We start from the raw sequence: 144,179 nt of genomic DNA on the forward strand, positions 1-144,179 counted from the left end.
GTCTCGCCTAGGCGAGATCAACAGAGGCTCGCCCAAGATGTTTCACACGGGCGGTCGCTCAGGCGACTCACGTTGCTCCTGAGCGAGCAAGCATCGCGCCCAAGCGAGAGGGGTCTCGCCTAAGCGAGATCTTGCGTGAGGCTACTGTTCCCCTTTTCGAGCCCTCGCCTAGGCGAAGGGGCTCGCCTGAGTGAGAGCTTCTCGCCTAAGCGAGACCCTTCAGCTTAAGCGAGGGGCTGGGCGAGACAGTGCACTGTTTAGCTGTTTTATTGCTCTTGGATGATTGATATTTGTTTGGGTATGATTGTTATGATGAGAAATATATATAGTGGATTGATATGTATGCGTGATATGATTCATGAATGGTGAATGATGGGTATTGTGGGAACTTGGCATCTGAACTAAATGGGATGGTGTATGAGTCGTGATTTGTGAGTTGTAACATGATGTGAGTATGATAATTGTATGAGAAGAATCATGGCATTGAAATGATGAGTTTAGTATGAGTTCGACATGAGATATGAAAGAGTTGGTACCAATGTGGCATGATAATAATATGAGTTGGAGTTCCATATCCAAGGTTCGAGAATAATGAGTTGGTATGGTTTGGCTGGGAATACGAAATAGATGAATTATGAGGAACTGTATGTGATGTATAAGTATCTATCTGTGGGTGTGCATGCTGAATCCGTTTGACTGATTAAGAATGTTTGGTCCGTGTCAGTGCGTAATTCCTTGGGAATCTCTAGGTGAGATTCTCAAGGTCGTGCTTCAGTGGTCGGGACGTAATCCCATGGCCCTTGTTAGTGTAACATCCCTAGGGAATATTACTTAAAAATAAATATTAAAAATAAATAATTGCATTAATAGCCATCTCGATAAAAATCCCAACGCGGGAAAATTTTTAATTTAACAAGATAGCGCACCAAAATTTATAACTGAATTCATAACTGATTACAAGTTACCAAAAATTGTATTTAAAACATAAATTACAATTTATCATAAACCTTAGCACTACTCCCATGCTAGCCCTCACTCCGCCATCTGAGCATCCTCAGCACCACCTGTATCAACATCTGCTCCCGTGTAACGAGTTACACAATCATCGCCACACACAAACAGAAAGGGTGAGCTGAGAAAATAAAATAACAAGCATGTAAACACAAGATAGTTCATTCACCCATCTTAATCATTATCTATGAATCTTGGCCAAGACCCTAACCCCAAGACTTAACAGTCTTCAAGCCATACAATTGGTTAGCCTTGGACTCGGGAATCTGATGCTCACACGAACCTGCCCGCTCGTGGTCCTGCTTCTACGAACCTCCCCGCTCGTAGTCCTGCTCTACGGACCTACCCGCCCGTAGTCCAACACATGTGATCCACCAGTATGAATGTATTCAATTAGTTCAATTATTTTTTAATCGACTGATTTCACTTAAGTCAAATGAAATCAACAAATTGTACGAACAAATTAACCTGTTGAGTTCACTTAAGACCAAACTATATAAGTTGTTTTTTAGATGAGGCAAGATTTTGAGTTTTTGAGTGCGAAAAACAATCATTCATCTCTAGAAACATCTCTCTCTGAATCACATAGTTGCAAGTGGTTATTTGAATATCTTTGTTGATCTTAGAGGCATTTTGGCTTGATTGGAGCTTCAAGAAATCGAGTATGGTTGGCTAGGGAGAGCCACCACCAAATTTTGTAGTTCTTGTGCCTCTTGTTGTGTTCCTGGTGTGATTCTAGGATTGTAAGTGTGTTTCTTACAATAGTGTGGTTGAGATTTTTGTGAGTCAAAAATCTTGGTGTTTCTATTGTTCAAAAGTATAATCTTGGTTTGAGTTTTGTAAAACTATTTAGTGGAAACCAGACTTTGGTTGTCTAGGTAAACTGGATGTAGCTTTGTGATTAAGTGAACCAGTATAAAAATAATTGTCCAATTCTTTTTCCCTCGTCTTGCTCACTTCAAAATCTCAAGAAATCAAGCAAATCAATCTTTGTTGTGTTTGCATGTGTTTTTGTGTTATCTGGTAGTGTAATCTTCTTGAAAATACTGTTTGGAACGAATCTTGTGTGAGGTAGCATGTAGTTTGAGTGCGATTTGAAAATTTTGTGTTTTGCATAATTTCCTAGTATTTTAGTCGATTGTTTTGAAATTTTAATATGTTGATTCATAATGTATGAACATATCAACATGTTGTTTTTATTTTTTATCGGTTGAAAGTGTATTGTACTATAGCTTTTGCATTTGAATTTTGTGGTCCAATTAATTCAAAGAAAATGTGTTTTAAGCTTTATATATATAATTCAACCCCCACCCCCCCCCCCCTTCTTGGTTTAAACTACGATTTCATTACTAACAATAACCACTATAAGGATAAATGACTTATGATTATTTTAAAGATATTTGAGAGATTTCAACAATAGAAAGTCAAATCCAAGCCCAATCTAGTCTTATATAAAGAGACCAAGGGGAACCAAAAAGGCAAGTTCAGAACATTAAAGTTTAGGAACCCTTTAGGGAGAGCCTAATTTCGTCCTCTCTCTCTACCTTCCTTTTATTTTGATGTTATTTCTACATTTCATGGAGTGTTAAACCTCTAGGGTTGGTTCCACTGTAATTTCTTAACTGGATTCTAATGTTATAGTAAATAAATTTGTTTGTTCTTTTGATTCCTATTTTGATTTATTTTTATCTATATCTTTTGTTCCTTAATCAAGTAAATGTAATGATTTTTACATCGTAACAAGTTAGCTCGGGATTAAATCTACCTAACAATCATATGAGTGCAAAGGTTTTTAAATTTAGAAACTTTCATATGATTGAATGAGTTTTTGCTAATAATTGAAAAGTTACTTTGATTAAAGATGAAAACTTTGATTAAAATTAATCAAGAAGTTACTTTGGTTGATTAGATTTTTACTATATATAAGAGGTAAAAGAATAGACATGATTAGGCATAATAATATTTAATTATGAAGTTACTTTGATTAAATTTACTATAATTAATCTATAGAGTTTTTGCTTTTGATTGAGAAATTACTTTGGTTAAAAGTGAGGACACCAACAAATTAATTGATAAATTACATTGATTAATTTGAAATCTTAGAAAAGAAATCAATAACAATAATCTTTAGGAAACCAATGATGAGTCCTATTTTGAAAAAAATAGTGGAATCAATCTATTTCTTTATCATTGTTTTAATATCTTTTTATCTTTTTATCTTTTTCCAATTTTATTTCTTTATTTATTTTATTATCTTCTTTATTACTTTTATTTTATTTGACTAACCCCTTTTGTATAGTTTTCATAAGAACTAATTTGTTAGAAATCAAACCCGTGTTTGTTGGGAGACGACTTAGGGTTGACTTTACCCATCTGTTTTGTTAACTACTATCTTAGGAATACTGAATTTGTTATGGTTTAGTAGTATTAATTTGATCGTGTCAACAACAACATTATCATAGGACAAGTCTAAACCACGAAAATGTGGGAACTTGGCACATATAGACAAGAAATCAGTTGAGACACATTTTATACGAGAAGTACAGAATGGGGCCCATGGCAACAGAAATACCCCACACAACACACTATCGAACTTGGAATAATATGGGATAAGGCTCATGACATCATAAATACCTCAACCATTTAGCTATTACTTTATTATTTTGTAACACATTAATGCAAATAAGTGTGTACTCATTTTCCTTCACTCGTGTTTTTCCTAAAATAAGTTTTGTTGGGCAAGGTTTTAACAAGGCACCACATACACTTTATGTTTCATAAGTACATGAACAGTTTCTGAATAAGCTACTACTAGGTAAATTTTGAGCCTTTTGTTTGAATATGCGAGCCCAACGTCCAAACTTGCTTGATAAATTCGACCCCAATGTCCAAGCTTATGACTACTCAATAAATTTGAGCCAAGTATTCAAATATGTGAATACCCAGTAAAACTGAGTATAAGCGTTTGAATATGTGACTACTCAATAAATCTAAGCATGAGCACCAAAATATGATGACTTGGCAAATCTAAGTATGAGTGTCCAACCATGGACCTACTTGGAAAATACTCCAAGTATTTTATGAGTGTTCGACTGTAAATCCACTTGGAAAATACTCCTAGTACCTTACGAGTGTTTGACCATGAACTTACAATTGTCCAGTTACTGGCTTACTTTGAAAACACTCCAAGTACCTTACAAGTGTCCAATTATGGACTTATTCAGAAAAATTTGAGTATAAATTCAGTGTCCAAAAGCATGACGATACAAGTGTTTGAGTACAACTTGAGTATGAGCTAAAAGCAACATAGAACTCATTCAAGAGATAAAAGTGGCATGTAAAACCTAGTACAAAGAGATGAAAACAACATATAAACTAGTTCATGTAATAACTTGGTCCACCTACAAAAGTTATTAACTTTCGAGCTAAGGGGCTTATGTATCTACCCGACCCAAAATATATTATTATTATTTGGCTCAAAATGGCCCACTAAGCATAAGATCCAAGTCTAGATCTGTACGAAATATTAACACCCCTAAAACCAGGAAAAGGTGATATTTATGATAATATAAACAAAATTTAGTTATTATATTTGTTAATCTGTTGTTATATCTTGAGCTTATCTTATTTGTTGTTATATTAATAAGTCTATACAAGCCTATAAATACATGATAACATAGAGAGTACACTAATATATTACTCATTATATATTCAAATGCTAAAAAATATATCTTATTAACTTGAGATCGGAGTCCTTGTAGATGGACTTTCCGTTAGACGACTCAAAGCTCACACAATTTTTTATCTAAATATTTTATAACTTTGCTATTATGATTATTAAATTATTTTTCAATTACTTTTTGTTTGTATATATATCTTTGTGAGTGCCTGTGTTTTTTTGTCTTCTAAAATGATGGGAGAGTTAAAACTTTTCATTTTAATTAAGAATAATAAGGTAATGAGTTTTGTCAAGTAAGATGAAATAATATTAAACTTTTTTATTTTAAATAACCTCAAGTCTAATATTCAAATATATTCAGCGTCTTATATTTATTATTTTTTTGGATTAAAAACTGAATTGAAAAAGAAAGAAATGGAAGAAAAATCGTGGTTCTTTAGATTACGTGAAAGAATGTGAAAATAAACGATTGTAGAGGATTTGATTGATGTAGTATAATAAGTTATTTTTATATATATATATTAATATCTTTTAAAATATTGTAAAATAATTTTTTAAAAATAATTTAAGTTATAGTTAATTTTTAAAAACATAAAAATAAAAAATAGTATTTTATTTAAATTTACTTATCTTATTATAAAAACCATAAATATAAAAATAATAGTCGGTTATATAAAATATGGGATCGATTATCTTTTGAAATGCACGACAAATCTTCGCATTCTTTTTGAGAAATGTTTAACTCATCAAATTTTACTCAGTTTACATAAACTTTCACTTTTTCAATAGTCATTTTTTATACTTTCATTACTTTACTTTACTTTTTATACATATAAAAGGAATAAAATTAGTCGTCAGAGGGCACGGTGTCGTGCTATAGTTACTAGTAGAAAAATAAAAAAATATAAGTAATTTATAAATTCAGCCAACTCTGACCAGTTCAGTGTAAACACCAAACCCCAAAATCAAAAGCAACAGGAGTTGAAGTCAAAAGACCGAGTGAACTAACGGGTCCTAACTCTTACTCGGCAACCAATTTGAGAACGTGGTACACATGAGGTACACTGTTACGAGAGCCTGATTCTTGACCAAGACCAGGAACTGTACGTGTTTTTTCAACTACAACAATCTAAACACTACACGACAAAAAAAATAAAAATAAAAGCTAAATGAGTAAATATTGTGAACAATTTAGTAATTGAAATCACAAAAATTATCATCTCATCCTTAATTATGAAAACGAGTGAGTATCGTAGCAAAAAAGTCGGAGATAAAAAAAATTATACTTCTTTATTCTTTCTATATTTATTTCAACAACTCCAAAAATCTTTAAAAAAAAATTTTACCTTATGTCTTCTACTCATTATATCATGTGAAAAAGTTTTATGATTTTTGATTTCATGTTTTCTAAAAACATGTGAATATCAAAGTCTCGTGTTTTCTTATATAATTATTTTGAATGAAAATATAAACCAAAACACTTAAATGAATTTTGACGAAAAAAATATACATTTTAATTTTAGTGATTTCTTTTAGACTTGATATTCTTGTAAATTCAAAAGATTAACTCATGTGTGAAAAACAAATTCCATTTATATATAATGGTAAATTGATTTATAAAGGATTGATTTGGTTCTAGTGATGTTCGTTCCTTTGATCTAGTGTAGATATGGGAAAAAAACATAATCCAGAACAAAGTTTTGAAATTACTAAATATTGCTCAGGAGTACAAAATGGTAAGTGTGTGGTTCTGATGAGTGCATATTTATATCATCATTTAATGTTTAATTTTGGATTCTAATTAACTTTTTTGCTTAAAAGACTGATATTATTATGGTTTCTCATAACTAGACTTCTTGAGCTTGTGAAATAAATGTGTATTAAAAATTACTTTTTAGTTGCATAAAATATTGTTGCATATTTTAATTTGTATTGATTCAACTAAAGTTAAATGTTGATTCGTTCAAGATGTGAAATTAAATTTTTCCAAGTTACAAAATAAGGTCAAAATTAGTGAATTTTGGAAAGAAATATTCAAGGACCTAAATGCACCACTAGTTTTTACTTCTACACTCTCCTTTTTCAAACAATCCAAACAAAACCTATCTGCAACCCCTTGTTTGTCTATTTTTAACCTATACCACTCACAAAATCAACCTCATTCATATGCTGCCATGTGGCATCTATCGACCACTTTCAAATTTGTCCGGCCAGAACTTGACGAATGGCATGATCCTTGTGGCGACTTATGAACCCTTCTTTTTATTATTATTATTATATGATTTACTTATAGAATTTTAATATCAAATCTTACAATAATATCTAACAAACTTAAAATATTCACATATATGCTTATATATTTTACAGTACGATATACATCCTATATTTACATCATTTAGCACACATAATATTTTCTACACTAGAAGAAGAATGAGTGTTATTTATTTACAGTCCCCCCCTCATATACTGGTCTTCAAACATGGAGAGGAAAAAGGTTATGGATAGGGTTCACTTGAACTATTGAGGGTAGGCAAAAGGTAACTCCAATTTGTCCTTCAATGATAATAGGTGCATTTAGAGTCGAAAGGAAAGTGATAGTAGAGTTTTCGTTCCCCTGAAATGTCATATAATTATTTACTATATTTGTTTGCCATGCATTTCCCGGGGAGACAGCCACGATGTCAACAAAAAAGGGATCAGGCATGTTGGGAGCAGCCATCTATGATGAGCTTATAAAATTTTGTTTTTCATACACAATCATCAAATAGGGAAGTGAGACAAATATCACATAAAAACATACAAGATATCATAATAAGATAAAATAGGATGGAAACTCTTCCAAATCCAAAAAAATTGAATTTCATCATACTTTATAAAGATATTCATTAATTTTGTAGCGACTAGTCAGGATAAATGAACTTATGACAGACAACGTAACTCAAGAACATTTCATCTTGAGTAATACTAACTCATTTAAATCCCCAAGGTCATACCTCCAACTACAATAATCAAATCTTTATTTATCATAAATTTTATTTCAATATTAAACCATATAATTATATAAATAAATAAATAGGGTCAAATGCATAATTAAAATAAATATAAATAAATAAAAGGACATGTACGTGATTGGCGATAAATATAAATAAGTAAGTGAGAGTAAATATAAATTGAATAAAATAGGACCAATGCTCAATTGCAAATGAATATAAATAAATAAATAGGAACAGGAACTAAATATAAATTAGAATGAGGTTAAGGACACCTCACTTAAAGTAAATATACAAATAAAAATAATTATGAAGAGATAAAAAGATAAAAGAGATAAAATAATACATATCTTCTCCCCTTACCTTAGTTATTATAGAAAACACAACAAGGTTGTATCGAGACTTTGGTGATAAAAATTTTTTTCTTCGTAGCTGTAATTTCTCTCTCTTTCAGTGGATCCACACAAAAGCTTCTCTTTGTTTTTTTTTTTCAGCTTATCTCTTTCGCTCTTTATTTCTCTTACCCCACCCCTATTTATACTATATTAGGTAATCATTACTTCTAGTTTGATTCTTAATTAACTTAGTTCCTATACTATTATGATTTCATTAGTTCTCAACATCCAATACTAGATTTGTTTTTCACAATGAAAGGATAAAAGATAGAAACGGATTTGCTAACATTAAATGCTTCTAATCTCTTCAATATATATATATATATATATATATTATATCTTCTTTTAATTTTTATTAGATACGATAATAACTTTCTCATTCACTTGTTATTCAATCCATTGTCACTTTGTTTTAGAAGATTCCGCATTTGATTGTTACTTGTTTCCCATTTATTCATTTTACATTTATGCAAACTTTTGTATATAAATTCATATATCGATTATTATTAAATGTATATTCATAATTTATGGTATTATTAGTTTCAATATTATATATATATATATATATATATTATAGTATATTCAACCATCATATAATTTGTTAGTAAAGAATTATTGTCTATATGAATTAACTCATTATATCAATACAATTTATTTTGTAAATTTACACCTAACAGATATTGTAAGTACTATCAACATTTTTTTTATGCATAAAATGTTTTCTCAATGAAGATCTTAAATATGGTTTCTTTAAAATATTATTGACTTGATCACAAAAAAAAAAAAATTGGTTAATAGTGTTATAATATGATTATTGGGATTTTATTTTGTAATGTTAGAAATAATGAAGATAAATAGTATAACTCCAATACACTATATATGAAAAGTAATCTAACATTAACTTTTAGGTGTTAACATACTAAAAATATTATGGTATAAATTTTTGGGATGTTACATTTTGTCCCCCAGATACAGAAATTTCTCCCTCAATTTTTATTTATTTACTAAAATAATTGAGGGTAAATATCTTTTATTTTTTCTTCTAACTCCCATTTAATATCCCTATTAGCTTGATTCCATATGACCTTTATGAGAGGGATTTGTCTGCCTCTCAGTTCCTTGACCTTCTTGTCCATAATTTGTACAGGCATTGCGTCAAATGTAAGGTTATTATTTAATTGTACTTTATGAGGTCTTATTACATGTGATGGATCAGAAATATATTTTCTTAATTGAGACACATGAAACACATTATGAAGGCTGAAAAGAAAAGGGGGTAAACAAATTTGATAAGCAACAAGACCTATTTTTCTAAAAATTTGGTAAGGACCAATGAACCGGGGAGTGAGTTTCTTCGATTTCATCACCCTACCAATTCCAGTTGTTGGTGTAACTTTCAAGAATACATGATCCCCTTCTTGAAATTCAAGAGGTCGTCTTTTCTTGTTATCATAACTTTTTTGTCTACTCTGAGTTGTTCTCAAATTTTCCCTAATCATTTTGATTTTCTTGGTTGTATATTGAATCATGTCAAGACCTAATACTGAATTCTCACTAGTCTCAAACCAACACAAAGGTGTTCTACATTTCCTCCCATATAATGCCTCATAGGGTGTCAAACCTATGCTGGAATGGAAACTATTGTTATAGGTGAACTCAATCAAAGGTAGGCATCGGTCCTAACTATCAGAATTTTCTAACACACAAGTTCTCAGCAAATCTTTCAAAGATTGAATGGTTCTTTCAGATTGTCCATCAGTTTGGGGATGATAAGTTGAGCTAAGGTGAAGCTTGGTACCTCAGGCTTGATGTAAACTTCCCCAAAATTTTGAAGTAAATCTAGGGTCCCTATCAAATATAATACTTATAAGACCTCTATGTAACCTGACAATTTCTCTTATGTACAATTTAATCAATTTTTCCAATGAATACCTAATGTTAATGGGTAGGAAATGACCAAACTTTGTTAACCTATCCACGATAACCCATATGGAATCAAATTTTTGAATGGTTCGTGGGAGGCCAACTACAAAATTCATTACTATACTATCCCATTTCCATTCAGGTATATCTAAGGATTGTAACATTCTTGCTGGTTTTGGTGTTCTATTTTAGCTTTTTGACAAACTAGACATTTTGCTACATATTATGCCACTTCCTTTTTCATTTTGGGCCACCAAAACATTTTCTTAAGATCTTGATACATTTTCGTTGTGCTCGGATGTATGCTTAATTTGCTTTTATGTGCTTCTTCTAGAATCATTTCCTTAATTTCCTCATTATTGGGTACACGCATCCTATCCTTAAATCTTAAAGTTCTGGTTTTATCTATGCCAAAATTCTCCCCACCCCTTTGACCTATCAATTTCTTTTTCTTATTAATGAACTCATCACTTTCTTGTGCCTCATGGATTTGCTTTTATAAATTGTTAGTGATCTGAATAGAGTTTAATTGCATTTTATCATGGCTTAGGGTGACCGACAAATCCATGTCTCTAAATTTTTCTAAAAAATTCATTTCATGAATCATTAGTGAAGAGACATGTAAAGATTTTTTTTGCTTAAAGCATTTGCCACTACATTTGCCTTTCCTGGATGGTAATGTAATTCAAAATCATAGTCTTTCAGAAATTTCATCCATCTCCTTTGTCTCATATTTAATTCCTTTTGGTCGAACAAGTATTTGAGACTCTTATGATCACTAAAAACTTCAAACTTACCACAATACACATAATGTCTCCATATCTTAAGTGCAAAAACAATGGCAGCTAGTTCTAGATCATGGGTTAGGTAATTTTTGTCATGTTTTCTTAGTTGCCTAGAACTATATGCGACTACTTTTCTATCTTGCATAAGAACACATCCTAATCCCATTTTGGAAGCATCACAAAATATAACAAAGTGACCGGTAGGATCAGGTAATGCTAAAACAGGAGAAATGGTTAATCTTTTCTTGAGTTCTTGGAAACTATTCTCACATTTTTCTGTCCACATAAAAGCTTGGCCCTTTTTAGTGAGTTGGGTTAACGGCATAGCTATTTTGGAAAATCCCTCAATGAATCTTCTATAATAGCCTGCCAAACCAAGAAAACTACGAATCTCAGTCATTATTTTTTGTGGTTCCCATTGTAAAAATGCTTTTACTTTGATTAGGTCCACTAATACTCCTTCTTTGGAAATCACATGTCCTAAGAACCTCACTTCCTCTAATCATAATTCACACTTAGTTAATTTGGCATACAATTGTTTGTCTTTCAAAATCTGTAAAACAGTCTGAAGATGTTCCTCATGTTTTTCAAGAGTTTTAGAATAAATAAGAATATCATTTATAAAGACAACTACAAAACGATCTAAAAAGGGACGAAAAATTCTATTCATATAATCCATAAATATTGTAGGAGCATTGGTTACACCAAAAGGCATCACTTGATATTCATAATGACAATATCTAGTTCTAAAAGCAGTTTTTTGTATGTCTTCTATTTTACTCTAATCTGATGATATCCAGACCTCAAATCTACTTTAGGAAATACAAAGGCTCCTCTCAATTGGTCCATCAAGTAATCTATTCTAGGAAGATGGTATTTATTCTTTATGGTGAATTTATTTAATTACGATAATCTACGCACAACCTAAAACTTCCATCTTTCTTTTTAACTAACAAAACGAGGCTCCTCAAGGTGACACACTAGGACGAATGAACTATTTTTCAACCAACTCTTTTAATTTTTTTCTTCAGATCTACTAATTCAAAGGGTGACATCCTTTATGGTGCCATAGAGATTGGTCTAACTCCAAGCATCAGATCTATGGAAAATTCAATTTCTTTGTTGGGTGGTAAACTAGGAAATTCATTGGGAAAAACTTCAGGAAAATTTTGAACAACTGCAATATTTTTCAAATCAACTTCCTCTTTTATTTTCATAGAGGATAATAAAAAGTACCCTTGAACTTTATTCTTTAAAGGCTCACTTTTTAAGTTGGTAGGTGATTTCAAAAGATTCTAAGAGTTTAGAAACATTACTGATTTCTCAGCACAATTCAAAAGGACTTGATTGGAAGATAACCAATCCATATCTAAGATTACATCTAATTGAGACAAAGGTAGACATACTAAATTTACAAGGAATTTTCTATTCTCATGAACAATTTAAACAAACTCTATTGGTAATTTATGTGTCATTTGTGGGAGTTGAAACAACCAAACTAGTTTTCAGAAAAGAGATCGACAAATTAAGGTGTTGAACACAATAATTGGAAATGAATGAATGAGTTGCACTTGAGTCGTACAGTACATTTAAAGTTTTGCCTTCAATAAAACACATACCTTGAATCATATCATGGTTTTCAGCGGTGTCAACTCCAGTCATGGTGTAGACTCTTCCTGTTGTAGTAGGTCTTGTCTTAGTTGCAGCTGGATTGAAATGTGTCTTTTGTTGTCCACATTCATAGAATAGGTGGCCAAGTTTCCCACACTTGAAACAGACTGGTCCTTTAAGATGAAAATCTTTAGCATGATAACTTTGTCCGCATTTAAAGCATATGATATGATTATAGGCAAGTCTACTAGAATTTCCTGATGAGGATTGGTTGGATTGGGACCTCCATTGTGGGCGATTGTAAGGTTTTCCCTCATTGCGTCTATTTTTATTTGTCTAGGGTCCAAAATATTTTGGTTTGTTGTTTTGATTGTTCTCAAAGTCTTCCAAAAATCTACACTTGTGGATAAGCGTAGGAAAATTAGCAATTTTTAGTATTCCTACTGCTTTTATCAATTCATCCCTAAGTCCATTTTCAAATTTTATACACTTCATCCTTTCCTTTGGGTGATAAAAGAAAGTAGAGTATTTTCCTAATTCGTCAAACTTGGAAGCATATTCACCTATTATCATACTTCTTTGTTTCACCTACATGAACTCTATTTCTTTTCCTCTCCTCACATCATTTGAGAAATATGTTTCTAAAAACCTTGTTCTAAATACTTCCTAGGTAATAATTATTCTCCCTCCTTCAAGTAATCTCCTAGTACCATCCCACCAATATCTAGCTCTCCTATCAACATAAATACATCATAACTCACCTTTTGGTTGTCAGCACAGTTCATAACTCAAAATATTTTCTCCATTTCCTTAATCCATAATTTAGTTTTTTTCTGGATCATATCCTCCAGAAAATTGTGGAGGTTTGTTTCTCCTAAATTCAGCTAAACCTTGTGATTCAGGGGTTCATTCATGTCTTTGATTCCTTACTAGAGCAGCAGTCATGTCTCGGATAGCTTGCATTGCTTCAGTTAATTCATTGTTCCTCATATTGTTTGCCATATGGAATTGTATTAGTTAGTAAAAAAAATGTGATGAGTACATTTCATAGATCTCACATTAAACGTTGATTTGATACCATCTAATGTGGCGACTTACGAACCCTTTTTTTTTTATTATTATTATATGATTTACTTATAGAATTTTAATATCAAATTTTACAATAATATCTAACAAACTTAAAATATTCACATATATGCTTATATCTTTTACAGTACGATATGCATCCTATATTTACATCATTTAGCACACATAATATTTTCTACACTAGAAGAGGAAGGAGTGTTATTTATTTACAGTCCCCGCCCCCTCCCCTCACATACTGGTCTTCAAACATGGGGAGGAAAAAGGTTATAAATAGGGTTCACTTGGACTATTGGGGGTAAGAAAAAGGTAACTCCAATTTGTCCTTCAATTATAATAGGTGCATTTGAAGTTAAAAGGAAAGGGATAGTAGAGTTTTTGTTCCCCTGAAATGTCACAGAATTATTTACTGCATTTGTTTGCCATGCATTTTGTCGGGAAGACAGCCACAATGTCAACGAAGAAGGGATCAGGCATGTTAGGAGCAGCCATCTATGATGAGGTTATAAAATTTTGTTTTTCATACACAATCATAAAACAGGAAAGTGAGACAAATATCACATAAAAATATACAGGATATCATAATAATATAAAATAATATGGAAACTCTTCAAAATCCATAAAATTGAATTTCATCATACCTTATAAAGATATTGATTAATTTTGTAGCGACTAGTCAAGACAAATGAGCTCATGGCCAACAAAGTAACTCAAGAAAATTTCATCTTGAGAATATTAACTCGTTTAAATCCCCAAGGTCATACCTCCAACTACAACAACTACAATAATCAAATCTTTATTTATCATAAATTTTATTTCAATATTAAACCATATAATTATATAAATAAATAGGGTCAAATGCATAATTAAAATAAATAAATATAAATAAATAAATGGACCAGTATGTGACTGGCGATAAATATAAATAAGTAAGTGAGAGTAAATATAAATTGAATAAATAGGACCAGTATACAACTGGAGATGAATATAAATAAATAAATAGGAACAGGAACTAAATATAAATTAGAATGAGGTTAGGGACATCTCACTTAAAGTAAATATAGAAATAAAAATAATTATGAAGAGACAAAAAGATAAAAGTAAAAGAGATAAAATAATACATGTCTCCTCCCCTTACCTTAGTTATTATGGAAAACACACCAATATATATATATATTCTTCTCTTTTAATTTTTATTAGATACGAATAATAACTTTCTCATTCACTTGTTATTCAATCCACTGTCACTTTGTTTTCAAAGATTTTGCATTTGATTGTTACCTCTTTTCCATTTATTCATTTTGCATTTATTCAAACTTTTGTATATAAATTCATATATCGATTATTATTAAACGTATATTCATAATTTATTGTATTATTAGTTTCCTTAATATATATATATATATATATAGATATATTTATAGAATATTCAACCATCATATAATTTGTTGGTAAAGAATTATTGCCTATATGAATTAACTAATTATATCAGTACAATTTATTTTGTAAATTTACAGCTAGCAGATACTATAAGTACTCTCAACATTTTTTTTATGCATAAAATGTTTTCTTAATGAAGATCTTAAATATGGTTTCTTTAAAATATATTGACCTGATAAAAAAAATTGTTAATAGTGTATATAATATAATTATTGGGATTTTATTTTGTAATGTTAGAAAAAATAAAGATAAATAGTATAACTCCAATACATTGTATATAAAAAGTAATATATCATTAACTTTATTTTTGGGATGTTACAATCCTCCATAAATAACATTTGATCAATGCTAGGATGCCACATGCCCATCATCTTCTTCCCTTTTCACAATCCAAAACAATTTTTCTCTAACATAACCAGAACCCTTATTGTTCACTTCCACACCATCGTTAACCTCGCCATCAGCCAGCACCACACCAGAACAACATTGGTGATGCACCATATTGGAGAAACAACGACGTTCTTCCACCTATATCGCACTAGACACGCTGAACCCTCCACCAACCAGTACAAATCAATCATTGGAAAACGTGAAACTTCACACCACTATCATGTTGTGAGCCATGCTAAAATATTGCAAATTTACTAAAATAATTAATTTAATTATATCAGAAGTTATCAATAAAGGATATTTGTCAAATATTTTTTAAAATCATCAATATTGTTAATTAGTTAGAAGATGTTACATCAACAAATAAAATATTTCAGCAAGAGAAGAGTTAGAATCCAAGCTCAATCAAGTCCTATATAAAGAGACCTAGGGGAAGCAAAAGAGGAAGCATTAGCAACTCTGGTTTTGTGGAGCTATCGTCATATCTGTCACCTTTTTCCACCCCTTTTTTACCCTTTCTTTCATTCATTATGTTTTCCACCCCATCATGGAGAGTTAAGCTTCTAGAGTTGATTCCCTTATAATTTCATTATGGATTTTGAGGTTAGATTAAAATAATTTATTTGTTCCTTTTAGTTATTGTAGTGGTTTATTCTTCTTCTTTGTCTTCTATCTCTACATTAAGTAAAATTAATGATGATATTAAATCTATATGCAAAACAATCATATGAGACCAAAGGTTTTTAATTTTAATTAAGAAGTTACTTTGATTTAAGTTAGAAATTTTTCTATGATTGAATGAGTTTTTTGCCAATAATTGAGAAGTTGCTTTGATTTTTTTGGAAAATTTTTAACTACAATTAATCTAGAAGTTACTTTAATTGATTAGCTTTTACTTGATAATAGAGGGAAAAGAATAGATATGATTAGGCATAGTAACATTTAATTGAGAAGTTACTTTGGTTAAATTTATTATGGATAATCTAAAAGGTTCTCGCTTTTAGTTGAGGAGTACTTTGGTTAAAATTAAGAACGCAACAAATTAATTGAGAAGTTACATTGAGTGACTTAAAAATTTACAACAATAATCAATTGAACAAAATATTTTGATAACCAATGATGAATCTATTTTGAAAAAGTATTGGAAATTGACTTGTTTTACTATCATTGTTTTTACAATCTTTTATTTAGCTTGCATAGACAAGAAGCACCCCTCTATATTCTAGTTATTTTTGGTTTTGTTAATCTATTCTAGTGTCTTTCTTTAGGTGTTTCTATTTTGAGTGCTAACATTTGTTCTTAGCTTTTATTTTCTTATTTGTCATTCCTTGTTCTTTCAATTTTGTCAAGTTAAATTCCTTTTGTGTATCCTTGCTCCATTTTAGACCTTTCTTGCTTTTCTCCTTAGATTCTCTTCTCGATTTTTTGTGTTATTAGGTGTAGGTTTTCTCTTTTGAGGTCAACCTGTAAGTAAATTAAGGTGTTTCTAGGCCAAGAAGGGGGAGAGGGAGACTGAATTGGCTTTTTCTAAAAATTGTATTATTTTTGAAGTTTAATAAAACCTTGAGGAAAAATTCAACTAACCATAGAATCTAAGAATGCATCAGTTATGGAACATGCATTTTAACTGGTTGAAATACCAAAATAACATATTAAAATCTCGATAGAGAATTTTACAGTAAATGCACCAAAACACTCAAATTACAAAGATTACATATTTGATTAATATGCTTATCAAGACAAGTTAAATTAATTCCAAATGCACAAAGTTATCAACTTGATATGTAATTACACAATGATTTATATTAATGATAAAATAATTGTGAATTCTTGATACATACAACAAATTGAAAAATATGATCAATTGATTAAAATACTAACAATGAGTGTACATAAAATTCACTTAACACAATTTATCAACCAAGATCAATAACAATTGATAGAAGATGCAACATTATACTAATTGCTTATGCAAATATGTAAGGATTTCAATAAAAGATTACCCAAATTCATTTTCATAATGAAATTAAACTAAGAACAATACAATGCAGAAAGTGTAAACCAATTCACATAGAATTTTTATATTGGTTCACTCCACTTGAGCTACATCCAGTTAGTCAAGGCAACCTTAGCCTGAATTTTCACTATTTCAAAAGATTTACACAACCCTTACAAGATTCAACTTTTGAAATACAAGATTCAATACATTAAGGCTCTTGAATCACACAAGAAACCCACATAGCACAACAAGAAACTTTCTTCAAAATCTGGAATCACGCTAGACATACCACAAATTCACAAGAAGAATTAAACCTCAATGGTGGCTCTCCCTAGCTAACCAAGAACCTTTTTCAATGCACACACTATGAGCAAACACAACTCCAAAAACTCTAAGGATGATCACCAACAACACCAACTCTAGTTCTTTAGAGAGAAAGAGAGTTTTTTATTTTCTAATTGATTTCGTGCTAAAAAATGAATCACTCTCTTTTGCATAGAAAAAGACAAGCTTTGTAGCTTGTCAACTAACATATTGCAAAGGTTGAAATTTCTGCTTAATCGGTTGAGTTCACTTACTTTAAGTGAAACCAACTGATTCATTAATATTCTTGTCGATCAAGTATGTTACTAGCAGAACTATAATTCCCAAATTGTTTAACTTGTTCAAAATTATTTTAACAAATTGAAAAGTTACAAATAGACACAAGACTTTTATCTGAAGTCAAATAGTCTTGAAGTTTAAACCACAACATCAACTTTCAAGTTCTTCCATCCTAACCAGTTCAAATTTCACTTCAAGCTTGAAAGATCTTCAATTCTTCATCAAATCTACATGCATTAAATTCATTTGTGCTAACAGAACCAACCCTTAAGGTAACATCTTAGGGGGTGGAAAACTTAAGTGGACTCAAAGCCTTGGTTAAGGAGCAAAGAAGGAGAGAAATAGTTGGAGAGGACTTGCTAGACATTTTGGTTGGATTCACATCTTGATTTCTCTATCTTGTAAATTTGACTTACTTTGGTGTTCAATCTCATCTCCTAATTAAAACCTTGTTTCTTTAGTGAATCATTTTTTGTTGTTAAGTTCTTTGAAGGTTCTAAATGCTTTCAAGTTCTTCCATCGCAACCAGTTCAAACTTCACTTCAAGCTTGAAAAGATCTTCAATTCTTCATCAAATCTACATGCATCAAATTCATTTATGCTAATAGAACCAACCGTAGGTTCAATCTTAGAGGGTGGAAACCTTAAGTGGACTTGAAGCCCTGGTTAAAGAGCAAAGGAAGACAAAACATTTAGACAAGAGTAGCTAGCCATTTTGATTGTATTTGCATCTTGCTTTCTTTAACTTGAAATTTTGCTTACTTTGGTGTTCAATCCCATCTCCTAATAAGAACCTTGTTTCTTTAGGGAATCATTTTTTGCTGGTAAGTTCTTTGAAGGTTCTAAGTACCTGTCTACTTGTATATTAAACTTACCTTTAGGCTGCATAGTTTAGATTTAATTTTTTTTCCTTAATTGCTTTTATTTGCTTATAGTTTAGTGGTGTCTACTTGTATATCAAACTTAATTCAAGGATAGGGCAATCAATTAACTAGTTATGGTGTGTGTGTGTGTGTGATTTAAGTGGGTAAACAACTACTTATTGTAATTGATTTAAACTATTTACTATTTATATTTATACTAAATGATATGTTCAAACTAATAAAACAAAATGCCACCTAAATATGAACTCAACTAGAGCTAAAATGCAATATGAACTATACTCCCTTATTTTCAACTACTAAATGCAATCCAAATGTATAAGATGATGGTATGGGTGTATGAAATGATTTTAGTAACTAATCCTAAGCTAATCTAATATCTAACAGTACCTAAAATGAGAGGGAAAAGATTATAAACAAACTATTTGATCAAAATTGTAAGACAAAACCTAAATGTAGCCTAAGTTTCTGATGAAATTCTTATGTCATGGAAAGTGGATTTATGTAGTAGTGAGCTACAAAACTATTTACAATCCTAAATGCCACTAAAATCTAATCAAATCCTATATATGCCTAGTGACTATGAAGTCAATGTTGCTTTTAATGTATTTTACTTGCATATGATGAGGCAGACCCTCCATATTTAAGGTCAAATCCTTTTAAGGAGAGAGAAGATAATGACAAACCCTTAGCAAAGGGAGCAACCATAAGAGCCATGGTTGAAGGATTCAAGAAGACTGGGCTTTATCGAGCAAAGTAGGCCCAAGTTGATGTTCATCTAGGCTAAGAAAGATGTGAAAACCTAGTCTAAGATTCTTTTGTAAATAATATTTTGGGCTTTGTATTATGAGTCTAGTAGTGTAGAATTTTATTTAGGCCATGTTTTGGGCTTGAGCCTAGTAGACTAGTTTGGGTCTAAAAAGAGATGGGCTTGATTTTGGGCCAATATTTTGGAGCACATGGATTAGGGTTTCCAAAACCCTAATTTTGAGACAAATTTGGAGAGCAAGGCTCTCTCCTTATACGCACAAGAGCATGAATATATGTTTTCTTAGGTGGTAAGTCACACTTTGTGCATGTTCTCTTTTGGCTCCAAAATTCAAGTTTCTAAATCATTTTCCCCCCTCATTTTTTGAGACACCTAGCTCTCCTTTTGTTCTATAAATAAAAAGGCTTACCTCATGTAATCTTAGCTTGAATTTGAGTAAAGAATTGATGCCAAAATGTGTTCATATTCCTCGTGTTTGAGCTCTTCCTAGACTTGTCCTCTCTTCCAGACTACCACTAACACAAAGAAGACTTTTAATGTTTGTCATTTTTGGTTTTTTATGTCTGTCCAAACCCCGATGTCGTATCGGGTGACGTTAAAATTGATATCGAAATTAAAACCTGATGTCCCTTAACATTAGTTTGTAAGGAACCCCAACATCCCTTAACGTCAGTTCTGGAAAAATCCAAACGTCCAATTGGCACGATTTAAAGGTAAAAACAACAACTTTTAACGTCTATCATGGTAACGATAGATGTCAAAAACTATTTTTTTTTATTTTTGTTGTATTTACAATTTTCCCACACCTGAAAAGCCGAAAAATTCCACAACAGATCACAAATATTCCAACAAAATTTTGGATTTACAATTTTAACTCATATATAAGATACGACATTGGTATTGCATTACAAAAACATTATAAAAAAATAGCATTTTGGGGTTTGTGAAGAGGAACCTCATGTCCAGCACCTCTTACAGTTTGTTAATGGCAGAAGTTGCACCAACGTTGCCATTGTCATACCATGTGTACCAATTGGCGATGATAGATAGTTTCAAGACATCAATTGAATATCGAGTAGCTATCATTGGAACCACAACATCAGTGTCTTCACTACAGCCAAATATCAAAGATAAAGAGTTTTAATTACAAAACAATTAAACAAAATACTAAGCATTGAACCTCAAAAGGTAAAAACATTTTCACTTTTTATTGGACAGTGATTAAAATAAAGATGTGTCGTGTGAATAGCTACTGGAAATTAAGAAACTAATAAGATAAAGTTTTTAGTCCAAGTTTTTTTTTATTTTGGTTTAAGTTCTTTATGTTTTATCTCTATAAAATCCAAAATGAATGTTTTTATTTCTTATAAAATATATAAATTTTAGTTTTAGTTTTGTGAAACATCTCTTTTTTTCAATTTTCATCCCTTCAAAGTTTGAAATTATTATTTTCAATCCTTAATATTCACTTCAAGATAAATAAGTAATATTAATGATATAGTCCAAAGAATTTTGAGATACTTGTTAGAATTTTTGAAGTATCAATGTTTTGTTTAACACGTAAGATGCATATATTCATTGTAAGTGGTAAAAATAGTTTCAAACAGTATTGAAACTCATGTTAGGTAACATTGGAGAGTTTTTCATCTTGGATTTGGCTATTCTTCAATGGTGTGCCATTGAAGAAATACATGGCAAATTTTTGTAGTATAGTGCACCTATACTATCTCTTTGTAAGTATATTCTTCTCTATAAATTGCGCATAAATGATGAATACCTGCATGCCTTCCAAATTTACTCCCATTAAAGTTCATCTCCTAGTCAACCCCATCAAAACCCTACATGATTTACACACAAATATATTAGTGAAGCAGCATAAACATTAATACAAAAAATAACACCGCAGTCCCACTAATGCAGACATAGTAGAATTAGGATAATGTGACCATAAGTTCAACCATTTGACTATCGAAAGAGTTAACAATATTTGAAAAAAAACAAAAAAAAACGATAAGTCTAGAAAAATGATGAGTTATCAAACAAAATAAGACCAACCAAAATGGTGGCATATAAAGATCCATCGCAGAAATTTCAAATATGTTAATTGCTTTCGCCGAAGATCCATCGATAGGTTATGAAGGTCTATAGCAAGAGAATGCTGCCAAAAGTAGATATAAAAAAGCTAGTCATATGGGGACGAAAACAAAACATATTTGGTTCAAAATGCCTAAATCAATAAGCAAATGAAAACCCAACAAGTTCAGTGGTGGAAAACGAAGCCAAACTCACGTACAGAGGTCGTTGTTGCCGGTAGCGAGGAAAACTTTAACTCGCGTGAAAGAACAATGTAGCGTTTTTGTTTTTGCACTGGTTTAAAAACCTTTTTGATGTTGGGGGAGTGGGCGTCGACGTTAAATGGTGTCAGGGTGTTGGGGGTCGACATCCTTTTCTGAATGACATTGATGTTTTACAGAGTCGACACTAAGTAACGTCTTGGATATAGCTAGTCGATGTCAAATTTGACCTTTTATTTACAAAAATGTCACCGGTCATTTTTTACGTTGGGCTTCTCGTGGGCAGACGTTAAATGGGTGACGTTATACACCTTTTTTGTAGTGTACTTTAGGTTTCCTTCCTTAGGAAATGGTCTCACCTCTCCCTAGGAAACTCTTCCAAACCGAACAAAACATCATCAACACCGAACCTTCTCACCTTCATATCTCCTTACTTTTGCATGTATCAACCTTCCATGAAGTCCTTTATCACTTGCTCATGGATTCCAAGCTTGAAGATGGACTCATTACCACTCATCCATAAGAGTTGGCCTAACCTCTCTTGAGATCACCCAAACATCATCATCTCATCACCATTAAGTCATCAAAAACCTAGTCGTACACCTTATTTCCCATAGCTTATGTACATCATCGTCACCATTGGAGTCTCCAACTTAGCTTGTGTCATATAGCTTGGAAGGAGAACTTCCATCACATCCAATCAAACCTTACACATCTCACCTAAAACCTCTTCATCGCTATGCTCCTCGAAGTTGGGAGGTTAACATATAATAGGATAAGACCAAAGAAATATAATTTTTCTTTACACATAAAGGCATTGATACTAGTATAATTGTGGAAGCTTGAAGACTTAAAAATATATCATATTGAGCCTAGTGGGGTAATTTACTACATATGTCCGAGTACATCTAGGACATCTCGAACACCCAAGCCTAGATGTACTAGACCTATATGTTGTAAAGAAACATAATATGCCTTTGAGACTATAGTTAAAGAATGATCGGTAAAATAATGACCGAAAGATAAATAAAAGTAATTAGCTATGTGAATTATGCCCATACATATATAAACCCATAAATATGATATAAATAGCACAACACTCACGGTAAATTAATTATGTTTATTGTTCTTGCATTTACTATCGTATGACACAAACACCTTTTTTCGGTCCAAGAGAAGAGTAACTTAGGATACCCTGACCCGAAAGTGGAAAGGTGGAGCTAGGAGTGTGCATTTAAAGTGTTTGCAAGATATATTCATTATAACAACAATAACCAAGCACCTATTTTCAATTGGGTCCTTCGAGATTTTTGCAGTTTTGTCCTATTTTCCTTTTCTTACATCAGCCTTTTAAATAAAAAAGTAGGAATTAAGAAATAATAAATTTAAAACTAATGTAAAAAAAACAGACAACGATAAACGGATAATTCTTTTAATGAAAATAATTTTATTATTTGTATATTATTACAAATGATTTAATAAAATAAATTAACCAGCATTAATAAATTAATATTATATTTTTATTTTTTACATAAAGTTTTTGTCAATAATTTAAAACATACTATAAAGTAATTATTTATTATTATTATTGAACTATATTTAAACTATTGATTTACTATGTCAAAATTATTGCTTTCATTGATCTATATAACCGAAACAAATATTTGTATTTTAGACAATTGCAAAATCGTGTGCATATAAATTCAAAGAGTAAAATATTAATTTTAAAAGAAAAATTAATAATTATACATGAAAATTTTTTAAATGTATATTTAAGTTAAATTAGTAATTTTATTGTTATTAATATTTAAAGCAATCTGATACTAAATTGTATAGAGATTCTGAATCAAATATTTAATTATTTATTTTCAAAAACTTGATTGTGACCATCTTACCCCTGCATATTTGTCCCCAAATTAGTCGCACAAAAAATGACCGTTTCTGGTGACCAACATGCCTATTGAGACCAAGCATTCTCCCTCGTACACGTCCTTTCCAGGATGTTGCGTCTATAAATTGGAAACCTTTGCAACCACGACTTCTCGACAACCCAATTATCCTTTGTTTTGTGCTTGCCGTGAAATAACATAACACACGTGGGTTTCGTTCTCTGATGCAAAAGTTAATCACTTGAGAGAGAGGTTTGTTTCCTCGATCAGTTTTCTCTTTTGTTTTAAAGATGGAAGGGTTTGAAGAAGGGTTTGTTGTGAAAGGAGGCATAAAATTGCCAATTGGGTTCAGATTTTGTCCCACAGATCAGGAGCTTCTCCTTCACTACCTCAAGAACAAGGCCTTTGCTCAACAATTACCTGCTTCAGTCATTCCAGAAACTGATATTTTTCAGACTCACCCATGCCTGCTTCCAGGTTCCTTCCACTCTTTTTTTCATTCTTTTTTGTTACTTTTTTTCATAAAAATCAAAATCCCTTCAATTTGTATCTACCTTTATTTCAATTTTTTTAGAAAATAATGCTAATTTAGTACATGTGAATAGAAAGAATTGTAATGAATAGAATTTGAAAGAGCGAATAATTAAAAAGATTTAGAGTCGCTGTATTTATACATGAATTTTTTTAAAGGATTAACTATGTTTTTTTTTAATTTACGGTAAAAATTAGAATTGGTTTTTTTTTTTATTTTGAATTAATTTATTCTTTTAAACTATTTTTTTTAGTTTATTTGAACACGTTTCATTACCATTACAGTTTTAGACTCGTTATAACGTTTGACAATTTTTTTTTTCAAATTGTTTTCGTTTAGAGGATTAAATTAATTTTTAAAATAAATTAATTTCAACTTTTATTAAAAATTAAAAAATTAAAAATATATTTCACTCTATCATGGATTAACAATAGTAAAATAAAACGAAATATACATCTTCTTTTAACAATGAGCCACCGTATCAGAAACATTCTTTTCACTCGAATCACTCGTCATTATACTTTGACAAAAGGGCCTTTCACTCAATTTTAATAGCTAGCACAAAAGATAGTTCATAGATGACAATTGTTCTCATGTCATTGAAAAAATTGCAAGATGGAATAGTATTTCTCTGAAGTGATTGAAATGGAAAATATTAGTAGTTTCTCTTTTGTTGAAGCATGATATGAAACTATTTTTGGTGAATCGTACTTGTAGGTGATTTGAGGGAAAAAAGGTACTTTTTTAGCAATTGTGGAAAAGTGAACAAGAGAAGTGCCGGTTCCGGTTGTTGGAAATATGTTGGAAAAGAAAAAGAAATAAGGGTTTGTGAAAGCAATGAAGTAATTGGGATGAAGAAAACACTGATTTTCTGCAAAGGTTCCCATGAAACAAGAACTCGCTGGGTCATGCACGAATTGCGTCTTGTAACTTCGTACGCATATCAGGTAAACTATCATAAATTTCAAACAACGTAAAAATAAACTGAATTCATACAAATCCAAATACTGTTACAAAAGTTAATATTAAATCACATTCTTGTGTGGTTGGATCAATAAACCCACTTTGTCCAATTCATTCTTAAACATAAACAAATCATGAGAATTGATATTGTTATTTATTTTTTGAATGACATTAAAAAAATTACTAACTTCATTATTTTCAGCATCTTACAATATCATATAAAATTTCATATTGTCATTTTCTAATCTTGAAGAACCTTAAAAATATAAGATGAACATTAAAAATTTTTAACAATCAATTAATTAAAATATCTTATTAAAACTATTTATTAAAAATTTAAGTCACAGTCTTCGTTTATATATATATATATATATATATATATATATATAAAGATTTTTTGTTAAATTAAAATTTAACAAATATAGATATTTAATGATAAAAAACTGTTATAATAATATTTGTATTTGTTCCGTTAATATGTTGATACCATTACTTGTTAATATATATTTATAATATCTATTTTTTACTCGTTGATAAACATTTTATCCCTAATTTTATTTTAAAATAATAGTACATTAATTAAATATTCATTCCTCTAATAATACTGATTTGAGTAATTTTATTAGGAAATTATTAAGCCACAGAAGTGGAATGCTTATAGAATGACAATGATATATCATTTATTCCAATTATATTTATGTTAAAAATATTTATATTTTTTATTGTTTTTTTTCTTTGAACATTAAAAATACACCGATATTAATACTTTAAAAAAATTTAATATAAATCCTTTTAACATATGTATGGAGAGATTATTTTACTTTCTTTTTGTAAATTAATCTTGTTTTACTAATATTTATATTAGTCAAGATTTTTTACTGTTTTTTTTTTCTTTGAATGAATATTAAAAATATATTAAAATTGATACTTTTAATATATTTTAAAACATCAATATATTTTAAATATATCGTCTAAGAAAACGAAACAAAAAATTCAAATTCTATATACATGTAACAACTTACAACTTCTAAAGAATGTCTAAATGTAAAATAGAATAATAAGAGTTAAATATATTTTTTATTCTTAAATTATAATAAAAAGTTAAAATTGTGTTCCGTTCTTATTCTTAAATTAAATTATAGAACATTTTTATTTCTGAAATTAAATGTTTTATAATTTATTTTAGATATAAAATATAATTTTTATAATAATTTGGAGAAAAAATTATTTAACTCAAAAAATAACTACTACTCACAATGAATATGTTTAGTAGATTTTATTCGAACAAGAGGGTAATGTGCCTAAGATGCAGTCTATAGTTTTCCATTATTTGAAGACTTAAGAATTCATCCATTCTCGTGCAGATGGCGGTGGCAGATTTTGCTGTGTATGTGATATTTCAGAAAAGGAAGAAGACGCCAAAAGCATCTCAGCAGAGACCCTTTTGTAGCAGCAAACTTCAGAGAGTACATGATGTTAAACCTAGCATAATGGATTTTGATCACGATAATATACTGCTTCCGCCACCTTCTTCCCCATCTTTACTTCAGGACTGTGGTGAAACTTCTAAGAACTTAGACTAGGATTTAACTTATAGACTAGAACAGTGCTTGCTTGTAAAGCACCAACTACGTTTATCTTTACTTTGCAATAAATGAAACCACGTTTTACCTTACACTTTTCAAAACAAAAGTAGAAGTCATATATAATCATACCATTGGTTCAACACAAAAGTAAAACACTTAGATTTTATTATTAAATCAGCAAAATCGGAAACACTGCAATTACATGATAAACCACATTATCGAATGAACCAAAATTAATTAACAATTTTACTAGTTATTATAATAATTAAGTTAAAAATAATAATTTAATTATTGGTATAATTACTGATTTAGTTTTCTAATTTTTTAGTTTGGTTCAACTTGGTCCCTTATTATTAGTTTGTTCAATTTAGTTTCGCAATTATTTATTTAAAGAAGGTTCAATTTGGTCATCTCCATTAAGTTGGAGTTAACACCGTGTTTTGTCAAGCCCTGAAATTTTAAATTTAATTTTAATTTTTTTTTTAAATATATAAACTGTCACGTGTCAGGTTACCATCGTGCCACGAGACAATTTACAATCATGACATGTGACAATGATAATAATTGTTTTCAATTTAGTCCCCTATCAAATTATTAAATAAACTTAATTACAACTTATGTATACATGTTACAATAATCTTGTTAAATATATACATCAAATCACTCCACTTAAATACTCAAGTTATTTTATTTTTTACATTTTTATCTTTGTACTTTTTTGCACATGAAATTTTTTATTCTTGTAAAACATAAAATAATTTGAATATTTAGTTGTAGTGATTTGATGTATAAATTCAAAAAAATTATTTTAACATGTATATATAAGTTATAATTAAGCTTATTTACTAATTTGGTCTCAAATTGGAAAAGATAAAATTGGATCGTTTTTAAAAATAGGAGTACTAAATTTAACAAAAAATTGAAATAGGGGACTAAATTGAAAACAACTATTATCATTGTCATATGTCACAATCGTAAATTGTCACGTGGCACGACGGTAACTTGACACGTGACAGTGTATAAATTTTTTTAAAAAAAATTAAAAATTAGAAATTACAAAAGAAATAAAAAATTTCACGGCTTGACACGTGTCCTGTACGGACACGATGTTAATTCTAACTTAATGAAGATTGTAAGACCCTAGAAAATGGCGTTTTGAAAGTGATAGTGGTTTAAAAATAGTGAGACTCGATTATTTTAATATTAAAAGGTTTTAGTATAAATAGAATCGTTATAAACGAGTTTCATTATTTTAAAACACACCATCTCTCTAGAAACCACTTTTCTAGAGTTCTCTGACTTGTCTCTAGAGGTTCTGTCTCTCTGGTCCTCTGATTGAAGAACCGAGACCGAAGAATTGATCCTCTCGGCGAGCTCTTCAAATTGGACCAATCAGTTTTTCCATTCGCGTAAGTTGAGTTTTCGCTCTCTTTTTAATCTTTTCTGTTGCATGCGAGCTCTTTTCCTCTTGCATGCGATGTTTTAATCATCAGTATAAGTCTTTGTTGATCAGTGATCATAATGGTAGGACCTGGTCGTTCTTGTGATGTTTCTATGTGTAGATAGAGCATCTTGTGGAGTTAGATGCGTTTTGATGTTCTTTGAGCGGTTTGGGTCTGCAGAGTCGCTTTGTCAGGTAAGGGAAGCTGATAATTGAATTTAATTAGAGGATATAATGAATGTAATTGTGTGTAATCAAAATTGATTGTTTGAAGTGTGATGCAATGTGAATTGTTTGATGTTTGGTATAAGTGAAATTGTGATTGCATTGTGTGAATTAAGGTTGAATTGGAAAATGAACACTTGAATCATGGCTCTAATTGGTATCATCTTACTTTGCTCGAAAACCATTTTAAAAACTAGACAACACTGCCATGGAGGTGCCAATTTGGGTCATGAAATCAAGTGAAACATCTCCCAACGAAAATCAGAATTTGTGCTATTTTCTGGTGTGAGGCTAAGCCTCAAAATTCAAGGCTGAGCCTTGAAAAATGCGAGGGGATCAACGCTGAGCGCCAGCCCAGCGGTGCCTAGTGTTGAAAAATGCGAGAAGAATGAGATTGAGCGCCAGCCGAGCGGTGCCCCAGCGCTGAGACCCTTGCAGGTCTAGAACGAAATTTTAATGTTGAGGCTAAGTGTTGAGCTGCCAGATTTCATGTGTTTGCTATTTTGATGTGTTTCATTGAATAATTGATCTGAAATGGATTATTTTGACTGTCTTAGTATGCTTTGAGTGAGATTGGGTGAATATGGATTTGTTGTATGTGAATTATGGAGGAATTTCGTGGAGAAATTCTAAGTGTGGATGAGGTAGGGTATGCAAAGACATAAGGACTCAGTTTTGGTTGGTATCCTAGCGCTCCAATAACCATTAAGGCTCATATAGAGTATAATGGGTTATGTCATGAGGAGTAGCAGGAGGTCTTAGCCATTGGACTCGATCAAGTCTTTGGCGCAAAGGAGACTTACCTGGTGTGATGATTGGGTGATAACCCCTTGAGGCAAAACTCTGCAGAGTTTGGGAATCATACACCGATGTAAGCCACCAAGAGGTTCGATGTTAATTGCATATATTCGGATAATTGAGTCTAGAGTTGAATGGCGTGTGAGTATTGGAATCTTCCTGTGTGAATTCGTGATAATTGATTGTTATTATGCTCTTACTCTAATGTAACCTTCTTTAAATCATTATTAGCTGACCCTTGCTTTCTGTGTTTCTGTCTCGTGTTGTATGTTTCCTTTTGCGATGATCACCTTAATGGTGGGAGCAGATTTGGTTGCAATGTCAGAGGCACTTCTGGAGGATGAGGAGTCATCATTTTAGGTGGGAGCTTTAGTGGTGGTCTATTTAGGTATATTTTTATTAGTTTAGTGTAAGTGTATAAGTGATATATTTTTACAGTCGTATCTTTTGTAAGACTGTATTAATATATTGTGTACACTGAATTATCTGTTTTGAACTATGATGAAACTCCCTATTTTTATTAGTCTTAAGTTGCTAAAAATTGGGATATTACAAAGATGACTAAATTGAACTATTTTCAATAATTGGGAAACTAAATTGAACCGACCAATAATAAGAAAACTAAATTGAACCAAACCAAAAAAAATTAGAGAACTGAAAAATTAGGGAACTAAATTAATAATTATACATTTGATTATCATTTTATTTAATATTTACGGTAACCAATTCAATAACCATTTAATCTTCATTATTTTTTATTTTTATTATTGAAAATGAATATTTATGTAAAAGTATCTTTTATTATTACCTTTTACTGAAAGTGGGCTGTCATTATATGTTAGTCTTTAATGTCTTTCAAACTGAGAATCAAATAGCTTTTTTAACTCGATGTTTATTTAGTATTGAAACAATTTTCATTTTCTTTTAGTTTATATCTTAACACAAAGATTTCACCTTTCTAATTGCCTGTCTAGGTCCATTTCATTTTTTAGTAAGAACGTTTGGAACTCAATGTGGCATTTGTATCAAACCTTTCATATGATTTTCTATAAGAATGTGTCCCATATACACATGTGGACACACCCTATAGTGGTTGAACTTCTAATTTTTTTTACAAGAGTGATCCTTCCATACTCACATGTGCACAAAGATACAATCGTGTGATAAAACCTTTGGTTCAATTTTCTATGAATGTGTCCCACAACCACGTGAACGCAATTGAACCAGTGATATAATTTTTAATATGAACACGTCTCCAACATCCATGTACGCATAAAATAAAGATGGACATTTTTGTTGGGGTTGGTATGTAGTAATAAGTTAACAATGAGGGTTCTGGTCATTACAATGTAGTACATTTTGGGGTGTGATTAAAGGTATTGAAATGTTGGTTGTAGTCATAGGTATGGATGGATTTGCTATACTTTGATGATGCTCTTGTTAATTGAGAAAAACTTGAATGACTGAATTGACCATTGTAAAGTATAGGTACTTGATACATATGATAGTTGTAGATTAACCATAAGGTGGATTCGATAGTGGAGTCTTTATTTGGGCGTTTGGATTTGGGTTACACATCGAATCAGACTAATTAAGGTACTAATAACCCGTAAAAATCTGCTACTGATATGGCGCCTGGCGGCACGGGTCTGCGCGCCAGGCGATAAGAGTACCATAAGAGGGACATTGTCACGAATGCGCCTGGCGACAAAGCGTGGCCCGCCAGGCGATAGACACCACAATAGCGGGTCTGTGTGAGAGCGGCACCTAGCGACAAGGGGGTAACCGCCAGGCGATAGCGACGCGAACAGGGGCTCTACGTGCAAGTTTGGCACCTGGCGAAGGGGACTGTCTCACCAGGCGGTCTGGACCTGTTCCGCCTGGCGGCACTTGGTGCTGCATCGGGCGGAAATCCTGCAGTCATTGACTTGTGTTGTGTTGCGTTTAAGCAATGATGCTATGCTTGGATCGGGTGATGTTGTGCCATGAGCAGGTAGGTTCATGGATGGTGGTTAACATGTGATGATATGAGCGGTGAGGTTCATATTCAGTTACTCTCGCGTGAGGATACGAGCGAGATAGGTTCGTATGTTCCGTGCTCACGTTTGAGAGATGCCACGTGCGGGGAGGTACAGGGCTGGTGGATCACATGTGTTGGACTACGGGCGGGTAGGTCCGTAGAGTAGGACTACGAGCGAGGAGGTTCGTAGAGCATGACTACGAGCGAGAAGGTTCGTAGAGGCAGGACCACGAGCGGGCAGGTTCGTGTGAGCATCATATTCTCGAGTCCAAGGCTAACGTTTTGTGTGAATTGAGGACTATACAATCTTGGGGTTAAGGTCTTGGCCAAGAACTAAGTAGATTGATTAAGATGGGTGTATGACTTATCTTGCATATTATATGTATGTTATTTTTTTTATTTTCTCAGCTCACCATTTCTGTTTGTGTATGGCTGATAATGTATAACCACACACTTATCCTTTTGCACTCCTAGGCAAAATTGAGCAATTTCAAAACTTTATTCTGAGGTATTTTATTTCACATCAACACTGGATCAAAGGAATGAACCTTACTTGAGACAAATCAATCTTCTAGAGATTAAATTATCATGTATATACAAACAGAAAGATTCTATTTTTCACACATGAGTTAATCTTTTGAGTTCACAAGACAATCAATTATGAAAGAAAGTACTCAAGTTAAATGTGTATTTTCTCACCAAAATTCTCTCAAGTGTTTTGGCTTGTGTTTTCACTCAAAATACTCATGCAAGTAAACACTCCTAATACTTAACAAGACTCTAATATTCACAAACTTTCAGAAAATATGCAATCAAAAATCATGAGGACTATTCACAGGTTATAACGGGACCAAGGCAAAGGTAGGAAAAATTTTAGGATTTTTGGGTTTTTGAAATAGTAATGTAGGAAGAATAATGGAGCATAACTTCAAAAACAACTCCTTTTCATTTATTGCTTGTTGCTCTCTCTTTTTTTTAGAAAGCAATTATTTCAACACTTTTTCATCAACAAATTTTCCTTTTGCCATTTTTATTAATTTGTGGGTGAGGTACTCACCCACACACTTTATTCCTCAACCATTCCTGAACACAATCCATTAGCTCCTTCTTTCTTCCTAAGGTAGAATATGGTCCTTTTCTTTTCAACGTTATGCAATAGGCTTAAAACAAGAAAAAGAGGTTTAAAAGCACAAAGGGGCTACCAATGGATTAATATCAAGGTGGACTTATTTCGCCAAGTAGCTAAAAACAAGAAATGCCTCAATCATATCAAATCATGCATATTCACCTAAGTTGTAAAACAAAAGAATCAAGCTAAATATTTGAGTATAAACAAACATGAGCAAGTCACTCAAGAAAAACAATAGGAGTGGCACATGGCAGACCATCCTTTGCATTAAGGCTCAAGACTCACAAGGTCAAATTCTTTCACAAAAGATTTAATCAAGAAAATTTCAAATCAACTCAATTAGCAAATCATAGAAACAATCCACCCATATCAACATGATTTTTATTTTTCTAGAATTATGATCATCCCAATTACTGAATCAAATCCCAAAATCCAATGTCAATATGTTTTATTGAAAGCAGGGAAATATTTTTTCTGGGTTTCTTATGAGACATATTGTTTAAAAGTTTCACTTAGTAAAAAGTTAATACTTTCACAATATTCTCAAAAAGAAATCACAATTTTTTTTTCTTTTTAAATGAAAACAAAAACAAAAAAAAAAGAAAAATCCTACCTACAGTTTGTCTCCCCCACACTTATTTCAAAAAAAAATGTCCTTGATGGACTTATTTTGGGGAGAAAATGAAAAAATTTGTGACTATTGGCTCAATCTGGCCATATGTCAAAATTTATTTTCTTTAATTTTATAAAGTACAAGTCAGCTTGTACAATTTTATTAAAGAAAACAAAAACACATATTTTTGAAAATTTTTTAATATTTTTAAAATTAAAAATAGAAACAAAAAACAAACATGCATGCAAATTAACTTTTCTATCAACACTGATTTCAAAAGAATTTGAATCTAAGCTTTTTACCTGTTGTAGCAACCTTTCTTCTTTTTCTGCAGCCATGTCAACAAAGATAACCACTGAAAACTTATTTGCATCATTCACATCAACAAACTTGATGTGTGGAGTGTGTGGCTTCAACTCAACTTGAGCATCATCAAGTGCATTCAAATGGTTAAGTGGATCATCAGTAATCCTCATAATCTCATCTTCTGAGCAAAAATTTTCACCTAGTGTTGTTGACTCTGCTGCTTCATCATTAACCAAGTCAGTTGCAATAGTAGATGCTTCAGCTGCATCTTCGAATACTGTTGGCTCTTCAACTGCACTTGGTTCCTCTATTGTATTATCCTCACAACTTTGCTCTTGAAAATGATCATTTGTACTCATATCCTCATCAATGGGTACAATTTTATATTCACATTGAGCAACATCAACATATCCATCAGTAGATATGTTTGTGTGAGAATCTTTAATTTCTTCATCAACTTCAACAACATCCTTAATATGTCCATCAATAGACATATTACTATGACAATCATTATATCCATCCGTAGATATATCAATGTGATGTGATTCCGCTATTGGTTTTTCAGACTGACTCTGCAAGCTTTGTGTGGCAGCATTCATCATCTCTTTCTGATCTGTCTGATTCATCTTCATCATTTTAGTCATCATTTTCATCATATCTTCCAAAGTGACCTTTCTCACTGCATCATTCATTAGCTGACTCAAATCTTCAGACATTTGTTCAGCTCTGATGGCCAACTTCAGAAGCACATCTTTGATTTCATGACGAAGTTCATTAAAATCTGGATTTTCAGGAAATCTCTGATGGGGTTGAAGGGTGGTATTAACAATTACAAGTAATTCTATGAAGTTGTTCTTACTTGCATCCCTCAACATATCAGACAATATTTGCTTATTTTCGTACCACTCTTGCTCAATATTTCTGCATCTTTGATCAACTCGCAACCTTTCATCCATGGACTCTAATTTCTCTATAACTTCACCCATTAATATCATAACTTCCTTGTAGGACGGTCCATTGGTCGCTTCAACTTGCTGTGGTGGTACATATTGTTGCTGAAAACTATTTGGAACATATGATTGCTGAGGTGGACACTCAGAATATGGTTGTTGTTCATATCCCAAAAAAGATGATCTAGGATATAGATCATTAAATTGTCATAAAGTTAACCCACTTATATCAGGTGCAGAAGTAGGTGTGACAATTTGTTGTTGATAATCATATGAATCACATGGTTGCTGTGGATAGTAATCATAATTCACTTGAAAATCACACTGTTGATTATTTTCATATGAAAAATTATTTTTCATTTTTGAAAGAGGTTTTCTGAAAAGAGATAAGTTGAAAGCTTGTTGAGTAGACTTCCAGGAAAGAGAGGTGCATCTCAATGGACAACTTAAGTACCTTATCTTTCCTTAGCCAAAGTTTTTCCCAACTAGTTTCACAAATTTCCCAACAAAATTCCTCAAACAAAAATTACGCTTAAAAAATAAATAAATAAAATAAAATAAAATAACTAAAGGAAATTAAAAAAAAATGTTAGAACAAAAAATGAGAAAAGAAAATGTTAGTGATAAACAAAAAAAAATAAAAATAAAAATAAAAATAAAATCAAAAGAATAAAAATAAAAATAAGAACTAAAATGATAAAAATTCTAACCGTGTTCCCTGACAACGGTGTCAAATTTGATAACGCTGTCATTGACGCGTTCAAATTAATACTACTTATCTATAACAACTTCAGTATTGTTAAGAAAGTAGTCAACAAAATAGAAAGGGTAAAGTAACCCAAAGTCGTCTCCCAACGAACACGGAATTGATTTTTAACAAATTAGTTCTTATAAAACTATACAAAGCGGTTAGTCAAATAAAATAAAAAATATAGGGGATTAAGATAAACAAAGATAGAAATAAAATTTAAAAGATAAAAAGAAATAAAAACAATAGTAAAGAAAATAGATTGATTCCATTGCTTTTTCAAAATAGATTCATCATCGGTTATCTAAAGATTATTGCTCAATTAATTATTGTTGTAGGTTTGCAAATTAATCAATGTAAAGTCTCAATTAATTTGTTGGCGTTCTCACTTTTAACCAAAGTACAGTCTCAATTAAAAGTGAGAACTTTTAGATTATCCATAGTAAATTCAATCAAAGTACAGTCTCAATCAAATATTACTATGCCTAATCATGTCTATTCTTTTATCTCCTCACCAAATAAAAAGCTTAATTAATCAAAGTAAAGTCTCGATTAATTTTCATTAGAGTAAATACCTTTAACCAAAGTAAAGTCTCAATTATTGGTAAAAACTCATTTAATCACATGAAAGTTTCTAAATAAAATCAAAGTAAAGTCTCAATTAAATTTAAAAACCCTTGAACTCATATGATCAACATGCATATAGATTTAAAATCATTACTTTTTACGAGATTCAAAGATAAAAGACATAAATGAATTAAAACCTCAACAATAATAAAAAGAACAAAGAAATTAATTCATTCTAACCTCAAAATCCATAATGAAATTACAATGGAATCAACCCAAGAAGTTTAGCAATCCATGGAATACAAAAGAAGAATAGAGAGAAGAAAAGAGAGAGAAAGGAAACGAAATTAGGCACCCCTAAGGGTTCCAAAACTCTGAAGTCCCGCGCTTGTCCTTTTTGCTTCTCCCTGGGTCTCTTTATATAGGAATTGGACTAGGCTTTTCTGTTGCTAAAATCTCTCAAATATCTTTTAAAATAAAGATAAAGATAAATATTTAAAAATATTTGGAGAGATATAGACTATTTGACAAATATAATTGGTTGATAATATCAATATCTAATATAATTAAATTAATTAATTAATTAAAGATATATGATAAATTATCACCAATTAGTATTTGTATAAATTTTTCAAATCAACCATTTGCAATCTCCTTAAATTATCTTCTAAATAATCCAATATCTTCAAGATATATTTGTTTGTTGTGAAACTAAAAAGATTCAAGAAGATCTTGTCATATTTAAAAAGATTTGGTAGTTATTATCTTTCAATAGTTTATGATATAATTAAATAAGATAATTATTTAAAAATATCAAATAAAATATCTAAAGATATATTTTTTCCAAATTATCTTCTATCATAAAGATAAAGAAAACCGCAAGGTCCAATTTTTTTTGTTCCTCTCTTCTTGGTTTAGCCAAACTTATTCACTTTTTCAAGCTTTTCTTGCCGCCTTCATGCAATGCTTGGCTTGGATTTTTGTGCTTTTGATAATTTCTTATTCTTGGATTTATCTTTAAGGTGTCATGAAGCTTTAATCAATTTATTTCCACACCTCCATGAGCTCAACATAGCTTCAGCTGCACTAACACACCTCAAAATATTCAAAGAACATTTATACAACTAAATTATAGGAAATCCCAATTAAATCAATCTTTAAGCACAAAAATTCAATTAAATACCCAGAATTAAACATTAAATGAGGGCAAAAATACGCACTCATCAATGGTGATGATCGTGTGATTCGTTACACGGGAGCAGACGTTGATACAGGCGATGGTGAGGACGCTCAAGCGACGGAGTGAGAGCTAGTTGGGAAATAGCTAGGATTTTATTTATGTTATCACTTATGTTTTTTTGGAATTTTGGAAATTGTAAAGTTTTAAATACTATGATTTTAATAATTGTGGCGCGATGTTTAGATATTTTAATTTTCCCGCGTTTTGGGAATAATAATATGGTGATGTTTATTTTATTTTCTTTCTTTATTTATTTAATTTAGTAATATTCCTTAGGGATGTTACAAAAATCATTACTTTTACTTGATTAAGAGTAAAAGACATAAATGTACATAAATAAGAATCAAAAGAACAATTAATTTTATTCATTTAACATCAAAATCTCATTAGGAAATTATAATAGAATCACCATAAAGGCTTAACACTCCATGGAGGGTAAAAGTTATAAAAATGGAATGAAATAAAGGGAAGAATGTAAGAAAGAGATAGAGAAGCGTGGAGAAGGAAGACTAACCGAAGATGTCCTCTAATGAATTCCCCTAAGTCTCTTTACATAGAAATTGTGTTGGGCCTTTTTCTGTTGTTGAAATCTTCTTTCTCTTAATGTAATCTCCACCAAATATCTTTCAAATAAAGCCAATATCTCCATGATATATTTGATTATTATGGAGATTTAAAATGATTTAGGAAAGATTTGCTAGTTTTCAAGAGATGTGATAGTTATTATTTGATCATATTTTCTAATATAATTAAACAAAACAATTATTTAAAAATATCAAATAAAATATCTAAAAAGATATATTTTTCTAAAGTTATATTTTATCATAAAGGCTATTGCATTATTAAAGCTTTTTTCAATTGAAAAAAAAAGATAGAGAACACAGAACAGACCATTTTTTTGTTGGCAATTTCCTTATTTCTAGCATGTTTATGAAAATCGCGCTAGATGTCAGTCTTCACAATCAGCATGACATTGGACACCATTCATTTTTTAATAACTCTCTTTTCTTCACTTTTTCATGCTCTCTTTTCTTTCTTCATGTGATGGTTGACTTGACTTCTTGTGGTTTTGATTATTTCATATTATTGGTTGTCATGAAAAATTAATCAATTTATTTCCACTTTCATGAACTTATATTTAGTTGTAGTTTCCTTAATACACCTCATAATATCCAAATCACATTTATGCAACTAAAAAGTTTTTTTAACATATATTTACAACTCATGTTCAATAACCCTAATTATAACAAGTCTTAATTAAAATAATATTTTAAGCACAAAAGCTAATTAAGAAGTCAAGCTTAAATGTTAAATGAGAACATAAATTTGCACTCATGACACCTTCCATGTAGGTGCAAAGTGGCTCTAAAAGGAATGGGGGGTTGAATAGGGCCGGTAGACATTTGAAAATATTTTTGTGCAAACATATTACAACAAATACAAATAACATAAGGAGTAGGGAAGAGAAGATTACAAGGAGTTACACCAATTCACCTCCACCAATGCCACCCAAGATAAGTGGCGGTCGTTGCCACTTAAACCAAGGTTTACAAAATGTGAAGGTAAACACAATTTGCAAAATGGCAGAGAAGAATTAGTTTAGTTTGGTTTGAAATGTCTTCTTAGTGTTTCAAGGTAAATAGAAATTTATAGAGTAAGTTTTTTTTCTTCTTTTGTTTAACCTGTAATTGGTCTCAACTTGGAGTGGCCCCTGAAAAGGAAAAGATTAAGGCAACAAACCTCACCATTCCATGTGAGAAGACAAGAGAATCAGAAAATCAACAAGGATAGATTAATACACATGCAAAAGGAAAAAACAACTTTTTGGTAGATTAAGAGCTATTTTTTTAGCAATTTTTTAGTATATTTTCATAATTTGATAAGGAATGTTTTAATTTTAGTGTTTAAAATACCTTAGCATAAGAGAGTGATAGAGAGTAATACACAATATTATATTTTTTAGTATTTTTCTGAAAAATGGATTTTGGTTGTTCTTCTCAGTTTTCACTAAGTTTCCTATGCAATTTCGTTCTTAGATGAAGCAACAGTACTCATGTTTACATTTACTTAAGTTCATTCACACCATTTTGACTGTTGCTACACTTATTTTTATTTTCGTTTCATTTCGTTTACGTTTTCACCAATTGAGTTATGTTCTCTTCAATATCTACTAGTTACCTGCCATTTAGAACCATTTTTTAGGTATTAATTTTTTTTTCTTCAGTTCAAGTCATTCATGAATATCAAGTTTAACTTAGCCAATTTACTTGTTGGTTCATGAATGAGCACGTAGCCCCTTGCTATTTTACACTTTAAAAGCTCAATGTATAGTGTTTTACTTGTGTCTGTACAATTATATGAATTCGTTAATTAAAAGTTTACCATCCTAGACATTTATTGGTTATGTTGAAAGAATGAGTATAATGGGTAAATCTTTGTTAACAAATGTAGTTTGATGAATATATGCATTATGGTTATAATGTTGATATTGCTTGACACCTGTGATATTCATTGTAGATGTTTCTATTTATCTTGTCATTCCATTACTTAGTATACATTATTGTTTTATTTATTGAAATGGCATAATGTATCTTTGAAATAAAATTAAAGATATCTATTAGGTTTTAATTAAAGTTAAGTTAGATAATTTATGATACATAGAAAAATACTTGCTATTTAATATCTTGCGACCGCTATAATCTAATCTTCTATCTTGATAAGTTTAATGTATAATATGCACTTAAGGTTAAATGTTGAATCTTTAAGTCATTATATGATCCAAGTGTCAAAATGTTAGATTATTTTAATTTAATATTGACTAATGTAATTTATAGAATAAATTTAGTGTAAAGTTTTCTAATTTGATGATTATTAAATTATAAATGTCTTAAAAAGATAAAAATTATAATCATAAAAATTATAATAGAGGTATTAAAATTAATTTCGTCTCTTCTCACTTTATTAAAGACATTATCGTCTTTTAATAAATATTTTTAAAAGGACGCAGTTATCTCATCCTAGTTTTTAGGTTACATTTCATCTATCCAAAAAAAAAATTGTGACCTTTAGAAAACATAGAACAATGTCTATGGACATCCTATGTCATCATGAAAGTTATTAAAAAAGTAAAAAAAAAAAAAATAAAGGAAAAAATATCCATAACTAGCAAAGAAATATCTTACGGTAAATCAAAATAAACTATTGAACCCTTCTCCAAGTATAATTTTGTGGAAATTATAGATTTTGAGACTCCTATGATGTAGAGTAATTTCCTTGAATTGAATTAGGAATATATGAAAAGTACAATTTACACTCTAATCCCCCTTCTATCCAACAACTGCTTGATCAATTGTTTTAAAACTATTCATGAGCTAACACTTATTTTAAGAATATCGATCTTTTCTCGAATTTGGTTCAAGATTAGCTTCTTAAATTCAATGGTCAAAAGTTTCAGTTTCACCTTTCTCTCGAGATGTATGTGATCTTGTATATCTCCTTGATTTTTTTTACAACATTTCAAGGCTTATTTAAAGCCTCATGCACATCTCATCCTAACAATAGGTAAGCAAATTTATCGACAAAGAAGAAAAACTATACAATACAATTCTCCCAAGGAACCATACCGAGTGTTTCATTACCACTCATTATTGCAACATTTGACAGGAACTAAATATCTAGGGGCTTTGAGAAGTCTCCACCATCTATGTACAAAGGAAAGGAAACTTCGGATTTTCATTATCTAAAAGGAACCAAAATCACGGGAAGACTACAATGTTTACACACTAAATGAATTCCTCAAAACAGAGTAAATATTTATAACTTTGGGTTAATGTCTAGAATTAAGACATTGCAACTGTGTGTTAAAATGCAGATCCAGTTCCCTTTGCCTTCCCTAGCATGACATCTTTTGCTTCATTTATTTTGGAAGCGAGGTAATGACTTCCACCCGCATCAGGATGATTTGCAACCATTACTCTTCTGTGTGCTTCTTTAACCTTGTCTGCAGTTGCATTTTCCCTGATGAATCATGGAACAGTATAAGTTTAGAACAACATAATGAAAAAGACAAGATCAAAATTCTGATCTTGGAGAGAAAAGCATAAGGATTAGTAACGATTTGATAGGATGAGAGCAGCAGGAGGTTTACTTTTGCCGACAGAGAAGCAGAAGCAGGGGTATCAACATCAAGAGTAATTGAATGTGACACAAATTAGCATGTAGAGAAAGAATAACTTGAATGATCTTACTGAATTTTCTTGCAAGTACAGAACACCTTTTATGAGTGGTCAAAGGATGGATAATCCTATATAGTTGGAAGATGTTTATGTTTTCAGGATTTACATCCGAACTCTCTGGTCACTGTTGTATGGTTTCTGCAAACATAATTTTGTTTCCCTATATCAATCATACGGACTGCTGCTCATGAGACACTTAAATAGGCTTAAAAAAGGAATTCCCATAATTCCTTTGTTTACACTAAATGCATAGGGGATTCATCACCTAGGAATTCATCAAACTCCAGCTTATGGTATTAAAAATGAGCTAACGTTTTTCGTTCAATCACCAGAATTCAAAATAACGGCTTTCAGCATGCTATGGCTACCAGTAGTTTTTCCTTTATTTTTATAACTATGGTTAGGTTACTAGTAAAATTTTGGTTTTCTTCGTCAATATTTTAAAACCAATAAACTTGTTGCATATATATATATATATATATATATATATATATGACAATATAATGATGACAACAATCAAAATACAAAATATGAAGATCTAGAAAGTTCATTATTGTTTTATCATCAAGAATAATCAAGCATCAGAAGTACCCCTTCCTGTCAGTTTAGGGTTAGCACACAGGTATGTTGGTGAATAACATTAATGATAGTAAAAAATGGATTATTTAGTGAACGGAATTTTGGGCCTATAAAAGGTGGGATTTGTATTTTGGAAATTGTCTTCGAATTAGAGACAAAAAGGATGACCGAAAAAATAATTCACAAAATTAATCTTCTGTTAAAATTGTTAATATCATCTATATAAGTACTTGCCATGAATATACACATAGAAGTGGAAATTACAACGATCATGATATTATCACGTAACAGAAAAATTGAAACATGCTTAAACCTCTTAAATGCAGTTATTTTGTGACAAACTTGTCTCAACTTCATTAAAGTTCCCTTAACTAGCCCTCTCTCCAGAATCACACATGAAACACTCAAAATCACCAAAACAACTCCCTACCTACCTGAACCAACGAATGTGTATGTAAGGTTACTCTAACTTAGTGTAAAAGTATTTGATCAATCAGAAAACTTTAAGCGTTAAAGAAGAAATTACGCTCAAAGACACAACTACACAAGTAACATAACTACATATCACAATACATGAACATAAACAACATATACTTAATTATTCAACTTCAAGAGCCACTCTCCACAATAAATAACAAAGGCAATTTGACGACTGATGAGGAATCAAATATCAAGCTTACCTGATGCCTAATATTAGAGCTGCTTCTCTCTTTGTCATTGTAGGTTGGAAACCACCATCATAGAACCTACGCACTCTGGGTTTTGGGGGTCGCGCCTTGAATGCTTGCCATGCTTGGACGCCATACCTGCCTGCAAGTGCTGCAGCAGCTACAGCAAGACCAGCAAGAAATGGTGTAGCCTAATGTACAAAGCAGTTTGTTAAAAGTTTGATGCTAAAGAAAACTTAATGAGAAAATGAAATAGTAGTTGATATTCTTTATACTAATTATGACTTTTAGTTCAACAAGAATAAATGAAAACCGTAATAGATAAATGGGGCAAAATCACAATTATGTTTCATTCTTTCAAAATGAATTTGGCATAAACAACCTCACGGGCATACATGCTCAATCTTCTATGCCACAATAAGACTGAATTGATCATATAGTCTGTCATCACCATATTTTATTTTATTTTTCTTATTTTTATTTCCTAAAAATCCTTATGGAAAAGCTTGTCCAAGCACACCCTAGAAAAAGTGAGTTATCCCTTGATTTGGCTGAAAAATAATTCTGGGCTATGCCTGTGTGTAAATGAAATTATTTACTCTATAGAAGTTGCTAGCCTTGGCTAATTGGGTATTTATATGTTGATGGTAGATTATATGATTAATTCATAGTCTTACTGTAGCATAGAAGAGCGAGCACGTATGCACGTGGGGTTGTCTAAGCTAAGTTCATTTTGGAAGAATGATACATAATTGTGTCTTTGACAAGCTTCTCCATCAATATTTCTGAAAAAAAAAATAAGGAAATTGAAATCATCGTAAGTTAAAATTCACTTATGCATAAGCTAATTTGTACTTTTAACCTGTGTATAAACTAATTTTAACTTAGTGAGAAAACAATTGCATTTTCTTACATTTTTTTCTCCTAAAATTTCTTATGGGAAACTCGTCCCAACACACACTAAACCTAACACAGTTGTTCCAGATACATAGACATAAGCAACAGAGTAACCGTGTAAAAAACTTTTACACTATCATCTAATTACAAATAGACATGTATGGTAAATTTGTTGACCAGAACTCTTATCACCAACAATGCCTAGAAACTAAACTTTCCCCCTCTATATAACAATATTTCATAAGTTCATATAAATTTTCCATTGTTGCATTTCAGGCACCTCATGGAAGTCGGGAAAAGGCGATACAGTAAGCAGTGATAAGAGAGCAAAAGAACGTGGGAAAAAAAATACATTACAAAACATAAATTTGTTACTGAGGCAACAATATGATTAGATCATTTTAATGACAGTGCTTTCTACCCATATTCTTCTTAAATGCATTTTCCCAAAGAAATACAAAATTACGACCTAAAACAGAGAATCATGTTGCTAATTTGAATATAAAGGGAAAACAGGAGTCGCAAAGTTACTAATTAGTTTCAAAACTACGTGGGTCAAATCACAAAGGAGTGTTGCAAGAAAGGAAAAAATTGAAGAAAACAATGTTGAACAAAAGAGAGGATCAGCTCACCATTCCTGGGGAAGTTGAAGGACTGAAGAGAAATTTTGGCGCTTTTCATTCACAGGTTCTGAATGCCTCTAACTCTCATGCTAAGGGAAGAAGACAGGCTGAACACACGACTCCGGAATTAACTTTAGGTTCGCGTAGCTTCGATCTTCTATATTTTATTGAGTCAAGGAGGAAAATTATTCTAATAAATAAATTTAGTATTTAGTATTTTAATACAAAATAGAGTTTCTAATAGAAAGTTTCGTGAATTTTTATAAATGGAAGAATTGGTAGAAAGTTTCGTCAGTTTCTTATATAAATTTCCAATTAGCTCAATATTTAAGTTAGTACTCTAATTTTATTAATTTTTTAAAAACATTTATAATTTTTTATTTGTTCAATTTAGTCATTTAATTGTTTAAAGATCTTCAATACATTAACATCGTGTTTGTATAAAATGATTTATCATGTTATTGTCACATGACATTGTTTATTTTTAATATAATTTTTTTATTTATAATTTTGATCTAATTTGGTTATCTCTTCTCTTAAAATGAACCAATTTAGACTTTATCAAAATTAAGACGAAATTAGTAATTAAATTTAATTACAATGTATATAAACATGTTAAAATATTTTTTAGAAATTTATATATCAAATTACTCCACCCAAATATTTAAATTATTATCTTTTACATTTTTACATAAAAAACAATCCCTATTTAAAATTATATTTTTTTTAAAATATTACAAATATAAATGTAAAGTGACTCTTGTAATTTTTAAATGTTTAATGTGACAAATGTAACACCCCATTTAATTAATAATTCTAATTAAAGGAAGCGTTACAAAATAATATAGTAAGCATGGTCCTCGAGTATAAACGTTAATCCTTACCGTTGTCCAAAAGAAACAGGAAAGAAACTAAGGCACACTACGATGCCGTTAACAAAGTATCATAATGTATTGACAATATTTCAAAATAAAACTTAAAGACAAGACAATACATGGGCCATAACTCTAAAAGAAACTCAGATGAGCAGAAAACCAACCCAGATGGCTATGCAACGCAACCTCCATCACCATGATGACCACGGGGAGTTCTCGCATCTGCTCACATCAATAGGTTGATGATCATCGTAAAAGGAGAAAACCAAACACATAACAATCAAACAAGCAAAAGGGTAAGCTAGAGCAGAAAATGATTTATCATACAGTTACATACAATTTCATAGTTCAAGATGCATATATGTCAACCAATCATGTTATGACTTGCACACAATACACTAAGACTCAGACACGACTCATTCAGATACATATAATTAGTCAGATTTAGCGGATGCTTGCACTTGTGGTAGCTTTTACTGCTCTACCGAGCTAATTGTTCCAGTGTCTCATCCCCTCCACACAAGGTTAACCCGTAATGGGTTCCAAGCCTCCTGCTACTCTCACCACTCGAGTCAGTGCGCTCTATGTAAGACTAACTGACTCTTTAGAGTGTCAGGATGCAATCCTTACCTTGAATCCTTACTAAATTATATAAATAGGGCACCACCATGAACTCCCACTAACAGGGGTCATGGAATTACGTCCCGACCAACTGAGGCACCACCATGAGATCTCACCTAGAGATTCATGGAATTACGCCCTAACAAAATGAGGCACCACCACGAAACTATCATGGAATTACGTCCTAACCAAACAACCAACATGTTCCATCAACCAATATGAAAGTATTGTTCATAAAAATTCCATTTCACTTTAATACCAACCATTCCATACATGTCTCATGCCAAAATCATCCCAAAACTCATGAATCTAACCCATAATATCAAAGATCTCATACATTTTCACATACCTCATACTTTAATTAGAGCATGTTGAAAGGGGGAGCTACTTCAACTCATATGAAGATGGTTTTGATGATGTCCAAGGCTACACTTCAAGTGCATTACCAGTTTAGAATTAGTCATGTTTTAGTTAGGTTGTGCATTAGGCTGTTTGTATGAAATTATCATATGTAAATCAAGCCTGCATTAAGTTGTAATTAACCATCACACTCTTACTTGTCCAATCATGAATTGATTAGCTGTTTAACTAATGGATTAGTTGTGAGTACTGCACTAAGCCGTGAAAATACACTCACGATAATCGATTAGGTAAATTCCTAATCCATTAATGACAGTAGAGAACTCTGTATAAAAGCTGTTTTCTGAAATTTGTTTTGGTCTGGAAAAAATTACAAATCACTGAAAAACATTATGAGAAATAACCCTTTGAGATTCACAGAGTTCTTAAGCATTCTTGAATATCATAGAAGTGAAGATTCAAGGAGATTGATGTTTGATTCTACCTTGATGGGTCTAGCTTGAATCTAGGAGAAAATTGACAAATCTGCACAACAATAGGTGTATTCGTTTCTTGATTCTTTTTTATTGTATTTCTGATTACAGTTGCTTCATTGTGTGAAGTGTAGGCCTAGGTGCAATTGCGTGGATGCATTGCTCCTAGGGGGAGTTCTTGATTGGTAGATCAAGTTCTTTGGTATTTAGGTTCTAGAATTATATAGATGTTCTTGTAATTCTGGGATCCTAATTGTATTAGTGGAATCCTCCATAAATAACAAGCATATGAGGAAACCAGTCAATCATACCATAAATAACAAGCATGTGAGGAAACAATAAGTTCTGCGTCAAGTCCCGCTCAAGCTAGGAGCCCTCGCTCAGGTGAGAGGAGTTCTCTCGCTCAAGCTTCAGGCTCTCGCTTAGGCGAAACTACGAACAAGGGTCATGGGGGTTTCGCGAACCCTCGCTTAGGCGAGGCCATCTCGCCTTAGCAAGATGGTGTTTCGCTCAAAACTCAGTTCTTCCGTCTGAGCGAGTGTTCGAGCTAAAACCCTTGGGCGAGCTTCTGTTACCTTTGCCTAGGCGAGACGAGCTCGCTTGGGCAAAAATAGTAGTTCCTTCCCACTGTTCTACGCCTGCAACCCAGAAACAACCAAGCACTCCCATACAGATCATTCACACACGAATACAATCACTTTCCATATTATTTTAAACATGAAACAGATGGAAACAAACCACATACTTCAAACACGAAAAGGATCTAGCTTCCCCTACCTGGAAAGAGCTAGCCAAACGACTCTGACGAGTGAGCACGACAGTTTTGAGAATGGGCTTGGGAGCTGGAAAATGGTGAAAACAGATTCCAAATGGGTTACCATGGTGAACCCTAACTGGACTACGAAAAACAAACCAGAGAATAAAGATATGAGTTGGAGGCTAACTTACATGGAGGAAGAACGACGCGGGACAAACTTGCTACAACGTAGAGGCAAACCCTAACAGAGGTTCTGTGGAGAGAAAAAGGAGGAGGAGTAAGGGTACTGATTTTGCAAATGAATGCATAATGGAAGGGTTAGGCTGCTTTAGGGGCCTTGGACACCCTATGGGCCAGCCCTTAGGCCCATTAGATTTTGGGGCAGCCCTTTAACATTGGGGCATGAAATAAGAGAGTCTTACAACAAATATTTTTAATGTGATAAGTATCATTTTATATTTACATTTTTAATATTTTTAAAATATTATAAGTTTAAATAGAGATTTTTTTTATCCAAAAATGTAAAAAAAAAATAATTAAACATTTAGGTGGAGTGGTTTGATATATAATTTTTTTTTTTAAATTTAATATGTATATATAAGTTGTAATTAAGTTTGATTACTAATTTGATCTCAAAATTGAGAGGGATCAAATTACTTCATTTAAAAAAAAATTAGAGAACCAAATTGGATCAAAATTATAAATAAGGGAACTAAATTGAAAACAAACATGGTCATGTGACAATAACATGACATGTGGCACTATACGGACACGGTATTAACGCCATTCTAACAAAAAAGATTAAATTGAACTTTTAAAAAAAATAAGAGGACTAAATTGAATAAATAAAAAATTAGGGATCTCCTTAAAAATTCTAATAAAATTAAAAGATCAAATTAGGTATTAAACTGAGTATTTAAAAGTATTTAGTATTTTAATTCACAATAGAGTTTCCAATAGAAAGTTTCATGAATTTTTATAAATAGTAAAATTGGACATAATCAAATAATAAAGATTAAGGATATAAATAAATTCACTTTCATTTGACTGAAGATGAATAAATTCAACTTTTTAAAATTGGGTATTGGTATTGTATTTACATTTACATATATTAGTTTAATATATTAATGTTTCTTTATATGTACATCTATCATTATTTTAAAGGTTAAAATACTCTATTAATCCTCATATTTGTTTGAAAATAAAAATTGGTCTCCATATTTTGGATTAGTCTTAGTTTGATCTTTATTTTTGTTAATGTGTATCAAATAGGTCCAAATCATTAACAATGTTAAAATGGTTAATGATTTTCTAAGTAGCCATGCAACTGTGGCTTCTTTTTTTATGTGGATTTATTATTATTTTTTTCAATATGTTAGGTTCAAATTACAAATTTTTCATGCTTTGTCGTTTTGGTTTGAAAATGCAAAATAGAGATTTGAAGAATTTGCGAACATTGATCATAGGTCGTCAACAGTGAAGGTGAGATTGACGCGTTGGGAGTGTGTTCATCATTGAGCGAAGCATGCTAGCAGTAAAGGTGAGTTTCAGTTTAGTAAATTGGTGTTCGTTGGTAGTTTTTGTTGATTGGGTTTAGGGTTTTGGCCGTCGTTGGGTGATGCATTTTGGTTTTGGGATGGGAATGTTATGTTCTTGGGGTATGAGCTATTCTTGATTTTGTAGTGTGTTGTTGATTGTTGGTGGTCTCCCACTTAATTTTAACTTTAAAATTTGTATAAGTTGTAGTCCCCTATTTCAATGTCATGTTTCAATGTTGGTATGGATTGTAATATGTAAATTTTTTACAAGTGTAGATGTGTGTGTGTGGGGAGGGGGGAGTGAGGGGGGGACAACAATGTCGTTATGTGACCATGATATGTGGAGTTATTTTAAGGCTCTTAATGGATTAAAAGGGTTGGGACATGTTGAAATGAAAGAGTTATGGTACTACATAGGAGGTGGGTCAGTATTTACTTAAAGAGGTATTGAAACAACCAAATAATGAACAGACACAAAATGAGTTCTTTGAAACCACCTTTGGCAAGTTATGAATGCATTCTTTGAGGCTATGCATATGGTGGGAACTTTTGTGTGATGACAAAGGGGGCTACACATATGGTTAACATAGTCAGGCTAAATGGTGTAGTTCATCTGTACGTGGTACACACAATGTCTGAACCTGAGATAATAAACATGATTGAGGGGATTGGGTTGGAGGAGTTGGTCTTTTTGAGGGTGATGATGAAGGTCAAAAAGTGTTAAAGCAAGGGGGGATGTTGATTAGGTAATTGTGAAAGTGAAAAATTGTTAAAGGAGATGTAATAAGGGTGATGGTGTAGGTAAAGTAGTGTCATAGTAGGGGGATGACCATGAGGGTGATGGTGAAGGTGAAAAAGTGTTAGAGCATGGGGATGACCATAAGGGTGATGGGGACAAAGAGGCGTTCAATGATGAAGGGCTAGTTGATATCAACATTGATTATGACATAGACAATGATTCATAGGATAGTAATGTGGATTGTGAAGTAGGAAATCTTCCAGAAGACCTTGCTGGAGCAACTGGTTCTAAACAAGAAGAGTGTAGTGATTCAGATGTTGATTCAAAAATAATTCCTAACTCACTAAAAAGTGAACCGAGTTGAGCTGACCTTTTTTTATCTCAACTCGTGGTGAGCCAATCCGTGTAAGTTGGGTTTGCTCATTTTGACACCCATAGAGGCAGATCTTATATGTGTATTGGATGGGGTTTTCTTCCTCCACCCTCAACTTTTCATCCTAAACCCTAAACCTTTTCATATTTCCCTTCTTAACCTTTGAATTTTTAACTTTTGTGGGGTTTGACTAGGGTAAAAACCCTATTTGATTGTTACTGCTCTTTCATTCACAACCACACCACACACCCTTTCTTTCTCTCCTCACTTTCTTTACTACTTTTTCTCATATCTCCTTACCCCTTTTACTTTTTTTCTGGTCTCTTAACCTCACCCCTTCCATCTCTTTCTTCAATTATCACTCACAAACAGCTCCTCATTAGTTTGTTTTTGGGCCACATCTCTTCACTTCGGATTCTCTTTCTTCATCATAAGGCGATGTGACCCCAACAAGGCTCATAGCTTGGGCTATTGGCTAGGCCCATTTTTTTCATTGTTGTTCTTAAATAAATACATATTTTGAATACTTTATTTTGAGTCTAATGTTTGGGCTTTATTGTGCAGCTCATGTCTACAACTTGTCCCATGAGTGGCCTAATCAAATAATGAGCCTGAAGCCCAATTCGTATTTCAGCCCATGAATCCATCTTTCTTCACGCATACACCTGAAGGTCTGCTTTAATTGGAATTGAAATGTGAATCTCGAAGCCCAATCAGCTTGTGCGTCACGCACCCTTTGTGGGCTTCCATTTGTATTAAGCAACCCATTTCTAATCTATAGTCACCAATGCGGACAATATGCCTTTCCCTCATTCCAGCATTCAAATTGGGCCTACGTCACAGCCCAAATTCTTCCAGGCCTCTACGTGACCAACATCAGAATAGGGGAAGCTCATTTTTTATCCCTGCATCACACGTTGAATCCAGCCATGTTTCTCTTCTCTACTACAGTTCACACCTTCATGTGTTGCCTCACCTTCGTCACGCATCACGCATATTAGTAGTTGTTAGGGTGCCGCTATTAGGGTTCAGTTGGTTTTCGTTTCACGCATACTAGTCGCTATTAGGGTTAAATTGGTTTTTGTTTCACGCCTTTCACCTTTTTCGTTAGGAAACTTTGCTAGATGGCAACCATTCCTTTTCCATGTTACGTTTTCCGACTGCCTTCTACTATAAAAGACAAGCCACTCTTTGTAAAACCCAGCTTAGATGAATGAATTGTGGTTTAATCCCTTTCTTTGTCAGCTCACCCTTCACCTTAGATGAGGATTTCTCCTCCTAGGGTTTCAACACCGTGAGTTATTCGTTCCATCTGTGAGATTTTGCTGCGATTTCAGTTGATTTCACCAAACAAATCAACATCTGGAGGCTGTTCTGATCATTCACCGTCGAATGGAGCTATTTCTCGCTGATTAACGGCACTGCCAGCCTCATCAAGTGGTATCAGAGCCAATCGGTTCTCGAAGTGTCGCAAGCTAAGTATTCTTCATCTCATTTTGTCTGTTTGTTTTTTTGCATCTGTATTGCTTCTGTCTTGTTCCTGGTTCATTTTGAGCTTCTATTTGCTCATTGCTCATTTTTGTTAAATTTGTGATGTTGTGGGGTTTTTCTCGCTGAAATTGGTTCGAAATACTTTGATCTGCTTTCTGAATCAATATTGATGGTAAAACATGTCTTAGCTTTATAATTTCATTTTCATATGCATTGTCAAGCTACTTAAGTCCAGTGATGCATTGATTTTGGCCATAACAGTTTCCTTAAAACAACATCATTTCAATTCTATTTGCTTCTAATGCTTGTTGTTTTTACTGTTTTGGCTTAGTATGTCTGTGAGATTATATTCACATTTGTTTGCACTGTTTCCATCGATTTCTAATAATGCAGAGCTCTTATGTTGTCTATGTGCATATATGCTTGTTGGAGCCAATCTATTATTGAAATTGGATTCATTCTTGTGGTGATTTGAATCATAGTTGTCCAGTTTATCTTTGACATTATTTCTATGAACTTTGATGCATAATTCTGCTAGTTCACTGTCATAGCTGTGCATTTCTTTATTGTTTCTGGATTAATACCTGATTCATGGTGCTATTTTTTTATGTTGGCCAATTCTGATTCCTGCTACTATTTGTCATTGATACCTGATTCATGGTGCTATTTTTTTCTGTTGGCCAATTCTGATTCCGCCACTGTTTGTCATTGATATCTGATTCATGGTGCTGTTATTCTATGGCCAATTCCAGTGTTATGTGAATCTGTCTTGTTATAGTTGGACTTTGTGTTGTTTGACAATTTCCATTTTGCACTTACCTATAATATTGCTTCTACATTGCACTGTCCGAGGGTTTCTTGCTGTCTTGTGTACTTTTCATCAATTTTTCTTTGTTTTTTTAAGTTGAATCAACTTTGAACTCTGTCATGTGCACTTGATCACTGATTTCGCATTGGCAATTGATACTGTTGTGAGTTGTTGTTTAAGATCTTTAAGAATTAAAAGGAATGAAAGAAAGTGAAAAAGAATATATGATGAGAAAAATCATTTGAAAGAGAATGAATCAGTCTTGATTGAATTTGAAAGGCTTAATTACTCGGATCATACCCTGTTAGACTCGAAAATTTCAAAATGGTACCCGCTTTGAACTTTGTCTCAATTTGGTACCCAGTTTCGTTTATTACATCAATGTAGTACATATTATTTGACGCCGTTAAGCTGGTTAACGTCTGATTTATTACTGTGTGTAAAATAAGAAAATTTGACTGACGTGGCAAGAGTGGAGTGTGTGATGTGTCTTAGCGGGAGGACTAGTTTGTGTAGATCAGAATTAGGTTATGATTTGGGGATTTCTGGAAGAGAGAAGTCCATTTGTCCGCGACGCGAAGCTGTGAGGTGCGTCACTGTCCAATTGAGGATTTTGTTGAGAACGACGTCCATTTGAGCTCGGGTGAAAGGTGCGCCACTGTTAAATTTTTTCATTCTGTGTGTTGATTGAAGTTTGTCGGGGTTGTAGGGTTTTTTTGATTAATGGTTTCTATTTTTGAATATTGCGATGATTCGATGGTGGGGTTTAGTGTTTTCAGTTGTTTAATGTTTTGTGTGTTTGAATATTGTGCGTTTTTGGTGTTATGTGGTTAATGGATGATTTGTATATTACTTTTAGTTGATAGTGTGGTCCCGTGTTTTTTTGAGCTTGTGGTCCCCCATTGTAATTGGTTTGTTGGTGTGATAGTGGTATGAAATGTAATATTGGCTTTATTGGGTGGGTTTTTTTGAAATTTTTCAGGGTTGTATATATATAGCTTTGTGTGTTGACATGGATGATGAACGTTTTGAAGTGGTATTTCACCATGGGGGAAGGTTTGAGAGGAATGGGTCATTGCAATACGTAGGAGACTTAAGTATTTTAGCATGTGACTCAGACACTTGGAGTTACTTTGAGATATTGGGTATTTTGAAGGAAATGGGTTATGCAAATGTAAAGGAGATGTGGTATTCAGTTGGGGGAGGATCTGTTTTGGAAGGGAGGTTAGAATTATTGTCTGATGACCGAGGGGCATGTCATATGGTGAATATAGCAACTCTCAATGGTCAAGTTCATTTGTATGTTGTGCATAGAGTGGACGAACCTCAAGTAGTTAATATGTTAGAATATCATCCTATTGAGGTTGGGGCTGACGTTAATGTGCAGAATGGAAGTGAGGTACATGTTGATGTGGAGGTGAATGATGGTCCAGTTGAGGAAGTGGTGGGGGTGAGTGAGGGTCCTGCTGGAGAAGATGTGAGGGTGAGTGAGGGTACTGCTGAGGTTGATGTGGGTGTGAATGAGGGTCAAGTTGAGGTTGATGTGGAGGGGGTTGAGGGTCCAGGTGAGCAAGATGTGAGGGTGAGTGAGGGTACAATTGAGGTTGATGTGGAGGTGAATGAGGGTCCAGTTGAGGTTGATGTGGAGGTGAATGAGGGTCCAGTTGAGGTTGATGTGGAGGGGGTTGAGGGTCCAGCTGAGCAAGATGTGAGGGTGAGTGAGGGTCCAGTTGAAGAGAATGTGAATGAACCTGATGGGAATGATTTTGATGTAAGTAGTTGGGATGAGTCTCTTGAGGATTCTTTTAATGAAGAAGAATTGGTGGATGTTAGTATCCATAATGAAGATGACCCTTTGGAAGATAATGACGTGGAAGGGGAAGTTGGGATTGATGAAGTTGAGAATAAGGAAACCTGGGCATGGTTTTTGGAACTTTTGGTTGATGATCTTGGCGGACCAGAACTGTGTGCAGGAATAACTTTTATGTCAGACCAACAGAAAGTGAGTTATCTTGTCTCAATACTTTTTTACATTTGTACTTTCATTTATTTGTTATGTAGTCTAATTATTACAATTTTGTGTCAAGGGTCTACTGCCAGCATTACAAGATTTATTACCTGGGGTTGAGCAGCATTTTTGTGTGCGCCACATATATGCCAACTTTCGCAAAATATTTCCTGGGAAAAATGTTAAAAGACTGTTATGGAAGGCAGCAACATGCACTCACCCTCAAGCTTGGGAGGCAGTTATGAGGGACATGAAGGAGGTCAATGAAGATGCTTTCAAGCATTTGTTAGCTATTCCACCAAGGTAGGGTTTCCATTAACTTTGATTTTTATTAGTAGCGCAAACTGTTAACATGTTCTGTAGTGCTAACTGTTACATTTCATTTTGATGTTTCCCACTAGATTTTAGTCTAGGTCCAGGTTCAGTGGCAAGGCTGTTTGTGACACAATTGTGAATAATATGAGCGAGGCCTTCAATAGTGTAATAGTAAGTGCAAGAAGTAAGCCAATCATCACAATGATGGAGGACATAAGAATATATCTCATGAAAAGACGGTCAAGAAATAGGACCAAGGTGAAGAGCATTGAAGGATCCCTTTGCCCGAGAATAAAGAAGAGAATGGACAAAGAAATTGAGAAGACCAAATATTGGATACCCTGGTATGTAGTAATTGTTGTATTCATAAACTGTGTTTAATAGTTGTTTTCATAAAGCTTACATTTAAATGTGTTGTTTTGATAGTTGGGCTGGAGAGAAATTGTTTGAGGTCAGGCACATGTCCATGCTGGGTGACAAATTTGTGGTGAACCTTGATGAACATGACTGTACCTGCAGGAAGTGGACAATTATTGGACTACCTTGCTGCCGCTCAATTTCTGCCATGAGATTTCTTAATCTGAATGTGGACCAAGTTATCCCGCACTGGTTTAGAAGATCAACATATGAAGAAACATACACTCCAATCATATACCCAGTCAACGGTCCAAATGTGTGGGAAATGAATACCAACATAGAAGTCATGCCACCAGCTAAACGAATCTTACCAGGGAGACCAAAAAAGAAACGCAGACTTGAGTCTTGGGAATTAAGAAAAGATGACATGCGAGTCAGACAAGGTGGGACACGAAAGAGGTGTGCTATATGCAGACAGCTTGGCCATAAAAAAAATAGTTGCCCCCAAGCACCTGAACCAGATGAGTCTGCAACTCAGGAACAAACACAACCACATAATGACTCTACAACAGAGGCACCAGAGGCACCAACACAGCCACCAACAGAGGCACCAGCAGAGGCACCAGCAGAGGCACCAGCAGAGGCACCAACACAGCCACTAACACAAGCACCACCAGAGGCACTCACACAAGCACCACCAGAGCCACCAACACAACCACCAGTAGATGCAACACAGCCACCAAATGAGACAAATCCACAACCAACAAATCATCAAGTTCAGCAGACACATCCACGCAGACAACTTGCAAAAACTTTGGGGAGGAAAAAATTGCCATTCAGGAGAGGAGTTGCTTGGAAACCATGAAGTTTGTTGGGATGATGTATTTTGATGTGCACTTTGACATGGTTTTTTTTGTTTGAACCGGAATGTGTATTTTGGGATGATGTATTTTGGGATGATGTATTATAACTGGAACTTCTTTATTTTCTAATGGAATGTGTATTTATCAAATTGTGTACTACTACAATCAGTGTTCATATGTTGTGTTTATTGCCAAATACCCTTTCTTAAGTTCGAATAAATAATAGACAGAACAATGAAGATAACAACTGAAACTTCTCATTCATTTAAACTTCCACTAAATTACAATCATTGTACAAAAAACAACCCACAAATTACAATGATTCCTCTTAACACTAAATCACTTCAACGAATTTTAAACAGCGCAAATACAAGGATGATGTTAACGAACCCCAAAAAAAAATCATCCCAATTAAAAAGTTAACCCATTTCTCATAATCTATTACGACTTTCTCCAGATCAGTAATCGTTTTGCTTTGTCTTCCAATAGTTGCATTCCTTTCATCCACATTTTCTTCATTGCACCATTTAAAGTAATTGCATCCTTTGAAACCCTCATTTGCACTTCGCTGTTCAAAAATACCAATCAACAAATGTCAACAAATGTCCTTAACATCCACCTCTACTCTAAGAACTAAACTAAGCAGAATCATAGCTCAAACCTTATAGTTAGGGCAACCCCAGAATTGTTTTCCCCCATTCTTCATTGTTCTTGCCACCTTCAACACTGCAATCTCCCCACAATAACAAGTTGGAGATCCATCTGATGACCCACACCACCCAGGACGACAAGAGACGTTGTGGTTCTGACCCACATGAACAAGAAGAACAACCCTGGCTTCGTGCGCGAGACATTTTGTTCGACGAATTGAATGCTCTGTGATGAAGAAAAAGATGAAAATGGAGATTGGGGCCAAACCACTGTTAGGGAAAACATTTAATCACACAACTTATTTAAATAAATCCACTGTACACGTTAACAGCTTAAATGCCACTGTACAATTACAAACTGTGACACGTATCAGTTATACTATGTCACGTCACCTGACTCTTAACGGCGTTTGTGATAATTTAACGGGAGGTACTACATTGATGCAATAAACAAAACTGGGTACCAAATTGAGACAAAGTTCAAAGCGGGTACCATTTTGAAATTTTTGAGTCTAACAGGGTATGATCCGAGTAATTAAGCCAATTTGAAAACATTATTTGTTTCAGCAAAATACAAGTTCTCTTGCATAATTCAAAAAATGAATACTGCTATTTTCAATGTCAATTGCATATGCTCTTGATTCAACTTATTTTTGAGTCTTGTTTGATTTTGGTTTTGTGTAATCATATTCTAAATACCTTCCTTAGGTTCCTTTTGTGTGCCTTCTTTATTTGTTAGCTTGTTTTACTTGCTTGTCTTTATTGGCTATTCTTTGAGTTTGTCTATTAAATCCATCACTTGATGTTGTCCTTGCCTTATATTTGAGCTTTTATTATTTTTCCGATTTTTTTGCTCCCAGACAGCAATTTGCTTTGCTTTTGTTCTTTTTGGATTCTACAATCTCACTGTTTTGGCAGCCTTTGTAGGTGAAGCCTCTTCTTGAAGGTGGAGTTGTGAGTGATTCTACTGGGTGGAAGTAAAATGCCGAGAGGAATTGTGGAGTGAGCTGGGACTTAAAGAAGGCGTGCAAACACTTGAGGGATACATTTTGGGGCTAGACCGAGAGAGCTCATGCATGAAGAGGAATCCAACCACTTTCTTTTATTTTCTTTTTGTGCTATTTTGTTTTGGATGTCACGATTTTTGTATTGTAAATTTTTCAGTTTTTCCTTTTCATTTGGCTTAGGTGGGAAAATGCTTTAGAGCAATCTCATCCTTAGCAAGGTTTGTAATATTTTTAATTGTGTTTAGTGTGAAGCATTAAGGGGTTCCAAAGGCCACTTGTATCTTAACTTAGGATTTAATTTTTTTCTAGTTTATGTTTTAAGTCTTTATGTTTTCTACTTTTATGTTTTAAATGTCCAGGTTTTGTGTGTGATTTGTATGTTAAAATTTTTGTTTTAGGTCACCGTGATATCTAGGTGCCATGCCTTTAAAACCTAGTTGACCTTCTTTTGGTCTTTAGGTTTTAATTAGTCCACACACTTTGAACAAAAAAAATGTTTTTCACAATTAATGTGTTTTTCTTAGAATTTTCATTGATAAATTTTGTGAAATTTGTTTAGAGATCTCTGGCTAGGAAAGGCTTGGTTTCTAAGCCTGTCCAAGAGACTCACCTCACTTTCCTGGAGGTACTTCTAGATCACTTTCACTCCATTTTCTCTTTAGGAATTCTTCAAGTCTCTTTGTGAAAAATTGTTTTGGTAAAAGTGTTTCAAAAACACATTTGAAAATGAGTTGTTCTATTTATAGCAGTTTGTATTTAGGTAGGCATACCATTCGTAGTGACATTCCATTCTTTAGGAAAGATATATGACCAATATTATTTAGAGATTGGATGTGGGATATTGAGAAATTGGTGCAACCATTGTTTAGTACATATGCTCAATATGACATTCTTAGGCATGTTACTTTTAGGTTTGTAGGACGTGCATCTGAGTGGTGGCAAGAAAGGCAGTCTATAGTGAAAAAGGGAGAGAATCATGCATTAACACATTCTATGAATTGAAAGCATGCATGTGGAAACATTTCATTCCTCGTTCATTTAGGATAACTCGAGAGCAACAATCTAGGATAAAAACTTTATTAACATAGGTGATGCATTCATCCAAAATCTTGCCAAGTTTTTTAGACAAGAAAAAGATTTTAAGAACAATCTGGAATCGCTCTTGAGTAAGCAAAGAGAAAGAGCACAACATAAAAGAGCACAACATAAGAGGGAGAAAAAAAGGCTTGAAAAGATTAGAACTTTTGAAAAAAAAAATTAGGAGTGCAAGAGAAAAGCTTGAGAAGCTTTGTGCTGAGGAAAAGAAAAAAGAACAAGAAGAAAAGAGATGAGGAAGAAAAGGCAAAAAAGGAGAGTCTTAGAAAAGCCAAAGAAGAGAATGAGAGAAAAGAATTTGAAGAAAGAGAGAAAATAAGACAGGAGACTGAGCTTGATATAAAATCACAATTGATAGAGTTAAATAGCATTTCAAAAGAAAAGGGAACTTATTGTTAGGGATTTGGTGTACCATCCTTCACCAATTCCTTTCATGAAGACCCAATTTTCAAAGGGAGTTCTCCCATCTTTAAACTCTTCTCACTTTTTCATTAAATATTTTGTTTTGTTTCCCTCTCCAACATTTTGTTCTCCATCTCATCCACTTATTTCATACTCCTCAACATATTGTGCCAAAAAACACTTTGACTTTAAAACTCTTTTCAACTATCATTTAAGTCAAAGTGTAAGACACTTTTTCTGTGAAGTGGGCTGGATATCACCTTTTTTAAACTTAAAAAGCCCATTTTCACACATTACATAGCCAAATATATTGCATGGTCATTATGATTTTAATGCCATTTTGTTCGATGATTGATGAATATTTATTTTTGATCCTGGTGGAACCTTCAATTTGGTTGCTTTGAGCCTTCAACAACCCTCTTAATCTGAGGACAGATCCTCTTCAAGAGGGAGGGGATGATGATGTGACCCCAACAAGGCTCACAACTTAGACCCATTTCTTTCATTGTTGTTCTTAAATAAATACATGTCTTGAATATTTTATTTTGAGACTAATGTTTGGGCTTTATTGTGCAGCCCATGTCTACAACTTGTCACATGAGTGGGCTAATCAAATAATGAGCTTGAAGCCCAATTCATATTTCAGCCCATGAATCCTTCTTTCTTCACGCATGCATTTGAAGGTCTGCTTTAATTGGAATTGAAATGTGAATCTCGAAGCCCAATCAGCGTTGCGCGTCACACTCCCTTTGTGGGCTTCCATTTGTTTCGACCAGCCCATTTGTAATCTACAGTCACCAATGCAGACAACATGCCTTTCCCTCATTCCAACATTCAAATTGGGCCAACGTCTTTCAGGCCTTTGCGTGACCAACATCAGAACAAGGGAAGCTCATTTTTTATCCCTGCATCACGCGTCGAATCTAGCCCTGTTTCTCTTCTCTGCTAGGGTTCACACCTTCATGTGTTGCCTCACCTTTGTCACGCATCACGCATACTAGTCGTTGTTAGGATTAAGTTTGTTTTCGGTTCACGCCTTTCACCTTTGTCGTTAGGAAACTTTGTTAGACGACAACCATTCCTTTTCCCTATTACATTTTTCGGCTACCTTCTACTATAAAAGGCAGACCACTCTTTGTAAAACCCAGCTTAGATGAATGAACTGTGGTTTAATCCCTTTCTTTGTGACCTCACCCTTCATCTTAGATAGGGATTTCTCCTTAGGGTTCCAACACCATGAGTGTTGTGGATGTCCGTGAGAGAACGAGAGTGATTCGTTCCATTTGTGAGATTCCTCTATGATTTCAGTTGATTTCACCGAACAAATCAACATGTGGAGGTTGTTCTGATCATTCACAGTTGAATGGAGCTCTTTCTCGTCGATTAACGGTGCCACCGACCTCATTATAAGGTAAGTTTGTTTTTGTTAAGGGACTAGGGGTTAGTTTTGGGTAGATGAAAAATATGAGATATAACGCTATTTTTCACGTTTTGGAGTCACCAACTTGTAGGAAGCGATACAAGTGACTTTCGTAAGTCAGTTTGGTGGTCATCAGCTTGTAGAATGCGATAACACCAACTTTCAAAAGTTGGTCTGGTTCAGGAATCAGAACTATTGGCTATCACAAACCAAAACCACCGTCTTTCACAATTCATTTGTACCCTGCATTTCAAAATCCGGTGCACCTGAATTTCAAAATCCGGTACACCTAGATTTCAAAATTAGGTGCACTCGGATGTTAGAATCCGGTGATGACGGATTTCCGATCTTCTTTTGCATTTGATAACCCCCATTTTTTAGCTTTCGATTTTAACAAATTTTACACCTTAATTAACTGAAAAATGCTTATAAAAATCTGAAATCACAAATATATTATATGATTCGTGAACCGAAAGTGGAATGATGGAAAGCTGAGATACAAAAGAGAAAAGAGAAAGAGGAACAAGAACGACAAAGAATAATTGAACAATAAAGAAGTTGAAAGCGCAGTTACAAAATCCAAAATGTTGTTGGAATGAAAGGGAAGAAGAATCAATGAAGAATAGCTCTAGAAGGAAGAAGAACCACCTCCAAAACATCTTTGCAATGTAATGAAAGTGAAAACGACTAAGTTGGGGTGCAAAATATCAGTAAATATAGCTAGGCAAAGTTGGTGAAGAGTAATTAAGGTTGGTAAGAAATTATTACCGTTTACCTTGTTTCATTTTTAATTTTTTTATGTGGTCATAATGGTCATCAGAAAAACATTTGGAGGTGCAGGAAGAAAAGTTGGGGGTGCAGAAGAAATGCCCGTATTGGATGCTCAATTCATGAAGCGGAAGCCCGACATGGTTTGGTTTTATCAACTTCGACATGTAAACCAAGCTTGAGCTGTATAGATTAGTTGTCAATCTATTGAATATGTCATATGCAGAACTTACTAATGGATTGAATATTTAACTAATGGATTATCAGAGGACACTGCACTTATGTAGTGAAAATTCACCCACGATAATCGATTAGGTAAATTCCCTAATCCACTAATCTCAACAGCAAAACTCTGATTTAAAAATAGATTTGAAAATCAGTTTGAAGGTTACGCATAACTGAATCAAGAAGAGATTTTTCTGAGATTGAGGTTCGTAGAGTTCTTGCTTTCTTGGAGATCATTTAATTAGACATTTAAGAAGATTGATGATGGATTCAATCTAGATTTGATAATCAGTTTGAAGGTTACGCATAACTGAATCAAGAAGAGATTTTTCTGAGATTGAGGTTCGTAGAGTTCTTGCTTTCTTGGAGATCATTTAATTAGACATTCAAGAAGATTGATGATGGATTCAATCTTTGAGGGTCAAGCTTGGCTTTAGGATTGAGTGTCACATATGCACATCCATTAGGTGTATTCGTTCCTTGCTCTCTTTTGAATTGTATTTATGTTCATTGTTGATTCACTGTGTGAGTGAAGGTCTAGGTGCAACTGTGTGGAGGCATTGCATCTAGGCGGAGTTCTTGATTTGTAGATCAAACACCTTAGTCTTTAGGGTCTTGAATTATATAGATGCTCTTGTAATTCTTGTAACTCTATTGATTTACTGAAATCCTCCTAAGTTCGGGTTGTCTAGGAGAAGACTGGTCCTAGATTCATTTTGAATCGAACCAATATAAAAATTGTGGTGTTCTTTTGTTTCTTTCATCTTCTATGTCTTCCTAATTGATTAAATTAACTACAAACTTTGAAAGTTTGTGATTGGAATTTTAAAGATTAAAGATAGTGATCAAGATTTCCTTAAATTCATTGAAAAACCAAAATAACCAATTCACCCCTCTTTGTTAGGTTATTAGACACATCAGTTTTAATAATTTGTAATATCAATTTTTTCTTTACACCATTAATACTTATCATTCGGTTTGTTATTTGTTCCTGCAGAGAACAAATAAGATAGGTTAGGCACAAGCGTCACCTTACCACGTAGTCCGCTATCTCCTTAGTTGGTCTCTTCCCAGTCGATACATGTCGGCTTGAACCTAGGGGGGCTTACCTGCAGAAGAGTCTCCGAAGCTCAAGTAAGTCAAAGCTCTCAGAGTCAAATCAGTGATTAATGAATGCGTACCTTTAAATGATGGGGTCCACGTGTATTTATAGAGCATTAATGACGTTTGACCATTTCATAGCCTGGGCCTTGACTTGGGCTCTAGTTTGGGCCATGAGTGGGCCTGGGCCCTAACCCAGGCCCTTGAGACCTATTGAACGCGGGGGCTTCTATTTTCGCTATGTTATTGGAGTAGTCGGGCTGGGCCCTAACCTTACCAGATATGCTCGAGTGGTCGGTCTAGACCGACTACTTGCCTAGATGGCTTATGTTGGTGATTTGAGGTGCAGGTTGTCCTCTTAGATATTTAGTTTAGGTTAAAACCGGTACAAGTTAGGCTAACTCGGCCTAGCCTGGGTACTTGGCGGTCTCGATGTGCACATTGTTTACTTGGTCGAGTTCGGCTAGGTACGGTACATTATTTGTTGGTAATTCTTGTACTTTTTTTCATTCTTCGCTGATAAAGAAAAATTGCGCCTTCATGATAACTCAATTGTCGATTGAAAATCCAAATATAACGGTTAAATGTTGATATATATATATATATATATATATATATATATATTAATAATACAATTCAAGGTAGCACAAAAGGCAACTTTTTAAATGAACCACAAAAAGCAAAACACACAAAATTATCCCAAAATAGTATATTGTAACATTATCTTTGGTTGACAAGTGGCACAGTCTCGCGACGACACGTGTCACTCATCTTCTAAACCCTAATTCCTTCACACTTCACTCTTCTCTCACTCTCTTCCTGAAACACTCTTCTCTCACCTTCTCTCTCTACCCTAACCCTAACAACTCTTCTCTCACTCTCTGCCGTCAACATTCTTCTCTCACTCTCTCCCTCTGCTGTAACCCTAACAACTCTTCTCTCACTCTTTGCCGTCAACACTCTTCTCTCACTGTCTCTCTCTGCCGTCATGCTACTTTTTCCGATCATTTTGTGGTTTTGCCTTCACCTTTTCCTCTTCATTTTTTTTCTCTCATCTCCGATCATTTTTTCGTTTTGTATTTATGGTTTCTTTAGGTTTTATCCGATGACTTTTAGATTTTGCCTTCACCGTTTACTCTTTATGTTTTTTCTCTCATCTCCGATCATTTTTTCGTTTTGTATTTATGGTTTCTTTAGGTTTTATCCGATGACTTTTAGATTTTGCCTTCAACGTTTACTCTTTATGTTTTTTCTCTCATCTCTGATCATTTTTTCGTTTTGTATCTATGGTTTCTTTAGGTTTTATCCGATGAGTTTTAGTTTTTGCCTTCACCGTTTACTCTTTATGTTTTTTCTATCATCTTCGATCATGTTTCGTTTTGTTTTTGTTGTTTTATTAGGTTTTTCCCGATTAGTTTTTCGTTTTGCCCTCACCGTTTACTCTTTCTGTTTTTTCTATCATCTCTGATCCTGTTTTTTCGTATCAGTTCTTGGTTGATTTCACATTTTTTATGGTTTCTCCGATCATCTCCGATCATTTTTTGCTTATTTTTTAGGGTTTATTTTTATCTTTTTGTGTTTTTTGTGTTTTATTTTTCGATGCTAATTTTTTTGTTTTTACAGGCTGATTTCATATTTTTTAGGTTTTCTTCCACCAGGTATTGATTTTCCCTTCACTTTCTATTCAGATTTACAGGATTACCTATTTTGTAGGTTTTGAAGATTGATATACAAGATGTCTCCAAATGACAGTCATGAGTTTATTCTGAATTTGGAAGTCATTGGAACTCAACTCAATTTAATCTCTTCATGTTTGATTATCAGTGGTTGTTGATTTGTTGGTTGTTGATGTTGTTCATAAATACTTTTTAATATTAATCTTGATTTTTTTTCTTGATCTTTTTAAAATGAATTACTCAGTTTTATTCATTGCAACGCAAGGTGGACCTGTTTTCTCATTCACTGTAAGAATTCAATGCAGAGGAAGTAATGTTTTTTATGCATATGATTTCTAATAATGTTTTTTATGCATATGATTTCTAACCTTATAATTTATTTCTAAGCTTATGATAATTTTTTTTTATGTAGGTTTACCCATATTTTATGTTGGAGTCCTCAGTTAATTAACATTAGGTCTTTTCTTTCCTTTATCTTCAATGCAGCTACATGACTACATCATGTTACTTCTTTCCTTTTTCAGCTTTGTCATCTCTTCATAATTTTGTTTGTCTTCTTTCGTTTTTCTTGAAACCTTCAAACAATATATTTATTTCCTTTTAAATGTCCTTCAGCATTTATTTTGCTTTTGCTGTCTGCCATATTTTCCTTTTATTCCACAACATTGAGCCGTGTGAAAAAGAGCTTTTGTTTTTTTCTCTGTTCTTCATATGTTTGACCATTTGCTTTTCCCACATTTTACTCTTTTTGGGAAACCAAAAGCAGAGTATGCGTATGGTTTTGGTTTGAATGAACCATAGTATGCATTTCATAAAAGTTGTTTTTCTTTCTTCTGTCCCCTTTATATGTTTGACAGTTGCTTATCCCGATTTTTACTGAATTTGTGTAACCAACACCACAGCATGCGTACGGTTTTCCTTTTCATTTTTTATGTCTACAAATACATCAGACTATTGTTATGTTTTGATGTTCTATACAAATACATCTATCCACAACATCCTTTCTTCACTATTGCCTAATTTTCTGTTTTCTTTACACCATGTCTGCTTTGCAAAAACAAACCCAGTCATTACAGGAACTGAACCCGGAGAAGGAAAGCTGGAATATTGTTGCAAGAGTGGTAAGGTTATGGTTTGTAGAAGATTACACAAAAGGAAAATCTCCATTTTCCATGGAGATTGTTCTTCAAGACAAAGAGGTACTATACCATACTATAAACGTTCATCATTTTTTTAGTTTTCTTAATTTTTTAGTTACCATGTTATATTATAATGTTTCATATGAAACTTTTCTTGCAGGGTGTCCTAATCCATGCGTCTGTTAGACGCACACTGATATACAAATTCCAATCTAAAATCAAAGAGGATAAGGTTTACTACATTCAGTCTTTTAGTGTTTCATGTAATGGTGGTTCTTATAGAACTACAAATCATGCCTATAAGATCAACTTCCAATTTGGAACCAAGGTCAATTTGGTAGAATCTACCTTAGTTCCCAATATTAGTACTGCATACACCCCTTTTTCAACCATCCAAGCACCTGGTTTTGACACAGATTACTTAGTTAGTAAGTATATTAATTTTTTTTCTTCTTTTTGCGTTAAAATTTTTATTCATTTTTTATTTTTTCATTGTTTTATTTTATATTTTTAGATGTCATTGGAATGTTGACTGGTGTTGGAACACAGAGAGAGTTAGAGAAAGGTGGTAAGAAGACCAAGATGAATGTCATCCTTATTCAATCTGATGGGTAAGATTATTGTTGTTCTTTGCACTTTATGTTTAACATTATTCTTATCTAACGAAATTTTACATCATGCAATAGTTATCGACTGGAGTGTACTTTATTTGGTCAATATGTTGATATGTTAAATGCATTTCTTGCGTCTGAAGAGGATCAATATGTTGTCATTGCTTTACATTATTGCAAAGTGAAGATCTTCCAAGGTAACTAACTTTTTGACATATTTTTACAAATGGAGTAACTTTTTTAAAAATTGTTTGACATCTTTATATATTTTATAGATAAAGTTTCTATTCAAAACTGTATGAACTGTACGAGGATAATTTTTAACTGTGATGGTGAAGATGCTACCAAGTTGAAGAAAATGTAAGTACATTTTGCATTTATTTTATTTTATTTTATTTTTTTCGTTTAATTTGCCTTTTTTTGTGTAGGATGTGGGATAGTACTGAATCTCCTTCTCAACCTCTTACCCAACTTGGTCAGTCTTCAAAAGTTAGCTTAGAAGAAGATTTCATTAAGCTGCATCCTAGATGCTCAATTGAAGGTCTTAAAGATTTTGAACAGGTTAAATTATTTTCCTCTCTCTTTCATTTAAATTGTTTAGTTTGAATACTCTGCTTTATATTGTTGCATTATTTATGTTCCAGGAAAGTACTTTTGTAGTGAAGGCTACTATCAAACATGTTCTAGATCATGATGATTGGTGGTACACAGCATGTATCTGCAACAAAGCTGTTTATCCTGACTCCAAAATGTTTTTTTGTGAGAAATGTAACAAACATGTCATTAAGGTTACACCTAGGTAATATTATTAATCTTCATAATTATTTTTTCTGTAATTTTTCTAATTTTACTGATAGACATATTTGTATAAATCACTAATGTTGTATTTATCTTTGCTTAGGTTTAAACTTAGACTTCGTGTAATTGATGCTACTGATTCTACAACTTTTGTTGTATTTGATCGTGATGCAAGTGCAATGTTGAAGAAATCATGCTCTGATATTCTTGACTTACAAGACAAGGTTAAGTATCCTATATATTGAAATAAATCATGATGAAATTATTTTTCATTCATTTCAATCATTTGCATTTCTACTTCTTTTTATAGAACACTGCTGCTGGTAACTTGCCTAAAGAGTTTGAAGTCCTCATTGATAAGACCTATCTGTTCAAAGTTGAGTGCAAGAATGATTATAATAGCAAATTTGAGCAATCATTTAGAGTTAAAAAAGTCTGCATGGATGAAAAAATCATTGAAAGCTTTACTGATGTTGAACTTAAGTCTTTGGTAAGATCTGATTTATTTCTGTTTATATTTTTTCATATATGTAGTTTTATTTTTACTATTTTTTGACTTTACTATATTTGTTAGGATGTATACTCTGCAAATGAAGAAGAAAGTAAACTTAAGCAGATTACAAATGAGATTGCACCTGATACCATTGCAGAGGTATGTTAATATTACAACTATACTTATTTTTCTAAATGTTTTTATATGCTAACTTTTTCAAGTTTATTTTTAGGATTTGCTGCTCAAATTCACTGAAGAATCAAATGATGTTGAGCCTGTAAGTGATCATTTGAACACTATAGAATCAAGCCCTGTTTCTACAGTGGAAGCTTTTGTCAATCAACCTTTAATTGATGTTGAAAATGATGACTTAACCCATAAAGAATCATCTCATTTGGATAATCTTAGCTTTGATTTGGCTACCAAAGCACGTGTCCCGGCAATTAAAAGGCAGAATCGATCTGCGGCTCAAGAAAACAAGAAGATCCCAGTGAAGATGTTGAAGAAGAACATCAAGATTGAAAAGTGAATGAAATTTGTACTAGACTTTATTTGTGTTTTTATCTTGGTTATGTTTTATTTTTTGGAAAACATTTGCTGATACTCATGACCAATATGTTTTGTTGTTCTTAAGTTATCATTTCCAAAACATTGACTTGAAGTTTCTCTTTATTTATTTATCAATTATATTACTTATTGCTGAACATGATTGACTTTTTATTTGTGCATTCACAATTTGCTAGCAGAGTCAAACTGTGTTGATATTATTTTCTATTATCAACACCTTAATCATGCTAGCTACATCAAAGGAATTGTATTGTATTTCTATTTGTATTTTGTTTTAAAAGATTTTAGTCTTTCAACATTTCTTTACATTTCAATGTTATCAATCAATTATGCGTAAATATATTTTTCAGGTTACATACATATAGTATTTATGTTTTGTTTTGTGTTGATTCGTAAACAGCGTTATATTTTGCTAGCTAAATCTGAATGTGTTGATATTATTTATTTTGTCAACTACACTATCATGCTAGCTACAATTTGTTTTCTTCTTTAGTTGTTTTAATTTTAAAAACATTCATTTCAAATTTCTTCTTATTTTAGTTATTGCTGAATGAGAGTTATTTTATATTGTCAACACTATAATCGTGGTACCTATATGAAAGCAAGTTTTTTGTATGTGTATTTTTTTTTAAAAGATTTTAGTCTTTCAGCATTTGTTTACATTTCAATATTAGCAATCATTAATTCGTAAAAATATATTTTATGTTACATACATGTACTATTATTTTTTGATGTGTGTGTTGATATGTTGCTAGCTTAAATTCAATGTGTTGATATTATTTTTTTGTGTCAACTACACTATCATGCTAGCTACATCAAACAGATTAAGTCTGCTCTATACTGCATGTTTTGACTACATTTTATTATTTAAAAATCATTTCTGAACACAATAAATGTTTGAATTCCAATTCTAATTAACCAAAACAAAATCCGTCATTCATTGAAAATTTACACCATCAATTAATTTATTTCATTTTTTGGAACGAATTTATTTGTAATTTTTTCTTTTGTAATTCATGAATACAAGAACTAGCATTTTATTGATTATTATCCATTTGTATTGCTGTTTGAAATTCTAATTTTTACTTTTGTTTCAAAATTTAAATTTTATCACTAATTAAAGAATGTGTAATATTTGAAATTTGTATTAAATATTATTTATTTATTATTTGATGTATTTAAATTTTTTGTATTATTCTTTCAACTATTAATTATAATTAGCAACATCTATAAATTTCTAATTTTTTTTTTTAAATTTGACATTATATATTTTTTAATATTTTATTTTACGTAAATTTTGATATTACTCTTTAAACTTACAAATTGTTTTTTTTAATTTAATCTTTATTCTTTTAATTTTTTAAAGTTTATATTATTTTATTTTTAATATTATATTGGCCTTAATTTTTTATACGACTCTTTAAACTTCATTTAATGTTCTTTATTTAATCTTTATTTTGAATTGTTAATTTATAGATATGAAAGCATTAAAGAAATAAATTTTATTGGTTAAGTAATTAGAATTTGAAACAGTGTTTGTTATGTATAAAACTGTTGAGTATCCATCAAGTTTTGTTCATTATCCATCAACCAAACAGAACGGTCACTTTCCTTCACCGTTCATGGATACGTCTCCTTCACCCTCCATGGATACCTCTGTCCCTGTGTCTGCCAGAATAACCTTAGGAAGGTTCACTACAATGCATTTTGTTCATAATCAGGTATGTTTTGTTTACAAGAACTTGAAATATATGTTCGTTCTTCAAAATGAGCCCTTTCAAATGCACTGTACATTTTTTTGCTTCATTCAACCATTCATTTTTTGAAACAGTCTTCGAACCCTTATTTTTTTGGGTTTTTTTACATAAAAATCAAAACTTTACTTTATAATGGTTTAAATCTATGCTTTTTCTTTTTCTTCTTCACTTTTCATCTCTGTCTAACTGTTTCTTCTTTCATCAAACATGCATCTCTTTTTGCTTTTTATATTTCAATTTATTTTTCTTCTTTTTTTCTTCTTCGTTACAAAACTTTTTTGTCTTATCAAAAAATTTTAAGTTTCCAATAATAGTTTAAATTTTCAAAATTCTACTTCCGCAAGCAAAGTTTTTTTTTACTTTGTTGTATATCTGACGTATTCTCTGTCTTTCTTTCATTATCAGTTTAATATTTCCTTACATTCAGTTTATTACAGTCATTTTTTCAAATTTTATTGACCCTATTTTTTCTTTGTTGACCATTGGAATTTTAGGAGTTCGGTCATGTTGATCGTATGTTTGTTGCTATGTTTGCTAAAGAATTAGGACCTGTTTGGAAATTGGAAGATATTAAAGGGAATCGCCATCAGTTAACTTATAATATGGATGTTAATAATCCATTGCTGACTGATGGTTGGTCTAGCCTAAGAGTTTTCTATAAATTGCAGCATATCCATCAAATCATATTCAGATATGTTGGAAACTCAACATTTCAAATTACTGTATTCTCCGGCATGACTGCAATCTCAACTGCCGCCAAATTTCTGACAAACATACATCGATTGCGATCAAAACAGTTTTTTAGAGTGAAATTGACAAAATCTCAAAGCCAAGCTAGCCATCTGGTGAACAATTTGCTTTTATATTAGTTTTTATATTCTATCCACTTCATAGAAGTTTTTATTTATTTAACTATTAATTTTTTGCAGGACCTACCAACTGACTTTGCAGCTTATGTTCGCAAACGTAGATTCAAGAGGTTGGAATTGCAGGGATCGACCAACACATGCATTGTTCAGTGTAAGCTTTTGGTGCGTAATTCACCTAAGAAGTCCACTAAGATTGGAAAGGGATGGAAGGACTTTTGCATATTCAATCGGTTGAAAGAAGGGGATGTTATTGTCTTTGCAGCTCACAACCAAATGAGAAAGAAGAAGATAAAAGTCTATGTCAAAAAAGAGTTTAGCTTTTAATATCTTACTTCTCTTTTATGAACTTTAGGTGGTATTTATGTTTTTGGTTTTCACTTTGAAGCAAGTTTGCTTTGTTTTGGTTTGTAAGACTATCTATCGTCATTTTGTTGCTTCTAATAAGTAGAAGCTATATCTATAAGTATTATCCGTATGCTAATTTTGTTGAACTTTAATATTTTACTTACTTTTATTTTACTTATTTTCATGTTTCAAAATATTTTTTATAGTTATGTATTACTTTTATATATATTTATGAAAAAAACATCATTACAACTTAGATTTATTTTAATATTAATGTTATACAAAGAATATTCATTTGTATCAATCAAAATTATTAAGAAAACTAATTTTTTTACCAAATTTATAACACGGAATTCAAGTTGTAAATGTAATACTATCTTTGTATTGTAATACCAACATTATAATTCTGTTATCTTTGTATTGTAATACTATCTCAAAACAATTCAATGAAATAAATTTAATTTGTTACTCTCAAAGTTGTACTGTATTTATGTTTTAAAAAGTTGAACAGCACGTGTATTCATTTTTTATCAAAGGACAATTTAAATTACATTAAGCTGACTATTATCAATGTAAATTCTTTCATTGTAAATTCAATGAAGAAACAAATTTGTACTTTTATGGTTGACTATTATCAATCATAGTGCTTATTTGTTGGTCGAAAGAGGTATTATGGCATAGATGCAAAGTCTGAACAGAAGCATATCAGTGTCTGCAAATCATGAATTTGGACATTGCATATCAACAGGTACGCTGTTCCAGATATTCATCAAAAGTTACAGTTTCCATATTAGTGACTTTGTTGTTCTTTTTTATAAAAAGATGGTACTTACATTATCTACCTTAGGAATTTTGAGCGTGTAAAACTGACTATGTCCCTTTATATTGAACACATCCTCCAACAAAATGTTTATTTTATTGTACTTCTCTTCAATGTCTAAACAAACAAAACATCAAGTCTATGTATAAACTTCTGGAAACATAACAATGTATGCATAAAAACAATTGTATGCATAAACAAACATAAACAAATGGCTGCAAATCTATCAACAAATGCAAGAAGAAAAACGAAGACCATTGTGTGAACAAATATTTCAAATATGATGATTAACTCCTCAGGTAAAATAAACTTTTTGAGTTATTCATTTGTTCTTAAAACTTCTTGTCAATAAATTACATTAAGCTCTCATTCTTTTTCTTTCATGAATGATTCAAGAATTATTTCCATTACTTTCATTGTAAAGTAAATGTATAAACAAATTTCTACTTTTATGGTTGACTATTATCAAGCATAGTACTTATGTGTTGGTCCAATAAGGTATTATAGCACAGATGCAAAGCCTGAACAGAAGCATATCAGTGTCTGCAAATCATGAATTTGGACATTGGATATCAAAAGGTACGCTGTCACAGATATTGATCAGAAGTTACAGTTTCCATATTAGTGACTTGGTTGTACTTTTTTATAAAAAGATTGTACTTACATTATCTACCTTAGGAATATTCAGCGTGGAAAACTGACTATGTCCCTTTATATTCAACACATCCTCCAACAAAATGTTTATTTTTTTTCAACTTCTCTTCACTATGTAAACAAACAAAACAGCAAGGGTATGTATAAACTTCTGGAAACATAACAGTGTATGCATAACAACAATTGTATGCATAAACAAACATAAACAAATGGATGGAAATCTATCAACAAATGGAAGAAGAAATAGGAAGAGCATTGTGTCAACAAATATTTCAAATATGATGATGAACTCCTCAGGTAAAATAAATTTCTTGAGGTATTCATTTGTTGTTAAAACGTTTTTCTCATTATACAGATTTTTGTAATCACTATCTACACCTCTTAATATTTTTTTTAGGTATTCATAAAAAAATGCAACAGATCCAATTATTTTATTACTTGGATTGCAATTATTTTAACAGTTTGGATTACATTGTTTAATAATTTTATTTCAAATCAACTTCATCTATTACTGCTAAAGTTTAACAGTTTGAACCATTTTAGCAGTATGGAATGAAAATATTACTCCAACTATCAACAACTCCTTTAATGTCAGTGAAGATAGAAACCTACATGCTCAAGCAATTCAATCTTCAAATAGAAAGCCATTGTTGGAGTTGACATGTCGTGGTAAGTTTTGTTCACTGAAATTCCCAACAATGAAGTTGAAAGGCAGAATGTGTCATTCATCTTTATAGTTAATGTAATATTTGTATTTTAAAGTGGATAATTTTTTTTTTGCAGACATTGACCAACGTAATTATAAGAATGCACGAGCTAGAAGGAAAGTTATTAGGGATCAGAAGATTGCAGAAAAAAGTAATAATAGGCCTGATAAATCTGATATTATTTTATCTTTATTTCAATTCCTTTAATAGTTTTTGTATTATTAATATTTTCTAACATTTCATGTAAAGAAATTCATGGTTCTACCTCCATTGGATCTGGAATGGTTTGTAATTCAATTGAAATCACCAATGGTCCAATTTTGCACAAGACCAACATTAACAACAAAGGTAACAATCCAAATTGTATTCCAAGTTTCTGTTAATTCAATCCAATTTTGAAACTAATATATCATCATTTTATATCTAATTTTAGATCAAAAATTTGCTGGTAGCACCTTCATTCCTGCTTCTGTGGCTTCTTCTTCTTATTCTGAAGTTGTTAATCTTTTTGATGTCGAACAGAACCAAAGTCATGGTAATTTGTACTATTAACAAAATTATTTTGAATACTTTAATTACTTTTAGTGTTACAATTTCATTTTGCTAATGCTTAATTCAATATTTAGACATATGTAAGCTACAATCCTATACCAGTGCAATATCAAGTCAATCATCTCAATATTTAGAAGCTGTAAAATTGGGGCAGCCTTCTCTTCATGATGTTATTACACCTATTTCAAAGATATTGGATTTTGACAACAATTCTGATGAAGATGAGAATCATGGTAATCAATAATGCTTGACTATAAAAAATAGATTAATATTTTTTTGTTTAACTTTATTATTAATTGTTTATTTATTTTATATCAGATTATCTTATTGGGCATTTCTCCTCTGATTTGTATTCAAGAGCTGAAGTTCAAGGTTGAATACAACTTTTTACCCAATTTATATTATTATATTGTACATATAAATATAAAAATCTTTTAATTAATAACATATTTTTTTATGTACTTAGCACATGTTGATGTAGGGGACTGTTCCATTGAGTGTCCCTATTGTGAAGCTCAATTGTGGTACGAAGAAAGATCTGATAAATGCAAAAGATTACAACAAGTTGATTTTTCTCTTTGTTTTCAAAAGGGAAAAGTCCAACTTCCATTGTTAAAGAAACCTCCTCAATTGCTTCAAAAGTTGTTGAAAGGTGAAGATACTACAAGCCAACATTTCTTACAGTACATAAGAAGCTACAACAACATGTTCTCATTTACATCAATTGGTGCGAAGATTCATTCCTCAATCAATGATGGATGTGGTCCTCCTCAGTTTATTCTTAGTGGTCAAAATTACCATCGCATAGGAAGTTTATTGCCCGATAAAGGATCAAGTCCAAAATTTGCACAACTATATATTTATGACACAAAAAATGAAATAACAAACAGAGTTAGTCATTTTGGGTATGCCTACATACTTTATTATTATTTTTATGAATCATTGTGTATATTATTTATCCTTTTGTAATTTTACAGGTCTGATATACAACAATCCATTTTTGATAAATCATTGATAGAAGATTTGAAAAGCATGATTGACAAACACAATGTTCTTGCTCAATCATTCAGAAGAGTAAGAGATTTGATACATGATGATGATCAATCAGATTTTGGATTGAGGTTATTTAGACATCGCTGTAAGGATCCTAGAGTATACAATACCCCAATAGCAGATGAAGTCGCAGCATTGATAGTTGGTGATTTGAGCACTTTAGATGTAGGAAGAGACATCATTGTCAAGAAAGTTTGTGGTCAGTTGACAAGACTACATGAAACTCATACATGTTTCATTCCTCTGCAATATCCTTTGATTTTTCCATATGGAGAGGATGGTTATCAAGAGGATATTCCAATTAGAGATTGTCAAAGATATGGTCAAAGTAGAAAGAGAGTTCGAATTTCTTTACGAGAATTCATTGCATTCAGAATACAAGATAGAAAGGTTGAATTTGGTAACATTGTACACTCACGTAGATTGTTTCAACAATTTTTAGTGGATACCTACACGATGATTGAAGCTCAAAGGTTTTCTTTTATAAGAAATAATCAAAAACTCATTCGTTCTGATATTCTAAATGGGTTACAAGAAGCTGTTAACAAAGGTGAAACTGATCCTTCTTCCATTGGAAAGCGTATAGTTTTGCCAGCTTCATTTACAGGTGGCATGAGATACATGTTCAATAATTGCCAAGATGTTATGGCCATTTGTAAGAGGTATGGCTATCCAGATTTGTTTATAACAATCACATGTAATGTCAATTGGCCTGAAATTCTTGATTTTGTAAAATCAAGAGGTCTAACTGCTTCAGATAGGCCAGACATTGTTTGTAGAGTTTTTAAAATGAAATTAGATCAAATGATGACAGATTTCAAGAAGAATAATTTCTTTGGCAAAGTCAATGCAGGTACAGAAACTACATTTCCATCATTCTGATTTTTTACCTAAAATTGTTTTGTCTAATTATTATCTTCAAATTATAGGTATGTATACAGTTGAATTTCAGAAGAGAGGTCTGCCACATGCTCATATATTATTATGGTTGAGTGACTCAAACAAGTTAGAAAATGCAAAGCACATAGATAAAGTAATCTCTGCTGAACTTCCTCATCCAGATCTCTATCCAAAACTTTCAAAGGCTGTTAAAACATATATGATACATGGTCCGTGCGGAGCTGCTAGATTCAACTCACCATGCATGAAAGAAGGTCGGTGTTCGAAATTTTTTCCTAAAAAGTTTAGACATAAAACTACAATTGATGAGGATGGATATCCTGTATATAGGCGTAGAGATGATGGTTTATTTGTGTTGAAAAATGGACATAAATTAGGTAATGGAAATGTTGTGCCTTATAGTCCTCTTCTCTTAATGAGATATCAAGCTCATGTTAATACAGAATATTGCAACAAATCAAACTCAATCAAGTATTTGTTCAAATACGTCAACAAAGGTCCTGATAGAGCCACAATGAAAATTACAGACAAAGAGAATGATTCTACAGAAGTCCGTATTGTTGATGAGATTAAAAGATATTATGATTGTGGATATTTATCTCCATGTGAAGCAGTTTGGAGAATTTTTGGATTTGATATCCATCATAGATGGCCTGCTGTTCAGCGTTTAACTTTTCACCTACAAGATCAGCAAACAGTTTTGTTTAAAGATGATGATAGAATTGATGATGTATTGGAGAGGAATGACAACATCAATACCATGTTTCTAGCTTGGTTTGAAGCTAACAAAAAATATGAGGAAGGAAGGAACTTGACCTATGCTGAATTTCCAACAAAGTTTGTTTGGATGTCTCAACAAAGGAAATGGAAACCAAGAAAGCAGGGTTATAGTATTGGAAGACTGACATATGTTCCTCCAGGATCGGGTGAATGCTATTACATGAGAATCTTACTGACAAAACAAAAAGGTTGTATTAATCATGATAGTATAAAGACAATTAATGGTAAAACATTCTCTACATACCAAGAGGCTTGCCAGGAATTGGGATTATTGGCAGATGACAAAGAATTCATTGATGCTATTAAAGAGGCTAGCCATCTTGCATCTGGAAATCAACTTAGAAGATTATTTGTGTCTTTGTTAATCATGAATACAATGTCAAAGCCAAAAGTTGTTTGGGATGCAACTTGGAATTTATTGGCAGATGGTATCCTATACCAAAGAAGGAAACACTTGAACATACCAGGTAGTAAATATAAATAATCTCCATTCTTTATTCCATATTTTTTTATTCATGACATGTTATTTTTTTTTTAGGTTTTCAAATGGAAGAACATGATTTACACAATCTGTGTCTTCTAGAAGTAGAAGAACTTCTAAACTCCAATGGGCGATCTTTAACAGATTATAGTTCCCTTCCTCAACCTGATTTGTGTCATTCATTCAAATTTAATAACAGGTTCATTATTGATGAATTGAATTATGATAAAGAAGAAATGGAGAAGCTACATCACTCTCTATTGCAGTTAATCACTAATGAGCAACTACATGTTTATAAAAGAATTATGACAGCAGTGAATTCAGATGTAGGAAATTTTTTTTCTTATATGGTTATGGTGGGACTGGAAAAACATATTTGTGGAAACTTTTGTCAGCTGTTGTTAGAGCAAAGGGAATGATTGCGCTTAATGTAGCTTCAAGTGGTATTGCATCTTTATTGCTTCTTGGAGGTAAAACTGCTCATTCTACTTTTTGCATACCACTAGCAATCAATGATGAATCAACGTGCAACATCAGTCAAGGAAGTCTTCGTGCTAAACTATTGATGGAAACAAAACTTATCATATGGGATGAAGCTCCTATGATGAATAAGTTATGTTTCCAAGCTTTTGATAGAACATTGAGAGACATTATGAGAGCTACAAATAAAGATAATGCTGACAAACCATTTGGTGGAAAGGTTGTTGTCTTGGGCGGTGATTTTAGACAAATCTTGCCAGTAGTAAGAAAGGGATCAAGGTATGATATTGTCAATTCAGCAATTAATTACTCTGATTTGTGGCAATATTGCACAGTTCTTAGGCTATCACAAAACATGAGGTTAAAATGTGCTGTTTCTAATGAAAGTGCAATACATATAAAAGAATTTGCTGATTGGATTCTTAAAATTGGAGATGGAAATATGAATTTCAATGAAAGTGGTGAAGCCAACATTTCAATACCAACAGATCTTCTAATTCTAGAAAGTGAAACACCTTTACTTTCTTTAGTGAAATTTGTTTATGGTGGTCTAATTGAAAATATCATGAATCCTGCCTTCTTTGATGATGGTGCTATACTTTGCCCTACAATTGATAGTGTTGAACAAGTAAATGACTTCATTTTATCTTTGATTCCTGGTGAAGAACAAATTTATTTAAGTTCAGACACTCCTTGCCAATCTGATGATGATCAAGAAATTCAAGGTGAGTGGTTTACTCAAGAGTTTCTAAATGATATCAAATGTTCAGGGATTCCAAATCATAGGATTAAATTGAAAGTTGGCGTACCAATTATGCTTTTAAGAAACATTGATCAAGCAAATGGTCTTTGCAATGGTACAAGGTTGCAAGTTAATGATTTGGGAAAGAATGTTATCTCTGCTACTGTCATAACAGGGAAAAATGTTGGTGACAAAATTTTCATTCCAAGAATGAACTTGACACCTTCTGATTCCAGCATCCCGTTTAAATTTCAAAGGAGGCAATTTCCAATATCCTTATGCTTTGCAATGACAATAAACAAAAGTCAAGGACAAACTCTTTCTAAAGTTGGACTTTATCTTCCTCGCCCAGTTTTTACTCATGGACAATTGTACGTAGCAATTTCTAGAGTCACAACAAAGCAAGGACTAAAAATTTTAATTTTGGATGAAGATGGAAAAGTAAGCAATACAACTACCAATGTGGTTTACAAAGAAATATTTGAAAATCTTTGATAAGAGGTATACAGCTTACTTTACCCAATTATTATACTTTGTCAATTATTGTATCTTTAACTGTAATTACTTTGTTTTGTTGCAGATTATAATTATGGATGAAGATGAAAAAGTAAGCAATACAACTACAAATGTGGTCTACAAAGAAATATTTGTAAATCTTTGATAAGAGGTATACAACTTACTTAAGAAAATTATTATAATTAGTCAATTATTGTATTTTTAACTATAATTTCTTTGCTTTATTGCAGATGATAATATGCCTACCTGCAGCCATATTGAAAATACATAGTCATTGATACATCTTTGAATTGCATTATTTCATTGTCCAGTCATAGATTGATATTTTGAATACCATGTTTGCTGCAGTACAGATATTATAACAGTTATAAAGATTCTGAATTGTTGTTATTTTTATTTATGTTTCTGGCTTTAATGTATTGTCAAGAAAAAATATGTACCTAGATGTTCTTATTCCTTACAGCAGTACATGTGGCTTTACTGTTATAAATGCATTACAGTTGTAAATTGTTTTTGTTTAAGTTTCTTTATATATTAAAATATCTGCAAAGAACATATACAACATATATAAAGTAACTTTACAATTACAGCCACTGTTTGCACGTGATACTGAATTTTTGCTGCCACTTTCAGGTAATATTCCTTTTCCACGTGATAATCTTTGCTCTTCCATTCTCAACTTCAACTTTACCCATATATTTAAACCTTCTATTTTTTCTACAATTACATGAATGGAGATGGAGCAAACCAATACAGATGGAGCAAACAACAGAAGAATTCTTTGGAACTTCAACACCATCTACATATGCTCTCAGGTATGCTGTAAATTTAAGAACAGAAATAAATTTTTGGAAAGCATTGATATTTGTTATTTTATGTGTTTTCTGGTGTGAATTGTATCATCCTGGTTCATATTGTATCAGGCACATTAAGATTTCCATATTTTTCCCTCATATAATTGTTTGAGTTTATGTTTTCATTTCGTTGAAGAGATAAATTTGTTCCATTTTTTACTATGTTTATTAATTTGTAGCCATTTGGATTTGTCGATCGATATTTTGCTGTTGCTTATGAACACAAATTAGTTCAACAGTGGCACTTGGTAGATGTAAATGGTAAGAGCACGACAGTTACCTATAACATGGATTCAAATAACCCAAAAATCATAGGAGGTTGGAGTAATATGAGAGATTTGTATGACATCAAAAGTGACTCTCACATGCGGTTTCAGTATATGGGAAATTCTTTATTTCACATAATTATGTTTAAAGGTGGTTGTACACCAAGGAGTTTGTCAACATTTATGTGCCGTATCAGTCATCAAGAAACAAGATCTATATTTTCAGTGAAATTGACAAAGTATCAAAGCAAAGCAAGTCACTTGGTATATGTCTTACGAATTCTTTTGATCAGTTCAAGTATTATAATCAATTTACATATAATTAAATGAAATTAATTAATGCACTAACAATAAAATTTGAATCATACAGGACTTGCCATCAAAGTTTGCCAACTTCATTCGGGACGAGAATGTAGAAGATGTGTTTCTTATAGGGCCCAAAACTATAGTCAATTGCAAAATCCTATTATCAAATAGGAATAGAAGTTCAACAAAGATAGGTCAAGGTTGAAGGTTATTTTGTGTTGAAAATGAGTTAAAAGAAGGTGATATTGTTGTCTTCCAAACAGACAATGATTTTATCGAACCAAATATTGAGGTCTTTATTAATGGTTATTGTTGTGATTAGATTAAGCATATTTGTAGAATGTTGTTGTTCTAAATGATGTATTTCATGACTTATGTTTACTATCATTTCAATAATATCATTATCTAAGTTTAACATCTTATAGATTTATATTTTATTAAATTCTTAAAACAAATTGTTACACTTCTATAATTTATTATCAATAATAAAAGAAAAACCCGTGCATGCACGGGTCAAAAAACTAGTATATATATAATACAAGACAAAATCTATCGTTATTCGAGTACAGGAATTCGTCAAAAATAATCTTTAAGTATAGAATTTTGTCAATTTTGGGTTATTAATGCCTTCTCTTAGGTGTTATGTTTTTTAGATTTCCTCTCTGCATCATTTTATTCCTTTGTGTTGAGACGAATCTAGAATAAAATCTTACTTCTTTCTTTGATTGGATATTTGAAATATAACACATTATTTTAATGTAAAGTTGATTTGCAAAAATATAATTTGTTAATTAATTAAAAAGGCGTTAAAGAGGTCAGGGCCGCAATCTGATGGACCACCTAATTTGTATTTGCTCCAGTGCGGTTCATATTTAAGGACCTTTTCTTCCTGTAATCCAATTATGACTAACTGCACCTCATAGTAACAGGAAAGAGACAAAATTGTCCTCTTTCACTGGATCACGTCATTAGTATTGCTATTGCTACCGCCACATCATTACTACTACAATTTCTTCATTGTATCAAGTATAATTAATTCCTTCATTATAAAATTGTAAAAGTAATTAACTCCTTCACTCTTTTAGGAAAATTTGTATGTTCCAACGATCTATACCTATTATATAAATTTTAAGAAACAAATTTCCTATATGGCAATCACTTCCTAGATGCATCTTTTATTTTTCTTTAGGAAATTCTTATTTATAAATTTCAAGAATTCAACTAAAATGTCAGACCCACGTGAAAAGAGAAATTATGTAACAGGAAAGTAAATATGATCTCACATTTCCCAATATTGATTCCACATCTCCAAAAAGGGAGCCAAAATAGATTTACTCTTTCTGTAATAAGTCCAAACCTTAAAGAAGAAATGAGTGAAGGAAAATTTCAAGATTATGACCTACTAATAACTAATATAGTCACAATCAAAACCAGAAAATTGATTTACAATAAAACAATACAAATAGCATTCTACCCCCAACAAGTGTTACATTAAGTTAAACCAAAAACATACCTTGTCAAAAGCTAGTGTCACTCCTAAAACGAATCAACCTAAATAGAGTTATTTGTTAAGAAGAAATGTAAAATATGTTTGACCATATGAACAAAACTGATAAGCAAATATTGAATCTTACTCCTGAAAGCACCATCACGAGGGGAACTGAAGAAGAGGACCAAAGCAACCATCAAAGTCATCACTCATGGTTCTAAGAGAGTTGGTGCCAAGAGTAATTGGCGCATGAAACAGTCTCTATAATATAAACACAACTGTTAAACGGCTTAAGATGACTTTTAATCGGTTGTGTTTAAAAGAGCTATTTGAATAAATTTCTCTATAAATACTTGTTTGGAGAGGAAAAATGAATCAAACTCCTTGGGTAAGTTAAAATCAACTTATGTACCTATACTTTTATGAAAGTTAGAAGAGAGAAGCTACATAAAAGTTGATTTTAACATACAAGAAAAGTTTAATTGATTTAATCTCCTTTTGTAAGTGATTATGAAGAAATTTATCCAAACAGAAGCATAAATATTGTTCTCCGACAAGAATTACTCAAGTGGCAATGATATCCAAAGCACTACCTTACCCTTCCATTGCTAATTGATGCAAAAGGTTTACGGTTGAGGATTATGGTTTAGGGTTTAGGAGGATCAGAATGCCTTCTTGGAGCAGCTGAAGGAGAGAAAGAAAGACGTTTCCTTACAGCAGCACCTCCTTTTTCAGGTGAAGGCCTTTGGATTTTGAACCTGGCCTTGGCTGAGCTTGTAGGTGCCATGTAACTTGGAATGGCAGGGTAGCTTGCAAGACTCTCATCATCTCTCACTGAGGATCCTGCAATGCTGTGTCGGCGATATCTCTCCGATTGAATGCTGAACATGCTTCTTGAGTCCTCATCTCCACCCCAGAACACACTACCCTTTGAGCTTGATGGCCTTGCCTTGCCACTAGCAGATGGTGCCTTTGAAGGTGAAATGTGAGGGGATGGTCTTCTTGCCTTCTGGCCAAAAGGGGAAGCTCTTTTGTCATGGTTATGATCTTGGAGAGAATAACCTTTCCCAATTTCTCCTACTGTCATGGCCCTGCTTGCTGCACTCTTCACTGATGCATGATCATTGTGATCCACAGTGCTGTGGCCATCCCATGGCCGAGTAGCCATCCACCTCTCTAACCAACTCCACCCCCATTGGGGATTGTTTGGGTCCATAAATGTGGGATTTAATGACTTTGAATTGCCCTTCCATGTTTGCTGTTTCACAAAGTAATTACATCATAATTCAAAAAGCTGTACTTTTGCTGATAAATATCTGTAAAACAATGAACAGGATCCAAGGGAACAAATAGATTTATGCTGGCCTAAAGAGTGCATGAAAACTGATGTAACTATTATTAGAAGCCACCAAATAAATGGCTTTGAATCCTATTGATGTTTTATATGATCAGTCTGCATTAAACAATGATCATCCCTGACAGATTATGATGCAAGAGTGCGTAATGTGCAATAGCATTCTTTGTGTGAATTGGTTTAACTAATTGGATTTCTTTAATAGGTTTGCACATATTACCTTCAGAATGCATTATCTGTAGAATATCTGTACAATCACTAAAAACAAAAGGTTCTTCCATAACGTTTTTAATCATGCTGATTCATAGTGCAGTTTGAAGAAACTGATAAATCTTACCTAGTTAAACTCTATTTCTGTTCTACATTTTTTCATGAACAGATGTTACTTATGGGCTATTTTGTGAGTAATTAGGGAACCAGTCTACTGACTAACGTGGGAATGTGAAAATGGAATTATTTTTTCAGTGTCTGAATTTTGGGCTTGTTACTCTCTCTATTCCACAAAAGTCCAAAATAAAAATGAGAAGAAAAGTCTGGCCACCTGATGTGAGAATGAATAGGCCAAAGCCCTCTCTCTTCTTAAAGCTGCTTCTTGTTTGTGCAACAATTTGGCTTCAATTTGATCCTTTGACTGCAAACTGTGATCCCATTCTTCTCCAACCTGCTGTAAAGGCATTTGTACTTCAATACACATTCAAAATCCACATTCCAAGCTTATTGTTTTCAGATGAAAAAGTAATAAGTTCACATAAAAAAATGGGTGAAAAAAGACTCAACAACTTAATTTGAGAGCTTCTAGAGAGCACATTAATCACACTGGTTCATAATAGAAGAGGAAAGCATGCTTATAATGCTTACAGCAGCACGCAGCTTCTCAAGTTGTTTTTCATGTTTCTGCTGCAGTTGGCGCTGAAGAGCTTGGTTCTCTTCAGACATTCTAATTCTCCTTTCACGAATCTGAGACTGTAATCTTGCTAGAGTTTGCATGCTTCGTAGGGTGCTAGAAGCTTGTCTTTTAACAGATTGCCCTTGCACTACGGTTTTCAGCCTCACCAAACCTCTCAGGGCACGCAATGCTCTTCTTGCCTATAATTTGCAAAACAAGAACAACTCGTTATATGTGCAACATAAAGCAACTACATTTTAGGCACAAATTCTATTCATATTGAAGAAGCTGTTTCTCCAAAAGTTATACACCTTTGAATATAATTATATGTTGCATCTCCACAGCCTATAAACCCCAAAAATTCTGTTCATAACCATGAAAACAAATTAAGTGGTGTACAAAAGGACAATGAAACTCCTCCTGAAAATGAATTTGAGCTTTCATGCAAAATCCTGCAAACCCAGTTACAATTTAGAACTTCTGGCATAATTTAATGGAATTATTTGGGATAAATGTAATTTATTGGAACTCATTTTCCCTATTTTCTGTAATTACTATTGAATGCATAATTACAACATTTCCGTATTTGTTGCCAATTGAGATTTTTAAATTGCCACTTAATATTTCTGCAGTTTTTCATTTTACTTGTTAAGCTTGGTTTTGTGAAGAAAAAGGTAGTTGTAGATGTGGGCTCATGCATGATGTCTACATCTAACTTAGCCCTAATTTGTTGTTTGTTGTTCCCACTTTCTATCTTTTTTTATGCTTTGTTCAGCTTTTAACAGTAGTATTAGGTACAACCCTTGTAATGTACACAAGTGTAATATATATATAATATAATACAATGTCTGTTTAAACTTCTCAGTAAAACAAAAATACTTTAAGAAAAGAAAATAAGGTAAAATGAATAGAGTTTCTTCCATATATTAAAACCAAGTTATACCCTTCAACAATTTTATCAAATTTCTATCATTTAAATTGTTCAAAAAGTTATTTTAACTTGAACATTGGTTACCATATATCCACGAAATGCAGTTTGAATCTTGACAGCTGCAATCTCTTCCATGGTCTTTCCAGTGTAATGTGGCATACTTGTGAGACGAACAACCTCTGCAGCAGCATGAGCAGCAGCAACAGCAGCCTCTGCTGCAACAGCAGTGGCAAAAGCCAAAGAAGCAGCATGCTTGCTTTGTTCTTTCTCAGCATCAATTAATTTAACATCTGCTGCAATTTCCCTCTCCTTGTTACTGCTTGACTTGTCACTTTTCTGTTTTTTCTTTCAATGCACCAAAAAGTAAAAGGCTAGTTTGAGATCCACACTGCTCACGAAAATCAATATTGTAAAATAAATCAAAATGAAGGTCTCTAGTTTCTTATTTAGCAACTTTTACTTATGATTTCATAATTTCCAATTAGAGAAATTCTCTATTATTCTTAGAAATTTAACGGTTTCGGCACTTCTCTTGTGAAACTCTCTCCATTTCCCACTTTTTCTGTGCTCAAACTCATTCAACTATTGGCTCAACCTTAAAAACAATAGTACCAAAATATTTAAACTTCTATGAAGAGTAAGAAATGTATCAAAAAATGAGTTGCTTTGTAATAGTTGTTCTTTTTCCTTGTTCAATGAACATAATAATGAAAGTAAACCTTATCTTTTTTGGAATCTGGGCTGAAAACTTTCTTCACTGCTGAAAACCAACTTCCTTTTTTCCCCATTTGCAATTCCTGTTACTTTGACGGAAAAGGAAAGGCAAATTAGATCTCAATATCAACCCAAACATCATTCGTATAAGGGAAGAAAAAGATGACCAAACTTCTATTAAAAGTAATTAAAGTCAACACTATTAAAAACCACATGTTCCAATTAATGCACTTTGAACTCTAAGAAAACCGTTGAAGAAAACATAACTCATGCATAGACTTGGGAAAGGAAACGTTGAGAGAGAGTAAAAACAGAACGCTGTAAACAGATCTATGACAAACGTGTTTGACTAAAAATAATCAGTTATTACTTAGAAGAACCAGAACTGAAAATGAATAGCAAAAACAACATCCAACAAAGAAAAATACAAGATGTCAGAAAGTTTTTAATTGCTAATGTGATGAGAACAAATGGATATATAAGAACACGGTTCTAAATCTCCACCATAGAAAAGGCTTTGTTCTAATAAAATACAACAAAAAAATGCAACTTTGGTTTGGTGTGGAAAATTGAAGGAAACACCCAGATGTGATAAATTGAAAAAACCATTAAACCCATGTCAAGATTTCCAATTCTGAACGGGAAAAACTCGAAAAGAAGGCAAATTTAGCCTGCAATGAACAGGTGGAGAATGAAAAACCCATAGATGGTATGAACCAATACGAGTAAAAGAGAGAGCAAAAGAAGAGAGACTAAGAAGCCCAATACAAAGCTACCAATTTTGAAGGCCAAAAAACTTGAAAAGAGAAAAAGGAGCAAAAATGGATAAATGCAAAAAGAAAGAGGAGGCAAATGAAGTGAAAAACATTCCAAGACCTTTGCATGAGAATGCCAGATTCCTGCAAATAAAACTCAAGGGTACTTGGTGTGGCAGAATAATAGAAGAAGTTGATGAGGCCCACAAGGGAAGAAGAAAGAGGGACCAGATCTTGGTTTGAAGGAAACTTCAACTACCGGGAATGGAACATAACAGTATCCACATGCTCACTGGGTCCCAATTCTGTTGCGTTTGCTGATTTTAACGTCAAACAGTAGACAAATTAAACGAAACAAAACAAAACAAAAACAAGTTACACATATAAAGCACGAAGAAATCAAAGAAAGAAGAATAAACTAACTTTTGGTTGCTGTGAACTATTTTTTTTTTTATCAGCAGCTGTGAACTAAATGATCTATGTAATTCACGAAATTAATCAAAAGTTCTAAAAGTGCATGAATATCAATTATACAACAGGCTTATGAAGGAGTAAAAATGAGGTTTTAAGGTTAATGATATATAACACATAGTTTTCCTTCGCAAATCTTGTAAAATAACACACAGGTTGATGATATGTAATTCGAAAGAGTTGGAAGATGAGAAAGATTTTTGCTTTCATTCATCTATAAGCCAAATTATATTCACTTTTTGATCAAGAGAATTGAGTTCCATTAAGTAAGTTCAAGCTAGAAGATACAAGTATTCTTTAAACCTTACTCCGTGCTAAAAGTTGAGTATTACTTGGAATAATTGTCACTCTTGATGATAGACTCAATATTGTTTGAAACAATAATCACTACTACCTACAAACTATGATTACAAAAATAGTGATCAAATTATCACAAGAATGCTAACTGTACCTGATCGATACTATTTCGGTGCGGAACCAGACGATCTCAAGAACAGTCTGTGTCGAACCTCCTCCCGTTCCTCCTTGGACTCCTCCTGGATCTCCCTACCGTCTGCACTCCGGGGGTGGGGGTACCTGCAGGCACTCCGACGCTCAATTGGTTCAGTGAGAAAAGTGATTCGATATGAGGCGCAATTGGTTCAGTGAGAAAAGTGTACCTTTACTTGTTCACTAGGCCTTAATTTATACTAATTTCTTAATGGACCTGTTATTATTATTTGTGGGTCGTTTGTATTCAAGGATCGATTCTTTCCCTTTCTGAGTGAGGTTGCACGCATCGGTTCTTTCCTTATTGCCTGAGATTGTTCGTCTGTGTCTTTGTTAAAGATCATCTCTTTCCATTCTGAGATTTGTCCGTCTGTACTTTTGTCAAAGATCAACTCCTTCCTTTTTAAGGTTTGGCCGTCTCTACTTCTCAAATATCAACTCCTTCCTTTTTGGGGTTTGCCCGTCTGTACTTCGCCAAATATCAACTCCTTCCTTTTTGGTTGAGATTGTGCGCTGCTCCTTTGCACCTCTACGCCATAATCACATGTTCCATCTGCCACTCCCTTGGGCCGGGATGTACTCGGCCAAGAGGGCAGGGATGTATCCGGCCATCACACTTATTGGGCCCTCTGTGTTGTGTTGGAGAAAAGGTGAAAAGCAGGTACCCTAGTGATTGGGCCACAACGAATGTGCCTCACACTTGGGCCGGGGTGATCCCGACCATTTCTGTCTTATTGGGCCGGGATGCCCATAATTCCGATGATACCAACAATGCTTAGTGGTATCCGCTTTTGGGGGAGTCGGGACCCTTTGAGGGGTTGCTATTAGGTCGGCATTCAAGGCCTCCTCCAAAATTCTCGCTCTGTTAGACACGAGGGGTGTGTACCTGTTGTACTTTGGTTGTCTAAAGTCCTTGAACCTACTGTCAGGTCGCGGCGCTAACACCCTTTCTCTGTCAATGTATTTCTTTTCCCGAGTGTCTGATTGGGTCGTATTGCGAAACTCATTTAATTCTTCCATCTGCATAAATTTGGTTGCCCTGGTTCGAAGCTCGTCCAGATTGCTCATGGGCTTCTTGCACAGACTGTCAACGAACGGGCCAGGCTTTAACGCTGTTACAAGGTGGTGCATGGCGACCTCAGGATTTAGATTAGAGATATTCAACGATATCTTCCTGAAGCGCTCCATAAACTCTCGCAGAGATTCTCCCTTCTCCTGTCGTATATTTACTAACGCCAGAGAAGTGAGATGGTGTGGCTTACTGGTGGCGAACTAAATGCCGAAATGGGTGACCAACGTATCGAAACAATCAATAAAGTTAGGTGGTAATCGTGTGAACCAGTTGAGGGCAGGACCCTTCAGGGACGTTGGAAACACACGACAAAGAATTGCGTCATCTAAAGTGCACAACCCTGCTTGGGTGGTGAATACGTCCACGTGCTCCTCTGGATCAGTAGTGCCATCGTACTGGCTCATAGTCAATCCCTTCCAGTGTGCAAGAAGTTCTACCTCCATGATCCCGTCCACGAAGGGGTGGCGTTTGGCTGTTCTGCTCGCGCTTGTTTGGTTGGTGGTGGTCTGTACCCTAAATTCATCTTGTCCTATGCCGCCCTCTCCTTCTCCATTACTGTGAGATTTTTCCCTTTGTTGGGAATTTTGCTCAAGTTGCCTTCGCAACCGCTGGTTCTCCTTTCTCAGGGCATTTATCTCTTCTTCGTTCTTATGTCTCAATTCCTCCAACTGGCGGTTCATCTCTCGTTGCATCTCCGCTGCTACTGTATTTTGATCGACTGCTGCTCTTGTCGACACCATCCTTCTTGAGAATTGTCTGGCCCCACGGTGGGCGCCAATTGTACCTGATCGATACTATTTCGGTGCAGAACCAGACGATCTCAAGAACCCTCTCTGTCGAACCTCCTCCCGTTCCTCCCTAGACTCCTCTTGGATCTCTCTACCGTCTGCACTCCGGGGGTGGGGGTATCTGTAGGCACTCCGACACTCAAGTCAGAAAGTGATTCGATATGAGGCGTAATTGGTTCAGTGAGAAAAGCGTACCTTTACCTGTTCATTAGGCCTTAATTTATACTAATTTCTTAATGGACTTGTTATTATTATTTGCGGGCTGTTTGTATTCAAGGATCGATTCTTTCCCTTTCCGACTGAGGTTGCACGCATCGGTTCTTTCCTTATTGGCTGAGATTGTTCGTCTGTGTCTTTGTTAAAGATCAGCTCTTTCCATTCTGAGATTTGTCCGTCTATACTTTTGTCAAAGATCAACTCCTTCCTTTTTGGGGTTTGGCCGTCTCTACTTCTCAAATATCAACTCCTTCCTTTTTGGGGTTTGCCCGTCTGTACTTTGCCAAATATCAACTCCTTCCTTTTTGGCTGAGATTGCGCGTTGCTCCTCTATACATCTGCGCCATAATCACATGTTCCATCTGTCACTCCCTTGGGCCGGGATGTACTCAGCCAAGAGGGTCGGGATGTATCCGGCCATCACACTTATTGGGCCCTCTGTGTTGTGTTGGAGAAAAGGTGAAAAGTAGGTACCCTAGTGACTGGGCCACAACGAATGTGCCTCATACTTGGGCTGAGGTAATCCCGGCCATTTCTGTCTTATTGGGCCGGGATGTACCCGACCATACACCAACACTAACCAAATGGGAATTTACATTCTTAGATGAATTTAAAGTTAACATCACTCTATGAGATAGCTAAAGAACACTAGAGTGTTCTATTGAGAGAAATTCGTTGAGGCTGAGATATAAGGTTGTGGTAAGGTTTCTCTTAAAGTAATCCCACATGTGTTTCATCGTTTCTTCTTTAAGATATCTTCAATTTATAAAAATCTAAAGAAAGTAGTTGTTGCAAATCCTTTATAGTCATTATGTAGTCTTGAAGTATTCTTAGTTCTTCAAGATGCATATGTTCTTGTAGATGAAGAGAGTTGCAATAATTGCTCTGCATTCAGTATTAAATGAAAACATTTTCTTGAAGATATCTCTTATATACAACATGACTTATCGAACCTAGGTCATATGACTTTTTATCTCATTATGAGTAAAGCTCATGATCATACATGACAAATGGTCTATGCATAGGTGACAAATAGTCTTTTTGGAGAAGTTGTTGACCTTTGACACACTCTTTGAGATATTTTTTATGTTGATATTTCTTGCAAGATTGTCTTGATTCACTACAAGAAAAACCGATATTACCGACGGTTAAAATCTGTCGGTAATGGTCAAAATCCGTCGCTAAATCAACATTACCGACGAATTATCGACGGTTAAAAATCTGTCAGTAAAATGCTTATCGGTAAAATTTTATCGACAGAAATTGTTACTACGGAGAACAAATAAGAAATGTCAGACACGAATATCACCTTACCTCAATCCTCAATCTCCCTAGCAAGCTTTCTTCCGGTATGTATGCGCTATCTGTTGGTGTCTCGGTTTGGACTGATTTGGACCCGGGAGGGGTTACCTGCGGAAGAGACTATGACGCTCAAGTCAGCTAAGGATTCTCAGAAAGTCAAATCTTGTGATTAGGGAATTAATGAATGCGCACCTTTAATTGGTGTGGTCCATGCGTATTTATAGATTATTAATTATGTCTGGTCACGTCATGGGTTGGGCCTCTGTTTGGATCGCAGGTGGGCATGGGCCCAGCCCAGGCCCCTTAGCTCGATTATTGTGGGCCCTAGGGGCTTTGCTAGTAATGCTCTAAGTCTATCAAGTTCTCGCTTAATTTCCTTAAGTTAACGGCTTAGGCCGTTTACTCTTTATTCGCTTAGCATATATGGTGATCATTTGCGTCCTTGGGGGTTATGTAGGCGGATTTTACGGTTATAGTCAGGCTAAGCCGCCTAGGTGTAGTACACCAGTCCCCCAGCCTTTGCTGGTGTATCTATAGCGGCAAAGGATGAGAAGTGTTGGTGTGTTTCATTGAGCCGCCTAGGTGTAGTACAGAAATCATGTTCCGTCGGTAATTACCGACGTAAATATTTGTCGGTAAATCTGTCAATAATTACTGACGAAAAAATCTGTCAGTAAATTTGTCAGTAAAATCTGTCGATAATTACCAAAAAATCCGTCGGTAAATTTGTTGCACTATTCATCTTCTTCTTCCTCCCTCTTTCAATTTATTTTCCGTTTTTTTCTTCGTGGTCGTCGTCACCGCTGCCACCGTTGTTGCCGTTTTCTTCTTCTTCCTCTTTCTTCTTCTTCTTCTCCTTTTTATCCTTCTTCTCCTTCATCTTCTCCTTCTTCATTTTCTTCTTCTCCTTCTTCCTCTTCTTATTCTTCTTCTCCACCTTCTCCTTCTTCTTGTTCTCCTTCTTCTTCTTCTCCTTCTTTATTTCCTTCTTCTTCTCCTTCTCCTTCTTCTCCTTCTTTATTTCCTTCTTCTTCTCTTTCTCCTTCTTTTTCTTCTTCTTTTCCTTCTTCTCTTCGTCTTCTTCTTCTTCTCATTCTTTTTCTTCTTTTCTTTTTCTTCTCATCTTCTTATAAGGTGAGGTTTGGGCGGGAAAATTTCTGCTCCTTTTACCGACGGATAAATACGTCGGCAAATTTGTCGATAAAAAAAAATTAAATTATCGACTTATTTTATTGACGAATTTTGAGTTATGTAAGTACCGAAGGATTTACTGACGGCAAAATTCGTCGGTAATTCAAATTTGGGCGGGAAATTTCTCGCTTCTTTTACCGACATATTTTTCCTTCGATAAATTTGTCTATAAAATAAATTTGAATTACCGACGGATTTTTTATCGATAAATGAAATATGTGTTACCGACGGAAAAATTTGTCGGTATTTAAAATTTTAGAATTCGTCGGTAAAATCTGTCGATAATTCAAATTTATCGACAAAAATATATCCGTCGGTAATTTCAATTTTTTTTGTAGTGATGGTCAAATGAAAGAACATTCTCTACAAAAATATAGTATAAGCAGTTGTAAGTTAAGTTGTACTATGTCTAAGTACAAGCTTACTAATGAGTCATTGTTTTCCCTTATTCCATTGCCTTTTTGTGCCCACCTTGATGCTTGTTTAGTGCTTAATTGTCTTTTGTTAGTGCATTTTCCTCAATTGGGCTTTCATTGGGCCATTTTTCTGAATTTTGAGTAATTTGGCATTAATTGGTCTAACTTTTGTCTCTAATTATTTTTGAGTACTTTGTAAAGCAAAATTTTGAGCTTGGATGCAAATCATAAGGTCAAGAGAGATTTGCCACGTGATTTCCACATCATTTCCACCTCTACGCCATGTCAATGAGCATGTCCACGTCATTGGGCCAACATTTTCAGCCCATAGTGGCTTTTTTTGTAATTATATTGACCAGAATGACATTTTTGTAAATTTGTGCATATGTGGTGATGTGATCACGTGAGGGGTTTAAGGTTTTGTAACCAGTACACTCATTTTTCATTTTTCATCTCCTTTTTGCATTTTTGGAGAGCTTGGAAGAACCGTTGATGGCAGCTACCCTATTTTCATGTTTGGGTGCATTAGGACAAAACCCATGTTAGGGTTTTACATTCTGGTTTCATAATTTACATTGCAATTCAATTTTTTCTTGTTTATGATGTCTTTTAATTCTGGTTTATTCAATAACTCGAGTTCCATGGAGAACTGATTTGGAGTATTGATTCTTTAATGAGAATGTGATGAAATCTTGAGATTTTGTGTATATTTTTCGTTGTTTATGTTTCTCTTCATCATTTTAATCGGTGGTTTGTTATTAAACGAATTTTGGGCATGCCTAATGTTTGGGTTTTCGTTATAGCATTGAAACATGCTTGAATTCGTGCTTAATGATTTTAGGTTCTATTTCTGTATGCTCTCACAAATGCTTAATTAGTGGGTACGATTAGATGATGTGATGAAATTGTGTTAATCCTTGCTTAGTGGTTTAATTATGAGTTCACAAGAGTTTCTGGACAGTGTACGTAATTTTGGTGATCTGTGATAGGTGGATTTATATTTGAATCAGAGAATCAATCCGTTTTTATCAAATCTGCAATTACGTATTAATTTTGTGTTGAAATTGTGAACCTGCCAACCCCCCTTCCCCTTTTGTTGAAAGGCAATCTGGAAAGCTTTGAATGATAGGTTTGGTCACTAGGAGACGATCTTGGTTTAACTACTGAGTATTACATTTACATGTTCTATTTGGTCGGGTACAACCTCGATCACTTGCCAAAATATGATACCATGTGCATTGCTTTGTGTTAGTGGATATCAAATGACGCAACTACATTTGTCAAGATTTGAAACTTAAACAATAGTTTGCTTTTACTTAAGATGAAAAAAAAGTTGTTGTAGGCTTGATAAGTTATACTAAGTATTATAATGTATTTTAAGTAAAATTTCATTAAATGTTATATGAAGAACATTTGATGAAACCCTCAACATCTATATTAACAAATGCAGCTGAAGAATAAAGAACTTCCCAAAGACTCACCTAGACAATGAATTGCAATGACTATACTATCTTCCAAAGCTCTTTATAAAGTTTTATGGGATTAATAAGTGTACTAAATCGTACACGTAATAAAGTGGACAAGTCCAGATATTGTGTCCCACAGGAACTAATATGGTCTAATTAATTGGTTAGTTACTGCTAAAGGTTGAGCATAATAAAACATTTGTGGTTTAAAGAAAAAAAAGTTTAGAATTTATTATAAAGCATAAAAGAAATATGCACAAGGGAGTTGATGAGATGCCTCGAGCCAAGGGACCTACAACAAGAGCCATGGCTAGGAGAATACAAGAGGAATGGGCCTTAAATGCGCATGCAAGGCCCAAGATGAACTTCACATGGGCCAAGGAAGATGTGAAGACCTAGCCTAGGACATTTTGCTTGTAAATACTAGATTAGGATTTTATTTTGGGCTTTGTATTTTGGACCCAATAGAATAGGGTTTTCTTTGGGCCATGTATTGGGCCTTAGAGGAAATTGGGCTTTAGAAGTAATTTTGGACCAAAAAGGGGAATTGGGCCAAATGGGCCAAGAGTAGTGTGTCTACTCTAGAAAAGCCTAGAAACTTCTCAAACTTGCTCTCCAAGGATGAGAGTTAGCTTCCCATGGCAAGACAAGTGTGACTTGCTTAGGTGGCAAGTCACACCTCCCACATGCTCCTTTTCGGCTCCAAAATTTAACTTTCTAGACTCCTTTTTCCCTCCACTTTTTGGAGACCCCTTGGTCTCATTTTAGCCTATAAATAGAAGGCTTAGGAGGTGTATTTTTCAGCTTGAAATTGAGTAATGAATTGCTGCCCAAATTTGTGTACAAATCTCTTTTGAGCTCACCTTAGAGTAAACTCTTCTCTAGTTTACTCTAGTCTTCTTCCTTAGGAGTTGGCCTCACCTCTCTTAAGAATCCTTTCACCTACACCAAACCAAACACCTTAAGCTTCTTTCCTTCATGCTTCTGCATCCAACACCATCCATGGAGCCTCCATTCTTCATGCAAGCTTCAATGGAGACAAGAAGAAGCCATCATGTGGTATCAGAGCCTTGGTTTTAGTGAGTTAAGTGCTTCTTCTCCATTTTTTTTTCAATTCCGTGTTGTTCATCACTTCTCCTACTTGTCTTGCTGTTTTTGTTCATTTTATTTTGAGTATTAATGTCTTTTTACTTTGGTTCATCTTCATTTACTTCATCTTGAACCATCCTTGTGTGCTTTAGGTGTTCTATTTGGTTTCTACCATTTACTTTTCATTTTAATTAAGTATTTGTTTTTTTTGTTCAGTTCATTCTCTTGATTCTTGAGTTTATTTTGATTTTAAGATCCATATGTTTTGTCTAGAGTCATGTTTAGTCCATATATGTCATTAATTCCTTGTTTAGCTTTTAATTTTCTTTGAATTTGTTGGTGATGTGTTGCTGAATTTTTTTTTTCATATTTGAGTGCAGTTTTTAATCCTTAAAAATTAACACTCTCTTCTCTCTTTGAGCCTTGGAAATGAACCTTCACATCTAGATAACCTTAGTTATCTTAATGTCCAGTGGGAATTTTCCTTGTGCTTGCTTAAAATCACCATAAACCACACTAAATTTCCTTTCAATTAATTGTGCTTTGGTGCTTTTTCATTTCTATTTTTGAGTTCAGATTGCTATTTAGATCTTAGCAATGTCTTAGAGTCAATTTCCATTGTGTTTTATTGTGTTTCATGATCTTCTTTTGATTCCTTTAAGTTTCCTTCTCCTTTGTGCTTTTTGTTTCCATTAAAATGCAAATGATCAAGCATAGTGTGGTGATGATTCTGTTTTCTGGTGGAAACTAGTTGCTGTAAGAGCTATAAAAAGAAAGAAAAAAAACACAAAAAGAATACAAGCAAGTGCCAAAAAGAATCAAAAGAAAAGATCAAAAGAAAGTGGCAAAAGAAGTACACTAGAATCACTACCATCACTTGAGTTTGAGAGCATTATTTTGTTGCATTTTACTGCTGTTCCAGTTTCTGTCTGACTGCACACTGTTTGTATTTGGTTTATCATAAAAAATTGGCCAGTGCAAATCCAAATCTAATTTTTCCTCTTTTAGCTAAGACATAGACGAAAAAGTGAAAAAAAGAATCATTGAAAAATGTTGAGAAATGAAAAAATGAAAAATATCTGAAGCAGAGGCCTGAATTCACGTTTTTGGACTGGCAGTGAGTGAAAAATCAAATTTCAGTGCAGTTTTCTAGCTTATTTTGGTTGTTTTTCATCCATTCTAGTGCCATTCATTAGGTAATTCATTTGAGTGCTTATCTTGTTTCTTTACCTTATTTCTAGTTTGTCATTTCTTTGGTGATCCTTTGAGTTTGTCATGGCATTATTCACTTTTGGTTTAGCAATTATAATTTTGTGCTTTTCTTGCTTTATTTCTTGACCTCTTTTGGTTTGGTTTCTATATTTGGTGCATACTTCTTTTTGGAGGTGATCTAATTTTCCTAAGGTAGCATCCTAGGAGGTGGAGTACCTAGTCCCGAAAGAGAATCCTCTTTGGTGAGATCAAGAGTAAGTGCAAGAGTGAAACACTTGTGAGGACCAAGCCAAGAAGACAAAGCCAAGAAGACCTTTTACATTTTGTGCACTTTGATTGTATTCAAATTGAGTTGTAAAATTGTAATGCTTTCCTTCTTATGTTCATGGCCTAGTTAGGTGTCTTGGGGGAGTCTTAGGTACTCAATCTCATCTCCTAACTAGAACCTCTTCTATACATTAGTGAAGCCCTTTTAGTGGTGAAGTTTGAAGGTTCCAAGTGCCTTCTACTTCTACCAAAACTTAGGCCGCATATAGCTTATAATCTTTCTTATTTTTAATTTTCTTGTTTGATAGCTTAGTGTGTGTCAACTTAGTCTTTGAATTAATTTCATTTAAGAAGTTTTGTACAAAAGTTTCAAGTTCCCTTGGCTAGGAAAGACTTGGTATGTAAGCAATCCAAGTGATTCACCTCTCTTTCCTGGAGGAGAACTAAAAGCTTTTGCTATCTACTTCTTCTTTGAAATTTTCTTTTAAAGACCAAAGTCTTCTAAAAAAAAATGTCTCAACCTCCTTCTCAATGTATGAGTGCTTCAAATGAAGAAGAAATAAGTTTGAAACAAATTGCCTTTGATTTGAGAGCACTACTACGTTGGAAGGAAGATGAAATAATTGCAAGGGAAAGGGAAAAACAAGAAAGAGATAGGTTTCATCAACTTTTAGATGAAGAGAGGAGGGGAACAAGAAATATGGAAAGGTTGCATGAGAGGATGAGTAATAGGAGTCAACATTTGTACTCCCACACTCCAACACTAGTCACACACTATGAAGAAGATAGTAGACTAGTTGACAACTTCTATCAACCTCCTCCTCCTCTAAGAAAAGAAAGAAGAGAGCCTAGGGAACCAAGAGCCATTAGAATAGACCTCCCTCACTTTTATGGGAAAGATGATGTTGAAGCTTATCTTCATTGGGAAATGAAGGTTAAGCAACTCTTTGCTTGCCATCAAATAAGTGAGGAGAGGAAAGTACCCTTAGCTACCCTTAGCTTCCAAGGCAATGCTATGTATTGGTGGACTGCCCTCGAAAGAGATAGGAGAATCAATCAAAGTCCTGAGGTCAAATATTGGAATGACCTCAAAGGAGCCCTTAGGAGAAGACATATTCCCTCCTATTATCATAGAGAGCTAATGGATAAGCTCCAAAGACTCCATCAAAATAAAATGAAAGTGGAAGAATATAGACAAAAGATGGAGTTATATATGATGAGGGCTGGGATTAGAGAGTCCGAGGATACCACCATTGCAAGGTTTCTTAGTGGCTTAAGTCTTGAGATAAGAGATAGAGTAGAATTGTTGCCCTACCAAGACTTAAATGACTTGGTTCAACTTTGCATAAAGGTAGAGCAACAAATTCTAAGGAAAAATTTTCGAAATGACTACTCTAACTCTTATACCAAGAAAGAATTCAAGAGGGAGGGTAAACAAGTCAAAGAGGAACCTTCCAAAAGTTTCAAGGAAAAGGAGAAACCAAGAGAAGGCACATCTTCACACACTCGCACTAGTGAAATCAAATGTTTCAAGTGTCTTGGTAGAGGTCATGTTGCATCTCAATGCCTCACCAAAAAGACCATGATCTTAAGGGGTGTTGACCATTATAGTAGCCAAGATGAGCAAGAAAGTGAGAGTGAGACTTCTAGTGAGGAGTCTAATGATGAGGCTAAGGAAATTGCCTATCCTTGTGAAGGAGACCTTCTAATGATTAGAAGACTTCTTAGCAACCAACCCATTCCAAAAGAGCCAACACAAAGAGAGAACATCTTTCATACAAGATGTAAAATTTTAGAAAACACTTGTTCTCTCATTGTTGATAGTGGTTCATGTTGCAATTGTTGTAGTACAAGGTTGGTTGATAAGTTGGCTTTGACTATCATTCCCCATCCAAAACCTTACAAATTGCATTGGCTTAATGAAAGTGGGGATTTGACAGTCCAACATCAAGTGAAGGTCAAGTTATCCATAGGGAAATATGAAGATAGTGTGCTATGTGATGTAGTACCTATGGAAGCTTGCCATGTTTTATTGGGAAGACCTTGGCAATTTGACAAGAAAACCATGCATAATGGTCTTACCAATGAAATCACCTTCACTCACAAGGATAGAAAATTTGTCTTGCATCCTTTATCACCATCCCAAGTGGTAGAGGATCAAATCCAAATGAGAAAGAAGTTGGAAAAGGAGAGAAAAGAGGATAAAAAAAAAAGTCCTCCCTCTCTCCCAAAAAAGTAACTAAAGATGAATCTGAGGTGGGAGAGATTGGTGTTCCTTCTCCCAAGGTCATTCAACATGAGAACATTTTGACTATAAAATCTTTGAACCAAGTTCTCAATGATGAACAACCTTCATGCCTCTTATTGTGTAAAGGAACACTCACATGTACTGCCACAGCTCTTGAACTTAAGAATCTACCTCCTAAAATTGAAAATCTTTTGAAAGAGTTTGAGGATATATTCCCTAAGGAAGGGCCTATTGGGATTCCTCCCTTTAGAGGAATTGAACATCAAATAGATTTAGTGCCTGGGGCTAGTCTACCAAATAGACCAACCTATAGGACAAATCCTCAAGAAACAAAGGAGATAGAGTCTCAAGTCCAAGAGTTTTTGGAGAAGGGTTGGGTTCAAAAGAGCCTTAGCCCTTGTGTTGTGCCTGTTTTGTTAGTACCTAAAAAGGATGGGAAATAGAGAATGTGTTGTGATTGTAGAGCCATAAATAACATCACTATTAAATATAGGCATCCAATCCCTAGGCTTGATGACATGCTTGATGAGTTGCATGGGTCCCTCATGTTTTCTAAAATTGATCTAAAGAGTGGTTATCACCAAATAAGAATCAAAGAAGGTGATGAGTGGAAAACCGCTTTTAAGACCAAATTTGGACTATATGAGTGGTTTGTGATGCCCTTTGGGCTTACTAATGCACCTAGCACATTCATGAGGCTAATGAACCATGTCCTTAGAGAGTGCATAGGAAAGTTTGTGGTTGTCTATTTTGATGACATCTTGATTTATAACAAGAGCTTGCATGAGCACATAGACCATCTGAGGTCTGTCCTTACAATCCTTAGGGTAAATAGTTTGTTTGCTAATAAAGAGAAATGTACTTTCTGTGTAGATAGTGTAGTTTTCTTAGGTTTTGTTGTGAACAAAAATGGGGTCCATGTTGACCCTACAAAAATAAAGGCCATCCAAGAATGGCCTACTCCTAAAAATGTTGGAGAGGTTAGGAGCTTCCATGGTTTGGCAAGCTTTTATAGGAGGTTTATTCCTAATTTCTCTACTTTGGCTTCACCCCTCAATGAACTTGTCAAGAAAGATGTATCTTTTAATTGGGGTGAAAAATAAGAGTCTGCTTTTCAACAACTCAAGGAAAATCTCACCAATGCACCCATTCTAGCTTTACCAAACTTTTCAAAAACCTTTGAGCTAGAGTGTGATGCATCCGGTGTAGGAATAGGTGTTGTGTTGTTGCAAGGAGGGCACCCAATTGCTTATTTCAGTGAAAAACTTCATGGTGCCTCCCTCAACTATCCCACCTATGATAAGGAATTGTATGCCTTAGTTAGGGCCCTTCAAACTTGGGAACACTACCTTGTGTCCAAAGAGTTTGTCATTAATAGTGACCATGAGTCGCTAAAATATTTGAAGGGCCAACATAAGCTGAATAAAAGACATGCTAAGTGGATGGAATTCTTGGAACAATTTCCTTATGTGACAAAGTACAAGAAGGGCAAAAGTAATGTCTAGAAGGCACACCTTGTTTTCAAAATTGGGAGCCCAAATTCTTGGATTTGATCACATTCCAGAAATGTATAATCAAGATTCTGAGTTTTCCTCTACTTATGCTGAATGTACGGAAAGACCTCAAGGAGGTTTCTATGTGAATGAGGGGTATTTGTTTAAAGAAGGAAAAATTTGTATTCCCCAAGGTTCACAAAGAAAACTCCTTGTTCAAGAAACACATGAAGGGGGATTAATGGGTCATTTTGGGGTAGAAAAAACCCTAGGTCTTTTAAAAGAGAAATTCTTTTGGCCCCATATGAGGAAGGATGTCCAAAGGCATTGTAATAGATGTATTTCATGCTTACAATCTAAGTCTAAAACAATGCCTCATGGATTATACACCTCATTGCCTGTTGCTTCAGCCCCTTGGGAAGATATAAGTATGGATTTTGTCTTAGGACTCCCAAGAACACAAAGGGGTTTTGATTCCATTTTTGTGGTGGTAGATCGTTTTAGCAAAATGACACACTTTATACCTTGCCACAAAGTGGATGATGCTAGCAACATTGCTAGGCTTTTCTTTAGAGATGTGGTCAAGCTTCATGGTATACCCTGCACCATAGTTTTTGATAGAGACACCAAGTTACTTAGCCACTTTTGGAAAACACTTTGGTCAAGGTTAGGAACTAAGCTTAATTTCTCTACTTCATGTCACCCACAAACTGATGGGCAAACTGAAGTTGTTAATAGGTCTCTGTCTACTATGTTAAGGGCAATTTTGAAAGGGAACCACAAATCTTGGGATGAATGCCTTCCCCATATTGAGTTTGCCTACAATAGAGTAGTTCATAGGACTACTAAAATCTCTCCATTTGAAGTTGTTTATGGCTTTAATCCTCTCACTCCCATGGACTTGCTACCACTTCCTACATCTTTTGATTTTATTCATAAAGAAGGGGTGGCAAAATCTGATTTTGTTAAAAAAATGCATGAAAAGATTAAAAGCCAAATCCAGCAACAAACAGAGAGGTATGCTAAGTAAAACAATAAGGGGAAGAAGGAAATGATTTTTGAAGAAGGGGATTGGGTGTGGCTACACCTTAGAAAAGATAGATTTCCTAAGCAAAGGAAGTCTAAACTTAGTCCTCGAGGTGATGGTCCCTTTAAAGTGCTGAAAAGAGTAAATGATACTGCGTATAGGCTAGAGTTGCCTGAAGGCTATGATGTGCATGCCACCTTTAATGTTGCTGACTTAATACCTTTTGCAGGTGGTACAGATGATGAGGCAGAGACTACATATTTGAGGACAAATCCTTCTCAAGAGGGAGGGTGTGATGAGATGCCTTGAGCCAAGGGACCTACAACAAGAGCCATGGCTAGGAGAATACAAGAGGAATGGGCCTTAAATGCGCATGCAAGGCCCAAGATGAACTTCACATGGGCCAAGGAAGATGTGAAGACCTAGCCTAGGACATTTTGCTTGTAAATACTAGATTAGGATTTTATTTTGGGCTTTGTATTTTGGGCCCAGTAGAATAGGGTTTTCTTTGGGCCATGTATTGGGCCTTAGAGGAAATTGGGCTTTAGAAGTAATTTTGGACCAAAAAGGAGAATTGGGCCAAATGGGCCAAGAGTAGTGTGTCTACTCTAGAAAAGCCTAGAAGCTTCTCAAACTTGCTCTCCAAGGATGAGAGTTAGCTTCCCATGGCAAGACAAGTGTGACTTGCTTAGGTGGCAAGTCACACATCCCACATGCTCCTTTTTGGCTCCAAAATTCAACTTTCTAGACTCCTTTTTCCCTCCACTTTTTGGAGACCCCTTGGTCTCATTTTAGCCTATAAATAGAAGGCTTAGGAGATGTATTTTTCAGCTTGAAATTGAGTAATGAATTGCTGCCCAAATTTGTGCACAAATCTCTTTTGAGCTCACCTTAGAGTAAACTCTTCTCTAGTTTACTCTAGTCTTCTTCCTTAGGAGTTGGCCTCACCTCTCTTAAGAATCCTTTCACCTACACCAAACCAAACACCTTAGGCTTCTTTCCTTCATGCTTCCGCATCCAACACCATCCATGAAGCCTCCATTCTTCATGCAAGCTTCAATGGAGACAAGAAGAAGCCATCAGGAAACAAATAGCTTGATCAAGAAAAAGATAAGATAAAAACTTCACCGGAATTAGGTTTCATGATTCCATTCAAAGTAAAAACAATAAACAATATATTCTATTTTCGTCTCTCATATTCACACCAATATGTAACAAGCTGTAAGTTTGGATGTTAAGAATGACCAACAATGTACTTTATGTCTAGATGCATAATCAATTAGTTGTTTATTCTAGTCTAAATTCTAATATCGTGTCTAATGATTAGATACCCATAAATATGCAATCAATAATTATCATGCAATTAAGATCGAGAATATAGCACAAGAGTATGGAAAAAAAATTATATTGAATGAAGAATTCATTGAGAATTAAGAATACATTACTCTCAACCCACGTGAATGAGGTGTTAGCTATTCTTAGGCATACTAAATACTAGATTGATGTTTAAATTGAATATCTCTATCCTTCAGAATGCCCTTCTACCTTCAAATGTAGAAATATCAAGTTTCTTTCTCTCCAAGTATGTCTTTCTAACCTATGTTAGGCCCTCTATTTATCGACTTTCATAGTTAGACTAGACCTAAAATTTGGACTTGATTTGGTACTTGAATAAATTATAAGAGATATAATCCTTGATATATATCTTTTAATCTTTGGAGATACATATCTTTAAATTATTCTAACTTGTAATTTGAGTAACCAACTTTGTGGATATCTGATATTGTTGATAATCTTTGACTATTCAATATTTCACTCATTTTGTTGATAATCTTCTTAATCTTTGAGATTTCCACTTATTTGCAAAATATAATCCACACATTTATCTTTTTCACTTTTATGGAACAAAACCTAAAATATCAAATAAAATCCAAAAATAAAATAGCAATAAGATATAAAAATAAATAAAATAGAAATATAACAAAGCAAATTATCATAAAGTTACCCTTGAAGTAGAAAGAACTTTCTCCCAATGTCCAAACGCAATCTTATGAACGCTTAAGTAAAAAGCTAGTAATCTAGCCTATTGATAGAACATTTTATTGTTCTTTAGCAACATAAAAGAGTGAACATTGTCTTGTATTCGTTTTAGAACGTAACACCACTTTTAGTTAGCAACCCTATGATTTTTTTCATAACATTTCTTGTAAACAAGTGTCTTTGTCAGGAATGGTTGTTATTCCAAAGAATACTCAATGTCTTGGCTAGGAATGATCATTATTGTTAGATAAATAAGGTTGGCTTTGTCAAACTTGTAGGGGTGAATTAGTTTTTAAAAAAAATCTAATAAAACTTTTTCAACGTAGAAATAATAGAATGTAATTATCTTCAAAATCGAACTGATACATTAATTAGAAAAACAATGTAAATTGGATATAAAGAAAAATATAAAGCACACAAGAAATTATATGATTCTCAATCCTAAATCCAGTTCTCATTTTTTTATCTCAAGAAAAAGTGGTTTCATTATCAACAAAAAGTTTGTAAAAGGTTAATCAACAATTACAAACAACTAGAGGATATCAACCTTAATCAACTCTAGATAAAAAGAAAAAGATATATGATTTATCCTCTCTTTAACTACTTTAAGGATCTTAACATTATCCACTCTTTAACTATCTAAAAAATTGGTTTCCTTATCAACTCTATACAACCACAACCCAGAAACACTACTAGAACCTCTAACAATATTACAACTTAAACAACAAATCTAGAACATCAATTCCTACTATCATTGGTGATGTTAAGCCTCTGGTCAAGGGGCTAACCACAAGAGTCGTGGTCAAGCATATGCAAGAAGAGTGGGTTTCATTTGTGCAAGATGGGCCCAAGCTCTTATTTTCTTGGGTCATTAGTGATTGTAATTAGTAGAATAGGTTTCTTATGGGCCAAGTAGTCCAGGGTTTCCATGGGCCTTGTATTTAGGCCTAGGGTAGTAGTGTAGGGTTTTGGGCCTAGGAAGAGGGGTTAAAGGAGACATCTTTTAGGTTTGACCATAAGTCAAACCTCATATGCGCCTAACTTGTTCTCTAAGTATGGGGGTGTGATACTCTTTGCACCCTTGGGAAGCATGCCTTTAGAATATATGTCATTGTCTCCTTTGGAAGAACTTTTAAAAGAGTTTGATGATGTGATGTAGGATTATCTTGATTCCTTTTAAGATTTAGTAATATGGTGATGATGATTAAGAAAGCTTAGTGAAAATCCCCACTGGACATTAAGATAGCAAGTTATCTAGATGTGAAGGTTCATTTCACAAAGCTCAAGAAAAGAGAAAAGAAAAGAACGGATTGATTCAAAATAAAACAATAAATGGAAACACATGTAAGCATAAAACCTGAGAGCAAAAAGGTAGAAAGAAAGCGTTTAAAATGGAAAGATTAGAAAGGGATGAATGTGAGAAGCACACCACTACAAAGGATAGCCTAAAGCCATGGATTCCTTTGAAGATGAGTGGATGGTGTCACTACTTGAGTCTAGGCTCAAGATAAGGCTTAAAAGTATTCACTCCCTAGGGAGGAAACTCTCACAATGGTTGATACACAAATGTGTCTTAAACTCTCCAAAATGTTCAACCCTTTTACAAGTGTTAGAGGACCCCTTATATAGAAGTGTTTAAGGGTCTATAAACAAAAGCATATAAGTTCCACAAGGGCTACAATGCAAATAATAAACCCTACATTCTAGAAGGTAGGTTACAAAGGTGCCACAAGATGGTCTTTTAGAGTGGGTTCTTGGCCAAGACAAGTGCTCACATGTTCGACATGTTTCAAGAACTCTTCAAGGTGGATTCTTGACCAAGCCATGTGGTCTCTCATTCTAGATGCTTCTAAAATGCTTTGCTTCTTCTCTCTCTTCTACACACGCTACTAAATTTACGCCACCTATGCCACCTTCTTTAGGATATTAATTGTCCTACAAAACAAGGAAATATGGATTAGCATGTTGGCTTAAGTTAATCTTAAGTCAACAAGTCAACCTTAGACCAAGGTCAACAAGTCCACTAAGAAAAGTCAACTAAGGCAACTTTAGGGAATTCAAACTAAGAAGAATAAAAGCAAAGGAAGGAATTAAGGAACTCCCTTTCTTTTAAGCATGTACCATGGGCCATCTTCCTTGGTAGGGATCAAGCCTTCATCATGATGTGTTTCCCCAAGAAGGCCCAATGGGACTTACTCCTATTTCGAGAAACAGAACATCAAATAGACTTCATTCTTGGGGCAAGTCTACCAAATTAACCAGCCTATAAGACTAACCCTCAATAAACCAAAGAGATAAAGACACAAGTTAAAGACTTGATAGACTCCTCAAGCTAGGTTGAGCCAAAGCATAAATATGAGGCTATGAATAGATGGTTGGCAAAAGCAATAGGGGAAAAGGAATAAAGTGTCTCAATTTGGATGATGTTTTAATGGGATAGAGGTGTTTGATGGTTCTCTTGAGAGGTTAGGCCAACTCTAGAGAATGGTGGCTAGAAGAGATAACATGGGATGATCTAGCCTTAACTTATGAGACAAGTATGATGGCATAAAATTTTGGCGGCATTTCATTACATATCTCAAAGTGATTTTACAAAGGGGAGACACCTCTATTTATAGAGAGAGGTATCTCCAAAGTAGACCAAAACCCTAAAAATGCTTTCTTTGCTCCAAACTCTAAAAATCCTATCTTGGTGAAGAAGGAAAGGAGGACATGTGGCCACTAACTTTTAGAAAAACTTTTCACTCCTAGAGTGTCATGTGGCTACTACTCTTGCCAAAGTTCCATCACTATAATCTTGACACTTGGTAATTTCTCCTAATATGGGACGCCTTCCATGATGCCTTGTCCACCAAGTTAGTTTAAAAACTTAAACTACCCAAGATTAACATAAGCTAGGCGCAAATTGGGAGTTGGCCCAATTTGACCAAAAACCATATACTACTTGCCCAATGATACAAGGTCTAAAGGAAATCCTTCACTACTTGGCCCTTCATACAAGGCCTAAATATTCCTAATTAGCTAAGATGCTCCAAAATGGCCTAAGAGAAAGAACTTTGCTTCAACTTGCATAGATAACTATAGCTCTTCTTGAATGTGCCTTGCCATGGCTAAGGGGTATGCCATCATCCCCTCCCTCTTCAAAAGGATTTGCCTCAAATCTTAAAGTTTGACTTTCTTTCCCCAAAGTTAAATACCATTTACCAAAAATAAGAAATAAACTAAGTGTTATTAGAATAATCATCCAAAACATGTATCTCCCAAGGATTATACACCTTTGATCAAATGAATGATTAAGGCATTGGAGTTGGGGAGTCTTTCTTTTTCAGCTCTTATTTTTTGTGTGTTGAATGCATGTGCTTTTGGAGTGACTTCCCTTTTCAACACAAGGTCTTACTTCGTCTTGTCTTTCCAGTCTACTAGAGGAAGATGGAAAAAAGATCCCTTTTGAATCTACACACAAGCCTTTAGCCCTTAACACGAGTATTCTTTTGTTGGGGCCCTCATTAGACTTGTGTGTCTTACTTTGACACTTTGAACATTTGATTTCATTTTTATATGTGTAAGTGTCATCTCTTTCTTTTTCTCCCTTCTTTCTCATTTCTACTTGGTCCTCTTCCACTTGAGAAAGTGTGAGAGGATGAAGTGCAAACTTTCTATCCTTGTAGGTGTAGGTTATCTCATTGGTATAACAATGGTATCTGGTTTCCTTTTTAAAAAACCAAGGCCTTCCCAACAAGATGTGACAAGCTTCCATAGGTACTATGTCACATATCACACTATCCTCATAATTCCCTATGTAAAACATAACCTCCACTTATTGATTAGCTATCATGTCCCCACCATCATTAAGCCATTGGAGTTTGTAAAGTTGTGGGTAGGGCAATATAGTTAAGGCTAACTTTTCAACCAACCTAGTGCTACAACAATTGCAACATGATCTACTATCTACAATGAGAGAACATGTGTTTTCTAAAACTTTACATCTTTATAAGAATGTTAGCTCCCCTACCTCTTACTCTTGACTTATTCCTTTTTCCCCTTTAAAATCAACCTTTAAAACCTTCTTCCTTGACCTGTCACCCTTTTTATTAAAATTCTGTCCTTAAACATTGTTCTCTCTTATATTTATAAGTCCTATATCTCTAAGAAAAATACAATATTTTATTCTTATTAATATCTAACAATATCTCATAACATTTAACAAAATATGTAAGGATACTAACAAATCTATTGTATAACAATATCTAAAAATATTTAAGGATATCTCATAATATCTAACAATATCTAATAACAAATAATAATATCCAAGAATATCTAACAACATCTAATAATATCTTTTTAATTGAATAATTTATTTATCAAATCTTATCTCTTAGAAAATCTTTTTAATTGAATAATTTATTTATCAAATCTTATCTCTTAGAAAATCTTTTAAAAAAATCTTTTCAAATAATAAACCACCTTGAATACATAATGCCTAACTATTAAAAAAATTTAGGTTCTTACATGAGAAATCTCCCTTCTTCTTTTTTATGGTGACAAAACCAATCAACAGGATACATTTGTAATCATATAATCATGGTTAATAATACTGCCTATTCAAAATTATCATTGAGTATCAAAGCAAATGTAATGTTTGGTCAATTAAATTGAATCAATAAAACATCATAGTATCATAGTAATAATAGGTTAAACCTTTTGATATTAAAATCATAAACTAAAAGATATCAAAGTATGAATAACACAATTCATAATTAACGTATCAAAGTATAAAACAATAGTTATATATGTTTATAGTAAAGTATTCGGATGATCATGGTATCAAAGTAAATGTATTGAATCATCATGATATCAAAGTATAGTAATAAAGTCATCTCAAAACGGAATTTCAAAATTCAAATAATGAAACCATTATTCAAAGTGAATGACAAATGTACCAAATGGTTAAAATATTGTTCCAGATGAATTTAAGATTGTGAAATTTAAAAACAAACTTAAAAACATCGAAACAAAACTTGAAAACTCTAGAAATGCAGAAAATCCATGAAAATGTTGACATGTTAATTTTCTCCTCTTTTTCTCTCTTTAAATTATTCCATCTTTTTTATACATCAAAAAGAGTTAGAAGAAAGGAAGAAGTCATCACAGTTATGGGAAGGGCTAGTAGAATGTGGATCATATATGTTATCTAGAGGATGAAAGATCTCCAAAAACATGTTAATGTAAACAGACATGTTGTACGCAACATTTTCTAACCTTTCATATTATCTGACACATACACATTCAACAACTGAACTGTATGTTGGTGTTCCAACACAACGAGTTTATTGACAATTTCTTTCGTCCTGTCAATAGTCCTTGTAACTCGTTGGGGTTTATGGGAGGCATATTTGGGATAAATGGGAAAGTTTGGTAAAGGGAACTTATGACTCAAAGGTGACCAGAGTAGGAATTATGTTAGGAGTAGGCTTTCTATAACATCCCGGTCGAATATTACTAATTTAATTAAAATAAAATAAGATGTCGTTAAATAGTCATATTTAATTATTCAACTTACTCAAAACGCGGGAAAAAATTTCATCTATACTAATCGCGCCAAATGGAAACAAATTCCAAAACCAATATTCAATTAAAAGAGTACAACTCCAAGTTCATATTCCACTGAAAATGAGTGATATAAATACAAGTCCTTAAAAATATCCCTATGTAAGACCTCTCTCCGGCTCTACTCTTCAACAGCTCCACTTTCAACATCATCTACTCTCGTGTAACAAGTTACACGATCACCATCAAATATAAACAGATATGGTGAGCTCACAATAAAAGAAAAATATAGTATAAAAGAAAACAACTCCACAAACCCTAGTTTATTAACTTAATTTGACGACCCTCTCGAAAAGTACCATCTTGGTCACTAGCCCCCCTTTCCACGGCCGTCACCATGAGTATCTAGATTCTACACCCTCTGATGATTCCTTTAGCTGATACTTGCTGCCACGAGTGTCTACTTGCCCCTCCGACTACAGGCCACCACTCGTAGTCCACACATGGGAGTGATCTTGTTACGGACTACAATCTGCAACACCAAGTGGAGTTCCCTAATACAAACTGCAGTCTGTATTTGTCCCAACACAACCAAACTCGCTGGCTAACACCAAAGAGGGAAATCTTCTAGGACCCATCTGTATGAGTCACGATCTCGCACACTCACACTGAACTTCCACTACCACCAGGCTACAACCTCGAGTGGTCATGTGTTACCTCAATACAAGCTACATACGTAATTGGGTCCCTAGCAAGTCATATCCTTAAAACCATCATCTAGAGTATTGTAGCAATACGTAAATGAATCCACGAACATGCTCTGTGTCGCCTAGTGTGACCTCAACGTCACCTAGTGAAAATGACGCAGGCCACCTTGCAAAACTTCTCGTGCCGCCAGGCACCAGCACACTAGAATTTGCTCCAAGTCCAAAACTCACATAACCGCTTGGAAGAACTTCCCGCGCCGCCAAGCACTAACCCTCTAGAATTGGGTTTAGCCCAATTTCACAACTTTCGCCTAGCGGGTCACCCTGCACCGCCAGGCGCTAACTCTCAGGTTTTGCCCAAAGCCCTTTTTTTCATGGCCTCTAGCCTGGTGGACCACCCAAGTGTCGCTAGGCGCCACACCAGTAACATTATTACTAGTTCTTTTTGGCAATCTAAGTCAAGTCCTAAGGGACCTAATCCTCCCACAAGCAATTTCTAGAACATAAGTTCATGTTTATACACTCATCAATGTTCAACAACATACCACAGTAACATGTAATTCATTCATACTCATGGCATACACTTATACCGATTACATGAACACCACAATTCATTCATAAGTTGTATACTTCACACTTTATAGGGGTATACATACTCAATTACATTCAACACTTTGTTCATCCATTTATAATCATACAATTAACCGCCTTGAAACCATCCATACTATAGCTCATACCAGCACTTATCATTCCATGCATTTTGTACCAAATCACAATAATTTAACTCGACATCATATTCTCATAGTTGCCCAAAACCCATCATGATCATGCAACTCTCGATCATTATGATATCATCAATAGTGGCCATTTTCACACACTTATAACATCTTACATTCAAGCTAACATATATAGATTTTATATATTTAACATGGCTCAGTGATAGAGGTCGTACCCCACCAAATTAAAACATATTAAATGCAGTACATGAAAGTGAACCAAGTCGTCTCCCAACGACCAATATTTTCATTTAAAGCGAAATTTCCAGATGAACACAACAATAAAACACAGGGGGGGGTTTGGCAGACAGATTCGGAATGCTAATCAATAGATTAATTTAAATGTTACAGTGACTAAAACCGTATTAACATCCCTGATTCAAACGCAATTTCACTTATCATAGGCCACCAAATTAACACCAACCCTGCCTTGTCTCAATCCACTAGACAATAATTCACTAAGCGAAAATTACAATCTAGCTTCATTATGCACTTAAGCAATGCACACATCCTTAAATTCGTGACAGCCAAGCTACATACATTAAGCATGAACGTATCTTAAACAAAACACATGCAATTACTCTGTAAATTAAGCATTGACAAATTCACCACATGCATTCCACGAATTCAGAACAAAAAAAAACATGGCAGATTTCACAAAACAAGCACAACCTCAAAGCTTCATTGCGTTTTTCATCAAGGAGTCAATACACGAATTTAGCTAGACATGGAAATGAGTAATTAAACACTTCAAAACTAAAATCACAAAAATCAGAACCAAGAACCCTAACTATCAAATCTGAAAACGCAATTTAAGACCAAAAATTGAGATTTCAAAGCTTAAATGGAATGCAAAACGGTGATATCATATATAAATGCGAAAACCCCATGAATGGGTATTGTTCCAAGTTAATAAACCCACAAAACGAACTGCCCAAGCAAGAAAACGAATTCAAAACGTAAAACCCTCAATGGGTGCTGTCAAATATGCATGAAAACGGTAAAAATGAGCCAAAACGTGAAAAACCGCAAGGTGGGCGTCCATGGGAGCTTGGAGAACGAAAATGGAGGTTTTGAAGAGAGGTTAAAGATGATGGAGCGGCTCCTCCCTCCTCATGCAGACCTAATTCGTGGTCATATCACCCATGCCACTCAGAATTACAAAACTGTCATTATGGGCCGCAGAATTACAAAAATGCCACTCTGGGCTTCAAATGTTGATCCATTGACTTTGCTGACGTGGAAATGACATGGAAATGATGTGGAAAGTTTCTTCAACTAATTATTAATGTCCAAGCTCCAAAATTGCTTCACCCAAATACCTAAAAATAATTAAAAACAAAAATTAGGCCAAATAATGTGAAATTAGTCCAAATTCGGAACAGTGGCCCAATAAAGCCCAACAGATGAAAAATACTCTAATGATGAACAATTAAGCACTAATCAACTGTCTAATGGGTACACAAAGGCTAGTGAAATGGAAGAAAATAATGACTCATCACTCAGCAAGCGCTACCAAACAACATACTCATCAATCACACATTTATGTGTGTGTGTGTGTGTGTATATATATATATATATATATATATATATATATATATGCATTCACCAATCAAGGCCATACAAACATTTAAGCATCAAATATTAATCATACTTTTAGGGAAATCATGAGTAACATATATCTCTAGCTACGGACCTCCAATTCAAATCTCCACCGTTCAAAGTAAAGAACAATATGTTATGGAATACCTGTCAAAATTCCAGCTAAATGGTACAGTTAATGAATTAGGAACCGCAATTTTACGAAAACTGCACAAGCTAGAAAAAAAATGTAGTCGCCCAGCGACTAGATCCTACCGCCCAGCAAAAAAAAAACCAAAGACCTGGTGCCTGGTGTTAGGAAACCACCGCCCGATTGTCCCTACTGCACGTAAAATACGAAAAACAACGTATTTGCACTTACTTTGATCAATTTAAAGGCACTCAAACATGTAGAATTTAACAAAATTTCATCTATCATGCATATAATTACCCCAAACCAAAGGTGTTCTTTCAAACCACTCAAACTAAAACCATAAAGTCACAAAAAACAAACCAATCCAGATCGTATTGCATGGCAAGCCTTCATTGCCACCAGGCGGGTTCTGGGCAGAACCCAAAAACTTAGTTCAAACAGCATGCATCGTTTGGCGGTCCTTCATTGCTACAAAATTCAAAAATTCCTTGGATTGATACCTTGGTTGGCTTCCTATGCACATTAGGGGGAATTGAGTTTTTGTTAGCCTTTATGTAACTAAAGAATACTCGCTAACAGAGGTAAAGACCATAATCTACTGAGAGGTCATATAATAAGTGCAGAATCCCTAAGTTTGTTCAACACACAAATATTTTTGAAAGTGAATCATGATGTCATTAATAAATGTAAATCATTAGACACTTATATGTATTTTTGGATGTAAATTTTTTAAGAATGTAATTGACTTTGTACTTCTAACTCTTTAAATAAATTTGCTTGCTTGCTTTGTGGTTGTGGTTGTGGTTTTCTATGCTATGATGGTGTGTTGCATGGGAGCATATAATAGTTCTAATGGGACTGCTCCATAGTGTAGGAGCTAAAGTTATTTTCTTCTGTAGAAAATTTGTATATGTATTTATAATTTATGTTCCTTTAAACAATATGTTTTATTGTAAATCCATTTTGTAATTTTTAACTCATGAGGATTGTAAATATATTAATAGATATAGAGATTAGTGGTAATGCAACTCTACATTGTGTTGTTACACAACTCATACTTTGTTATGTCTTCACAATATTGATTTTTTTCTTATATTATTAAAGCTTTGAAACATATACTATTTTATTAAATGTCTCGGATTCAAGTCTTTAATTTTCTTATATTTGTTGAACAACATTTTTTCATTAGTGATGAACTATTTTTTTCTATGTGTTGTTTCTATATACTTTGATCCAATACTTTACATTGTTTGTACTTGTAATACTTTTGATGACAAGGTATTGGTGATTTATAATTGAAAGACTTACATACATAAACTCTGAAAAATAATGAACGATGTGAACTTTTTATCTATGTAAATCACTTGACTCAGGGATGCATGTATATGAATATATATTGTTTGTGTGCCTATTTTAATGTTTATGGTTTGTGTTTTAATCTATTAAAATATGAAATAATCAATTAGTATGATGACATATGTTCCTGCAAAAGAACAAATAAGATAAGTTAGGCATGAGTATCACCTTACCATGTAGTCCGCTATCTCTTCAGTTGGCCTCTTCCCATTCGATACATGTCGGCTTGAACCCAGGAGGGGTTACCTGCAGAAGAATCTCTGAAGCTCAAGTAAGTCAAAGCTCTCAGGGAGTCAAATCAGTGATTAATGAATGTGTACCTTTAAATGATGGGGTCCACGTGTATTTATAGAGCATTAATGACGTTTGACCATCTCATGGGTTGGGCTTTGACTTGGGCTCTAACTAGGGCTTGTGAGTGGGCCAGGGCCCTAACCCAGGCCCTTAAGGTTTATTGGACGCGGACGCTTCCATTATTCTGAGTTCATTAGAGTGGTAGGCCTAGGCTCTAAACTTACCGGATATGCTGGAGTAGTCGGTCTAGGCCGGCTATTTGTCTTAATGGCTTATGCTGGTGTAGGTTGTCCCTTTAGATGTTTAGTTTAGGTCAAAACTGGTATAAGTTAGGCTAAGTCGTCCTAGGCTGGATACTTGGCTGCCTTGATATGTACATTGTTTACTTATTTGGTCGAGTTTGGCTAGGTGTGGTACACTAGTCCCCCAGCCTTGTCCGATATGAGTTGTCGGTCAAGGGTGATATGTGGTAATATGCTAGCGGAACCGGCTAGGTGTGATACACCAGTCCCCCAGCCTTTAAGTGTGGTGAACAGTGTTAAGGCTAAGAAGTTGTAACCGTCAGAAGGTAGGTGAAGGGGTGTCAGTTGGTCAAATCGAAAAAGTTTTGGCGCCGTCATTTTGAAGTGTCATATCCTTCGCAATGATGGTGTCGATTGGTCTGGGGTATTATTTTGGCGAGAAAAGTTTCGTCGTTTGGGATCGTGGACTATAAATGTGGATTTGAAAACAGATGAGGGGTTACTTGTTTCATTTGCGAGAATTCTAACTCTAGAGATCTTGTGCGCGTAATATTGTCCGACTAGTCCTCACTTTCGACCGACATCTTCTCGTAAAAAACAAAATCAGGTATGTCTAGTAGTGATAGCATGTCTACGTTTAGTAGTAGCGAGAGTACCGAGTCGGAGAGGAGTAAAGATAGGCGGCTTGGTGACGAGGGTACGAGTTCTGCGGTTGGTACCAGTGGGATGACAATGGAGGTTATGAGGGAGGTTCAGGAGGATCCCCCCGAAGAGTTGGAGGAGAGCAACTGGCCGGCAAAAGGCGGCTACGGGTGGGTGGTTGGTGATGTTCGCGATCAATCGTCTCTGTTCAGATGCTCCCGCTTACTGAACTCTTGGTTGAATTGCACGTCTGTTATCTCCAAGGGTGTCAGTAGGGGCATTGTTTCTTTGGAGAGGGTCAGCGCTATCGACCGGGTATGCCATGGGCAGGAGGGGGCTACCGAAAAGTTTTTCTACATGTACATGTGCCACTTCTCTCAACTTCATGTGCGATTGCCGCTAGACGATTTTACTATGGGCGTGTTGCGGGCGTTGAATGTGGCACCTACGCAGCTGCATCCGAACAGTTGGGCTTATTTGCAGGCCTTCCGCATTCTGTGTCAGTCTTTATACTTGGAGCCCACTCCTTATGCTTTCTTGTATTTTTACGATACTAGACCTCGGCGGCCGGCTACTTGGCTATCCTTGATAAGTCGCCCTAGCATCAGCAGACTGGATGCCTTCTCCCAGTCTTTCAAGCATTTCAAGGATAGGTACTTCAAAGTCATCGTCAAGGAAGGGGGTAAAGCTCACTTCTTGAATGCGGATGGGAGTACCAAGTTTCCCTTTAGCTGGACCAGCAATCCTTCTCGGTATAAAGACATGGGAATGGAGGAGTTGTCGGCTAGTGATAAGGAGGTGGTGGGGATGTTGTTGAAGTTTGTCGATAAGTTGCCCACTAAGGGCCTAGTTAGGGTTTATAATTCGGTGCACCCGATAATAGATATTGAAGGTATCTGTTTATTACTTAAGATGTGTTAACAATGCTAAGTTATTTTGATCCGAGTCGTGATGTGTCATTGCAGGGCATATGGCGCAATCTGGCAAGAAGAATTTGGCGCTCTTTCAAACATTGAGGAAGGAGATGGCCGCTAAGGCTAAGGCGGCTGGGAAGGTTGATGTTCCCAACCTACAAGAATCGGTGGTGGAGGTACACGTGCATGGCGGAACGAAAAGGAAGGCTGAGCTTTCGCCTCGACCCGGGAAGGGCAAAGATGTGAAGAAGATAAGGGCGGCTCTTCTCGGAGCGACTAGCGGGGCGGGGTCAGCTAGTGGGGAGAAGGGGCCTGAAGCCGACTTGATCGAATTGCCGGAGATATCCGTTAGGAAGGATATTTCGATCACCCTCTCGGATACCGTTGTTAATTCTATTGACAACATGGACGCGGATCATATTGTGAGAACAATGGTGGAGTTCGGGAGCAAGGCTTTAGTTCTGAGTCGGCGTGTGGGGTCTCTTTATAGGAGGGAAGTAAAGGAGGTGGGGGAGTTGCAGGGTAAGGTGGATAAACTGGAGGAGGAGAAGGCAGCTTTGGAAAAGGAAAAAGAAGGTTGGGAAGTGGAGAGGAAAAGGTTGGCAACATGGAGGGTGCGTTGCTTGGATTCTGAGGAAAAGCTGAACAAGCGTATAGGGGAGTTGGAGGAGGACTATGAAGATTTGAAAGACAAGTATGATGGGGCTGTTGGTGAACTTGATGATCTGAAGAACAGCATTATTCAGGAGCACGTCAATGGTTTTGAGAAGGGGTTGCGGTAGGCGGCCTTCTTCCATCAAGATGTGGACGTCACGGATTCAAAGTTTGATGTGAATAAGGACGTAGTTGACGGAAAGTTGGTGAAGGAGGACGAAGGCAGTGTAGATGAGGAGGTGGAAGAGAAGGCGGCAGAGGAGAAGAGGAAGGTGGACGATGTTGTAGAGGTGGCCCATGATTCAGTAGAATAGGACGTCGATTTTTTAATGATTTAAAAGTATTATTGAGCCTATGTCTGTAATAACTGGTACATTATGTTCGTTGCGTTGGTACATTTTTGTGTTTATGCTTAATGCGATTAGCTTCTGTATGTTGTTGTGTATACTGGGTTTTGATGACTTGTGGTGTATGTTATGTATGGCGTAATCGATTGTATGTTAAGGGTGTTCGACCCAGGCCGCTTATTTGTGATAAGGGTGGGGAACTTAAACGAATTAAGCACGAGTTAAGGGTGTTCGACCCAGGCCGCTTACTTGTGATAAGGGTGGGGAACTTTAACGAATTAAGCACGAGTTAGGGGTGTTCGACCCAGGCCGCTTACTTGTGATAAGGGTGGGGAACTTTAACGAATTAAGCACGAGTTAGGGGTGTTCGACCCAGGCCGCTAACTTGTGACAAGGGTGGGGAACTTTAACGAATTAAGCACGAGTTAAGGGTGTTCGACCCAGGCCGCTTACTTGTGATAAGGGTGGGGAACTTTAACGAATTAAGCACGAGTTAGGGGTGTTCGACCCAGGCCGCTTACTTGTGATAAGGGTAGGGAACTTTAACGAATTAAGCACGAGTTAGAGGTGTTCGACCCAGGCCGCTTACTTGTGATAAGGGTAGGGAACTTAAACGAATTAAGCATGAGTTAGGGGTATTCGACCCAGGCCGCTTACTTGTGATAAGGGTGGGGAACTTAAACGAATTAAGCACGAGTTAATACATAGAGAGTCGTAAAGTAGGGAACCCTTCTTTTTATTTATCAAAAGGGGGTGCCTCGTTAAAACCTCCTTGGCCAAAACCCTCCTTAGGGAAAAAAGACCAAGTGAGGAAAAAGAGTACACCCGGGGTTACAAGTATTGGTTTGATTACAATACACATTTAGCTGAAGTAGAACTTGAGGTGGGATATATTCCATGTGTTGGGAATCTCTTCCCCAGACAATTGTTCTAGGCGATAAGCTCCCCCTCCTGCATCTTCTCGTATGCGGTATGGGCCGTCCCAATTGGCGGAGAACTTGCCATCCTTCTTTCTAGCATTACTGGTCATTCTCCATACTAGGTCCCCGACGACAAATGATCGTGGGTGTAGGTTCGCATTGTATTTTCTGGCAGCTCGTTGTTTGGCAGCTAGGTTGCGTATTTGGGCTTTTTCTCTGAGTTCGGGTAGGAGGTCGAGATGTAAGGCCATGTTTTGGTGGTTGCGGGTTGGGTCGTATAGTTCTCGGCGCAGGGATGGTTCGCCAATTTCTACCGGTATCATGGCATCTGCGCCGTAGACTAAGCTGAATGGAGATTCGTTTGTTGATGATTGGGGAGTGCATCTGTAAGCCCATAGTACTTCTATTAACTCTTCAAGCCATCGGCCTTTGGCGGTATCCAACCTTTTGCGCAGCTCTATGAGGATGACTTTATTTGCTACCTCTGCCTGCCCATTGGTTTGTGGGTGTTCTACAGAGCTTGTGATGTGCTTGATGCCTAGGCCGGTGTAGAATTTGGCTAACTCCTTGTCGATGAATTGTCGGCCATTGTCTGTTATAATGGTATGTGGTACACCATATCTGCATATAATGTCCTTCCACACGAACTACTGGACTTGCTTCGATCCATTTGGTAAAATAATCAACGGCTACGATTAGGAATTTTACTTGCCCCTTACCGGGTGAGAAGGGGTCGAGGATGTCCATTCCCCATTTAGCGAATGGCCATGGGGATAGTATGTGATGTAGTTGTTCCTGTTTCTAATGAATAAGGTTTCCATGCTTCTGACATGGCTTGCACTTCCTGACATGATCCTGGCAGTCTGCTTCTATAGTGGGCCAGAAGTATCCGGCTCTGAGAACTCTTGTAGCCATGGTGCGTGCACCGGAATGATAACCACAGATTCCTTCGAGTAGTTCTTTGATGATATATTGGGCTTGCTATACCGTGACAGACTTAAGTAGGGGTTGGCCGTATCCGCGTTTGTAGAGGTCATCGCCTATCATAGTGTACTTGGCGGCCTTAGCCAGCCAAGTTTTGTCCGCGTCGAAGGGGGGTTGCCGGTTTTGAGGTATTGAATGTAGGGGGTGGTCCAGTTTTGGGTTTGGCAGGGGGTGACATTGTTAGCTGGGGTGAGAGTTAATATTTGGCAGGTGTGTGTGATGGAAGGTGTGGATAGTGTTTGTTGTAGTAGGGATCGGTTGCGATTTTTGAGCTTGGTGCTGGCCAATTTAGAAAGGATGTCGGCCCTGACATTGTCGGTTCTTGGGATGTGTTCGACGCGGACTTGTTCGAAAGCGGATTGAATAACTGCACGGACCAGATGGTAATACTGTAGGAAGATGGGGTCTTTGATCTGAAATTCGTCATTTAGATGACCTACAGTGAGTTTGGAGTCGGTTTTGCATGTTAACTTTTTGACGCCGACTTCACGGGCTAGGGAAAGGTCGGCGAGGATGGCTTCGTATTCGGCTTGGTTATTTGACGTTTTGAAAGCAAAGTGAAGGGATTTTTCGAGGAGGATGTCGTTGGGGCCTTCTAAGACGATGCCGACGCCGGCACCCCTTGGATTTGAGGAGCCATCTACGTGAAGCGTCCACTGGTCCTCAATGGGTGTTTGATGTAGGTCGTTGACGAAGTCTAAAAGACACTGGGCTTTGATGGGGCCGTGGGGTTCATAACGGATGTTGAATTCTGATAGTTCCATGGCCCATGATGACATGCGTCCGGCTAGATCTGGCTTTTGTAATATTTTTTGGATTGGGTAGTCGGTCTTAACGGTTATGGTATGGTTTTGGAAATACGGGCGAAGGCGGCGTACTACGTGGACCAGGGATAGGGCTAGTTTTTCTACCATCTGATACCTGGTTTCAGGATCTTGCAGTGTTCTACTCACAAAATATACAGGATGTTGTGTGCCTTCTATTTCTTGAACAAGCGTTGCGCTGACGGTATAGTCGGTGGCCGTGATGTATACCAGCAGGGGTTGGCTGGTGTCCGGTTTGTGGAGGATAGGTGGTGAGGTTAAGGTTGTTTTGAGTTTTTGGAAGATCTGTTCACAATCATCAGTCCACGTGAATCGGGTGGATTTCTTTAGGAGTTGAATTATGGGTTGGGTTTGTGCAGCTAGTTTGGGTAGGAAGCGAGAGATGGCTGTGAGACGGCCAATGAGACGTTGGACTTCTTTGACGGTAGTGGGGCTGCGCATTTCGATGATAGCCTTGCACTTTTCAGGGTTAGCCTCTATGCCACGTTGGGTTAACATGAAACCAAGGAATTTACCCCGGTCAACGTCGAATACGCATTTGTCAGGATTTAGGCGGAGGTTATATTGGCGCAGCGCGGAGAACACTGTCGCCAGGTCTTCAGCGTGTTGATGATGGCTTGGGGACTTGACAACCATGTCATCGATGTATACTTCGACACAGTGTCCTGTTAGGTGGCTGAAAAATTTGTCCATTAGTCGTTGGTAAGTTGCCCCGGCGTTTTTGAGGCCAAAGGGCATGACCCTATAGAAGTAGTTGGCATCGTCCGTGATGAAGGCGATTTTGTGCATATCTGCTGTGGCCATGGGGATTTGTTATAACCTGAATATGCATCCAAAAAGCTAAGCACCTTGTTTCCCACCGCGCCGTCTATGAGTCGATCAATGTTGGGTAAGGGGTAGGCGTCGCGAGGGCAAGCCTTATTCAAGTCCGTGTAGTCGACGCACATCCGCCATTTGCCATTGGCTTTCTTCACCAAGACAACGTTAGAAAGCCAAGTGGTGTATTGAGCTTCTTCTATGAATCCTACGCTCAGTAACTTGTCGGCCTCCGCCTTGGCTACTTGTCGGCGTTCTTCCCCAAGCTTGCATTTTTTCTGGGATACGTAGCGGGCTTCTTTATATATGGACAGCTTGTGGAATGCTACCTGGGGGTCTACTCCAGGGAGGTCGGCGGCCTACCACGCAAAAAGATCTATGTTGTTGATGAGGATAGGTGTGATTGTGGCACGCTCGTCAGAGTTTAAACCGGTGCCTAAGTTAATAGAGTGACCATTGGGAAGCTCCAGAGGAGTGGTGTCCTCGACTGGTTCGAGGCGGACATCCCAGCCTATTCTGGGGTCAAGGTCCTCGCCGGATAGTGCTATGCTAGAACCAGGGGGTCGTTCGATATGGTTGGTTTGTTGGATTGGGAGCTGTGGTCGTAAGCTTGCCATGTAGAACTCGCGTGCCAAGCGCTGGTCACAGTGTATGGTCTGGATGTCACCGGACGGGGCAGGGAACTTCATGGCCAAGTGAGGGGTGGAGACGACTGCCCCAAGTGTATTGAGGGAAGGACGACCCAGGAGGATGTTGTAAGATGTTGGTGCATCGACAATAAGGAAGCGGATTGGGATGGTTTTGGTTTGGGTTCTGTCCCGAAAGACGGTGTGGAGGTCTATGTAGCCCCGGGTGGATACTTGTTCGTCGGAAAAGCCATATATGGGCTCATCATATGGGATCATGGCGGTGTCAGGAAGTTGTAATTTTTGGTAGGTGGCCCAGTAGAGGATGTCAACTGAGCTGCCTTGATCCACAAGGACTTTCTTAACAACATAATTTTCGATTTCGACGGTGATGACCATGGGGTCATCTTGTTGGTGGTCAAGGTCGTGGAAGTCATCATCTGTGAATACGATGGGGGGCATACGGCGTCTGTGGTGGGAATAGGTGATATGGTTGATGGACTGTATATGGCGGAGGTGTCTCTTTCTGGCAGAAGAGGAGGAGCCTCCACTTGCGAAGCCACCAGAGATGGTGTTAATGGTGCCTCGTAAGGGGGGGTCGACAGGGGTGATGTCGATGCGGGCGAGTTCTGGTTGTTGATTGTTGGGTTGGGTGGGTGGCTATTGTGATGGGAGTCATTTGGTTGACGTTTGTGGTCAGGTCGCGGGGGGTGGCGGGATCGAGAGGAGGAGGATATGAGTACAAATGATACCCACACACTTATCCTTTTGCACTCCTGGGCAAAATCAAACAATTTCAAAACTTAATCTGAGGTATTTTATTTCACATCAACACTGGATCAAAGGAATGAACCTTACTTGAGACAAATCAATATTCTAGAAATCAAATTATCATGTATATACAAACGGAAAGGTTCTATTTTTCACACATGAGTTAATCTTTTGAATTCACAAGACAATCAATTATGAAAGAAAGCACTCAAGTTAAATGTGTATTTCTCACCAAAATTCTCTCAAGTGTTTTGGCTTGTGTTTTCACTCAAAATACTCATGTAAGTAAACTCTCATAATACTTAACAAGACTCTAATATTCACAAACTTTCAGAAAAATATGCATTTAAAGATCATGAGGACTTTTCACAGGTTATAACGGGGCCAAGGCAAAGGTAGGAAAAATTTTAGGATGTTTGGGTTTTTGAAATTAAAATATAGAAAGAATAATGGAGCATAATTTCAAAAACAACTCTTTGTCATTTATTGCTTGTTGCTCTCTCTTTTTCTTTTAGAAAGCAATTATTTCAACACTTTTCCATCAACAATTTTTCCTTTTGTCATTTTTATTAATTTGTGGGTGAGGTACTCACCCACACACTTTATTCCTCAACCATTCCTGAACACAATCCATTAGCTCCTTCTTTCTTCCCAAGGTAGAATATGGTCTTTTTTCTTTTCAAGGTTATGCAATAGGCTTAAAACAAGAAAAAGAGGTTTAAAGCTCAAAGGGGCTACCAATGGATTAATATCAAGGTGGGCTTATTTGGCCAAGTAGCTAAAACAAAAAATGCCTCAGTCATATCAAATCATGCATATTCACCTAAGATGCAAAACAAAAGAGTCAAGCTAAACATTTGAGTATAAACAAACATGAGCAAGTCACTCAAGAAAAAAATAGGAATGACATATGGCAGTTCATCCTTTACATTAAGGCTCAAGACTCACAAGGTCAAATTCTTTCACAAAAGATTTAATCAAGAAATTCTCAAATCAACTCATTTAGCAAATCATAGAAACAATCCACTCATACCAACATGACTTTTATTTTTCTAGAATTATGATCATCCCAATTATTGAATCAAATCCCAAAATCCAATGTCAATATGTTTTATTGAAAGCAGGGAAATATTTTTGTGGATTTCTTATGAGACATATTGTTTAAAAGTTTCCCTTAGTAAAAAGTTAATACTTTCACAATTTTCTCAAAAAGAAATCACAATTTTTTTCTTTTTAAATGAAAACAAAAACAAAAAATTGAAAAACATAAAGAAGAAAAAAAAATCCTAGCTACAGTTTGTCTCCCCCTCACTTATTTCAAAAAAAAACTGTCCTTGATGGACTTATTTTGGGGAGGAAACGGAAATTTTTTTTGATTTCTGGCTCAATCTGGCCATATGTCAAAATTTATTTTCTTTAATTTTATAAAGTACAAGTCAGCTTGTACCATTTTTTTAATTTTTACTTTTTGAAGTTTATGAAAACTAAACAAAAAAACATATTTTTGAAATTTTTTTATATTTTTTATTAAAATCAAAAACAAAAAACAAATATGCATGCAATTTAAATTTTTTATCAACAATGCTTTCAAAAGAATTTGAATCTAACCTGTTTACCTGTTGTACCAACCTTTCTTCTTTTTCTGCAGCCATGTCAACAGAGATAACCACTGAAAACTTATTTGCATCATTCACATCAATAAACTTGATGTGTGGAGTGTGTGGCTTCAACTCAACTTGAGCATCATCAGGTGCATTCGGATGGTTAAGTGGATCATCAGTAATCCTCATAATCTCATCTTCTGAGCAAAAATTTTCACCTAGTGTTGTTGACTCTACTGCTTCATCATTAACCAAGTCAGTTGCAATAGTAGATGCTTTAGATGCTTCTTCGAATACTATTTTCTCTTCAACTGCACTTGGTTTCTCCATTGTATTGTTCTCACAACTTTGCTCTTCAAAAATATCATCAACAGATAAAACTTTATATTCACATTGAGCATTATCAACATATCCATCAGTAGATATGTTTGTGTGAGAATCTTTAATTTCTTCATCAACTTCAGCAACATCCTTAATATGTCCATCAGTAGACATATTACTATGAAGATCATTATATCCATCAGTAGATATATCAATGTGATGTGATTCCGCTATTGGCTTTTCAGACTGATTTTACAAGCTTTGTGTGGCGGCATTCATCATCTCTTTCTGATCTGTCTGATTCATCTTCATCATTTCAGTCATCATTTTCATCATATCTTCCAAAGTGACCTTTCTCACTGCATCATTCATTAGCTGACTCAAATCTTCAGACATTTGTTCAGCTCTGATGGCCAACTTCAGAAGCACATCTTTGATTTCATGACGAAGTGCATTAAAATCTGGATTTTCAGGAAATCCCTGATGGGGTTGAGGGGTGGTATTAACAGTTACAAGTAATTCTATGAAGTTGTTCTTACTTGCATCCCTCAACATATCAGACAGTATTTGCTTATTTTCGTACCACTCTTGCTCAATATTTCTACATCGTTGATCAACTCGCAACCTTTCATCCATGGACTCTAATTTCTCTATAACTTCACCCATTAGTATCATAACTTCCCTGTAGGATGGTCCATTGGTTGCTTCAACTTGTTGTGGTGGTACATATTGTTGTTGAAAACTATTTGGAACATATGGTTGCTGAGGTGGACACTCAGAATATGGTTGTTGCTCATATCCCAAAAAATATGATCTAGGATATAGATCATTAAATTGTCGTAAAGTTAACCCACTTGTATCAGGTGCAGAAGTAGGTGTGACAATTTGTTGCTGAAAATCACGTGGTTGTTGTGGATAGCAATTGTAATCCATTTGAAAACTACAATGTTGATTACTTTCGTATGAAAAATTATTTTGCATTTTTGAAAGAGGTTTTCTGAAAAGAAATAAATTGAAAGCTTGTTGAGTAGACTTCCAGGAAAGAGAGGTGTGTCACAATGGACAACTTAAGTACCTTGTCTTTCCTTAGCCAAAGTGTTTCCCAACTAGTTTCACAAATTTCCCAACAAAAATCCTCAAACAAAAATTATGCCGAAAAAATAACTAAATAAAATAAAATAAAATAACTAAAGAAAATAAAAAAAATGTTAGAACCAAAATTGAGAAAAAAAATGTTAGTGATAAACAAAATAAAAATAAAAATAAAAATAAAAAATAAAATCAAAAGAATAAAAATGAAAATAAGAACTAAAATGACAAAAATTCTAACCGTGTTCCCCGGCAACGGCGCCAAATTTGATAACGCTGTCGTCAAGCGATCAAATTAATACTACTTATCTATAACAACTTCAGTATTGTTAAGAAAGTAGTCAACAAAATAGTAAGGGTAAAGTAACCCAAAGTCGTCTCCCAACGAACACGGAATTGATTTTTAACAAATTAGTTCTTATAAATTCTATACAAAAGAGTTAGTCAAATAAAATAATAAAAATATGGGGATTAAGATAAACAAAGATAGAAATAAAATTTAAAAGATAAAAGAAATAAAAACAATAGTAAAGAAAATAGATTGATTCCATTGCTTTTTCAAAATAGAATCATCATCGGTTATCTAAAGATTATTGCTCAATTAACTATTGTTATAGATTTACAAATTAATCAATGTAAAGTCTCAATTAATTTGTTGGCGTTCTCACTTTTAACCAAAGTACAGTCTCAATTAAAAGTGAGAACTTTTAGATTATCCACAGTAAATTCAACCAAAGTACAGTCTCAATCAAATTTACTATGCCTAATCATGTCTATTCTTTTATCTCCTTACCAAATAAAAAGCTTAATTAATCAAAGTAAAGTCTCAATTAATTTTCGTTAGAGTAAATACCTTTAATCAAAGTAAAGTCTCAATTATTGGTAAAAACTCATTTAATCATATGAAAGTTTCTAAATAAAATCAAAGTAAAGTCTCAATTAAATTTAAAAACCCTTGACTCATATGATCAATATGCATATAGATCTAAAATCATTATTTTTTATGAGATTCAAAGATAAAAGACATAGATGAATTAAAACCTCAACAATAATAAAAAGAACAAAGAAATTAATTCATTCTAACCTCAGAATCCATAATGAAATTACAATGGAATCAACCCAAGAAGTTTAGCAATCCATAGAATACAAAAGAAGAATAGAGAGAAGAAAAGAGAGAGAAAGGAAACGAAATTAGGCACCCCTAAGGGTTCCAAAACTCCGAAGTCCCCAGCTTGTTTTCTACTTCTCCCTTGGCCTCTTTATATAGGAATTGGACTGGGCTTTTCTGTTGCTAAAATCTCTCAAATATCTTTTGGAATAAAGATAAATATAAATATTTAAAAATACTTGGAGAGATATAGACTATTTGACAAATATAATTGGTTGATAATATCAATATCTAATATAATTAAATTAATTAATTACTTAAAGATATATGATAAATTATCACCAATTAATATTTGTATTAATTTTCCAAATCAACCCTTTGCAATCTCCTTAAATTATCTTCTAAATAATCCAATATCTTCAAGATATATTTGTTTGTTGTGGAACTAAAAAGATTCAAGAAGATCTTGTCATATTTAAAAAGATTTGGTAGTTATTATCTTTTAATATTTTATGATATAATTAAATAAGATAATTATTTAAAAATATCAAATAAAATATCTAAAGATATATTTTCCCAAATTATCTTCTATCATAAAGATAAAGAAAACCGCAAGGTCCAATTTTTCTTTCCTCTCTTCTTGGTTTAGCCAAACTTCTTCACTTTTTCAAGCTTTTCTTGCCGTCTTCATGTAATGCTTGGCCTGAATTTTTGTGCTTTTGATAATTTCTTATTCTTTGATTTATCTTTAAGGTGTCATCAAGCTTTAATCAATTTATTTCCACACCTCTAAATGAGCTTAAAACTTAACTTCAGCTGCATCAACAAACGTTAAAATATCCAAAAATAATTTATGCAGCTAAAAATCACTTTTTAAGACATTTTTATCACACAAGCTCAAACAACCTAATTATCAAAATTATCAATTAAATCACTCTTTAGGCACACAAATTTAATTAAATACCCAGAATTAAACATTAAATGAGGGCAAAAATACGTACTCATCAGGGGTCGACAAGGGTGATGTCGGTGCGGGCGAGTTCTGGTTGTTGATTGTTGGGTTGGGTGGGTGGCTATTGTGATGGGAGTCATTTGGTTGACGTTTGTGGTCAGGTCGCGGGGGGTGGCGGGATCGAGAGGAGGAGGAGTGGTCATCTCTACGGATGAAGCGGCGAAAGTGGCCAGCACAGACCAGTTCTTCTATTTTATCCTGGAGTGCTTTGCATTCTTCCGTAGTGTGACCATGGTTGCGGTAGTAGCGGCAATATTTGGTCATGTCGGCGTTGGGAGGTGTGGTTGTCTTGCGTGGTGGGGGTATTAGATCGGCTTGGAGGGCTTCGTCTAGAATGCGAGAGCGGGCTACTGTGAGGGGGGCGTATCTGGTGAAGCGAGGTTGGTGGAGTTCACGTGGGCGGGTATCAGGGCGTGGGTTAGGCTGTGGGGTGGGGTCGGAGGTGGTGGCGGCGTAGTCGTTGCAGAATTTGGTGTGAAGTGTTTGCATTTCCTCCATGCGGACGTAGTCGGCTGCACGCAGCTTGAGTTCGTGCATAGAGGCAGGTGGGTGGAGGTAGACGTTGTTGGCGAAGGGGCCGGGTTGTAGGGTAAGAGTCATGCACTGGAGAATCATCTCCTGGTTGAGGTGCGGTGTACGAAGGGCAGCTTTACTAAAGCGATCGATGAACGCTCTGAGTGGTTCGTTAGGTTCCTGTCGAATACCCAGTAGGGATATGGTGGTGGTTTGATGGGGGCGGCTTCCGGCGAAGTGGGTGGAAAACATGTGGGAGAGGATGTCGAAACTATCGATTGAGTAGGGCGGGAGAGTTGTGAACCATTCTAGGGCAAGGCCTTTGAGGGTGGTGGGGAAAGCTTTGCAAAAGACTGTGTCTTGGGATGTGTACAAGGCGACATGGGTGATGTAGACTTTAAGGTGCTCGTTAGGGTCGGTTTCGCCGGTATAGCGATCCAGGGTGAAGGGTTCCCACTGGGCTGGGAGAGGGGTGTTGGCGATAAAGTCCGTGAATGGGTGGCGGCGTCTGGGCTGGTGAGGAGGGGGCATGTGAGGTGAGGGTGGGTGGTTGATCATAGCAGGAAAGGTGGAGGTGATGTTGTGAGGGGGAATGTGGGTTGTGGGAAGATATTGTGGGTTATAGGGTGGAATATGTGTGGTGTGGAGGGCGGTGGGTATGTTGTAGGGGATATGGGTGGTAGGGAGGGTGGCGGCGGGGGTTGGGGGTGCGGTAAGCCCCGGTTGGCCAGATGGAAGGTGATGGGGATGGGTAGAGGTAACGGGTGTCTGTTGGGTGGTGGTGAAGGTGTGGGGGGTGGGATTGTATTCACTTTCTTCCTCTGTAGGCTGGAAAGCCGGAGACTTCACAGCTTCAGAGGTTTCTTTGGCTTTTCCCTTCAAGTTGGGATCCACCTCGATCCTTCGCCTGAGGCGGGAGTACTCTTGTCTCAACGCCTCCATTTCTTCAGCACTACGCTTCTTCAGGTCTGCGAGTTCCTGTTGCATCTTTGCTTGGCCGTCTAGGATGGCGGCCAAATCAGGGGTGATGCTAGGAGGTCCAAAGGGACCAGCATCTGCTTGCTTGTTCGCTCCAGCTCTACTGCGGGTGGAAACCGTCATCAGAGAAAAACGAGTACTAAAGGTGTTCATCTCGTGCCCCACGGTGGGCGCCAATTGTTCCTGCAGAAGAACAAATAAGATAAGTTAGGCACAAGTATCACCTTACCATGTAGTCTGCTATCTCTTCAGTTGGCCTCTTCCCATTCGATACATGTCAGCTTGAACCCAGGAGGGGTTACCTGCAGAAGAATCTCCGAAGCTCAAGTAAGTCAAAGCTCTCAGGGAGTCAAATCAGTGATTAATGAATGCGTACCTTTAAATGATGGGGTCCACGTGTATTTATAGAGCATTAATGACGTTTGACCATCCCATGGGTTGGGCTTTGACTTGGGCTCTAGCTAGGGCTTGTGAGTGGGTCAGGGCCCTAACCCAGGCCCTTAAGGTTTATTGGACGCAGACGCTTCCATTATTCTGAGTTCATTAGAGTGGTCGCCCTAGGCTCTAAACTTACTGGATATGCTGGAGTAGTCGGTCTAGGCCGGCTATTTGTCTTGATGGCTTATGCTGGTGTAGGTTGTCCCTTTAGATGTTTAATTTAGGTCAAAACTGGTATAAGTTAGGCTAAGTCGGCCTAGGCTGGATACTTGGCTGCCTTGATATGTACATTGTTTACTTATCTGGTCGAGTTTGGCTAGGTGTGGTACAACATAATTTATTAAATGACCATATAACCTATTAAATACACATGTTCAATTTATTGTAATGTTGTTTTTTGAAAAATAATCGATTACGAGGGATGATAATTGACTATTCCAAAGAGTAGTTCAATTTGAAATTAATTTATTTTGTGTAGAATAAGGAAATACCATTTGAGCATAATAGATTATTCGAAACTTTTTAAAATTATTCTTGTCTTTTATCTTGTTCGTGTTGTTTTATATGATACTTGTTATATTTTCTTTTTGACAATGGCCTAAGGGGAAGAATGTATGCATGTTTGCTTGGAAATGAGCTAACATGTTTTGTGAGCTTAGAGCAAAGGGGTGTTCCTATTCTATGAGATTGTTATGATTGTACATGTGTATTGTAGACACCAATGAAAGTGATGTGTCATTATCTCCAACATCCAAGTTTGGATCATGCAAAAAGTGTGGGTCAATATAAAAACAAAGGGAAGATTTTTGAACTTGAATAATAGATCTAAGTCTCAACAGAAATTATTTTGATGATGTTTTGGAAATATTGATGATGAAAATGTATGGTGTGTTACAACTTTCATTGTATATGTTTGAGAGTCTTACACATAAAGTAATCACAAGAGTCTTAGTTTATTTAGTACATAGCCAAATAGTATTAATTAGGCTTAATTAGTGATTTAGTCATCTAATTTGTTACTTTGGTTCATTTTGGTCCTCTTATTATTTTGTTGGTTCAATGTAGTCCTTCAATTTGTTAAAAATTTCAATTTGGTCCCCTTTTTTTTATTCAATTTAGTCCTCTCTTTTTTAAACAATCCAATTTTGTCCTCTCCAATTTGAGACCAAATTAGTAATTAAGCACAATTACAAGTTATATATACATTTTAAAATAATTTTTTATAATTTATACATCAAATCATTCCACTTAAATACTCAAATTATTTAATTTTTTACACCCCACCTAAATACTCAATTTGTTTACATTTAGGTGGAGTGATTTTATGTATAAATTCTAAAAAGTTATTTTAACATATACATATAAGTTGTAATTAAGCTTAATTACTAATTTGGTCTCAAAAAATTAGAGAGGACAAAATTGGATTGTTTTAAAAGAAAAAATTACTAATTGAATAAAAAATAATAAGGGGACTAAATTGAACATTTTTAAAGAACTAGAGGTATAAATTGAGCCCAAAAATAATAAGATGACATAAATTAACCAAAACAAAAAAAAACAATAATTAAGCCTATTAATTAATAAAAAATTAAAAGGGTTAAAATATGTGAAAAATGTTTTTTTAATTGTTTAAGGTTTTATGTACTATATTACATTTTTCTTGATATGTTTCTGGTCAAGCTAATCAGTCTTCAACTTTGGTAACCAATAAAAATAACTAGTAGAAAAATATGTTTTTAACTTATCTCAACAAATAATTGACTAACATGAGTAACAACGGAATAAAAAGATAGTGTTTTTAACTAATTTTCATCTTTTATTGAGAATAATGGACTATCAACTAAAGATAATTGACTAAATGTTTCTAAATCTATTTATAAATAATGTTTCAAAAATTTATACATAGAGCATTTGATTCGCTATTTAACAAATTTAATAATGCTTTCAAAAGAGAAATTACAAATGTTCATAAAGATCATTTTGAATTGCTTACAAGATTTATCAAAACTTCTTTCAACACCATCTTCATCATGTCAAACGAAATACAAAGGTACTTGTACTAGTTTGTTATTTCGCTTGTGTGCGCTTCTACTATGTATTTAGTAACATCCTTTTTATTTTTGTTTTGCTGGATTGATTTCAATTTGTTTCCTTTGAGTGTTCAAGAGTTGAATTTGTAGTTTCCTCTTCGTATGATCCAAGAGTTGGACATACCATATTGATTGTATTCGGGAGTAGATCTTGTTGTGCTCATATTTTTCATATGTTGAGTGTTTGTATTAAACATATGAAGGTGGTGAATTCTAGCTATTCTAAGTTTGAATTACTAAGACTGGATGTAAGAATATAAACCAATATAAATCTTGAATAATATTTCTCTCTTTCTCATCTTTTTATATTCTTAATTTTGTGTAAGTTTTTTGTTTATAATATTTTTCAATCTTGATTCCATAATATATTGCATTCCATTTTCTAATAAAAACAATTTATCAAAAGATTTTTAAAGTAAATCTTTTCAAAAGGTCTTCAAAACCAATTCAACTTTCCCTATTGGTTTAGTTTAACCTCTCTTTTTTTCGACAAATATATTGTGTGCTTTCTTCCAATAACCTAAGTCTCACATCCTCTTATAGGCTCAATCTATACCAATACTCAAGCCTATAAACGGAAGGCAGGGAATGACTTGTAAAAACACCACCCTTTGAGATCGAATATAAGTCTAGTGTTTAGAATAGCCTTTGTGTGTTTATGTTTGAAGTGATCTATCTTTGTAGAGTTTTCATAAGTGATATCTCTTCCTTTGGAGTATTGGCGACCGTCGAAGGCGGTTTTCTCAATTGCATTTGGCATTACCCTTATCTTTAGATGACTACACCAAAAATAAGCCTAGAGGTTTCTTTGCACGTGTCTTGGTTAATGTTGATTTGTTATCCAATTTGCCTAATCAAATTTAGTGGAAAGATCGAGATTTGTGTTTATTGTTGATGTGGAGTATGAGAAATTATCTTTATTTTCCTCAAATTGTAAAATCATTGGTCATAATCTATCTAATTTTAGACGGTTATAACAGGATGCTAATGTTATTTATGCTGGGGAGAAAAATGTTGGCACAAAAATACAACAACATTATCGTCCTAAGGTGGTTGGTGCTCGAGATAGGACTAAGGTCTCTCTTTGATCTGTTTTAAAGCCTACAGAGTGTAACACCCATTTCAAGATGCCACATAAAAATTTAAAATTTCCAAGACTTCCCAAAGAAACTCTGATACCATCCTATTTAGATAGGAACTTTCACAAATATTTTGTCTCAAACCACTTACCAAAAACATTCGCATAAAATTTCATCCGTCCAAAATAAAACATCATTAAAACCTGTAATCAACCATTCAGGTATAAGTCATTAAATAACCTTATTACAAAATCTTCTGAAAAAAAATAAATAAACTTTCAAAGTAACCAATTATTACATCATATTCTAAAACAGATAAAAAAAACTTTAATAAACTCTCAAGTTTTTCCCATGACCTCCTCACAACTAAGCATCTCCATTTGTATCTACATCAACATCTACTCCCATATAACACAAGTTATATGATCATCGTAGGTGGAAATCATAACCACAAACATGTAAGGGTGAGCTAACGATATACACAACACATGGCAATAAATATATGTATCGCGCATAACTCATCTATCATTATCATACGATAACATAACTCATCCAAGATCACATGTTCTCAAAGCCACCACATGTAATCACTAACATATTACTATCACGTAATATTCACGGTATAACATTCTCTCACAACCAACCACTCTATCTTTCCTATGCAACGGCACCTCTTGGAAAAGTCTCTTCCCCTACTTTCCATAGACATACAAGCAACAATTCACTAGCTCAACAAAGCCTTGGATAGGAGCACTCTTGCTAAGCTCATGTCAAAGACTTATGGTGGAACAAAATCGTTTTACCTTGACTTGGCAAAGCCCTCTAAGTAAAAGAACCATCCTAGCTTTATGGTTGTCAAAGAATTCATATTGTTTCCTCACATATGTATACATATACATGCAACACCTCATCACATGATCAAAATACCTCAACTCATCATGCAACTACATCATATCATGCCACATCATACCATACCATACATATATGTATATGATTCTCATAATTATATAAGTAACCACACATTCTCATCATATCATGTCATATAACATAATCCACCATGCATCAAATCATCATTTCCAAACATCCAGTATACTACAAACAGGGACCTATCACAATTTATCACAACAAAAGTATCAACACAATACAACTAGAAAAAATAGCAATCATGTGTTATGAACCAGATATCAAAAATCATAGACCTTCCAACAAAAATCACATCGTTCAAACTAAAGAACAACGTGTTATGAACCAGATATCAAAATTTCAACTCAATCAACGATTAAAGAAATGGGAAACTCAGTTTTACAAACATTGTGCAGACCAGAAAAACACACTCACCTAGCGACCTCATCATTCGCCCAGCGAACAGACCCCTCTTCGCCTAGTGACCCGATTCGCCTAGCAAAGACTTTGTCTCTGGATTTTCTCACACACGACAACCTAGTCACTCACCCAATAACCCTCACTCGCTCAACGCATAGTTTAGTTCCAGAAAATGCTTCCAAAATACAAAATATGTGAAAAAATCACAGTTTATTCACAAAGTACCTATTCCACCTATCAACCATCCAAAACATGCACAAAAAGAAACATCAATCATCCCATATCATTCCTATTAACCTAAAAACTTATACACATCATGGGAACTCTTATACCAATATCCTCATGATCCAACATACATATCTTTTAACAATTCTTAAACCACAGGAACAATACTACACATACTTTCATCATGCCTTTTAATAAACTTACCCAAAATCATTCACCACATATACTCACCTTGCCCATAACATTTTGCACTTACCAATTGGCTCATAATTTACAACATTCAACTCTAACACCATATGCACAACATTAGATTTTTCAAGCTTACATCACCCAACAACTATAACAATAAATCAATACCATAACTTATTTGCACATGAACATGTATCCTAATCACATAGCTTACCTCTTCAACACAACCTTTTTTTGTCAAAAAACAAAATATTCTCCCAACACCATCAAGATTATTGTATAACCACAAATAAAATTTATTCTTCATAACATTTACACCAAATCCTAGACGTCCCACACTATCATCATGTACAACAAGTATAAAATTTCTACTCAACCCTCAAGCAAGATTACATATAACAATATGCAGAGACTATCAATTTGCCCAAACCAATTTTTCTTCTTCACCATCGTTCTATGCAAATGAGAGCAAGGTTTAGCACCCCTTATGCCAAAACTTATCTTAAAAGCAAGATTACACATAAGGTTTGAACTCACCCCTGCCAAGTTCCAAACCAACACTCCAAACCATATCACTATTCCACTTTCCTTGTCAACCATACGCACGACAACTTTACAATATTATCAACACAATAAAGCATTCTAAATAAAATACAATTAATTATAAAATATAAGTCAAACCGAAGACACACAATTATTTCCAAATTAAATATAAAAACAACATTTAAACACTCCAATTACTCACATCAAGAATCAAACCCTTGACCACCAATCCCACAACAAAAAGCTCTAACCAACTATGTTACACCTCACTTCTGTCTAATTTATTATTTATTAATTTAAATAATATCTCCACGTGCAAACCTATAACCTCCAACATTAATTATTTTTCCTGGGTGCTGCAAATATTTTTAAAGTTTTTTAAATTTATATATTAAAAAATTTTGAAGTTTTTTTTTAAATTTTAAATTATATCTAACATATATTGAAAATGGATGAAAATTAAATTAATATTTTTTATTTCTTTTATAAAACACAACATTTAATGTTAATAAATAAAAGTATAAAATCAAATATAATAGAATAAAAATATTTATTAAGATATTTTTTTATTTTCTTTCACATTGTCTTTTGAGATTTTCACATATTATACTCATATCTCACTCTCATTTATTTTCTTTCTCTTCTTTTTAAAGTAAAAAAGAAAATTAAACACAAACTCACTATTTTTACTCTCATTTCTTATGTTTTCTTCCATTCTTGAAGGAAAAAAAAAAACTCTTTTTTGTCTCACTTGACAGTGAAATATTAGTTTAATAGTTAACATTATTTGTTTTTATTTCGTGAGACTTTGTATGTTCATTATTTGTTTTTATCTCGTGAGATTTTGTATGTTCATTTTTGTCTCACTTGACAGTGAAATATTATGTGTTTTTTCATAACTACTTTTTAATTGTGATTATCATAGAGTTTTCTTTTAGTAATTATGTCTTTGAATTTTCTATTAGAATATGAAAAAATATTTTTGAATTTTAAACCTTTTATTTAAGAAAAAAAAAGGTAGATTGATGTGAAGAATAAAAGAATAGATTTATTTTTTAAAAGTAATAAAAGGAAATCTTTCATGCAGATGAAAACAAAACAAATTCAACTTCTTTACATAATTTGAAATATCATACTAATATTCCAATTGTTTAATTAGAGGAGTCATTTCTTAAGGTTCAAAAAATTACAAGTGATGAATTTGATATTAATTATTTGGAACATGATACAAGAAAACGTCCTCAAATATGAGAATGAATGAGTATAAAAGGTGAATTATTTAAAATGATGCTCATATCAAATACAAGTTTATAAATTTTGAATGTATTATTTTGGCTCCCCCAAAATTATTAGTAAAGATCTGTCATTGCCTGTGGCGGTGCTTGTGATGACGCATGTGGTGGAGCTTGTGGTTCCTATGGTGAAGCTTGTGGTGGAGATTGTGGGAAAGCCTGTGGTGGAGCCTGTGGTGGAGTATGTGGTGGAGCCTGTGGATCCTATAGTGGAGCCTAGTGCTCAGTCACAAACTAAGCCAATAGCAGTTCATGATAATATTTGTGTTGTGAATGGATCTTCTCTTGTTAATAATCTAGATATTTATACCAATGGTGTGCCAATGAAGTTTGATTCTTTGGCTGGTATATATGTCTTCTTTAGAATATGTCACTCCTATCAATTTGCAGGGTCTAATACATCTGGAATGTGAGTGAGCGATCTAACTAATGATAACGCTCGTAATATGCTTATGAATTTGATTATTGAGTTGTTTGGTGTTGCATTGATTTACTAAATATTTGCTTAGTTTATTTTTTGTTCATAATAAGTGTTTTTTGTCTATGTGTCCAATATAATTTTATACAATGCCATACTTTTTGTTATTTTTCTTTTTCTTTTTATTTTTAATAAAATCTTCTTGCAATGACGGTGATACCTATCATGACCCTATTTAGAGATTTCTCTTTCTCTTTTCCTTTCAAGAAACATAAAAAAGAGTGAGCCAAGAGTATAATGGGTCTTCCCTACTCTTCCTTAGTGGTTAACACAAATCATGGATAATGTTAAAAACAGAACCCAATATTTTGTTAATAAATTGAAAAGTAAATTTATCCAAATCTTACTTAATTCATCTCAATTCACCTCGACTTGCAAAAATCCCTACTGGAGAAAAACATCTCGAACCAAATTAAGCATTTGATAATTATTTCAGTATAAAGGAAAAAAAAAATCCTTGACAGCGTAATTGAGGTGTTTTTCTGATCTTGACCAAACGATTCTTTTTTGCTGTTTACATATAGTTAATGATAGCTCTGTAACCATAAACTTTTTTTCTATATGTTGATGGCATCACGTGATCTCAGGAAAAAACAACACAAGGAAAAAGTTAATTTGAGGCAGCTTCACGTGCTTATCATGTGCTTCTTCCTTAAATTTCACGCCATTCCCACAACTCAAAGGTTCAAGAATTACCGTTACACCTTTCGATCTGATTTCAATATTTTTATTTAAGAAAAAGTCAATATAACTATTTTTTAATATAATTCATTTCGTCAATGAACCACATTACTATAATGTACGGAACATAAATTAATAATGTGTTATCAGTTAAAATATTTATTAATAAAAAGTTATAATAATAAATATTATTTATTATTATAATAATACTTTTATCACACCTTTGATAAAAAAATCATATTAATCGGCTTTTTAGAAAAATAACACTAAATAAAAACAATCAAAATACTGAAACCAAATTTTAAAAAAAATGACGTAATAAAAGGGAAAAAAAGCTACTAAATCCTTTTTCATCAAATATAAAAAATAAAATAATACTCTTACACTCCTTAAACAGACTGATATTATTTAAGATATCAATTACTTAAAAAGTTTACACAAGTATATTTCTTACTTTAAAATTAGGTTAAATCATTTCAGATGTCTCCATTTTTGTAGCAAAATTTCAAGTAGGTCCCTGTAACACCTCATTTAATTAAATACACGAAATTAAAGAAAGCGTTACGAGAAAGATAACATAAAAGCACAGTCTGGGAGTTTTAAACTCAACTCCATACAACCCATGGCACACCACGATGCCCAAAAGAAACTAGATGAAGAGTTAACCAAAGTACATAAATCTAAGGACGAACAATTACGTGGATCGCAGCCCTAGATAAACTCATACGGAAATATAAACTAGTCCACGCGGACTATGAAGCAGAATCTCCACCTCCATGTTGCCTACGGGTGTTCATCGCATTTGCTCACACCAACAAGTTGATCATCATCACAAAAGAGAGTACCACACAGCAGATCACACAACAAAGAAAGTAGGGTAAGCTACAGCACAAAAGAGTTCATCCATCAAAACAGATATAATTCCACAATACCATACATTCAAATCAACCAAGCATGTTATGACTGTTTAGGCAATACACTACGACACGACTCGACTCATCCGGATACATATAACCATGGTCGGATTTAGTGGACGCTTGCACTTGTGGTGGATACCTCTGCTCACCCCCGAGCTTTGTGTTACAAGTGTTTCAATGAATCAATTTCCCTCACCACAAGGTTAGCCCTTAATGAATTTCAGGCCTCCTGCTACTCTCACCACAGGAGTCAGTCCACTCTAAGTGAGACTAACTGACTCCTTAGGGTGTCATGATGCAATCCTTACCTTGAATCCTTACCTAGTTATACAGATGGGGCACCACCATGGACACCCACTAACAGGGGCCATGGAATTATGTCCCGACCACTGAAGCGCGACCCTGAAAGTCTCACCTAGAGACCCCAAGGGATTATGCACTGACACGGACAAAACATGATCACAAAGTAAAAAGATATTCGCCATGCAAGAAGATATTCATTATGTCACCCTTTAAAGCCAATAGCTTTCATGTTTCCAAGTCCAACTCATTACGGCTCATCATAACCCATCCATGCTCATAAGATCTCAACTCATCTCGTTTTCAAGCCACTTTAACGATAACCAACTCATTTAGTTCACATGCCAAGTTCACACCCAACCCATCATCTACAGTCCATGAATCATGCCACGCATACATAATACTCCATTATATACATGTTTCTCATCATAATACTCATACCCAAACAAATACTAATCATCCAAGAACAAACAAGCATCCAAACAACGCACTGCCTCGCCCAGCTCCTCGCTCAGGCTGAAGGGTCTCGCTCAGACGAGACGTGCTCGCTCAGGCGAGCCCCCTTCGCCTAGGCGAGGGCTCGAAAGAGCATCAGGAAAACCACGCGGGATCTCGCTTAGGCGAGAGCCCTCTCGCCTGGGCGAGATACTCGCTCGCTCAAAAATGATGAGCGGATCGCCTGGGCGACCTCTCGCGTAATAGGATTTGGGCGAGTCCCTGCTCATCTCGCCTAGGCGAGACTGGCTCGCTTGGGCGAGATTAGCAGGTCTCGCCATTGTACGTAGGAAAGGAGAACTAGTTCGAACTTGTGTGCTCACGGTGGTACCAAACCCTAGCAGAGGTAAAAGGCGGTTGCGGCTCTAAGGCAAGGACAACAGTTTTCTGAAAATAGGGAGAAGTGTTAGGTTTAGGGCAGACCTAGTGACTTTATCTGTTGGGCCGGTCTTAGGCCCACTTACAAGGGCAGCCCCTAATTTTAGGGCAGAAAATGAATAAAAGATTATAAATTATGGATATATAAATATTTAAATTTAAATTTAAATAAATATCAATGCAAAATATACATTTAAATAAATTTAATTTTGTTAAAAATATCAACTATAATAAAAATACCATTGTAAAATTTATATAAAATTTAAATTTGATACAGGATGAAATTGATTTAGTTTTAAAAAATTGGGACCAAATTGAGACAAAATAACAAATATAGGGACTACATTGAGACTTTTCACATCCAATAGTGACATGTGGCACTGTCACTGCCACATCACACTGTCTCTGCCACGTGGCACAATGTTAGATTGACAAGTGGCAATTTTATTTTATTAAAAAAAATTATAAAAAAAATTCAAAATTCAAAAAAAATTCAAAAAAAGTCAAAAAAGTGTTGACACGTGGCACATAATTAGCACCGTTACTGGACAACTAACGGAAAGGAACCGATTGCAACGAATTTTCAAAAATAGGGACTCAATTGAGTCAAATAAAAATGGGGAGACCTACTTGAGATTTCGCTACAAAAATGGGGACCTCTGGAATGATTTAACCTTAAAATTATTAAATTGACAATTACATTTTATATATATATATATATATATATATATTTATTTATTTATTTATTTTGTAACATCTCATTTAATAATTTTTAAATTACGAAACAAAGCATCGTAGCACAAAGCAAATAGCATAGAGATCAATACAGAGTATTACTATAGTCATCCCAAAACAATAATAATAACTTATGTATAAGCCAGCTATAAATAGAGTTAGACAGATTTTAGCTCTAAACTCAAAACATAAACTAGCTATAAACATGGAGAGGTCCTACTCAACAGCCTCACTACTGACCACGAGAGAAGCATCCTCACTCACATCTTCCTCTGCTCACACCATTAAACGATCAATGCAAAAGAATAAACCAAACACAAGCAAGCACAAAACAACATAGGGTAAGCTAATTATAAATAAAAGAAGGATTCAAATAAATCAGAATCACATTGCCAATTTCATATCGCAATTTAATACAGAAAATCATCTAACACATATCAACAGTTGACTCTAGACTCAATTATCTGGATACATGCAAGTTGCATCGGATGTCTTGGTGGTTTGCACCTGTGTGTGATTCCCAAACTTTATAGAGTCTAACCTCAAGGGGTTATCACCCAAACACACACAAGGTAAATCTCCTTCGTACCTAGGACTTGATTGAGTCCAATGATTAGGACCTCCTGCTACTCTTTATGAAATAACTCATTCTACTCTATTTGAGCATTAATGATTATTAGAGTGTTAGGATACCAACAAATAATGAGTTCTTATGTCTTTGCATACACTAAATTACCATCACATAGAATTTCTCCATGAAACTCTTTCATCAACAACACAAATCACACTCATAACCTAATATTCAATACATACCATAATAATAAAGGCTATAGAATCCAATTAGTCATACTCAATACCTTCACACAGATCAAAAACAACAAGTACTAGAACAGAACAACCTAACACTTAGTGTTAGGTCCTAGTGCTAAGCACCATTTGCCTCGTAAAGGTCAGCACTTAGCGTCAGATCCCACCGCTTAGCATCTAGGATTTAAATCACTTCCATACCTGCAGCCCAACACTTAGGCACTGCTCAACCAACGCTCAGCGTTGATCGTCTCATATTTGCGCTCAGCAGTAGCGCTTAGCACTGAACGCCTCGTAATTTCTAGTGCTCAGTGCCAAACTATGCCACTTAGCGCCAAACTCTGCCACATACGCCATACCAGAAATCAGCTTAGTTTTGGATTTTTGAGAAATCTGATATTTGTTTATCATGACTCTAAGTGGTACTTCTACTATAGGCACTAGTTCAAAATAGTTTTAAATCGTAGTAGGTAATACCATTAGGGTCATGATTCAAGAATCCATCCTTCTCAATCCCAAATCTAAGTAATGCAATCCAATTCCCAATTTAATCATAAAAACCAATAATTCACCAAAGCACAATAGTTAGACCATTAATTCTAGTTACAACACAATCATGCAAGATACATTCATCCAATCTTACAAGTATTAGCTTCCCTTACCTGGTTGATCAAGACTCAAATTCCTAGAATAGTAAAACCACTTTTTCAGCTAAAAGGACGTACTACTCAACATACAAACCAAACAGACACGATCAGGGAGCATCATTAGAACCACTTATCAACAGAGAATCCTAAAGAAAACTCAGAAATGACATGTGTCCCATAATTGATCACATGCAAACCTAAGAACAATTGACAAGAAGAAGAGCAGAAAATCAACTTACTCCATGGAGGAAACTGATCGGGTAGAATCAGATAGCGCTCTACAAGTATCACCCTAGTAGTCTTTGATCTTCAAACAGATGAACGCATAGTAAGATACTATGGAGAGAAGGGAGAAAGAGCTCCTAGGACTGTTTTCTAGAGAGATTGAGTGTTTTTAGATAATGAGATCCTTTTTATAAAATTTTCAATTTATATAAAAGCTTTTATTATTAAAATATTAATAGGATCTCATTATTTAAAACAACTGACACTCTTAAAACAATATTTTCTAGGTTTTCAGATGTACATCTTAAATTTAAAAGTATTATAGTTATATATCTTGTAATGAAGGTTGTACACTTATAAAAAACATAAGATATAAGTTTAGGTTTAAAAAAAAACTTAAAAGAAACCATCATAATTTACTTTTAAAAAAATTACATATTATAGCATAAATTTGTTTTTCTTATATGATAATATATTTGTACTTTTTATTATTTTTAATAAAAAATGGCATGAATTGTATATATTATATTTACGTTTAATAATTAGTATTTAGATAATAGAAGGTTGAAAGTATAAAATTTGTTAATCCAGTCATCCAAAAGATAAAACTATAATAATATATCATTTATACATCTCAATTACTAGGTTAACAAAACCTTATTCCAAAGCATTACAGCCTATCCTCTCACTCATCCAACAACTCATATCATTGGCTTCTCTTCCACTAGAGGCACCTCTACACTTATATATTCATTTGCTCACACCAATAAGGTAGTCATTGCAAAAGAAGAAACAACACAAAATAGAACCAACAAAACATACAAGGTAAGCTAGCTGAAAAAGTGATAACATATATCTATAATACAATAAGTCATTCAATTATGACATAAATGGGTATAAACAACCAAACTTTTCTAGACTCACTTTATCTGGATATGTGTACTTCAGTTAGACTCGTGAACCCATGCACTTGTGGTGGTAAAATATTGCTCTACCGAGTTGACACACAAGGTTAGACCATGACACGGTCATTAGACCCCTGGGGTTGATGGTAGGTCCTCTAACAACTCTCACCACCTAACAATCCCCCTCTACATGAGTATGAATGGTCAAAGTTTGTTGTAAAAGCTGACAAATCATGAATAAAATGAGACTCATCTGTAGTGTGTTGTGCAAGCCCCCATGATACAACAGGAACTTTCCAGATTTTCTGAGGATCTTAGAAGTAGCAAGAAAATACTATTTAAAGAGTAAATAACACAGGATAATAGAATAAAAATAAACGAAGAGAGAATAGTGATTGAAGAAAGAAGAGAAAAGTATATGAGAGATGTCTCTTTGGATAAAGCACAAGACACGTATTTATAGGTGGAGAGAGGGGTTGAAATGGGCTAAAATTCTCATGGCCCACTTGGAGATTTGCAACAGCCATCAACGATCAAAATATTGTTGTAAATACAAAATCAAAACTGAAACTATAGTAATAGACTCATGGCTTAGCAACATTCATATCTTCTGTAATATTAAAGCCATCGTTTTTATAACAACCCATCATATATTGCAAAAGATAAGAAAAGAAAGATTGAAAGAAGAGAATCTTGGGTCTCATAAAAGATGTAATGCATCAGAGCTGGTATAGCAAGCTATATGAACTAGTCCGAGATTGAGAAACTTAACACACTATGTAGTTAGTATAGCAAGCTATGTGAACCAAAGACACTTTATGTGTGTTAATGGTTTATCAATCACAAAACACCTTCAAAATCCTTGTTGTTATTGTTGTGTTGCGCTTACTATGCCATGTGTGTTCCCGGTATTCATGAGTGCTTTAAAGATCATGTCAAGATCTCATCAAGTGGCCCCACTCGACACTCATATAGGTGATTTCATCAAGTGTATGTTGTAAATCATTCACCACCTATAAGGGACATGAAAATCATTAAAAAATTTGTTTAGGCAAAAAATTCTTACACCACATAGAATTTTAATCACAGATTTTAACCTCTTAATAATGCAGTCTTTAGCACGTTCACACACATCATAGGAATGGACATAATTGATTTAAAAATTAATTTAGTGCTATCAGAACTAACAACTGACTTGTTTTTACCCATATGAACCTTACTCATGGGATCTCTAATCACAAAGATTGGGTTACCATCACTTGTTTGTTTGCAAGTGGCTTAAGTCATATTCCCCGCGATGTTTCTAAAACCATGTTTCTTCCAAGGGATTTTGTCAGAGGATATGCTAGATTCCAATTTGACTTCACATAATCAATAAAAATAGTTCCACTCATTAGTAGTTATTTCACCAAATTATGTCTTAATTGTATATGTCTATTCTTTCCATTGTAGTTTTGTTTTTAACTATAGGTATGGTTGATTAGCAATCACAATGTATAGACACAAATGGGATTGGTTTCATTCCTAGAGAAATATTTGCTAAGAAGTTTTTCAACCACTCAGCCTACTGTCAGTCATTTTGAGAGCAACAAACTCAAATTCCATTATTGATATTGCAATAATTATTTGTCTGGATGATCTACATGTAATCACACCACCCCTAAGTGTGAATACATAACCATTAGTGAATTTTGTGTCATCTGAATCAGTTATTCAGTAGCATCACTATACCTTTCTAGTACAACGGGAAATTCACTACATTCAATGGCATAATTCATTAAACCTCTTAAGTAGCTCATAAGTCTTGCAAGTGCATCTCAATGTTCCTGATTAGAACATTGAGTATACCTACTCAGTCTACCTACTACATAAGCAACATCAGGTCTTGAAAAACTCATTAAGTGTAGTAAGCTTCCAATTATCTAGGCATACTAAGGTTGAGAAACAAATTCTCCTATATTTTTCATTACTTTAGAGTTAGCATCTTAAGGGGTACTTATAGGTTTGAAGTCATAATATCCAAACTTCCTTGGAAGTTTCTCAATGTCCTAATCAGGGACAACACACCCTTCAGGTTGAGTCATATAAATTTCCTCTTCTAATTCATCATTCAAAAAAGCAGTCTTAACATTCATTTGGTGTATCACTAGCTTAGGGGTAGCTGCTAGAGCTAACAATACTCGAATAGAAGAAATCCTAGTCACAAGGGCAAAAGTATCAAAGTAATCTATGTTGGGTTTTTGAGTAAAACCTTTTGCTGCTAACCTTGTGGTATATTTATCTATGGATCCATCAGGGTGATACTTTTTCTTAAAGATCCACTTACAACCAATGGGTTGTGCTCCTTTAGGAAATTCTACTAAGGTCCAAGTATTATTTTTCTCAATTGATTCAATTTCAATCCTAATGACCTTATCCCATTGTTTTGCATCAGGAGCACTAATAGCCTCTAAAAGACTTGTTGAATCATTTTCAACTAGATAGGTATAAAAGTCATCTTCAAAAGAAGTTTCATTCATATGTCTTTTACTTCTTCTCAAATCCTCACACATGACATCACTATTATTATCTATAGGTTGTTCATATTTCTCACCAACTTTTAAAGGAAATATATGTTCAAAAAAATCAACACTTTTTCATTTCCATTATAGTATTATGTTCGATCACATTACTTTTAAGAACAAGAAACCTATTGGCAGCATTATGTTCAACATAACCTAAGAACATACAATTAGAGGTTTTAGACCCTATTTTCCTTTAATTAGGATTGGGTAACATTACTTTAGCTAGGCACCCCATACTCTTAGATATTTAAGATTAGGTTGATAACCTTTTCATAGCTCATAAGGAATTTTACTAGTTTTTTTAAGAGGTATTCTATTCTGTAAAAAGCATACAGTAAGCAAGGCTTTTCCCCAAAGGTTATCAGATGAACTAGAACTAATAAGCATGACATTCATCATTTCCTTAAGAGTTCTATTTTTTCTTTCAACTACTCCATTAGACTCGGGTGAATATGGTGGGGTTACTTCATAGATAATATCTTCTCTAATACAATATTCATTAAACAATACATATTCACCACCTTTATTTGATCTAGCCCTCTTAATTTTCTTATTCAATTGATTTTATATTTCTGCTTTATAAGTTAAAAACACATCAAAGGCTTCATCCTTATGTTTGACTAAGTACACTTTGGTGTATCTAGAATAATCATCTATAAATGTTACAAAATAATTTTTACCACCTCTAAACATAGTTTGTT

General features: G+C 34.4%; 5 protein-coding genes across 11 annotated transcripts; 3 read left to right on the top strand and 2 right to left on the bottom strand.

Annotated features, from left to right (window-relative positions):
* The first annotated feature begins 23,873 nt into the window (after nucleotides 1-23,873).
* On the top strand, nucleotides 23,874-26,912 carry LOC114181461 (NAC domain-containing protein 83-like). Its single transcript, XM_028067925.1, has 3 exons — nucleotides 23,874-24,219; nucleotides 24,992-25,221; nucleotides 26,602-26,912. The coding sequence occupies exons 1-3, from the start codon at nucleotides 24,033-24,035 to the stop codon at nucleotides 26,818-26,820; spliced, it is 636 nt and encodes a 211-aa protein (XP_027923726.1). The 5' UTR covers nucleotides 23,874-24,032; the 3' UTR covers nucleotides 26,821-26,912.
* Nucleotides 26,913-40,440: 13,528 nt separating this feature from the next.
* LOC114181431 (mitochondrial import inner membrane translocase subunit TIM14-1) lies at nucleotides 40,441-44,026 on the bottom strand. Its single transcript, XM_028067883.1, has 3 exons — nucleotides 43,872-44,026; nucleotides 42,355-42,533; nucleotides 40,441-40,877 (listed from the first exon to the last, which is right to left on the bottom strand). The coding sequence occupies exons 1-3, from the start codon at nucleotides 43,872-43,874 to the stop codon at nucleotides 40,721-40,723; spliced, it is 339 nt and encodes a 112-aa protein (XP_027923684.1). The 5' UTR covers nucleotides 43,875-44,026; the 3' UTR covers nucleotides 40,441-40,720.
* A 20,798-nt stretch (nucleotides 44,027-64,824) lies between these two features.
* LOC114180582 (replication protein A 70 kDa DNA-binding subunit B-like) lies at nucleotides 64,825-67,354 on the top strand. Its single transcript, XM_028066893.1, has 11 exons — nucleotides 64,825-64,983; nucleotides 65,084-65,351; nucleotides 65,438-65,534; nucleotides 65,610-65,731; nucleotides 65,810-65,894; nucleotides 65,963-66,095; nucleotides 66,179-66,333; nucleotides 66,436-66,556; nucleotides 66,643-66,822; nucleotides 66,907-66,984; nucleotides 67,058-67,354. The coding sequence occupies exons 1-11, from the start codon at nucleotides 64,825-64,827 to the stop codon at nucleotides 67,352-67,354; spliced, it is 1,695 nt and encodes a 564-aa protein (XP_027922694.1).
* A 1,660-nt stretch (nucleotides 67,355-69,014) lies between these two features.
* LOC114180583 lies at nucleotides 69,015-78,027 on the top strand. Its single transcript, XM_028066894.1, is given in 14 exon segments — nucleotides 69,015-69,113; nucleotides 69,644-69,994; nucleotides 70,079-70,169; nucleotides 72,384-72,506; nucleotides 72,621-72,695; nucleotides 72,794-72,892; nucleotides 72,978-73,079; nucleotides 73,171-73,329; nucleotides 73,415-73,468; nucleotides 73,563-74,001; nucleotides 74,074-75,002; nucleotides 75,079-76,296; nucleotides 76,368-76,640; nucleotides 76,643-78,027. Coding segments are annotated over 14 exon segments (5,397 nt in total).
* A 2,821-nt stretch (nucleotides 78,028-80,848) lies between these two features.
* Nucleotides 80,849-85,920, bottom strand: LOC114182705 (protein IQ-DOMAIN 1-like). 7 transcript variants are annotated; one of them, XR_003604170.1, is made up of 7 exons: nucleotides 85,725-85,919; nucleotides 84,854-84,931; nucleotides 84,219-84,479; nucleotides 83,176-83,403; nucleotides 82,859-82,981; nucleotides 81,109-82,221; nucleotides 80,849-81,025 (listed from the first exon to the last, which is right to left on the bottom strand). XR_003604170.1 is itself a non-coding variant. In XM_028069633.1 (7 exons), exons 2-6 carry the CDS (start codon nucleotides 84,920-84,922, stop codon nucleotides 81,610-81,612), a joined length of 1,293 nt encoding a protein of 430 aa, XP_027925434.1. In that variant the 5' UTR covers nucleotides 84,923-84,931; nucleotides 85,725-85,919; the 3' UTR covers nucleotides 80,849-81,224; nucleotides 81,562-81,609. The 7 variants fall into 7 exon arrangements, 6 of the variants coding, with proteins under 6 accessions (XP_027925434.1, XP_027925436.1, XP_027925433.1 ...); XM_028069633.1 differs by having other exon boundaries at nucleotides 80,849-81,224; nucleotides 81,562-82,221; XM_028069635.1 differs by having other exon boundaries at nucleotides 80,849-82,221; nucleotides 84,219-84,470; nucleotides 84,854-84,937; nucleotides 85,725-85,920.
* Between the last annotated feature and the right edge of the window lie 58,259 nt (nucleotides 85,921-144,179).

This window comes from Vigna unguiculata, chromosome 4 (assembly GCF_004118075.2).
Source record: "Vigna unguiculata cultivar IT97K-499-35 chromosome 4, ASM411807v1, whole genome shotgun sequence".
Classification (NCBI taxonomy): Eukaryota; Viridiplantae; Streptophyta; class Magnoliopsida; order Fabales; family Fabaceae; genus Vigna; species Vigna unguiculata.

Excerpts from the sequence above, each read along its gene's own strand:
- LOC114181461 (XM_028067925.1), top strand. The coding sequence starts at position 24,033 with ATGGAAGGGTTTGAAGAAGGGTTTGTTGTGAAAGGAGGCATAAAATTG. Across the intron at positions 24,220-24,991 it reads TCACCCATGCCTGCTTCCAG|GTGATTTGAGGGAAAAAAGG; the intron begins GTTCCTTCCACT and ends TCGTACTTGTAG. Across the intron at positions 25,222-26,601 it reads TAACTTCGTACGCATATCAG|ATGGCGGTGGCAGATTTTGC; the intron begins GTAAACTATCAT and ends ATTCTCGTGCAG.
- LOC114181431 (XM_028067883.1), bottom strand. Across the intron at positions 40,878-42,354 it reads GCTCTAATATTAGGCATCAG|GGAAAATGCAACTGCAGACA; the intron begins GTAAGCTTGATA and ends ATGATTCATCAG.
- LOC114180582 (XM_028066893.1), top strand. The coding sequence starts at position 64,825 with ATGTCTGCTTTGCAAAAACAAACCCAGTCATTACAGGAACTGAACCCG. Across the intron at positions 65,895-65,962 it reads GCTACCAAGTTGAAGAAAAT|GATGTGGGATAGTACTGAAT; the intron begins GTAAGTACATTT and ends TTTTTTGTGTAG. Across the intron at positions 66,096-66,178 it reads GTCTTAAAGATTTTGAACAG|GAAAGTACTTTTGTAGTGAA; the intron begins GTTAAATTATTT and ends TTTATGTTCCAG.
- LOC114182705 (XM_028069632.1), bottom strand. The coding sequence starts at position 84,922 with ATGGGGAAAAAAGGAAGTTGGTTTTCAGCAGTGAAGAAAGTTTTCAGC. Across the intron at positions 84,480-84,853 it reads CAGATTCCAAAAAAGATAAG|AAAAAACAGAAAAGTGACAA; the intron begins GTTTACTTTCAT and ends GTGCATTGAAAG. Across the intron at positions 82,222-82,858 it reads CCTATTCATTCTCACATCAG|CAAACATGGAAGGGCAATTC; the intron begins GTGGCCAGACTT and ends TTTGTGAAACAG.